Source organism: Zingiber officinale, chromosome 4B (assembly GCF_018446385.1).
Source record: "Zingiber officinale cultivar Zhangliang chromosome 4B, Zo_v1.1, whole genome shotgun sequence".
Taxonomy (NCBI): Eukaryota; Viridiplantae; Streptophyta; class Magnoliopsida; order Zingiberales; family Zingiberaceae; genus Zingiber; species Zingiber officinale.
Genome location: NC_055993.1, coordinates 120345291 through 120489469, shown reverse-complemented (window position 1 = coordinate 120489469; position 144179 = coordinate 120345291). Strand labels below are relative to the sequence as shown.

General features: G+C 38.6%; 2 protein-coding genes, 4 long non-coding RNA genes and 1 pseudogene across 8 annotated transcripts; 2 read left to right on the top strand and 5 right to left on the bottom strand.

The window, feature by feature from the left end:
• Nucleotides 1-49582: 49582 nt before the first annotated feature.
• LOC121976287 lies at nt 49583-108008 on the bottom strand. Its single transcript, XR_006110596.1, has 4 exons — nt 107900-108008; nt 50383-50716; nt 50212-50309; nt 49583-50125 (listed from the first exon to the last, which is right to left on the bottom strand). It is a non-coding gene; the product is annotated as an uncharacterized LOC121976287 (long non-coding RNA).
• LOC121976285 (putative disease resistance protein At3g14460) lies at nt 50573-54251 on the bottom strand. 2 transcript variants are annotated; one of them, XM_042528388.1, is made up of 3 exons: nt 53934-54251; nt 50848-53162; nt 50573-50762 (listed from the first exon to the last, which is right to left on the bottom strand). In XM_042528388.1, the coding sequence occupies exons 1-2, from the start codon at nt 54220-54222 to the stop codon at nt 50848-50850; spliced, it is 2604 nt and encodes an 867-aa protein (XP_042384322.1). In that variant the 5' UTR covers nt 54223-54251; the 3' UTR covers nt 50573-50762. The 2 variants fall into 2 exon arrangements, with proteins under 2 accessions (XP_042384322.1, XP_042384323.1); XM_042528389.1 differs by having other exon boundaries at nt 53923-53938.
• LOC121976286 lies at nt 77554-80287 on the bottom strand (annotated as a pseudogene).
• LOC121976288 lies at nt 107293-107891 on the bottom strand. 2 transcript variants are annotated; one of them, XR_006110597.1, is made up of 3 exons: nt 107638-107891; nt 107467-107564; nt 107293-107380 (listed from the first exon to the last, which is right to left on the bottom strand). It is a non-coding gene; the product is annotated as an uncharacterized LOC121976288 (long non-coding RNA). The 2 variants fall into 2 exon arrangements; XR_006110598.1 differs by having other exon boundaries at nt 107305-107364.
• A 94-nt stretch (nt 108009-108102) lies between the features above and the next one.
• Nucleotides 108103-111355, bottom strand: LOC121976284 (probable disease resistance protein RF45). The gene is made up of 2 exons (XM_042528387.1): nt 111186-111355; nt 108103-110414 (listed from the first exon to the last, which is right to left on the bottom strand). Exons 1-2 carry the CDS (start codon nt 111259-111261, stop codon nt 108103-108105), a joined length of 2388 nt encoding a protein of 795 aa, XP_042384321.1. The 5' UTR covers nt 111262-111355.
• A 4792-nt stretch (nt 111356-116147) lies between these two features.
• On the top strand, nt 116148-116852 carry LOC121977897. Its single transcript, XR_006111083.1, has 4 exons — nt 116148-116332; nt 116428-116459; nt 116590-116634; nt 116802-116852. It is a non-coding gene; the product is annotated as an uncharacterized LOC121977897 (long non-coding RNA).
• Nucleotides 116853-123434: 6582 nt separating this feature from the next.
• On the top strand, nt 123435-124485 carry LOC121977896. The gene is made up of 4 exons (XR_006111082.1): nt 123435-123966; nt 124061-124092; nt 124223-124267; nt 124435-124485. It is a non-coding gene; the product is annotated as an uncharacterized LOC121977896 (long non-coding RNA).
• Nucleotides 124486-144179: the final 19694 nt, after the last annotated feature.

Genomic DNA, 144179 nt, shown 5'->3' with positions numbered 1-144179 from the left:
GTGGATCCTTGGATTAGTCACCTCTTGTGAGGTGGATACCAAGTAAACCAACCTTGTTAGCGTTGTGTGATTGTTTCTGTTATTTTCCGCTGCATATCCTTGAAGAAACAAGCAACGCCAAGCGACGAGCACGCGACGAGCTATTCACCCCCCTCTAGCTACTTTTGGTCCTAACAAGTGGTATCAGAGCAAGGTCGCTCTTCACCGGAATCATCGCCGGAAGGGTCAAGCATAACAAGAAAAGCTAGAGGGTGAAGAAGTTGGAGCAAATTCTTCAAATTCAAGACTTCATCAAGCTCAACTTCAAGATGCAATTCCAAGATGGACTTGGATTTGACACAAGGGTGGCTCCACCATACACTTCCACGAGTTTCGATTCTTGGAAATCAAGAATCGAAAACTTTCTTATGATGGAGATAGAGCAATGGTTTGCTCTAATGGAAGGCTTCAAAGCTCCAACGAACTCCAAGGGCAAGCTTCTAAAGAAAAGCAGATGGAGCTCGGAGCAAATTCAAAGGGGCGAGGCAAATGACAAAGTGACCAAGCTTTTGGTCAACGTATTGCCTAGCCACATCTTGGCTCAAATTGGAGAATTCGAAGATGCCAAGGAGCTTTGGAGCAAATTGGCCAAACTTCATGAAGAGATCCCCTCCACTGTACGAGATCAAGAAGAATCCAGAGAGGGTGACTCTTTGGAGCAAGACCAAGAGGAGGACTCCGAGGTTGAGAGATGCTCAACCTCCGAAGAAGAGGAAAACCAAGAAGCTTCATCCTCAAAGGAATGCAACGAAGGGAACAAGGAGGGAGCATACTCCTTGTTTCATATTCAAGATGATGAAGCCTCCACCTCTAGGATTGAGGGGGAGCAATCCTCGGTGACACCGGATCAAGAAGAAGGAGAAGCTTCTACATCCGGGTTAAGAGAAGAAGAGGAGGAAGAAGCTTCTACCTCCACAAGTCAAGAAAAATCGAATGGAGGAGGATCAAGGGTTGATCAAGAGGAAGCTTCTACCTCCGGATCCAAAGAAAAAGATACCACCCCTACAAGCAAAGGTATAAATATTTCAATTAATAATAAAAATCATATCATATGCTTTGAATGTAGGGAACATGGGCACTACAAGAGCAAGTGCCCTAAATTGGCCAAGAAGAAGGGCCAAGTGGCACAAAAGGACAAGGTGAAGCCCAAGGAGACCATCCCCAATACAAAGAAGAGAAAGGAGCATATTATATGCTTCTCTTGCAATCAAAAGGGGCATTACCGGAGTCAATGCCCCAAGGGGAAGAAGGTGGTCAAGGCTCAAGGAGGCACTAGTCAAGGGGGAGCCTCCAAGGTAAAAAGGAAGGTAACTTTCATTGAGCCTATTCCCTTGCAAAATGGTAAAAAGCATGCTAGGTCAAATTTTTATCATTTTAATGCAATTTACCATAAGAATAGAAAGCATGAGGGCTTTAAGGAAAAACATGTGGCCCTACATGCCAAAACTACTATCCCTAAGGCTAGGAATGTAGGTAAAAACCTAGGCGATAACTCTAAGGATTTAAGATACAAGCCTAGAAACAAAAATGCTCATGGATCAAACACTAAGGACTTAGTGAGAGAAAATCAAGTCTTGAGGTCAAGACTTGATAAAATGGAAAAGACCCTAAAAAGGATGGAAAATATCCTATTAGGGCAAAATGAGCACAACTTAGGGTTAGGAAAATCAAAGCCATCCGATGGCCATAAAGGTTGGGGATACAAACCAAAAACTAAGAAGGATGTGCCTAGCTATCATAGGGTTCCATATAGTTATGGCACAAACCCTAGGTCTAGTGGTCAAGTCAAAAATACTAGGGAAGTCATCCCTAAGAGTGTTTTTGCAACAAATGTGACTAAGACTTCTAAGAAGTCAAAGAAGGTCACAAAGAAGGTCACAAGGGAAGAAATCCCTAGGGTTGACCTAGAAAATGTGACCAAGGCTTCTAAGAAGCTCAACAAGGTCACTAGGAAGGTATCTAGGGAAGTTATCCCTAGTGAGTACCTAGAGCATCCAAGGAGCACCAATAGGTGTTGGGTTCCTAGGAGCATCTTCTCTACCCCATAGATGGGATAGAGAGTGTCAACTCCGATTAGAAGGGTAGTCAACCCAACTTTGAGGAAATTGACACTCAAGGAGCATTTTCAAGGTTTTATGAACCTTTGAAAATGAAATGAAATTATTATTTACTCATTGAAAGAGTAAAATGTGCCTAATGGTGGAAAAATTGATTTTAATCTTAAATGGCACATATTGGGAATTCATAAGAACTACCAAGTTGGGATTTTGGTATGTTCTTAGGAAATTTAAGGCAATCCGGGCCTTAATTTAAAAGTGCTTCTCTTGTGAAAAATGAAATATGCCAACATTTGAGGATGTGCTTAATTTCGACGGGCATAAATTAATCAAGGGAATTAGAAATGTCAATTTAGGCTTTGGTATTTTCTTGAAGCACTTTAGGGCAATTTAGGTTTAAGTTGTAAGTTTAGCTAAGGTTTTAAGAATACTTAGATAGTTAATCTAGGTATATTTTATTTATGCTAAATCTTGCCATGATTGTTTGCCCATCATATGCCATGACATCATGTCTATTTTTGCATTCATATCCTATTATGAAAAATCCAAAAATACAATGTCATGACATTCATACATCATGTAGTTATAGGATCTTTCTTTTGAAAGTTATTTTATTTTGATGTATGCCATAACATTATCATGCATTAGTTTATTTCTTTGTAATTAAGGACAAATGGCATTTAACAACAATTATTGACAAGTGACATCCTAGGTGGATGTCTAATATCTCTAGAATGCCTAGAAAGATATGCATGCTCCCTAGAATAGGGCAAAACCAAAATCTACATCTCACAAAGACTATAAGGTGACTTGTATGTGTTTTAGTGCACATTAGATACAAGTGAGATGTTAGGAAGATGAACAAAACTCAAGATGTTGATTTAGTGCATTCTTTTGGGTTTTAGGTTCATCAAAACACATAGTTATGTGTTTTCCCATCATTGGGAAAGCTAATGTACAAGTCATGTGCATTATGCCCAAGGAACATGATGGGATATTGGTTTTGAAAATGTTTTTGAAATGTTTTTGGAAAACTTTGGTGAAGGCTATCTTTTGATAGTAATCACCATTGAATAGTTAGACACAAACTTGAAGAAAACACTAAAGTTTTTGCAAGATTTCAAGTTTGTGTCAATCTTTGAAAATATGATTTATTTTCATAGAAAACTATTTTTCCATGATTAAGTATGCCCTAAATAATGTCTACACGAAATTTCATGATTTTTGGATTTTTGTAGAATTTTCTAGGGGTTTCTGAAGTTGACTGAAATGGAATTTCAGCAACTATCAGAGCTCCGATCGATCCATGGATCGATTGGAGTGCCTGAATCGATCCATGGATCGATTCAAAAGGCAAGTCACCCGCGAGCAGAAGCTCGCTGGATCGATCAGCCGATCGATCCAGGTACTCTGGATCGATCAGCCGATCGATCCAGGTACTCTGGATCGATCAGTGGATCGATTCAGAAAGGTTCAATCGATTGGAACCGAACTCCAATCGATCCAAGTTGCTGATTTTGGCTGGGAAGGCCTGATTTCAGCACCTTGAACCTCTTTGAGTCTAGGTAACCATTCCAAACCCCCCAAAATACATTTGTATACATAAAAAGGGTGTTTTCGTGTTGAAAACAAGGATGGAATGGTTAAGGAAGACTTCATTGAAGTTTAGGTTGAGGTTTGTTTCAAATTTTGAATATTTGAACCTCAAAACTTCTGAAATTGGTTTTTCCTAATGGTTTAGGGATTCCAAGTCATTGTTGGTGCAATGACAGAAGTTACCACCATGTCTTTAGGGGGAGGGACTCTTTAAAGACATGAAAATTATTTTTCATAAACCTCGGAAGGTGGTTAACCTTCTGTTAAGAGAATGCTCATGGATGAGCATTTGAACTTGAAATGGGGAGTGGATATCCTCATTATTTCAAGTGGGAACTCAAGTGGGGAACTCAAGTGGTTAGAAAATGCTCAAGGTTGGGTATTTGTCTACATTGAGGGAGAAGTTAAGGATAAATGAAGGGTATGGGACCTTCATTATTGTGTTGATCACAATGAGTGAAGTTGTGATCACGATGAGCAACTCTTCAGGGGGAGAGTCTTCAACAGATGGAGTTGTTGAAGGGTGCCCAAAATTGGAGCATAGGTTGATGTGTGTCCAAAGACGGGTTGATGTGTTTTATTAGTAGGGGGTTGATGTGTGCCAATAGGGGGAGAATGAAAGGAAGTAAGTTAGGTTTTCATTACCTAGAGGGAGTTTGCCCTCTTAGGGGGAGAATGAAAAGCTTAACTTATGTGTTCATTACCTAGTGGCATGAAGAAGGAGGCTATAGGATTAGCCTAACTTACATGTGGGATTGTAAGTGTTATTGTGGTATTGTCAAACATCAAAAAGGGGGAGATTGTTGGTGCAATATCCCTCAGGTCAAGGTTGACCTGGTTAACCAAGCTGAGTCTTGGTTTGTGTTTAGATGTTTGACAATAAGATACTGATTGAAGGAGAGTCAAGTAGGTCAAGGTTGACCGGATACTTGACTGGGAAGTCCTGACTGGGATGTTAGGCAGAAGGAAATCCTGGTGAGTGAAGCCAGGTGAAAGTCCTGACTGGGATGTTAGGCAGAAGGAAATCCTGGTGAGTGAAGCCAGGTGGAAGTCCTGACTGGGATGTTAGGCAGAAGGAAATCCTGGTGAGTGAAGCCAGGTGAAAGTCCTGACTGGGATGTTAGGCAGAAGGAAATCCTGGTGAGTGAAGCCAGGTGAAAGTCCTGACTGGGATGTTAGGCAGAAGGAAATCCTGGTGAGTGAAGCCAGGTGAAAGTCCTGACTGCGATGTTAGGCAGATGAAAATCCTAGTGAGTGAAGCTAGGTGAAAGTCCTGGTGAGTGAAGCCAGGCAAGGGAAATCCAGATGGATCAAGGATGATCGGACATCTGGTGTTGGGAAGTCCAAGTAGGTTAAGAGATTGACCGGATACTTGGCACAGAGAAAAGTCCAAGTGGGTCAAAGGGATTGACCGGACACTTGGTGGGAAGTCCTGGCAGGTCAAGGGAGTGACCAGATGCTAGGCATGACATACCAATAGGTCAAGGTTGACCGGATGTTGGTTTGGGAGGTTTGGGACTTGGTTTTGTGCAAAAACCAAGTACTGGATCGATCAGTGGATCGATCCAGCTTTTCCTAGCGAACAGAGAGCCTCTGGATCGATCCGTGGATCGATCCAGATGTCCCAATCGATCAGTGGATCGATTGGGACGCGGCTGCTTCGCGCGATAAGCGCTGGATCGATCCATGGATCGATCCAGGAGTTTTTCCCAGAGCACAGAGGCGCTCTGGATCGATCCGTGGATCGATCCAAAGCCTCCCCAATCGATTGGGAACATTCGAATCGATCGGGATCCGACCGTTGGCGTCGATAAAAGCCGCAGGCGCACGATTCCTTCGGTATCTCTTCTCCGATTCACTCCAGATCTCTCGCCAACTCCTCCACAGCGCTCTCAAAGATCAGATCGCCAGTTTTTGAAGGATCTTGGAAGCTTTCCAAGTCAAGAGGCGGATCAAAGGCAAGAAGAGAAGCTAGGGTTAGGGTTTTCTGTACTCATTGTAAGCTTTGCGCTTGTATTTTGTTTCCCTTTCCTTTCTTCTTGTACTGAGAGTCTTGTAGGGCTTCTCCGCCCTCGGTAGTTACCGAAAAGGAGTGTTTTCATAGTGGAGGGTGCGTGCGTGGTGTGGATCCTTGGATTAGTCACCTCTTGTGAGGTGGATACCAAGTAAACCAACCTTGTTAGCGTTGTGTGATTGTTTCTGTTATTTTCCGCTGCATATCCTTGAAGAAACAAGCAACGCCAAGTGACGAGCACGCGACGAGCTATTCACCCCTCTAGCTACTTTTGGTCCTAACAGATCCGGCCATCAAAGCAACTCCACCAATGAAGAGGTTTCGGCCACAAGAAAGGGAAGAGAGAAAAAGGAGGGGCCGACCACACCCAAGGAGAAAAAGAGAGGAGAAAAATAGAATAAAGGTTATCAACCAAGAAGGCACCTCTACTCCCTCTTTTATATTCCTTGGTCTTGGAAAATAAGAAAATTTTAATAAAAACTTCCTTAATTCCTTTGCCATGAAAAAGAAAATTTAATTGATTTAAAATCAATTTCCTTTTCTCAAACAATATGGCCGACCACTATTCTAATCCCAATCAAGGAAAATTTAATTCACACAAGAATTAAAACTTCCTAATTTGTTTCCGAAAATTTATAAAAAATTTCTCCAATAATTTTTCCCTTCATGGTGATTTGTAAAAAGAAAATTTTATAAATTAAAATCTTTCTTTTAAATATGTGGATGATTTCCAAAAAGGAAAGTTATCTTTAAAATTAAAATATCCTTTTAATCTACAAATAAGGAAAGATATCAAATCTTTTCTTAATCTTTTGTAGAAACCAATAAAAGAGAATATTTAATTTTTAAACTCTCTTTTAAATCATGAACATGGTTAAAAAGGAAAGTTTTCTCAAAATTAAAATCTACCTTTCAATCTACAAATAAGGAAAGATTTCAAATTTTTTCTTAATCTTTTGTAGAAAGCTATAAAAGGAAAGATTTAAATTTTAAACTCTCTTTTAAAACCATGGAATCCACATAAGAAAATTTTTTAAAAATAAAATTACTTTTTATTTTAATAGGGCCGGCCACCTAAGCTTGAGTTCAAGCTAGGGCCGGCCACCTCATGAACCCATGAACCATGCCATTGGCCGGCCCTAGCTTGGACTCCAAGCTAGCTTGGCCGGCCCCTATAGGATGGGTAAGAAGGTGGGTATAGGTGGGTATAATACTCTATAATTAAGAGGCTACGATAGGGACCGAGAGTAGGAATTGGTTTTGGTCTCCCAATGAAATTAAGCATCCCGTGTTCGCCCCGAACACATAACTTAATTTCATCAATAATAATTTATTCCACTAAAGAACTATGATTGAACTATCACACTAATCCCAAATTACATTTTGGGCTCCTTCTTATTATGAGTGTGTTAGTCTCCCTGTGTTTAAGATGTCGAATGTCCACTAATTAAATGAGTTACTGACAACTCACTTAATTAATATCTTTGTCCAAGAGTAGTACCACTCAATCTCATCGTCATGTCGGACTAAGTCCACCTGCAGGGTTTAACATAACAATCCTTATGAGCTCCTCTTGGGGTCATTTTCAACCTAGATTACTAGGACATAGTTTCCTTCTATAATCAACAACACACACTATAAGTAATATCATTTCCCAACTTATCGGGCTTATTGATTTATTGAGATAAATCTCACCCATTGATAAGTAAAAGAAATAAATACTAAATATATGTGTTTGTTATTATATTAGGATTAAGAGCACACACTTCCATAATAATAGAGGTCTTGTTCTTTTATAAAGTTAGTACAAAAAGAAACTACCTCAAATGATCCGACTCAATACACTCAGAGTGTAATAGTGTAATTTATTAGTCAAGATAAACTAATACCTAATTACACTATGACTATTCCAATGGTTTGTTCCTTTCCATCTTAGTCGTGAGCAACTATTTATAATTTATAAAGAACTGATAACATGATCTTCTGTGTGTGACACCACACACCATGTTGTCTACAATATAAATTAATTGAACAACTACACTTAACAAATAAATGTAGGTATTTGATCATTGTGATTCTTTATTTCTAAATAAATGTTTATACAAAAGCTAGGCTTTTAGTATACACTCTAACAATAGGTACTTTAAATGTGATTTCAGTTTTTAGTTATGTTCTACTTATCATGATGACTATACATATATGCTACATCTAGATTTCAGACCTCTAGATTAGATAAGTTCATGTTGCTTCTTGCTTCTCATTATGATAACCTCAAATCCGTAGGAAATTAACCCACTTACGATAATGTACCTATAATATTTGCATTCCATGCTTATGTAGTGATCAAATTTATGAATATGTTTACGTGCATGCCTATGTAAGGATTATGTTTAGGTTTATGTACATGCTGTTGTTGGGATCGCTGTCAGCCGGCTAGAGAGGGGGGGGGGTGAATAGCCCATGCACAAAATCAAACAAAAATACCTTTCTCAACTTATAACTTAAACAAGCACTTGCATAAAAAATAATAAGGAAACCAAAAAGATAGAGGCACAGAAGTTTTTACTTGGTTACAACTGGGGAGGTTGTTAATTCAAGGAAGTGAAGCACACTAATATCTCCTTTAGGTAGAGAAGCCTCTTTACAGCAATGATCGAACAAAAAGATGAAGCTAAATGAAAACTAGAAGCATACAAATGTTGTTTCTCAATATGCTTGTTGTATTTAGCTTCTTGGACAAAGACTGTATTTATAGCCTTGGTCAGGGCGCCTGGAAGGGTTCTAGGCGTATGGAGGGGAATAAAATTTTATCCCCTTCATAACAGGTCGTGGTCATACGCGATCATGATAAAACTCCGTTCTGAGTGCCCGGAGTCCGGGCGCCCGGACCAGGAAAGTCAATCACATTGACTTTTTCTAGTCTGAGCCTTCTGCTCCAGCTCCGCTTGCTTCGGTCCGGGTCTTCCGCTCCGGCTCCACTCACTTGGTTGATTTCAGTCATCCAGAATAGGGCTCATCCGAATCCAACTTCCGGCATTCTCCTCGAGCAAGCTTCCACTCCGGCTTCTCGTCCCTCGGAAATATCGCGCGTCTCCTTCTCGTTCACCCACGTTTTCTTCCGTAGTACCTCGTCCCTTAGACGCACCGAGACCGTCAACTCTCTCCCGTGCCATCCTTATCGCTAGCTGCGTTTTTTGCTCGACATCCTGTGCTCCTAAGTTCCTGCACATTTAGGCACAGGATTAAACACAACAGGACTTAACTTAACTTGTTTGATCACATCAAAACAACCTTGGAGTACCAACAATCTCTCCCTTTTTGATATGAGCATACCAAGTTAAGTTAGGGTAAATTAACATTAGGTAAAAGCAATAAATTTACAATTAAAGTGCAAAAATTTAAAAAGGTGAAACTACCTCCCCTTAGACTTAATCTTCTTCCCTTCTCTCCCTTTGATCACATAAAAATTGGGATACTAAAAAAAAACTAAGGGTTAATTTAAATAAGAGAGTTTTTTTTTTAAAAAAAAGTGATTTTCCAATAATTTAAAAAACTTATCAAGTGTTTTGAAAATTGCAAAAAGAAAAGTTTGATATCACTTAGAAAAAAAATTTGCAACGTAAATAATTTAGAAACTTTAAGTTTTGCAAAGGAATTTCCAAAATTTTCTAAGAAAAAAATTTAAAGAATGCTGACAACTATGTAAAGCATTATCTAATCATTTATTCAATGCTTTATCAGTTAGTCAATTAAACATTTTATTTCGTTAATTGGCTTCCAGGCTATGGCGAGACACTAGACCTTCTTGGTTATTGGATCATCAACCACTTCTAGACAAAGCCTAATAATGAAATCAAATATATAATATACTCTCTGAAAGTCCTAAGTCCAATTAAACTTTAATTTAGACAAGTCTTTGGAACCCAATATAGTTCATTCCAATTGGGTTAATTAAAAATTTCTTTGGTATATATTTTTGAGAAATTTTTCTAATTTGTCCTTTGTGGTAATAAAAATACCAATTTAGACCATTAAATTTTTTACTATTTGTATTATATGAGCATGAATGATTTTCTAAGTTCTTTATTTCTTTTTACAAAATATCATTTTCAAATTTTACTTTGTCAAATTCTTCTAATGGACAAAATTTAGCTAGAATTAATTTTAACTCTTTATTTTCTTTTTCAAGTTTACAACAATCTTTAGTTAATAATTTAATACATTTAAACAACTTATCAGGTGGAAGAGATCGTAGCTGACTTACCTTGTTGATCTCGTAGTCCGTAACTCCCCCTAAATTGTGCTTTTTTCTGTTGATGCTCCCCCTTCATCGATGCTCCTGATGCCCATTTTGGACAAGTTTTCTGTTGGTGCAGTTAGTAACTCAAGTTTTGATGAATGACAAAATATGTTAAGTTAGTTTCATATTGATCTAACACTTTGACCAAGTGTGAAGGAGAGCCCAGATGGGTCGACGGACTGACCTGATGTCTGGCACGAAGTCCAGCTAGGTCGATGGGCTAACCTGACATCTGGCACGAAGTCTAGCTAAGTCGATGGGCTGACCTGATATATGGCACGAAGTCCAGACGGGTCGACGGGCTGACCTGACGTCTAGCACGAAGTCAGCTAGGTTAACGGGCTGACTGGATAGCTGGCACGAAGTTCAGACGGGCTGACCGAACGTCTAGTAGGTAAGTTGAGGTAAGTCACTGGAGGGGAGTGACTGTAAGGACGCGTTCCCGGGAAGGGAACTTAGGCGCTGATCCAACTTAGAACTATTTCGGAACTCTAAGTTGAGATCTTGACTAGATTCCGGTCTCGGTGAGACGGAATCTAATTACTATTCTGTTTAATTATAAACTGTGCTAACACTATGTTTTGTAGAATATATAATTTACATTTACCTCCAGACTAACGTTTTCTTGCAGGAAGGAGATTGCTGGAAAACAAGAGTCTGGGCGCTCGGAAGGGATCCGGGCACCCGGAGGCAAGTTTTATCCTCCAACGCATGTCGACACGTGGAGCTTCGTGATTGGCTGGGCTATGTCACATTCCAGGCGCCCGAAAGGGATCTAGGCGCCTAGAGCCTCCTATATATGGAGGGTGAAGGCTGGAGCAAAAAATACAACACAAGATCTTCCATTGCTTGCTCTGCTGTGCTCCTGCGACGTTGCGACCGACAAAGTGTTGTTTTTCTTTTTACTTTTTATTGTCAGTATTTCTTTTTCCTTAAAAGCAATTATGTACTTTACTTTTGTAATATTTCGAATTGCTAGTGGATTGCCCAATGAAAGCACTCAATGAGTGTGGGCCTTGGAGTAGAAGTTGACATAGGCTCCGAACCAAGTAAAAAATTACTTGTGTTAGCATTGTTCTGTTTTCGTGTTTTTCGCTGCTTACTCGCTTAAATTTTTAATCGCTATTCACCCCCCTCTAGCAAATTCACAATCCAACAAGTGGTATTAGAGTAGGTACTGCTCCGAATTGGTGCAACCACCAATCAAGCAAAGGGGTCCTTTTTAAAAGTAAAATAGATATTGTTTGGTTTTAAAAACTATTTTTGAAACTTCATTTTCATCTTTTCACCATTGGTCGGTATTAGCGAAATATTACAGTTTCAAAAATTTGTAATAATATTTTTTAATATTTTATTAATACTTTATTATTAAAAAAATGATTAATTTTTTTCCACGCTTATTTCTTTATCTCCCACACTACTTACCCCAAGACAAAATCTTGGAAATTGTTTCTTGTTTATTTATTTTTTTGTATATACCAATGTCTATTCAAGAAGGATGGAGCATCCACGAACCACCACCATACGATCAAGAAGATTTCAACTACTGGAGGTGACGTGGAAACGTTTTTTAGGAAGTCTAGATTTTGATTACTGGCTGATATTGAGAAAACACTACAACAAAAACTGCAAACGACAACGGATATTATCCGTTGTCGTAGGGTCAAAAAACCGTTATAATTGAGGGTGTTGTAGAATGTATTACCCTACGACAACGGTTTTGAAACCGTTGTCTTTGTAGACATTTGACAACGGTTTTTATCCGTTGTTGTTTATATGCTCAAAATTTGGCTACGAAGGATACGACAACGTTTTAAAACCGTTGTGGTAGATAATTTCAACAACAGAAATAAACCGTTGTGGTAGACTTTTTTTACAACAGATATAAACTGTTGTGGTAGATAATATTTGACTCGTTTTATTTTTTTACAACAGTTTTAATATATTTTACAACGGATAAAACCATTGTCTTTTATCACTTTTTATAAAAAAATTCTGTTGTGATTTACCTAGTTTTTACAACATTTTTAACTGTTGTCTTTAATGTTCATTAATACCAAACAACTAATCTTATTTTAATATAAGCAAACCACCAATACAAAACTAAATATTTACTAGATTAAATCCAAAATAAACATCCATATATAATTCATCTTGTAGCCACATATATTACAAAAATATACAAAATGAGTTGTTACTCATCAAAATACACATGTTTTCCATTACTGTTCTCCATATACATTAAATCACATGTTTTCCAATTGTTGTTCTCCATATGACTTTTCATTTACAAATTAGCAAGGCAAGCTACATCCTAACAAAGCTCACTCCTTGCATAAAAAATCTCAAGCCTCACGAATTGGCCGAGTTACGTACCTGCAAGAGGAAAATTAAACAAAACTTATCAATTTCAATTTAGATTTATTCATATAAATCTACATAAAATACAAGCAATATAACCAACTTATAGTCTAAGAAATAAAACTTATGCAATACAAACTTATGCAATACAAGAAATTTCAGGATTTCACATAGCTCTAATATAAAGTAATTCCATGACGACACTCAATTCCAGAATTCCAGAATTCTGATTTAGATTTATTCATATAAATCTACATAAAATACAAGCAATATAACCAACTTATAGTCTTATAATTTAACTTATGCAATACAAACTTATGCAATACAAGCAATTCCAGGATAAAAGAAACAAATCAACTATTCAAATGTCTATTTAGGATGTAGACTGGCACTATATTCAACTACACAAACAAGTCTATTCATGTCAGAGATTGCGATCATACTCATGTTGAACACTATATCAAGTCTAAGTAACATAGACATGGAACAGTTGCAGCACTGGCACCATATTCAACTACACAAGCATTATCATACTAGAGATTTGAATGAACATTAGTTATCAAATTTCGTAAACAGTAAGCAGTAGAGTACTAGCCTTGTATGTTAAACTTGTTGAATGTACAATATCTCATAAGAAAGTTTACCTTTAATGCTATCACAATAATCACATCAGAGAGAATACACAAATCAATGAACTGATCCATAGTGAGTCTTAGCTCTTCAAGAACCCGAAAAATAAGGATGAGGATAAATACAGTAATTCAATTAGCAATAAGCAGAATAATTCCATCACAAAGATTTTTTTGGAACTAGGATCCATTAAATGACGGAGAAATTCTAGCACACAAAAGTGTCCCAATAAAAGTACTTGTTATGCACAAACAATGACCTCAATTGTTGTGTTAAGATCGTTAGTTGCATCTTCCCTCTTTGAATATCTAAAGAATAAAATAAGCTTAAAGATTATCATTATCTTGCAAAAAAAAAAAAAAAAGGAGGGGAACAATGACAAAAATGTAAAGACTAGCTTTTTGGAAAGTTCTTGTTTCTTCAGCTCTGGAGATTAACCGTCAAATACATATCTGGCATAAAAAAAATGATAATAAAATATTGTGGCTGAATGAGAAATAAAATGATATTTAGACATGCAAATGGACTTACATTGGCTCGATACATGCTTCTAATAATCTGATAGTTCGATTGAACATCCCTTGCAAATGACTTATTGGCCATACAAAATGTCAAGAGTTAGAAGAAGAAATAAAGAAGTCCAAGTCAAGCATAAATTTTTCTCAAAATTAGAGCACTTTAACATTTATCATCAACAACAAGATGGAATAGAAGTGTAAGATCACCTTGTAACTTCGCCAGTCTGGTTAGTAAGAGTGTTCATGCCAGTTCTTCCGACAACGATCTGACAACTTTCACTAACCAAACAAGACCAATTTTCTTTGTCTACAAGTCGGTTGAGAAAGAAACGACTTTAAACTCATTGTTTTCACAAGCTCTACTATAAATTGTGTTCATCATACAAGCTTTCTTCTAGAAGCGCAGGAGATGGATATGGCAAACAAACTAATTAAATTGTTCTAGCACATGGCAATGACAGACTAAACCATTAGAAGTTTGTAGGATTATCAATTGCTTCACTCAAACCAATTCTAACTCTCAGGCAATAGTATTCAACTATATTCCTCGATGATAAATATGGCTAACACAGTTCCCAAGAAAAAACATTTTTCAGATTCATACAAAGTCAACTCACATGAATAGAGTCTAATTGCAAATTACCATCATGGCATACACAAGGACTATAGAACATAAACCAAAAAAGAAAACTAGTTTACCTGAGCATCGTACAATAACTAGAGTAGCAAATACAACAGAGATGCCAAAGATGGAGTCAGAGAATCCCCTACACAGTTAAGTTAGTACACTTCAATTACAAGACCTTGAAGGGAATAACAATAACTACACACTGGGGAATTTCATCAAACAATTTTACATGCCTACCTCTCTAGCCTAAGCAAAGTAGCCACAGCAGTAACGACCTAGAAAAATCCAAGCATAATTGATTAAAATTCCATAGTTCAACCTCACAAATTGCAAAATAAGGGAAAAATAGAGAAGCGACGACCTAAAAAAAAAGAAACGCTTCTGACAGAGGAATGAGTAGACGGCATGCCTCTCGACCGAACTGCCGCCCTGAAGTCATGTAGTGTGTGTATCGATTACATGGAAACTAGCCAGCATTGTAAATTGTGAAGTCCGGAGTACTGAAATCCTCTAATTCTTCTGGCGTAGGACGGATGCACCTGCGATCCTTCCAATTATTTCATGCAAAAGAGAGTTTTTCTTCTTCTAGTTTACATGTTTTCCCTTGACATTAAGGAGAGAAAGAGGAGATAGTTAGCTCACTAACACTAATATATGCATATGTATGATCCAGCGTGCTACTAACACAACTATGATTCACTACTAGAGATCAACAGAACCAACGCAAAGATGACTTATCTGGATAATTGTCGAACTGTAGAGTTGAAGAGCATCTGTAGCATTCTTATTAGTAGTATTTTTCACTTACATGTTGTGCATGAACAGGGAATGATAGGCCCTTGCAGAGACAATTTGAACTTTGATTCGATGCTCGGGATCCCAATTGAGGAATTGGTCATTCACAAATACCTTGTATCATTCAGATGGCATATTAGGATCTATGAGGAATTACATCAAACACTTGATGTGCATGTGTACCTTATCCAAAGAGGTGAGGTGTTAATAGATCAAACTTCAAATAACTTCCTCCCTCAGATGAAGATGAAATAGTTACTTATGGAATTACAAAATTAACCAAAAAGCAGAACTAAAACCCCAAAACTAGACAACAGAACGACAGCAAAACAATTTAAAGGAAAACTGAATTTAACCAGAAGTAAAATAGTTGTAGATTTTAAAAACTCATCATGGCATCCTCTATCTGCCCTTTTGTATCCGGTTACTTCCTTTGAGAACTTACAAGGGAAATCAGTAAAACATATTTTTTGTATCACCAAACTTCACAACACGATATTTCATATCTACATTCATGTATGTACCAACAATATGGTATAGGGCCAAAATGCACATACCTGATGAAGTACGATTGGTTTGTTGGCGAAATCAACCAATGACTTTGGGAAACTTAGTGTCAAAGGATGGAGGCGAGTGCCAAATCCCCAACAAGGATGAGTGCTTTCATGGTGTATAATTGCTTTACTTCTATAAATCAGGTGGAAGATCTGAAGACCAAGCAACAAACCAAATTTGTTAAGCCTTGTATATATGATGAATCTTAAGTTAATCACAGAGAACGCAAAACTAAGTTCGCCAGATTTGTCACAAGAAAAGAAGACAAAAGCTAAAGACTTTCAGCATTTAGCATTAAAATCTAATTCTGGAACTCCATAAATCACCCGGAAAAGATCAAGAACTCATCGCAATTCAAAGCGATAGCCAGCCAGAAAAGAGCAAATGAAATACAATAGAAGAAGAGGTTCGGGATCTCACCAAAAAAAGATATTTTTTATTTCGGGATTCGACGAGATTCCCAGACAAAAAGAGACGATCCTGCCCGTGAGAAAGAGGAGAAGAGGAAGATCACGACGATCTTCGAAGCCCACCTATGACCACCAAAGAAGATCAATGACAAAATCGTTCTTTTTCTCCTAGCAGAAAACAAGAGTAAATGCAAAAATCTCTCGGAAACAGAATCTTGACATGGAATCGGGGAAGCGGAACCTAAAGTGATCATCTTCGAAGCGCCAACCAATCTAGAAGAAGCTTCCTCCACCGCTCCCCTGCGAAACTCCACACAAACCGCGCTGCCTTCACCAGCGGCGCGCTGTCGTCGTGGCAGATCCCGTTCTCCGGTCTCTCCCTCCCGTGCGTCTGGATCTTCGGTAGCCCATTGGAGAATGCCGCCGCTCACCAGGAAATGAGAAGGAGCACAACGTCGTATGAGGAGAGGGAAAGATAAATGGCTTAGGTTTGGGAACGCGAAAACACGGCGCCGAAAAGAAAATAGTGAGGGAAAGGAAAACAACGAAGGGGGGAAATGACCAAATTCAACTACAACGGTTTTTTGAAAACTGTTGTCGTAGCCGCTAAAAACGCGGATAAAGACAACGGTTTATAAAACCGTTATAAAAAGTGTTGTCGTTTTAAAAAAAATCACTCAATGACAACAGTTTTGCTAAAACTGTTGTCTTTTATATTTAATGGGGAGCTCAAAGACAACGATTTTGGCAAAAACCGTTGTCTTTGAGCAAATACGCAACGCTTTCTCTTAAAACCGTTGTCGTAGGGGTGTTGTCGTTTGCAGTTTTTGTTGTAGTGAAACCTTCTCGGGACTCAGAACTAAACAAAAAGGTAAGTAAAATTATTTATAATATTTTACCTAACAATGTTTTATGCAGATTAGAAAAGTACAAGAATACACATGAGCTTTGGACCCAGTTGATCAAGCTTCACAAGGAGCCGATGGAACTAGAGGATCAAGTCAAAATCAAATCTGGACTCGAGTCAAAACCAATCGAAAAGTCTACTGAATTAGGGGTTGAGCTCAAGGTTAGTAATTTTTATCAAAATACCCTTGCTAATAGTAGTTTAAAAAATATGCATGTTAATATATTTGAAAATATACGTGAAAATAGTGTATTTGATAATACATGCAAAAATACCCCTAGGATATTATCTGATAAAACAAATCTAATTAATTTAGAAAATTCAAAAAATCTGAAAATAATTAATAACCCTAAAAATTCAAATGATAACCAAATCAATTTAAATGACTCTACCTCTAAGAAAAATTCAACTAATAATATTAAAAATATTATTATACACAAAAATTTAAATAAATTAACAAATTTAGAAAAGTTAAATATTAAAAATTCAAATTTAAACTTAAATAAATTTGAAAATTAAAATGATAATGATGACAAGGTCAATATTGATCTAGATAAAATTAATAAATTTCTTAATAAGTTATTAATAATTTGGACAATATCAATCCAGAAAATCCTATCCAAACCCAAGATAATCTAATTAACAAAAAATTAAATTTTAAAGACAAGACTAATCTAATAAATTCAACTAATCATATCAACTTGAAAGGCAAAGAAAATATAAGGATAAAATCAAACATTATGAAAAAATCAAAACTAAATTTAATAAACTTAAATGTTAAAGATAACATGTTAAACAAAGATAGTCTAGAAAATTTAAAATTAACAATTAATAAAAGGTTAAAAGATAAACCTTTAAAGAGATATAATTCAAAAATTCAATTAATTCAAAATTAAAAATTAATTATCTCTAACCTTACTCGAAAATTAAGGTTGACTTGATTAGTTTCTAGATTTAACATGATGAAAATATTAACTCTACTCTAAATTATTTTTAATCAAACTTGACTTTACATTAAAACGTTAACTACTTTAATTAAATCATAATTTATCTTAGTTAAAGGTTGACTTAAATTGAACCTTACTTAACTTGGTTTAATAACTTGAATAAATTTAACTTTGAATTAATACTAATTTAAATCAATGAAGTAAGTGAAAAGTTAAATTATTAACTCATTAAAATTATTCAAATAAATATTAATTTGTTAAATCAAGTAAAAGCTAATCAATAAACTAGTGATAATGACTAAATGCTATTGAATTAGTAACAAACTAATTTTTACCTTAAACTAAAATTTAACGTAATACACCAAAATCTATTTATCTTCAGTATAATAGATTAATGATGAATAATTATGATAAGTATATAATGATAATTATGTAAATAATAAATTTTATCAACGTAAGTATTACTAACTCTAAATTGTTGAGACCTTCGGATGGCTAGAGAGGGGGGGTGTGAATAGCCTCCTCTAAAAACTCAATTAATCTCCTCACAAAAGTTTGTTAGCACAGCAGAAATAAAAGATAGAAACGAAACAGGAGAATATCAAACCTTAAACGCGACGATATAACGAGGTTCGGAGATGATACTCCTACTCCTCGGCGTGTCCGTAAGGTGGACGAATCCTATCAATCCGTCGGTGGATGAGACCCCAGAAAACCGGCTAATAAAAACTCCTTCTGGGTGGAGAAACCTTGCCACAATCTCTCTTGCAACAGCAGGATCGGAGTACAAAGATAAAGCAAGAAGCCAAGAACAATATGAATGTAAAAACACTAGTTTGCTTGCCTTCTCGTCGACTGGTGATGAAGCAACCACTTCACGGATGCCAACAACAGCAACAACTGATCAGTTGGAGTCCAACCGAGGGAAGCTCACACGAAGCTTCAGCAGTGGAGAGCTCAGCAAAGCTCAGATCGCAGGAGCAAGAAGAAAAACGTCCAACCACGTGCCCTCCACCTCTCGATTTATGTGCCGTGAAAACACTCGCCGAAGCTAGCTTGTCTCACTCAATTGCAACATCGATCCAGGATGGATCTGATCGGTCAGGGGACCGATCAGGCCCTAGGCTGATCGGTCCCTAGACTGATCCCAACTCTCACAGAGAGTTGGTTGCAGAGTCCTGATCGGTCTGTGGACCGATCAGGCCATAGGTGGATCGATCCACAGATCGATCCCTCCTATTCCTTCTCCCAATCTGTTTGGTTACTGATCGGTCACCAAACCGATCAGATGACCCACAGTGAGAATCAGTGTATCACTGGATCGGTCAGCAGACCGATCCAATTTCCCAGCCTTAAACCCTAAAGCCTTCCTGATCTAGAGAACGAGCTACCAAGTCCTCTCTGACCTAGTTCGGAGAACGAGCTACCGAGCCCTCTCCGACTTCCACGTCCGGTCCAGAGAACGAGCTACCGAGCCCTCTCTGACCTAGTCCAGAGAACGAGCTACCGAGCCCTCTCCGACTTCCACGTCCGGTCCAGAGAATGAGCTACCGAGCCCTCTCGGACCTAGTCCGGAGAACGAGCTACCGAGCCCTCTCCGACTTCGTCCGGTCCAGAGAACGAGCTACCAAGCCCTCTCTGACCTAGTCCTGAGAACGAGCTACCAAGCCCTCTCCGACTCCATCCAGTCCAGAGAACGATCTACCGAGCCCTCTCTGACCTAGTTTGGAGAACGAGCTACCGAGCCCTCTCTGACCTAGTCCGGAGAAAGAGCTACCGAGCCCTCTCCGACCTCCCATGCCAAGCTTCCATACTTGGACTTTTCCCCGTGCCAAGCTCCCTGCTTGGACTTTTCCCGTGCCAAGCTCCCTGCTTGGACTTTTCCCGTGCCAAGCTCCCTGCTTGGACTTTTCCGTGCCAAGTCTCCATACTTGGACTTTTCCCGTGCCAAGCTCCCTGCTTGGACCTTTCCGTGCCAAGTCTCCATACTTGGACTTTTCTCGAATCAGGTCAACTCAAGTCGGGTCAACCAGGTCAACCTTGACCAAAGGTTGCACCCACAATCCCCCAAGTTCCTATTCTTGTCAAACATCAAAATACAACTTCTCTATTCTTGTCAAACATCAAAATATACCTCGAGTCAAGTCAACTCGAGTCGGGTTACCCAGGTCAACCTTGACCTAAGGTTGCACCAACAATCTCCCCCTTTTTAATGTTTGAAAAAAACCATAATCAAGTTAGGTTAACCCGATAACCTAACTTAGGTTTTCCAATAGTTCTCCAATGTTCTTCCTTGAACATTCTCTGACCATTCTCCCCAAACTCCAATGTTCTTCCTTGAACATTCTCTGGACATTTTCTCCCTTTTTGACACACATAAAAAAGAGTGAATCAAGGTCAAGAGTTTCTTCGTAATGAAAGTCCCATACCTTTCATTGAAACCCTTAATTTCCCCCTTGATCATTAGGTAAAACTCCCCCTAAAGGTCAACTCCTCCTTGACCATTGCACCAACAATATCTTGGAGAGTTTCAACCCTTTAGAAATCTAAAGCACCAACTTCCATAGCTGAAATTTCAGACAACAGTCGAAAATCAGCATTTTGGCACGCTCTGATCGGTCACCAGATCGATCAGGACTCCACTGGATCGGTCACCAGACCGATCCAGACTTCCCTGGACCGATCAGAATCTTCTCTGATCGGTCCACAATTCTCTGATAAGAATTTCTGATTTTTCTCCCGAAATTCAGAAACCCCTAAAAAATTACAAAAAATTCCAAAAATTGTAAAATTTTGAGGATACATTCCTCATAACATATATTATCATGGAAAAATAGTTTTCTATGAAAATAACTCCCATTTTTTTAATCTTGATACAAAGTTCGAAAGACTTTGAAATAGCTCAAGGTTAATCCATCGTTGTATCAACTTGCTCAATGATAAATGCTATCACTAGAAAATCTTCATCAAGGTTTTTCAAATCAATTTTGAAATGATCTTAAACCATTCAATTTAGGACCACAATCTTAGGGCTAAATGTACATGACTTGTACACAAGTTTTCCCTATGATCCTCAAATTTGAATTAGGCTCATCTAGGTACAAGAACTATGTACCTTGATCCTAACTCATAATCCTAATATCTCAAACACATCTAAGGTGTATCAAACACATCCAAGTCAATTTTGATGTGAGATATGGGTTTAGGTCATCTTAAACTAAGTTCTCATACATTTTCTAAACAACAATTTGATCTCCATATCAAATTGTGTTTCTATCCTTAAATCAAATTAATTGATCATAAATGCAAGAGATGATGACATGGCATAAAATAATATCATAAGTGGAAACATGTGCCAATGTCATGATGTCATGTCATCAAGTATGAAACTTAAATAAGGCTTGACATATAACTAACCTAAGCATTATCATGACATTTCAAATGATAATAAAATAAATATGATGTCATGACATGGCATATGACAAACAATGTATGACAAATAACATATAAAGGTATAGAAAATACCTAATTCTAGCCTTAGTTGCCATTTTTGATAATTTTGATCATTTTACCATAAATTCTATATTCCTAAGTGTAATAGACCTAAAATCATATGCTAAAGATTTTTAGATCACTATGTGCCAATTAGATTGACCCTAGAAAACTCCTCAAATGTGGTTGGCACATCCTAATAACCTTAGGAATAATTTTTAATTTCATTTTCAAGGCTTGATTACACATTGAAAATTCCTAAAATGTCACCTTTTGCCATGAGTAGGTTAACTACCTATCCAATTAAGGTTGGCACACCCTAAACCATCTAGCGTGAAGGAATCACGCTCCTAGGAACCCAATACCTATTTGAGCTCATTGGGTTCACTAAATATTCACTAGGGATGACTTCCCTAGCAACCCTCCTAATGACCCTCCTAGGCTTTAAAGCCTTGGTCATTTGGGACTCATCAAGATCAACTCTAGGGATGACTCCCCTTGTGACCTTGGTGATGGTCTTCTTAGCCCTAGGTCTTGTTCCATAATCGAATGGAACATTATGATAAGCGGGCTTGACAACTTGAGACTTAGGTTTGTGACCCAAACCTCTCATGTCCTTGGGCTTTGATTTTTGACCCTTAGACCCTAGAGTTGACTTCTCCAAATTCTTAAGAGCCTTTTCTAAAGTGTCAAGTCTTGACCTCAAGACTTGATTTTCCTTCTTTAATACCTCCAGCTTTAATTTTCCATTTTTCTTTGAGGTATTCCTAGGCATATGCCTAGTTGTTTTGGGATTCCTATTTAGGTTTTCCTTAACCTTAGATGAGTTAACTCTAGGGTTGGCATTTCTAGCATTGTCCTTATCTAGGCTAACATGTTTGGCACCTAAGCACATGTATCAGTTTCTATGGTTATCATGCTTATCATTATTGATAATTGCAATAAAACTACTAGCATGTGTCTTATTAGAATTGTAAGAATGTGCCTTAAAGGATACCTTAGGGGTTGCCTTAGCTCCCCCCATAGATGTGCTTGGTCTCTTGTCCTTGTGAGATTGCCTCCCCCTTGGACATTGACTCCTATAATGTCCCCTTTGCTTGCATTGGAAGCACACCACGTGCTCCTTGCCCTTGCGTATCGGGACTCCGGCTTCCTTGACTTTTGGTGCCGGTGGAGTCTTCCTGATCCTCTTTGGACATTTACTTTTGTAATGCCCATATTCCCTACACTCAAAGCACATTATATGTAATTTACTTGAAATTAAGTTGCTTGAGTTACCTAGGGTTGAGGATGGATATAAGCTCTCTCCTTCATCCCTTCCGGAGGTAGAGGCTTCTTCTTCTTGCTCCAGTCTTGAAGAAGAACTCTCCTCCTCTTCTTCCTTAGATGTTGAGTAGCCCTTAACTTCTAATTCCATACCTCCATGATGTGAGCTACTTGGCTCACTTGACTCCTCTTCATGACTTGAATTGGAGCTCTCCTCATGGAACTTAGCCAAGTTGTTCCACAACTCCTTGGCATTGTTGTATCCACCTATCTTACACAAGATATCATTAGGTAATGAAAATTCAAAGATTTTCATTACCTCGTCGTTGATTATGGATTGGTGGATTTGTTCCTTCGTCCACTTCTTCTTCTCGAGAGGTTCTCCTTCTTTATCCACCGGAGGAATAAAACCTACTTGTACACAATTCCAATTTACTAGGTTAGTCATAAGAAAATACTTCATTCTTACCTTCCAATACGCGAAGTCGTCGCGATCGTAGAAGGGTGGAATCGTGACGTCTTCTTCAAGTTGATCCATCTCTAGCTCGTGCTCCCCCGGGTGTTAATCCGACGAAGAGCGACCTCGCTCTGATACCACTTGTTGGGACCTTCGGATGGCTAGAGAGGGGGGGAGTGTGAATAGCCTCCTCTAAAAACTCAATTAATCTCCTCACAAAAGTTTGTTAGCACAGTGGAAATAAAAGATAGAAACGAAACAGGAGAATATCAAACCTCAAACGCGACGATATAACGAGGTTCGGAGATGATACTCCTACTCCTCGACGTGTCCATAAGGTGGACGAATCCTATCAATCCGTTGGTGGATGAGACCCCGAAAAATCGGCTAATAAAAACTCCTTCTGGGTGGAGAAACCTTACCACAATCTCTCTTGCAATAGCAGGATCGGAGTACAAAGATAAAGCAAGAAGCCAAGAACAATATGAATGTAAAAACACTAGTTTGCTTGCCTTCTCATCGACTGGTGATGAAGCAACCACTTCACGGATGCCAACAACAGTAGCAACTGATCAGTTGGAGTCCAGCCGAGGGAGGCTCACACGAAGCTTCAGCAGTGGAGAGCTCAGCAAAGCTCAGATCGCAGGAGCAAGAAGAAGTCAACCTCCCTGTAGAGGCCCTCCACCTCTTGATTTATATGAACCTGCGAAGAAGAAGACACAGAAATCTAGCCGTTGTGACTCAACGGCTAGACCTGGACCGATCAGGCTCTACCCTGATCGATCCAGGACGGATCTGATCGGTCAGGGGACCGATCAGGCCCTAGGCTGATCGGTCCCCAGACCGATCCCAACTCTCACAGAGAGTTGGTTGCAGAGCCCTGATCGGTCTGTGGACCGATCAGGCCATAGGTGGATCGGTCCACAGATCGATCCCTCCTATTCCTTCTCCCAATCTGTTTGGTTACTGATCGGTCACCAGACCGATCAGATGACCCACAGTGAGAATCAGTGTATCACTGGATCGGTCAGTAGACCGATCTAATTTCCCAGCCTTAAACCCTAAAGCCTTCCTGATCTAGAGAACGAGCTACCGAGTCCTCTCTGACCTACTTCGGAGAACGAGCTACCGAGCCCTCTCCGACTTCCACGTCCGGTTTAGAGAACGAGCTACCGAGCCCTCTCTGACCTAGTCCAGAGAACGAGCTACCGAGCCCTCTCCGACTTCCACGTCCGGTCCAGAGAACGAGCTACCGAGCCCTCTCGGACCTAGTCCGGAGAACGAGCTACCGATCCCTCTCCGACTTCGTCCGGTCCAGAGAACGAGCTACCGAGCCCTCTCTAACCTAGTCCGGCGAACGAGCTACCAAGCCCTCTCCGACTCCATCCAGTCCAGAGAACGAGCTACCGAGCCCTCTCTGACCTAATCCGGAGAACGAGCTACCGAGCCCTCTCTGACCTAGTCCGGAGAACGAGCTATCGAGCCCTCTCCGACTCTATCCAGTCCAGAGAACGAGCTATCGAGCCCTCTCCGACCTCCCATGCCAAGCTTCCATACTTGGACTTTTCCCCGTGCCAAGCTCCCTGCTTGGACTTTTCCTGTGCCAAGCTCCCTGCTTGGACTTTTCCGTGCCAAGTCTCCATACTTGGACTTTTCCCGTGCCAAGCTCCCTGCTTGGACCTTTCCGTGCCAAGTCTCCATACTTGGACTTTTCCCGAATCAGGTCAACTCAAGTCGGGTCAACCAGGTCAACCTTGACCAAAGGTTGCACCCACAATCCCCCAAGTTCCTATTATTGTCAAACATCAAAATACAACTTCTCTATTCTTGTCAAACATCAAAATATACCTCGAGTCAAGTCAACTCAAGTCGGGTCACCCAGGTCAACCTTGACCTAAGGTTGCACCAACATAAATCACCTAAAATACTTAGGTAGAAAAATTTGTCAATGCTATGAAATTTAACATACCAAATCTTAGTATTAAATTCAGGGGGAGTAATAAATTCAGGGAAAAGATCAATTTTTTATTTAATTAAACTTCTCTTTAAAATCCATTAGTTTTTTTTATTCCTTATAAAACTTCTTTTTAAAATCTCTTTTTGAAAGTCCTACCTCATTTTATATATATATATATATATATATATCAATGTTGAGGGCACCCTCAATGTTGTTGAGGGCGCCTTCAATGTTGAGGGTGCCCTCAATGCTGTTGAGGGCACCTTCAACCTGCATGGTATAAATAGCTTTCAGCTTCTCTTTTATTCTTCTTCCGAAGTTCCGATCGCTTGGGTGATTTCGGCCAATCGAAATAGGGCTCACCTGAACCCAATTTTCGGCATTCTCCTCGAGCAGACTTCCGCTCTAGCTCCTCGTCCCTCGAACGTTGCATACGTTCTTCTCGTCCACCGGTGTACTCTTCCGCAGCTCTTTCGTCCTTCGGATGCACTGAGCCCATCAACTCCCTTCCCGTGTCGTCCTTCTACTAGCTGCGTCTTCCGCTTGACTTCCTACGCTCCTAAGGTCCTACACACTTAGATACAGGGATTAAAACCAAATAGGACCTAACCTAACTTGGTTGATCATATCAAAACAACCATAGGGTTCGACAATTATATATATATATATATATATACTTTAAATTCTTTTTGAAAATATTTTCAACAATTTTTTAAAATACTGTCAGGTTCAGGGGGAGCATTAATTAAAACTAATTTTTATAAAATCTAAGTTGATTTTTTTTAATTAGTTTTTGAATTGGTTTTGAAAATTAGACTTTACAAACTTAGTGTTAAAAAGTGGATCTTACTTAGTTTTGAAAATTGGATTTGAAAATTAATTTTACCAAACTTAATTTTGAATATTAATTTTATCCAATAAGTTAAAATTTGAACTTTTAAAAACTTAGCTATATTTGAAAATTATGTTTAAAGATGTTTTAAATTTGCAAAGCTTACTTTGAAAATTAGGTTAATTTTGCAAAGTTTATATTTAAAAATTACTCGAAAATTTAGCTATTTTTTGAAAAAGCTAAAGTTTAAAGTAAGATATTCTATGCTTTCTACTTTAGACTCCCCTAAATCAATCTGATATTAATTCTTTGATGAATTTCTTTTACTTCCCAAAATCACTTATTTTTTGTGTTAATTTTGATGAATGTCAAAGGGGGAGGGTTAGGTAGTTTAAGTTAGTTAAAACAACAAGGTACCAAATATGAAACAAGACTAACTTAAAAATCTTATAAAATGCTTGTTTTACTTGCATCTTTTTCACTAACTTAACCCAGGTTGTCATTGCATCAAAAAGGGAGAGATTGTTGGTGCGGTTAGTACTAAAGATCTAATTCAAATTTTGATGAATGACAAAGTAGGTTAAGTTAGTTTCATATTGATCTAACACTTTGACCAAGTGTGAAGGAGAAGCCCAGATAGGTCGACGGGCTTACCTGACGTCTGACACGAAGTCCAGCTAGGTCGACGGGCTGACCTGAAATCTGGCACGAAGTCCAGCTAGATCGATGGATAGACCTGACAGATGGCACGAAGTTCAGACGGGTCGACGGACTGACTTGACGTCTGACATGAAGTCCAGCTAGGTCGACGGGCTGACTGGGTAGTTGGCACGAAGTCCAGACGGGTCGACGGGCTGACCGAGCGTCTGCAGGTAAGTTGAGGTAAGTCACTGGAGGGGAGTGACTGTGAGGATGCGTTCCCGGGAAGGAAAATTAGGCGCCGATCCAACTCAGAACCATTTCGGAACTCTAAGTTGAGATCTTGACTAGATTCCGATCTCGGTGAGATGGAATCTAATTAATATTCTGTTTAATTATAAACTGTGCTAACATTCTGTTTTGTAGGATATATAATTTACATTTACCTCTGGACTAACGTTTTCTTGCAGGAAGGAGATTGTTGGAAAACAAGGGTCCGGGCGCCCGGAAGTGATCCGGGTGCTCGGAGGCAAGTTTTATCCTCCAACTCATGTCTACACGTGGAGCTTCAAGATTGGTTGGGCTACGTCACATTTCAGGCGCTCGGAAGGGATCCAGGCGCCCGGAGCCTCCTATATAAGGAGGGTGAAGGCTGGAGCAAAAAATACAATACAAGATCTTCCATTGCTTGCTCTGCTGTGCTCCTGCTGTTGGAGTGTATACTGAAAGCCTAAGCTTTTGTAAATATTTATTTTGAATAAAGAATCACATTTGGTCAAATTGTCTACATTTAGTTGTAGTTGTTCAATTAATTTATATTGTAGATAACATAGTATGTGGTGTTACATACAGAAAATGATGTTATCAGTACCTTATAAATTATAAACAGTAGCTCATGACCAAAATGGAAAGGAACAAACCATTGGAAGGTCGTAGTGTAATTAGGAATTAGTTTATCTTGACTATATAATTATACTAGTACACTTAGAGTGTATTGAGTAGGACCATTTGAGGTTGTTTCTTTTATACTGATTTTATAAAGGAACAAATACCTCAGTTATTATGGAAGTGTGTGCTCTTAATCCTAATATAATAACAAGCACATATATTTAATATTTATTTCTTTAATTTATCAATGGGTGAGATTTAGTTCGATAAATCAATAAGCTCGATAAGTTGGAAAATGATATTATTTATAGTGTGTGTTGTTGATTATAGAAGGAAACTGTGTCCTAGAGATACTAGGTTGATAATTTCCCCAAGAGGAGCTCATAAGGATTGTCATGTTAAACCCTGCAGGTGGACTTAGTCCGACATGACGATAAGGTTGAGTGGTACTACTCTTGGACTAAGATATTAATTAAATGAGTTGTCAGTAACTCACTTAATTAGTGGACATTCGATATCTTAAACACAGGGAGACTAACACACTCATAATAAGAAGGAGCCCAAAAATATAATTTGGGATTGGTGCGGTAGTTCAATAATAGTTCTCTAGTGGAATGAATTATTATTGATAAAATTAAGTTGTGTGTTCGGGGCGAACACGGGATGCTTAATTTTATCGGGAGACCAAAACCAATTCCTCCTCTCGGTCCCTATCGTAGCCTCTTATTTATAGAGTACTATACCTACCTTCTATACCCACCTAAAGGGGGCCGGCCAAGCTAGCTTGGGAACCAAGCTAGGGCCGGCCTAAGCATGGTTTAGGGTGGCCGGCCCTAGCTTGAACCTAAGCTAGAGGGGGCCGACCATATTAAATTAAAAAGAATTTTAATTTTTATTATGTGGAAGATATAATTTATTAAAGGGAATTAAAATTAAAATATCTCTCTTGTAAAGGATCTACAAAAGATTAAAGAAAGAGGTTAGATCTCTTTCCTTATTTGTAGATTGGTGAGATATTTTATTTTCTCTTTAAAAATTATTCACATGTTGAAAAATTAAAATTATAGAAATTTCTTTTTATCAACTATGAAGAGATTTTTGAAGAGAAATTTTATTTTAAAAATTTCCGGAAACAAATTAGGAAGTTTTAATTTGTTGATTAAAACTTGTCTAATTTATTCCTTCATGATGTGGCCGGCCATTATGTTTTTAATTGGGAAATTTTATTTTATTTTTCTCAATTAAATCATGTCAAGGAAATTAAGGAAATTTTATTGTAATTAAATTTCCTAATTTGCCAAGGCCAAGGAATATAAAAGAAGGGGTGAGGGTGCCTTCATGGGAACAACCTCTATTATTTCTTTTCCTCTTTTCCTTGGTGCTGTGGCAGGCCATCATCCTCTCCCTCTCTTCCTCTTGTGGTGGCCGAATCCTTCATCTCCCTTGGAGCTCTTGTGGTGGCCGGATACTACTTGAAGAAGAAGAAGAAGAAGGAGAGAAAGCTTGCATCTCTTGGAGCTTGGTTGATGTTTTGTTCTTCATCCTTGGTAAAACTTCCTTGTTGTGGCCGAACCTAGCTAGGAGGAGAAGAAGGTGGTTGGTGGTTTCTCATCTCGGAAGATCGTTGCCCACACAACGTCCGAGGTTAGAAGAAGAATACGGTAGAAGATCAAGAGGTCTTTCTAGAAGGTATAACTAGTAATTTTTCCTTTCCGCATCATACTAGTTATTTATGAAAATAATACCAAATACAAGAGGCTTACGATTCTAGTATTTCGAATATGTTTTTCGATGTTGTGTTCTTTTGTTTTATTTTTCCTTGTGATTTGATTGTTCTTTTCGGTTAACCTAAAGTTATTTTAGGAAATTAAATATTAGCTTTCCATAAAAGGTTTTGTCTAGTCGGTGGTGGTTGCTCCCATATCCAAGAAGGCCATGTGCCTCGCCACGTCAGTACTGGGAACCAATTATGGAAATTAATATTTAATGGAATTAATAACTTAAGGTGACTTGGGTCGAACGTGTTAAGTTCCGCAGGAGATCCAAGTCAAAACCTAAAAGAACAAATAGATTAAGTTTTGGATCAAACGTGTTAAGTTCCGCAGGCGATCCAAAATTTAATTTAAAAGAACACATGGTAGTTAGGAAAAGGTTCAGACCTTTGTACAAAATTTTTTGTACAGTGGAACCTCTAGGTTTTTCGAGTAGCAACCAACAATTGGTATCAGAGCTAGGGTTTTGCCTCTGTGTATTTGGTATTAGTTTAATTATGCACATGTCATACATAATTTAGGCAGGTTAATAGTAGGATGTGCTAACTTTGTGGATGCAGGATCCAACTATTATGGCTTTTAGTATTATGTGTGTGATTGGACCCTTGGATATGTCAAGGGCATTTATATGTGTGTGCATGATTGTATTATAAAATACAGCAGGAGCTGTATTTAGTTTTTATTAGGATTTTATTTTGATCTAGTTACATGTACATTTATTTTATGGAATATAGGATCGTTGGATGTAAATTTTTATTTTATGTTCGATCTAGTTTACATGTACATTCCTTCGAGGAATATAGGATCAAAATTGTAAAATTCTATTTATGTCGCAGATCGAATCTTGCAAAGCGTGGAACCTTCTGAGGATCAGAGGCGCAACGGAACAAGGAGCAAGATGGATGCGACAGCTAGACCCGGTGGCGGTGGCCAAATATGGCAGCAGCTTGGGATGAGAACACACGGAGGACAACCATAGATAAAAGCCATAATAGTTGAAAATTAGATTTTCTATTTATTGCTTTTATTTTGTGCTGTGTGTGCATGTTAGTATACATGTCTAGTAGGCTAACATAGTTAAAATTCCTCATTTATAAATAACTAAGTGGGAGAGGGATTTTAATTAAATTCCACGGTCTCCATTACTGGTTTGTAAGTGATGCAAACAAGCTTGCGCGTTGGCTCTGAGTGCCTTCCTCCATATCGGATGAGCTTGTTTGTGGATCACTAGAACAAACTTCCATTTTGGATGACTATAGGAAGTTAATTAAGAGCGTGTGATCTTCCCCATCGGAAGGGGCACAATCTTATTAATGGACTTAGTGTCAAGTAGTGGTATACACTTAGGCACATCTAATAGTATCCTCCCAATCGGAGTCACTGCTATTATTCGTGTGACCAAAGGATACCAACTGTTAATTTTATTTGTCAAAAAGTTAGGTTGACAAGATAGTAAAATTAATGGGTTAAACCCTCCTTTTACAAATGCTGAATTTGTATACGTCCACACTATCGTGGCATACAACATTCGTGGTGTTTTAAGGTGTTGGTTAATTTAAAATAGTATTGTTTGAAGAATCAATATTATTCTAAATTTAGAGTTCTGACCAAAAGTTATTTGTGATTCTTAGGATGACTTTCAACCCACTGTCCATCATACTACAACAAAATAGACTTACTGGTCATAACTACATAGATTGGAAAATGAACCCGGACATTGTTCTTACTGCTGAAAGCTATAAGTTTGTACTGACTGAACCTTGTCCTGATGCACCCACTGGTGAATCTACCCAAGAGGAGATTGAATATCATAAGAGATGGGTAAAGGCAGATGAGATAGCGCGGTGTTACATTTTGTCTTCAATGTCAAATATATTGCAACATCAGCATCAAGATTTACCAACAGCTTATGATATTATGAACAATCTCAAGGAACTCTTTGGTCATCAGGATCGTGCTTCTAGACAAGAAGCCATGAGAAAGATAATGACAGCCACCATGCAAGAGGGTACTCCTGTGAGGGATCATATCCTAAAGATGATGGCTTATCTGAACGAGATACAGATCCTTGGAGGAGAAATTGATGGGGAAATCCAGATCGATATGATCCTCCAAACACTACCTAGAAGTTTTGAGCAATTCCGCCTGAATTACAATATGAACAAAAGGGTATATTCATTGGCGGAACTACTGACAGAACTTCAGGTTTGTTTCGTCACAATTCTCATATTCACTATGCTGAAAATGGTTCTACTTCTAAACCGAAAGGAAAGAAGAAGAAGAAACAAGTTGGTTCAGCAAAGAAAGTGAATAAATCTCACAGTACGGGACCTAAAGCTGGAATGAAGAAGCCGAAGGGCAAGTGCTTCATCTGCAAGCAGTCAGGGCATTGGAAGGCGGACTGTCCTCGTAGGAATCAGAACAACAAAGGTATATCTCATGCTCTAGTTGTTGAAACATGTTTAGCGGTGTTATCTACCAGCACCTGGTGTGTAGATACGGGAGCCACTGATCATGTCTGCAATTCCTTGCAGGGGTTCCAGGAAACCCGACGACTATCTGAAGGAGAGATTACCGTCTACATGGGCAATGCTACTAAGGTGGCGGCTGTTGCAGTGGGAGACATCTACTTATCTTTTAATAGAAATAGAAATTTGGTTTTAAGAAATTATCTTTATGTACCCAGTTTTAGAAAGAATTTAATTTTAGTTTCTAAACTATTTTTGGATGGATATTCAGTTTCTTTTAGTAATGATGTAATTATTAAGAGAAATAAAGTGATTATCTGTTCTGGTACATTAGTTGGTAATTTGTATATTTTAAATCTAAATTCTCCCACAAAGCAAAACATGGAAATTTATAACTCATCTTCTAACTCTAATAAAAGAAAAGAACCTTCAGAAATGAACCAAGCATATTTTTGGCATCTAAGGCTTGGTCATATTAACTTAAGTAGGATTCAGAGGCTTATGGCCGATGGACTTTTGGGTTTATTAGAGTTGGAAAATTTTCCAACTTGTGAATCTTGCTTGGAAGGTAAAATGACCAAGAGGCCTTTTAAGACCAAGGGGTATAGAGCCAAAGAAGTGTTAGAATTGGTTCACTCTGATTTGTGTGGTCCTATGTCTGTCCAAGCAAGAGGAGGTTTTGAATATTTTGTCTCTTTCTGTAAAATATCGGAAAATAGGTGAATATTAATAAGGGAATTTTTTGGAATTTTTGGAAATTTTTCAGGAATTTTTCGGAGCTCGTATGGAAGAGTTAACCGGGATAAAATTTGGGTTCTGGGAAAACATGTTTAGGTTACCCCGTTTTAGCGAGGAAATGTTTATTTTCTAAATTCTTTTTCTTTTTTTTTTCCTTATTTTCTTTCTTCTCCCGTTTTCTTTTTCCCTCCAGCGAGCCATGCAGTTGTAACACCCCAAATTTCATGATTTGGAGTCCTAAAAGATCTTATTAAAATCTAGAAATGTTTTAGAAAAATTCTAGAGATTTTTAGGAATTTATAGAGTATTTTTATGTAATTTTTGGATTTCGTTTGGTATTTTTACCAAAAGGAATAAGTTGCAAAAGAATAAGAAATTAAGCCGAGATTCGAATTGTGAACCTCGGGTTAAATAGAGATTCGCTTAACCAACAGACCAGACAAGTTTTCATAATTAAATTTATGAAAAATTTATTTAAGTTATAAGTAGAAACGAAGGAAGAAATAGGAGTCGGCCGAGTTTCGAACCCACAACTTCGGCCAAACCGAAGCTTTAAGCGGAGCGGGCTAACCAACTGTCCCACGATTATTTCGTGAACAAATTAATAGCGAAATAGTCTTAAGCCATAAACTTTAGGTTATAAAAGAGGGATAAGTTAGGGATTAATTATCCCGTGACCGAAACCTTTCTCTCCTTCTCCTCTCGCGACGGCGCTGTGCGGGCGATTCCTGCTTGGGCGAAATCGTAGCCGAGCCAGGCTTTGTTTTCCGGCGGCCGGCCAAAGTTCTCCGAGGGGTTTTCTCCACTTCTCGTCGAGGAGAAGCTGTAAGCACGAAGAAGAGCAGGAATTTGAGCTGCCCGAACCCTAGAACCTTCCTTTCTTCTCGGTTTGAGTCCAAGGATAGGTAAGTTGCTCACTCACCTGCGGTAAGATAGCTTCGAGCCTTTTGATTAGAGTTTTCTTGTTTTGTGAATGTGCCGTGAGGTTCTTGTTTTCGATTGAGGGATTCTGTGATGATCTTGATTCGTTTCGTGTTCCTATGAGGTTTTGGATTTTGTTTCCTTCATGAGGTCCTTCCGAAGCATACCGTAAGAAGTATGTTCTTGAGATTGTGAATTCAATTCAGATTGTTTGGAGTTTGCTGGGAAGGTAGGTTTGTTTTGTAGCTCACGGCAGAATAGTATGCTTTGTTAAGTTAACCCTGCATTACTTGAATTGCAGTCCTATCTTTATGAAATTGTGAAGAACAACCCATTCCTTTTGTGCTATAAGTTGAACAAGAACAACCCATTAAACCTATCCTAGCTTTAGAGCTTGCATTGCGGATATTTGATTGTCTAGCATAGCAGATTTTAAATGGTTAGCATTGTAGATTAGCATTGCAGAGTTTTTTGGTTTATTCTAGCATGCTGTTTGGGCTTTCCCATTTGCTATTGAATATGCATGATTAGATTTCATTTTCTATTTCGTGGCTATAGGTTTGAGCATGAGTAGATTTAGAGTTCTAGTTCCTTATGTAATTAAATGTGCATGAGTGACATTCCTTTAAAGCAATCAGTTTCTGGTTTCTTTTGTATTGGTTATGTATGCAGAATTTGTCATTGTAGGTTAGTTTTTCCTTGCTAATTCTATGCACATGTTCAGTTTAAGGTTGGTTTCTCCTTGTTAATTCCTTAATTGAAGCATGTGAACTCAAATTACTAGCATGAACAGTTTATGTTAAGTTCAGCAAGTCTAGTTTTGTGTTACACTTCAATTTCAGCAAGTTTAAATTCCAGTTAGTAGATCTTGTTGTTTCATTACTACCTCATTTAGCATGGACAGATTTATTTCGGCTTTAGTTGTGGTTTCCTACTAAAGTACCAAAAGATAAGAGTAAAAAGAGATAAAGAAAAGAAAAGAAAAGGCCGAGGCCTTAAGTAGATCCCAAAGTCGAGACTTTAGGGATTTTTGGCACACAAGGTGCCTATTAAAATGCCAAAGCATTTAAAGAAGAAGTAAATAAGATTATAAATATTTTACTTTTAAGAAGAGGCTAGTACCCGACATCCAAGAGCTTGTCGTTAAACAAATCCAGGTGTCCAATTCCGAGGTCTTGGCCCTGGTAGACCGAGGTCTGCTCTTTTAGGATTGGTGGCTCGCTACCCCAACCTATTAGGGAACGCGCATAAGATGGTACTACGCCTGGGCCCAAGAAGAAGTTGATTACTATTTTGAAGTATTATAAGTATAAGTTTTTGAAAGTTTTACATAAGTATAAAGTATTAAAGAATAAGTCTTTAAACAAGTAAAATAAGATTCAGAAAGTGCTTAGAATTCAGTAAGTTTAGTTCTTTATTCTACCATGTTTATCTAGTGGATGAGTAGTTTTCATGTTTACCTATTAGATGAGTAGCATGATTAGCGATTAGAATTACATGAGTAGATTTCTTAGCTTTTCTTTGCTATTAGTTTGACATGAGCAGTTATGTTTATGCTTTATTTCTTTTTAGAGCATATAGTTTTTAGTTCTTTTCGTATACATGCACATTCGTGATTTTGTGAGTTAGATAGCGCTTACTAAGCAAATTTTGCTTATAGACTACACTTCCTCTTACTGCAGATACAGGAAAGGAAAAGATATAGAAAGGAAGGCGACAAGGTGGCGCAGATGGTGTGTGATGCCAGGACTATGGAAGCCTTGGGACTTAGTTTAAGAATTTATTAAGATTGTCATTTATTAAGAATGTGTTAGATGAGTCATTTAGTCTTCCGCTGTTAGTTAATTGTATGTTTTTATTTTGTTTCCGCTATTCATTACTTGCATGATTTGATTTCATTAAACTGCGTGGTGATGTTATTCCTTTTGTGTGTTTGATATGTGTTCCAGCCGCCTGTGGCTGTGTATATTATGGTCACCGGTACAGGGGAGACTTTGCCGAAATTTTTCGGTAGGGTTTCCATATGATTTTTAATCATACCGGTTAAGTAGAGTTAGTAGTTAAGTAACGGTCATCCTTAGAGAATAGTAGTAGTAAGAAGGGTGGTCGTTACAGCAGTACCCTAACCTCCCGACCCCGACGCCTTTCCTCCCAAACCGCCCGACTCCTCCGAGCCCTAACCACCGGAGCTTTAACCGCCGGCCGCGACGGGTTTCCTCCATCCCTCGTGTTTAAGTCGTGACCAAGGGGAGAAGCCGACGCCTTCCTCCTCTCCTCTGCCGCCATTTCGAACCCTAGGTGCCGAGCTCCACCGACCACCGTAGCACCGCCACACCTTTTACTCTAGCGCCGGCCAGTCGAACCCTAGTTGCCTCGACGCTGATCGCCACAGAGAGACCACCGGCGGTAACTTTTATTTCTGCTTAAGCTCAGGTATTTTTTCTTCTTACCGTGCCCTAGTTGTGGATTTTGGGCATTTGAGCTCTGTGTGGTGTTGATTTAGGCATTTTTGGTGTCCGAGGGTAGAAGATTAGCTAGATTACAGCCACCACGACACTGTGGGCTGGAGTTTTCCTTCACCAGATTGTTCATCATCTCCGACCAGTGGAGAGAAAGAGGTAGGATGAATAGATGTATATGGAATTAGGTTATCTTGTTGATTCTGGATTTACTTTTCTTGATGCTGGTCAGCGAAGTGTCCAATAAGGAGGTTGGACTCTGTGGAGGGTTTGGTTCTGGCAGCTATTTCCCTAGCAGCTCTTCTTCTTATCAGCAGCTATTTCCCTAGCAGCTCTTCTTCTTATCAACAGCAACACTTCCTGCTGTGAATCAATAAACAGGGCTGTGATTTGAGGTAAGGTGTATAATTTGTTCTGGTCTTAGGAGCATACTTGGGAGAAATCAAGTTTATTTAGGTTTAGACCTAAAGCAAGTTGATTATGTGATGTTGATTAGGGTTCTTGATTTAATAGGAATTTGATTTAGCTACTGAATGTATATAGTAATTAGATAAATCTGGATATGTTTGATACCACAGGATTTTGACGCGAGACGGGTATCTCAATGTCGGACTTGGACATTCCTATTGGAGGCGGGTACTTTTGACTTATTGTCTTTGATATGCATAGTAATGAAATTAACAAGTTGCATTAATTATGTTCCTCATTTATTTCGGTTAATCACTACCCGATTACCTGTTATCTGCTTGATTGATTGTTTGTTTTGCATTTCGTGTTGTTATGTACCTGATTACACATGCTCATATGGGTAGTGATATAACCATGTTTCACCATGTTCAGGACCTAGGTTTGATACCTTATTTGATCAGTGTACTTTGACATGATTTGTTTACTATGGTGCACATCATATGTGTATGTAGATTTGTTCGGTAGATTACCATGCTTAGTGACATGCACCATTCGCATGATTGCATGCTGTGTGATAGATTTGCTCCATTATTGTCGAGCACATTGCCAGTTTCATCACTGTTCGGTGCTCCGTTGTGACGCTCATGGGTAGCGTGACGCAACGTGGTAGCACGTCAGTTTGCTCTTCCGGTGCTCCGTTGGTCCGCTCATGGGTAGTGTGACGTAGCGTGTAGCACGTTAGAGATCCCTCCCCGTCATCGTGTACCTGGAGATGAGAGCATTGCGCTCCCCCATTTATGATTTGGGGTAGGAGTATGTATGTACTCCGACAGCATCCCATTCTCTCGGTCACTCATCAGGAGTAGTGATGCGGAGTGCACGGTTGTCACAGCCCTACCCACTCAGTCCCACTTTTGTTGTGAGTTGGCTGACTGGCGTCAGGGGTGACCATGACATTGGCATCATATGCATGATGTATTTATTGCTTGTGTTTGTGTTTGCTGCATTTATATGTTGCATATTGTTTGGATACCTATGTTTGACATGCATACAGGATTTCTATACCACTCGGACTGTTTGTCCTGATACCCAGGTCCTGGTTAGTACAGTTTCTCTCCTGTTTTACTTCGGTTTGCATTTACATTTATTTTATCAGGAGACTGTACGCATGATTAGTGCTAGGTGTTATTTCCTTACTTTGCATATCAATTGTACCTACTGAGTGTTGGACTCACCCTGCCTCCATTGTTGTTATATTTCAGGATGATGCTGTCAGGAGAGAGTTCTAGTTGCTGGTCCCCTGAAGACCCCGAAGACTTATGGATCTTTTGGTTTTGTTTTGCTTCTTATTTGACCATGTTTACACTTGGTTTTGTTTGATACCTGGATATTGTATGGATTGTCCTTGTTGATGGATTTTTATTCGATATGTTTTACTACATGCCTGCCTGGACGGCAGAAGAGGTGAGTTTGTCGGATTTGAGCTTTACGAGTGTAGTTGAGTAGGGTTGATTTCGAGTCAGAGTATTATTGTCCTATTTACTTGTTATATAAACTGCGTGGAATGTCTGTGATTGTATTTTATTTCTGCTATTATTCCAGCCGCATGTGGCTGAGGTATGTGGATATGTAGAAAGTTTCAGATTGTCTGCCGTACAGGGGAGATGATGCCGAAATTTCTTCGGACAGGGACTCCTCCGGGGCGTGACAATTTAGTGGTATCAGAGCTTAAGTTTTACGATCGTTTGTTTTTGTATTTTGGATATTGGGGATAACCCGATACCAATTTGTTGGTATCAGAGCGCCAAAGTTTGGCGATACTTGTTTGATTTTCGTGTTATGGATTTTTGAGATTTGGTTGATACCAATTTATTGGTATCAGAGTGGGTTATGATACCTGCTTTTGGTATTCTGGATTTTTGGATTAGCCCAAGTTTGCGAGGCAAACTGGGTAGTTATTTGGATTGCACGAATTTTCCATTATATATATATTTTGGACTTTCGTTTCGGATTTATATTGATTTTCGATGATTTTCATGTTCGGAATTTTGAGGTCAGAAGTTGGGGATTGGACAACGATGGAACATCTCCAGACGGTATATAGGTATGATGTTTAATTTTATAGTTTATGATAGGTATTAGCATTCTTTATGTAGTACTTGTTTGGTTGTTGTAGCACATATTACATGTGATGGGTTAGCCATTGAGCATGGTTGACCTTAATAGAAATCAAGAATTATAGTCTCTGGTGATTTTTCTTATCATACCATAAGTAGTTTTAGCTTCTGTTGCTACTAGTAGGAGATGGAGGCACATACCAGCCTCTACAATTGTTAGCTGGGTAGTGGATGATACCTACATAATTCCTGTTGATTTAGTCAGTAGAATTTTTATACTCATATCTTTTGGATATTAGGGCAATCGATACGATGAAAATTGTTCATTTGGGAGTTACCATGTTTGATCATTGTTGAGAATGGTTTGAGGTTGAGGGATATTATGAGATCAGATATTGTGATATGTTGATTTCTAATTATTTATGTGAGTAAATGTTATGTGGTTGTCAGATGATCTATTACTAGATATCTATTTTGATGATCTAGTATTTGGGTTGTCGTTGATGGTGACATAGTGAGTGTCATGTATGATGTTCATAGGTTTGCTGATTATAGTTGGTGATCAGATTATAAATTGGGTGCTAGAGAGTTTACGGTTGAGTGCGCTTATGAGATTTTAATAAATCTAGTTAGTTGTGATTAGTTAACAGGATGATAAAAAAAAATTGGTTGATATTTGCTTCCTCTGATATTGGACTATGTGGATAAATAATGATTTGATGTTTTGAATGCTAATTTGCCCTCATTGGGAGTAGAGACTTATTCATCTGATATTATGTGGGCTGATATTTTTGGAAAAAAAAAATGAGGGTGTTTTGATGATCTTGAATTCTGACTTTTTATTTTGGGTCGTACACATTTATACATATGGTATTATGTGGGTTGACATTCTCTAGTTTGAGTTGATGTAGTTAGTGTTGAATTGACCCATGAACTGATTTAGTTATTTAACAATGTAGTATACCATTTTATCTTAGTTAATTTTTATCAGTAAATATAGATTTACTCTTATTAGATCGGTCAGTAGAAGACTGATTTACGTTTGTCGAGTTGGGTAGTCATGGTTTGATATACCTTAGTTGCTTGTGGAGGATTAAGGTATTCTTGATTAGTTAGTAGATGAATGATTTAGTTTTGTTGGTTGATCAGTAGAGGGTTTCCATACTCTATTTTTAGAGGTTCGAACCTTTAGGTTATTTGTGTTTAGTTATGTGTCTAGAGCACATTTGAGTACATGTTTTGTACTGACGTGGAAAGGACTGATTTAGCCATGTACCATTGTCGGCTTGGATAGTTTATAGAGGATCGATGTATCCTATTCCATGAAGACTTTGACCATGGACTGTATATACCCGGTTGGATGACTCAGAAAATGCATTGGGATATGTGACCCCGCTGATGTAAGGAAGTGTAGAGCTAATTGCTTAACACTTATGAGATCCAATCGTTACTAGTGTATACTGGGAGAGTACATTTGGATTTAAGATGATAAAATTTTCCCCATTAGATATAGTCTTGGTAGTGTACGACATTGACTTGCAATGTTATACCATGGTGTGTATATCTTTCTTGTCCGATATTAGTTCCTTTGAACCTAGAGCAGGGTTGTTATTGGATGATTAGACTACTTTATTTTGGGTTGCTTTTGATTGATGTGTTCATGCTTGATACATATGCATGAATTTTGTTTAGATATACCCGTAAACCACGAGTGTTGGTAGCATAGGGTTGGTCTCTTTGATTGAGCTAGCATGCTGATTATGCATGTCTATGTTGCATGTATATTATGATTGTTATGTGTTGTAGGAGTCCTGTGGTAAACTGTCCATTTGCAAGTAGTATAGGCATACATGTTCTGTTATGGGTTGTAGGTTCCTTGTGGATCATAGCTATGTAGTTCGGTGTATGTATTTGATTGTATTATTGAAAGTATCTTGTCGATTTAATTTATGTTGTGGGATGTGCACATGAGTTTAGGTATTTTTCTTGATGTATCTTGTAAATTTAATCTGTGTCGTAGTATGTGCGCATGTGTTTGAGTGTCTTAATTGGAAGTATCTTGTCAATTACATCGGTGTTGTGATATGTACATATGGGTTTGGTGTGGTATCTGAGGTATCTTCTTGATTATGTTTGATTTTGAGTGCACCTGGGTTTAGTATGCTATATTGGAAGTATATGTTGGTTATACTCTTGGCATAGGTGTATATATGTCATGTGAGTGTTGTTTGAGGTGTATTGTTGATTTTACCTATGTTGATTTTGCACACGTGTTCAGTATGTGTTGTTGGAGGTATCATGCTGAATATACCTGATTTGTGTGTGTGTTTGGTGTATAATAATTGGAGGATTATGCTTCGGCTGTAGGAAGCTTAATGTATGCAATGCTATGTACGAGACCTGATATCTGTTTTGCTGTGGGCATGCTTAGCAGATATCAGAGTAACCCTGGACAAGGACATTGGACTGCGGTAAAGCATATATTGAAGTACCTGAGAAGGACTAGAGATTATATGCTAGTTTACCAAGCAGACGATTTGCTCCCTGTGGGTTACACGGATTTTCAATCAGATAGGGACAACAGTAAGTCTACATCAGGCTATGTGTTTACTTTAGGAGGTGGAGCCATTGCATGGAGGAGTGTTAAGCAGAAATGCGTTTCGGACTCAACCATGGAAGCTGAGTATGTAGCAGCCTCTGAGGCAGCTAAAGAAGCAGTATGACTCAGGAACTTTCTAATGGACTTAGATGTGATTCCTGGTTTGCCCAAAATCATCACAATTTATTGTGATAATAGTGGTGCAGTTGCAAACTCGAAGGAACCACGAGCTCATAAGGCAAGCAAACATATAGAGCGCAAGTACCACCTAATACGAGATATTGTGAAGCGAGGAGAAGTTGTCATCGCCAAGATTGCATCAGCAGATAACCTGGCAGATCCTTTCACTAAGGCCCTTCCGGCGAAAGCTTTCGATCGGCATGTGGAGGGAATGAGAATGTATGGTAATGTGAAATTTTTATTATGTGGGAGATTGTTGGAGTGTATACTGAAAGCCTAAGCTTTTGTAAACATTTATTTTGAATAAAGAATCACATTTGGTCAAATTGTCTACATTTAGTTGTAGTTGTTCAATTAATTTATATTGTAGATAACATAGTATGTGGTGCTACATACAGAAAATGATGTTATCAGTACCTTATAAATTATAAACAGTAGCTCATGACCAAAATGGAAAGGAACAAACCATTGGAAGGTCGTAGTGTAATTAGGAATTAGTTTATCTTGACTATATAATTATACTAGTACACTTAGAGTGTATTGAGTAGGACCATTTGAGGTTATTTCTTTTATACTGATTTTATAAAGGAACAAATACCTCAGTTATTATGGAAGTGTGTGCTCTTAATTCTAATATAATAACAAGGACATATATTTAATATTTATTTCTTTAATTTATCAATGGGTGAGATTTAGTTCGATAAATCAATAAGCTCGATAAGTTGAGAAATGATATTATTTATAGTGTGTGTTGTTGATTATAGAAGGAAACTGTGTCCTAGAGATACTAGGTTGATAATGTCCCCAAGAGGAGCTCATAAGGATTGTCATGTTAAACCCTGCAGGTGGAATAGTCCGACATGACGATAAGGTTGAGTGGTACTATTCTTGGACTAAGATATTAATTAAATGAGTTGTCAGTAACTCACTTAATTAGTGGACATTCGATATCTTAAACACAGGGAGACTAACACACTCATAATAAGAAGGAGCCCAAAAATGTAATTTGGGATTGGTGCGGTAGTTCAATAATAGTTCTCTAGTGGAATGAATTATTATTAATAAAATTAAGTTGTGTGTTCGGGGCGAACACGGGATGCTTAATTTTATCGGGAGATCAAAACCAATTCCTCCTCTTGGTCCCTATCGTAGCCTCTTATTTATAGAGTACTATACCCACCTATACTCACCTTCTATACCCACCTAAAGGGGGTCGGCCAAGCTAGCTTGGGAACCAAGCTAGGGCCGGCCTAAACATGGTTTAGGGTGGACGGCCCTAGCTTGAACCCAAGCTAGAGGGGGCCGACCATATTAAATTAAAAAGAATTTTAATTTTTATTTTTATTATGTGGAAGATATAATTTATTAAAGGGAATTAAAATTAAAATATCTCTCTTGTAAATGATCTACAAAAGATTAAAGAAAGATATTAGATCTCTTTCCTTATTTGTAGATTGGTGAGATATTTTATTTTCTCTTTAAAAATTATTCACATGTTGAAAAATTAAAATTATAGAAATTTCTTTTTATCAACTATGAAGAGATTTTTGAAGAGAAATTTTATTTTAAAAATTTCCGGAAACAAATTAGGAAGTTTTAATTTGTTGATTAAAACTTGTCTAATTTATTCCTTCATGATGTGGCCGACCATTATGTTTTTAATTAGGAAATTTTATTTTATTTTTCTCAATTAAATCATGTCAAGGAAATTAAGGAAATTTTATTGTAATTAAATTTCCTAATTTGCCAAGGCCAAGGAATATAAAAGAAGGGGTGAGGGTGCCTTCATGGGAACAACCTCTATTATTTCTCTTCCTCTTTTCCTTGGTGTTGTGGCCGACCATCATCCTCTCCCTCTCTTCCTCTTGTGGTGGCCGAATCCTTCATCTCCCTTGGAGCTCTTGTGGTGGTCAGATACTACTTGAAGAAGAAGAAGAAGAAGGAGAGAAAGCTTGCATCTCTTGGAGCTTGGTTGGTGTTTTGTTCTTCATCCTTGGTAAAGCTTCCTTGTTGTGGCCGAACCTAGCTAGGAGGAGAAGAAGGTGGTTGGTGGTTTCTCATCTCGGAAGATCGTTGCCCACACAACGTCCGAGGTTAGAAGAGGAATACGGTAGAAGATCAAGAGGTTTTTCTAGAAGGTATAACTAGCAATTTTTCCTTTCCGCATTATACTAGTTATTTATGGAAATAATACCAAATACAAGAGGCTTACGATTCTAGTATTTCGAATATGTTTTTCGATGTTGTGTTCTTTTATTTTATTTTTCCTTGTGATTTGATTGTTCTTTTCGGTTAACCTAAAGTTATTTTAGGAAATTAAATATTAACTTTCCATAAAAGGTTTTGTCTAGTCGGTGGTGGTTGCTCCCATATCCAAGAAGGCCATGTGCCTCGCCACGTCAGTACTGGGAACCAATTATGGAAATTAATATTTAATGGAATTAATAACTTAAGGTGACTTGGGTCGAACGTGTTAAGTTCCGCAGGAGATCCAAGTCAAAACCTAAAAGAACAAATAGATTAAGTTTTGGATCAAACGTGTTAAGTTCCGCAGGCGATCCAAAATTTAATTTAAAAGAACACATGGTAGCTAGGAAAAGGTTCAGACCTTTGTACAAAATTTTTTGTACAGTGGAACCTCTGGGTTTTCCGAGTAGCAACCAACACCTGCGATGCTGCGACTGACAAAGTACTATTTTTATTTTTACTCTTTATTGTCGGTATTTCTTTTTCCTTAAAATCAATTTTGTACTTTACTTTTGTAATATTTCAAATTGCTAGTGGATTGTCCAACGAAAGCACTCAACGAGTGCGGGCCTTGGAGTAGGAATCGACATAGGCTCCGAAGTAAGTAAAAAATTACTTGTGTTAGCATTGTTCTATTTTCGTATTTTTCGCTGCTTACTCGCTTAAATTTTTAATCGCTATTCACCCCCCTCTAGCGAATTCACGATCCAACACTTTCTTCGTGTTCGTCTTCATGATGACTTGCCATCAACGCAAGTCCAAAAAAGGCTTAGACCTCTGATTCAGACGATGTTTCATCCCATGTCGCCTTTAGGGTCTTGTATTTGTTCTTTTGAATAGGCTTCTTGTTCTTGCCTTTGTCTTTCTCGTTGATCTTTACCTTAGGGCAGTTGTCTTTAACATGCCCTTCTTCATTACAGTGGTAGCATTTGATCGTTCTTCTCTTTCTACCCTGCGGATGATTAGATTATTTAGATTTAAGTAACTTTTTAAAACATCTTACCATCATTACCGTTTCGTTGTCGTCGATAGAGGACTTTGATTTTGTTCGTCCATCTTTGCCTTAAGGGCAATGTCGTGCTTCGGTTCCTTCTGTGTATCTGCACATCTCGATTCATGGACTTTAAATGTTGAAAATAACTCTTCTAAGGTAACGGATTCTAAATCTTAGAGATATAGTAGACATCTACTAATGATGACCATTTCGTATTTCTAGAGAATGCATTAAGAGCGTACCTTAGTGAATCTCGATTGCTTACCTTTTCTCTGAGATTCTAAAATCCGGTGATGAGCTCCTTGATCCTCGAGTGAAGGTGTGCAATTGTTTCGTCTTCTTCTAATCGGAGGTTGTTGATCTGGTTACGAAGTAAGTCCCATCTCGCAAGTTTCACCTCTTAGGTTCCTTCGTGAAGTTCCAAGAATTTTTCCCTGAGCTCCTTGGTGGACCCGTAAGTTCTGATCCACTTGACTTCTTATAGCAGGAGGAGCTCAGCAGATGAAACTCTGTTTTGTCGTTTGCCATGAAGTTTGCTTGTTCCTTCTTTGTCCATTGATACTTTTGCTTGCCTTCGGGCACTTCAAAACCGAATTCCATTATTAATAATAAATCGAAGTATGTTTTGAAAAATACCTCCATTCTCTTTTTCCAGCTCGCGAACTTCCCCTCGAACTTTGGTGGGTAAATACTTGATCCGGCCATCTCGTGTGCTTCGTTCGACGATTAGTCCTCCTGAAACGAACCTTCCTCTGATACCACTTGTTAGGGGACCGCTGGCAGCTAGCTAGAGGGGGGGGGGGGGGGAATAGCCCCTGTACAAAATCAAACAAAAATACCTTCCTTAACTTATAACTTAAACAAACATTTGCATAAAAAAGAATAAGGAAACCAAAAAGACAGAGGCACAAAAGTTTTTACTTGGTAACAACAAGGGAGGTTGTTAATCCAAGGAAGTGGAGCGTACTAATATCTTCTTCAGGTGGAGAGGCCTCTTTACAGCAATGATCGCACAAAAAGATGAAGCTAAACGAAAACTAAAAGCGTACAAGTGTTGTTTCTCAAGATGCTTGTTGTATTTAGCTTCTTGGACCAAGGCTGTATTTATAGCCTTGGTCGGGACGCCTAGAAGGGTTCCAGGCGCCTGGAGAGGGATAAAATTTTATCCCCTTCGTAACGGAACACGACCAAACGTGATCCGAATAAAACTCTGTTTCAGGTGCCCGGATTAGGAAAGTCAATCATGTTGACTTTTTTCAGTCCAAGCCTTCCACTCTGGCTCTGCTTGCTTCAGTTTAGGTCTTCCGCTACGGCTCCTCTCGCTTGAGTGATTTCGGTCATCCAGAATAGGGCTCACTCGAACCCAACTTCCGGCCTTCTCCTCGTGCAAGCTTCCGCTCCAACTTCTTGACCCTCGGAAACGCCAGCGCCTCCTTCTCGTCCGCCCGCGTACTTTTCCACAGTACCTCGTCCCTCAGGCTCACCGAGCCCGTCGGCTCTCTCCTGTGTCGTCCTTCTTGCTAGTTGCGTTTTTTGCTCAACATCTTGTGCTCCTAAGTTCCTGCACACTTAGACACAGGATTAAATACAACAGGACCTAACTTAACTTGTTTGATCACATCAAAACAATCTTGGGGTACCAACACATGCTTGTATTCATGCCTTTGTAGTGATCATGATTATGATTGTGCTTATGCTTATGTCTATGTTTATGGAATGAAGTGGTTAGTTGTAACCGGGGACCTAATCCCGGGAAGCGTACCAAATCTTTTTATGGGTTAAGTTATAAATTGGGGACCTAAGTCTGGAAAGCTTGCCAAATCTTTTTATGGGTTAAGTTATGAACTAGGGACCTAAGCCTTGGGAGCTTGCCAAATCTTTTTATGGGTTAAGTTATGAACCGGGGACCTAAGCCTGGGGAGCTTGCCAAATCTTACTATGGGTTAAGTTATGAACCGGGGACCTAAGCCCGGGGAGCTTGTCAAAGAAACCTCATGAATTGGGACGGTGGGATGAACCGGGGACCTAAGCCCAGGGAGCTTGCCAAAGAACCCTCATGAATTGGGACGGTGGGATGAACCGGAGACCTAAGGCCGAGGAGTGTGCCAAAATCATACATGGGTAGAGGATTTGTTCCAAGGAGCGGTGCCCGCCAACTTAGCTAGGGTGGTTGTTTGATCAACAACTTATATTACGGTACTGCTATGTGCATCCAAGCCACCACTACAATACGTTTATAACTACACATGCAGATATGTTCAAGCTATGTTTATATTTATGCCAATGTTTATGTTTATGTTTACGCGTATGTTTATGTTTATGTTTATCTTTACATTTATGTTGATGTTTGTGACCATGTTCATGTTATTCTTATGCCTATGCCTATGGACATGCTCGCGATCAAGTCTATCATTATGCTTAGTTCATCTACCATGCTTACCTTTATGTTGTCACGCTTATGTCACTGCCTGTGCATATGTTCATAGTTTGTTAGTAGGGAGGTCGCAAGTTACCTTGAATGTGGTCTCCCTTAATAAACTAGAATATAGATGTTTACTACGGCATAACATAGTTTTGAATATGCTGAGTCTCTCGACTCACAGACTTTGATTTTTTTTTTAGACAACGAAACCAATGAGGTAGGAGGTGTTGACCTGCTGAAAGCCTTCTAGATTAATTCCGCATTTAGTTATGTTTATTTTTCTTCGAGTCGTATATGTAATTTTATTTGAACTAAGAACCGCTATAAAAGTATGAGTATATGACGTCCGCGGTTTATGTATTATGAAAAAAAACTAGGGGCGTTACACTCGTGTTCTTCGAAGGGGTGAATATTCGTCAAGGTGGAGATTGTTGACGGGTGACTTATATTTGGATGAGGTCAATACGATGGATGTTATGGAAGAAAAATTTATTAAAATTTTTAGTAATAAAATTTTATTACGATTTTATATAACAGAATTCTGTTACGATTTTTCATAACAGAATTCTGTTGCGATTTTTCATAACAAAATTCTGTTATGATTTTACCGGGTCTGGGGTTTATGCATTATTTATAGGGATCATTGTAAACCTATTGTATAACAACAATCATAAGAATCATGTAATGTGATTCTCATGTGTAGAGAGAATTGTAATAAAGTTTCGGTCGTTTTGTGGAGTAGGCATGCTGCCGAACCATCGTAACTCTTTTTCTTTCTCTTCTTTTCCTTCCTCGTGTTTGCTCTCCTTTTGTACGACTTTATTTTGTTATTCCGTGCAATTTCTTTTTCCTCTTTCTCTTCCTCTTCTTTCGTACGTTAAAGATTGAGAGGTGTTGTCCCTTGTTTGCCCAACAAAATGCAAACAGCACCATGCAAAAATCTTATACTGATCAAGCCCGGCAATCACTGTGGGAGCTGATCTGTTTCCTTTGAACATATCAACACCAAACTCAGCTTATACTCATTCCGAGTCTTTCATTTTTCAAAAATCTTTATATTTTCTTTATTTTAGAAATATTTTAAAGGCGGAGAAGCTTTTACAAAATCCTAATATGGTAGTATGATGAATCACAAAACCTGATAGCAAAATAGTAAAAAATTAAAAGAAAATTGCTGAATGTAAAGAATAAGAAAATTAAATTTGAAGGCTCCAGAAAAATGGAATACACTTGTCACCGTAAGAATGTTGTAGAATGAGTATTGGGTGAAAGCTTGAAGGATTTTTGATGCTCTAGTCGAACGACATTTGGGCTCCTTTTATAGTTATTAATTGATATCCATCAATCGATGATTGATTGTTATTGTTGATTTGTCAATTGGTCTGGTAGTTTCGGCCATCATCCATAATGAATTTCATTTGATTGTTTGTTGATTATCAATCGACTACTTTCATTAGTCAATTAATTATTGCATATCAATAGATTCACCCATGATATGTCGTCATCTAGACTTGTTCATTCACTACTATAAAATAAATTGAATCTTATGGATTGTGATTTTGCTATCCTTATTGTTTAAAGACATCATTTACTGACTGTGTCATTGGAATTCATCCATTAGTCTAGCATTTTGGAGGTAAGATCCTCTGGTTCAGAATTTTCTAGATCAGAAGAGGTCCTGTTCATTCATTGGTTGGACGGGTTATACCCCACCAATTAAATAGATGGGGTCAAACCCATCCAACCAATGAATAGATAGGGAACCAGGACTGGTCCAGAAATTCTAGACCAGAGGATCCTTGCCTAAGGTTTTACTATCCTCATTGTTTAAATACATCATTAAATTTATTGATTGTGTTATTAGAAATCATCCATTAGTCAATTATTATTTTGTTTATCATAACTCTAATAGAATCTTCGGCTGACTTTGTGAGATAGGAATGGAAAAAAAATAATTTTATTATTTTTTAATATTTTTAACAAGTTTGGTATTATAATATTTTTGTTAATTTCTATATTTTATATTTTTAAAATTTTGACTCCGATTAGGATATTTTATATTTTTGATTTTTAGGATATTTTATATTTTGGTATTTCTAGTATCTATGGCTGATGAGTTGTCTATATAAGTGTCATTTTTTTTTATTAATTTCTTTTATGTTAATTATTTTTTCTAGTAAGATTTTTTCTTTCTTTAAAGATAGAAATTGAAATCCATATATGAGAATTTCCTTCATTTCTTCAAGTCTTAGTATATCATATTTATATAAGTGTTTTGTTTCATGTTTTGAAGAGAGTTTGATTAATAATAATTCGACCGTGTCGTTCTTCTTTTCCTCAAAGTTCTGTGTAATTTTTGGATGTCTATTTCTTGATAGTCTTTCGAATCAAAAGGTTTAGAAGATCATTTTCGATATTCAAGCATGAATCAACAAATTTAATAATTATCCGCTGCATCACTTTATCATCTTTCAAATTTCTATTTACACTTGTGAGACTGCTTTTGTTAATATCTTATTGACCTCAATTTACATGAACTTCGTCTACATTTATTATTGGTGTTTTATGTTGCACTGGTAATGCTCATGCCAAGATAAGTTTGCACATGCATATTTGACATAGAGATTAGCCTAATATGAAACCAACATCAAACCTTTACCAACTACATCAAAACTAGAAGGTTTTGTTCAAACTTTTTTTTATTGGATTGGCACGAAATATCTTTTGTAAAGTTGATTCAGACATGCCATGGGATGAAACCTGATTTAATGTTTTGTTACGCAACTAAAGCCCAAAAATGAATTGGTCCTTCGGTGGTCCAACTATAGAAGTAACTAAAAGGAAATATAAATAATAGCCTAAATAACTTGTTCTGATATAACAAAGAAATTATTTTCAGGGTACAAAATATGAATAAATAAGACCTTAACTTATTACTTAATTCAAAAAAGATAGTTCCGCAATTTTAACGGTCTTCCTAGTACCGATCCCATGGATATGAAGGAAGATTCATGCAGGTACACAGACCATAGACGCATGACGGGATAAACCCCAGGTCGACATTACTTAATTCAAGTGAGCACATGATTATGATAACCACGATCCCTTTTCCATAGTTAAGATCAAATGAAAATGGTAGAATTGCTTTTCAAAAGCCACGCTGAATCAATGCAGGATCAATCTCGAAGAGAAAGAATAATAATGTTGTCAAAAGTGCTTAAGTTTCTACTTGAGAACTTGTCTTCATCACCACCATTACCACCACCACCACCAAGGCTGAATAGCTGCAGGCCTCCTTTGTAACTCTAAAGTTTCGCTTGCTTGCGAATCGGAGATGGTTGGGGTATGCACATCTGAAGACATGACAAGTGCAAATTAGATCACATGAAGCTGCAACATTGCAATATTTCTCAACTGTATAACATCCTGATTTGTAACTGAAGATCCTCCATCACTTGGTCTTTTGAAATACACTTCTATAAATTGACTTGTTTCTCTGACAAATCGACACCCTGCAGCATGTTAAAGTAAGCCATTTGATGCATCTTAACCTAAGAAAGACAAGTAACTCCAAGGATGAAGTTGAAGGTGATATTACCAGTTCAATTCCAAATGCAAACAACACCTTAGAGTCACACCTTCACCAATACAATTGAAGAAACACACAAAGTGATCGGTGCTTTTGCTGACGCCATCCTGCAGAAAGAAAGGTGATTGAAATGACTAAAAGGTTGCATGTGACGGAGGGCTTTGAAGATAGATGAATCACCTTATTCAATCAGAAGCAACATGTGGATCATAGTTGTAGGGCTCTTTGGTGTACAGTATGTACTCTTTGACCTAAGAGGTGGTTGAGAAACAAATAGATGTATATATAAAAAAAAAAGACAGGTCCTATATGAATATGTTCATTACATCCTGATACAGAAAATACATACGTAAAGACTTGCAAATGCATACAACACCATACAAATCACACTTTCACCAGTACAATTGAAGAAAATGCAAACATAAATACATACAAATAACACATTCACCAAATGTAAAGTAATCAAACCAAATGTAGAAAGAAGCAAACGCAAACAGCACCATACAAATCACACCTTCATCAATACAATTGAAGAAAGCATAGCTTTTTTTGACACTATCCTGCAAAAACAAACAAAGGTCTTTGAAAGAATTGTATGGTTACACGGGAAGGAGGAATCAGAAGAAGATAGACGAATTGCCTTACTCAATTAGAAGGAATGTTTGTATCATAGTTGTAGGGATCCTTGGTGTATCGGATGTACTCTTTGCTGGAGTATGTCTGTATTTCGACAACAGGAATATGCTTGAGAATGTCCCAATTCTCATTGCCTTCGAGACAGCTCATTAACAGTTGAAGATTGCAGGCCATCTCAAACTTCTTCAAACTCCTGTGACTGCTGGCCATGTTGTTATGCTGCTCGATCAAGTCCATGAACCACTGCGGGAGCTGCTCCATTTCCTCTGAACATATCAACACCAAATGCTGCAGCTTGTCGAGATTCTCCACGCACTCCAAATTGCCACATTCGATTACCACGAGAGATCTTAATGACGAGATGTTGGATATCTTCTTCAACCCTCTGCATTTTGCGACCTCAAGCCTGTAAGCCAAGGTGATGTTGTTAATCTCACCTAGCTCATATGTTCGAAGCAGGCCCAGTTGGTTGAGGTTGGTGGCTCGGTGGAGTCCGTCAGGAAGAGCTCTTAGCATTGGGCAGTCGATAATAGCACATTCCATGAGACTTGGAAACAACTTCACTGAAAGAGGTGCTCCATTGAATGTCCACTCCTCCCATCTGGGCATGTCTTCGAATCGGAGCGCTTCAAGTTTGGGAAATGCAGAGCTTCTCGATCCGAGAAATTGAGACCCAATGGTCGTTATGGCGTTTGCACTTTCAATACGGAGGTACTTGAGCTGAGGCAGTGTGCCCAAGGGAAGAAGCTCCACACAACACGGCAAACCAAGAAGCATCAAATATGTCAAGTTTGGAAAAGATTCGGCCAAGGAAGAGGATGTCATCCAACTCGGGAACTGTCGGCCAGGGTAGTCATAGAAGTGAAGGTGGACCAAGGTTGATGAAGGCTGAGACATTTCATTGCATATCCTCTCGGCTTTACTGATTTGCTCCTCATTCCATCCTTTTTCTTCTTCCTCACCATCCACCTCCTCATTTTCGTCTTCTTCTTCCTCACCCTCATCCTCCACCTCCTCATTTTCGTCTTCTTCTTCCTCTTTAGTTTCAGTTCGTTGTCCAGAGCCATCATCCTTGCCATCACCATCTTCTTCTTCATTGGCTTGAGCATCGTGCCCTCCACCATTGTCATCTTCCTCCTCATCTGGTCGCATCCATGACAACGTAAGGTCCTTAAGAAATGGCTTGTTTGCAAGTGCAGAGGCTCCTTTTTCTGCCCTCTCAAGCCTCAGAATGATTAGGACTCTCAACTTGGAGAGATTTTTCAGCTCTTCTAAATCACAACCTTCTTCAGAGGTTGAGTCATTCTGTCCAATCATAAATCCGTAAAGGCTATAGATATTTTCCAGTTTCCCAATTCCCTTGGGCACATAAGTGAGCAGTGGACAGCCAATCATGTTAAGCCATCTTAGATTATGCAACTTAGTGATGGACACAGGAAGTCTTTCCAAGAACTTACACCTTATGATATTCAGACTCTGAAGGTTTACAAGGTTCCCGATAGTTGTCGGAATCTCACGAATATTTGTTCCATCGAGATCTAGATATCTTAAATGCAACAATTCTCCAATGCAATCTGGAATCTTTTCAATTGATGTTTCTGAGAGATCCAAAACTCGCAAACACAGTAATGCTTGCACAACACTGTCTTCGATTGTCTTGGTTTGAGGGGAGTCCGTGAGAATTAGAGTTCTCAAACAAGCTTGTCTTAGAATTTGAGCCGGTAACACTAGCATAGGCCCCATACAAGAGATTGACAGCCGTCGAACTTTCACATTATCATCTGCTTTGAATTCTCTACCATGTCGATATAAAATCCCTTCCTCTCTCATTAAATTTGCACAAAGTGATCTGAAGTGATCGTGCATAGAGAAGAAACTCTTGGACAATTCATCCTTTTTAGCTTCTAAGAGATTCCTACCAAGTAACTCCCTGTAAATCTCCTCCCCTAGATCTTCCAATGTTCTCTGGTTTTGAGTTGGAAGATCCCTCCTCCAGTTATCTTCTTCACTCATAATAAGACCTTCAGCAGCCCAAAACTGAACAATCTCCATAGAAAACATATCTTTTTGAGGGTACAAGGAGCAATAGAGAAAACATTGTTTGAATCTAGATGGTAAGTCTTCGTAACTCAAATATAAAGGTCTTAATTCTTCCTCAATCTGATCCATATTCCATGCATCACTTTCAAGAACTTCCTCCCATTTTGCTTTGTTTTGATGGTACAGAACCCCTGCAATAGCTTTAATCGCAAGAGGCAAACCATCACATTTGTTGACAAGTTTAATTCCTATTTCTTCAAAGCTTGATATCTCGTCTTCATCTCCTTCAACATCAAATACTAAATGTTTAAGCAAAGTCCAACCACTTTCTTCATCCATTTTTTCAACTGGGTGTATATATCTAGGTTTCATTAGCATCACGACCTTTTCTTTTCTAGTGGTAACTAATACTGTACAACTTATTGCACTTTTCATTATAGGTTTTCTCAAGAAATCTGTCCACACAGATGAATTCCATACATCATCTAGGACAATGAAAGTATTTCGTGTGAGAATAGACACGAGTTTATTTTCTAATTCTGCTTTACTTTTTCCTTCAAAATTTTCTCCTTTGGTTTCACTTCCTTCGTAAGACCTAATTAACTTTTTTAGCAAATCAGACTCTGTGTAAATTTTAGAAACATATAACCAAATTCTTTTTGGAAAATTATCTTTGATTCGTTCATCCTCGAATATTTTGCTTGCTAGAGTGCTCTTTCCGATTCCCCCCGTTCCTACAACTCCGAAGACACGACATTTCTTTGGGTTTTTCTCGAGTATCAAATTAACTAGTGCCTCAATAGCATTTTCTATCTGTGTTCCTACAATATCTCCTTCGACTTGTAGGTGAGAGGTCTCATGTGCAATCACTGTATCAACATTTTTAACCGCTTCTTTGGTTGCTCGATCCAAGTAATTTGTTATGACAATATCTTTTTTTAGATCCTCTAACTTATTATTCAGTGCTATAATTTGATTGACAATATTATGACGATATTTAAGGCACTGAAAGCATGAAAAGAGATAGCTCCAAGGGATGCTTACAGTAGATGAACCTGATAAAGCTCGAGCTTTCAATAACTTTCCTCCTTCAATCATACAAATATCAATAATATCATCGGCATCATACATAATATCTTTCAACTTTCGCGCCCAGATGTCAATTTCATGATTTATACGCCTCTTTTGCTCTACTTGTTGGAGATTGTCATTGATTGTCCCCAACCTTTTTTGAAGGGATTTAATCTCTTTATTGATGCCTAGCACCTTGAAGATCTCTGTCTCCACCATGTTCGCTGTGGCCGTCAAGAATTTTGAGACAAAGAAATCTAAGACCAGTGCCATTCTTGGTGGAAGGAAGAGGAAAAGGATCACAAGTTGTAGGGATTGTTTTTTGTTTTGCATGGAGAAGAGCTAGTGCCCTAATATATAGACTCCAAACAATTAGAGCAATGACATTAATTTTCTATTTTAAAGTAACATATGCTTCTATTATGAACAAAGTATTGATGCTATGGATGTTGAATAATTAAACCTAAAAGAAATTTTAACTTTAATGTTAATTTGCTATATTAAATATTATTTTAGCACATGTACTTACAAACTTAAAAGTTTAATATATTCATGTAAAGTAGAGTGACTATAATCATTGAGATAAACATCAATAAATAATGAATAATGAATACTAATTGAAATGCTACTTCCATTTTGTTTAGTAAACACAATTTTCATTTTTCTTTTCCATTATTTATGGAGGAAAAGGACGGGAAGTACATAATTATGTAATAAATAAATAGAGTGCATATACCCTCCGTTTAAATTATTCTTTTGTACAAGCTCTTCCTCTCATCTAAAGAAAGGGTCTTCCTCTCTTCTAAGGAAAGGATTTAGCATCAAGAAAAGTTATGATTTGGCATCAAGAAAAGGTAAAAGGTAAAGAAGATTCTATTTTATATATTTTTAATAATATTAAGAAAAGAATCCTTTAAAAACTATTTTAGTAGCAAATGAATTCACACATTGTGTACACTTTCATGTACAACATCAATAAAGTAAAAATGTAAACGAAGGCTAAGATGTCCTTTGGAATAGGAAATAGATTGAAGAGAGGGATTTTAATTTGTAAGGAAAGAAGGATAGTTACTTTGATAGAATCAATATTAGGATTTGACACTCGATATTTTCTAGCTATTCAAGTCAAATCTTTGTGTGAATTACTTGTTGAATTGTCAACTCCACCTTGATGAAATATGCAAAAGTGAAAGTGAAGACGATATGGACTCAATTGGTCTTCAAGTGTCAAGTGACAACTAGGGAATGGAACATTATTAGTATGTTTTTGGCGTCCTAATATAATTAGGGAATGTAGCATTATTATCTTGTCTCCTCAATATATTTATAAAGAAAAATTTATCGATGTTAATTAGTTAGTTACCCTTTTCATCTAATATACAAAATGGCAACATGCCCTTCTCATCAAAAACTTACACCAACAAACCATATATCTAGTAATAGATTGACTTAGTCATGATCATTACCGTAATCGATATGAACAATCTTTGTGCTTTGAATTATTATAACTTTTCTTATTGGATTGGCACAAATTCCCTTTTGTAAAGGTGATGTTTTTGTTTTGTAACTAAAGCCCAAAATGAATTGGTCCTTTGATGAGGTTAGATTTTTCATTTGGGCTATGACCCAACTATTAACGTATCTAAAAGGAAACATAAACGAGAGCATGAATTGCTTGTTCAGAGGAATCGTGCAACAAAGAAACTATTTTCAGGGTTAAATTATAAGACCTTATCTCGTTACTTAATTCAAGTAGCACATGATCATGATGAACAGGATCCACTTTCCATAGTTTAGAACAAGTGAAAATGCTAGAATTGCTTTGGAATAAATTTTCAAAAGCCATGCTGTGAGAGAGAGAGAGAGCGAGAGAGAGAGCATAATGCTGTCTCAAAAGTACTTCAATTTTTCATTTCATTGTAAAAAAACATGAATATGGGACGATCTATTTGACCTCATGAAAATTTTCATCGGTTATCAAGAAAAATTAAAAAGTGCTCATGATGGGTGACCCATAAGCCCAACTTCTCATGATTATGTGCTCTATTTGAAGGAAAAATCCTTATAAATGTGTTATAGTTGGGATTGAACCGCAGATATTTGGGTGACAACTTGACGTCCTTCCACCGTACAGTAGCCTTGCGGACTATAAACTTTCTCATTTTCATTGTATGATAGCAAAAGGTGGCTCCACATGGGGGTCTGTGAAAAGGTAAATCAGGAAGCGTTGTTGACTAGTGCAAGGGAGAGATTTTTTTTCTCGATTTTATTGAGATTTGAATTCTGGTCTTATAGTAATAACTTTGTTCTGTACTAACCAATTCAACCCTACCTAGAGGTTTCTCATTTTCATTGTAGCACTCGTGTTAGGTGTATTGATGGCCATATTATTGATCATCATTGGCGAAATTAAACAGCAGGATTTTGGACATGTTGACCTTGAATTGAGTCTGTATTATTCTTGGTTTAGACCAATGTCTGTGCTTGCTTCTATTCAGTGGAATTGAATCAAATCCTAAACCTTTCTTGTCTTCCTCTCTGAGGCTGGAAGCACTGGAAACAAGAAGCCATCCACTCATGTGATACTTGAAATCTGGTGTATTCCTATGTATGGTGTTTGTTATAGCCACGGTATGAAATGCCTGTACACTAGTGATGACTATACCTGTTGAATTTACCTTCAGAAACCACATCCTGTTGCATGCTAAAGTAAGCAATTGGCTTGCTTCTCAACCTAAAAGACTGTTGCGAAACATATTGAATGTAGAAAAAAGATAAGTCCTATATGAATATCTTCATTACACCCCGAGATCGATGCCTCATTCACTTACAAAGAAACTCCAGATAGAGATTCACATACCTGATCCTGCAAAAAGAGACAAAAAAGAAAAAACCAACCGATTGTATGAAGAAGATAATTATGAGAATTGACTTACGAGTTCAAGGGATCCAAATGCAGAAGGAAGCAAATGTGTTGATAGGTGGTTCATATTTGGATGAGGTCAATGCAATTGATGTTATGAAAGAAAAATCTATTAAGATTTTTTTAATAAAATTCGGTTGCGATTTTATATAACAAAATTTTGTTACAATTTTTCATAATAGAATTCGGTTGCGATTTTTTATAATAAAATTCTGTTATGATTTTATCGGGTCTGGATTTATACATTATTTATAGGGATCATTGTAAACCTATTGTACAATAATAATCATAAGAATCATGTAATGTGATTCTCATGTGTAGAGAGAATTTTAATAAAACTTCGGCCGTTTTGTGGAATAGGCACACTGCTGAATCACGATAACTCTTTTTTTTTTTTTTTTTTTTCTCCTTCCTCGTGTTTACTCTCCTTTTGTGCGTCTTTGTCTTGTTGCTCTGTGCGATCTCTTTTCTCTCTTTATCTTCTTCCACACGTTAGAGGTTGAGATGTGTTGCGCCTTCTTTACGCAACAATTAGTATCAGAGCTATAGATTTTGACAGATTTTTTCAACATGTCGGGGACGACTTCTGCGAAATTTGATATGGTGAAATTTGACAGAACCAGAAACTTTGGATTATGGCAGAGATGAGTCAAGGACTTGTTGGTGCAACAAGATATGGTGAAGGCGTTAGGAGAAAGGAAACCGGAAAGCATGGAGAGATCAGATTGGGAAGAACTTCAGGTGAAGACAGTAGCAACAATTAGACTTTGTCTTAAAGATGATGTTATGTACCATGTCATAGATGAGGAGTCATCGGTGGTAGTTTGGCAAAAGCTGGAAAGCCGGTACATGTCAAAGTAATTAACAAACAAGCTGTATCTCAAGCAGAAATTATTCCGGTTGAAGATGACAGAAGGAACTGATCTGAGTCGGCACATCAACATATTCAATCATATTATGAGCGATCTGAAGCGGGTTGATGTGATGATCGAAGATGAGGACAAGGCGCTAATGTTGTTGAATTCTCTACCCTTATCTCCTACGTACGAGAATTTGCTTACTACTTTGATGTGGGGTAAGGAAACTCTTAAATTGAAGGAGATCACAGGTGGGTTGCTAGATTTTCACCAAAGGAAGAAAACAAGCGATGACGTTTCTTAGGGAGAAGGACTCATGGTAAATAGCATCCAAGAGCGTGGTAGGAGCAAATCTCGACATGGATCAGGTAACAACAATAAGGCTCGTTCTAAATCGAGAAGGAAGAAGGTGATCACGTGCTACAAATGTGGAGGCAAAGGTCATATCAAGAGAGATTGTCTAGAGATAAAGAAATATATTGTAGAGAACAAAGGTAGTTCAACAAAGTCTGCAAATATAGTTGAAGAAGAAAATTCAGAGAGCGGTGATGGAGATATGCTATCAGTTATGTCAAGTTCGGAGCAGCTGACGGATGGATGGATTTTAGACTCTGCCTTTTTATATCACATGACTCCAAACAAGGATTGATTTGACACCTATAGGGTAGTGGATTCTGGTTCAGTGTTGATGGGAAACGATGTGTCATGCAAAGTTATCAGTATAGGGAATGTCAAAATCAATATTTTTGATGGTGTGATCAAAACTTTATGTGATGTCAGATATATACCAGAGCTAAGGAAGAATTTGATCTCACTAGGCACATTGGATGATATTGATTGCAATTATAAATTAGTGAGCAGGGTGATGAAGGTCAGTAAAGGAGCTCTGACGGTAATGAAAGGACAAAAGATAGCAGAAAACATCTACAAATTGATAGAGACTACAGTAGTCAGATAGTACAATCTTGTGGCATATGCGTCTAGGACATATGGGTGAATGTGGGATGCTAGAACTTCATAAGAGAAATTTATTGAAGGGTGTTAAGACATGCAAGCTTAAATTATGCAAATTTTGTGTTCTTGGGAAACAGAACAAAGTGCAATTCAAGACAGCAACAAACAAGACGGAGGGGATTCTGGACTACGTACATATGGATCTCTGAGGACCAGCCAGTGTAACATCACGTGGAGAGTACTTGTATTTTGTAAGTTTTATTGATGATTTCTTATGAAAGGTTTAGGTATACTTTATGCGCCTCAAATCTGGAACTTTTGTAAAGTTTAAATTGTGGAAAACTGAAGTGGAGAATCATACCGGAAGAAAAATCAAATGCCTTAGGTCAGATAATGAGACTGAGTATATAGATCCAAAGTTTTAGGAATTTTGTGAGCAACATGAAATAATAAGGTATTTCTCAATTCATAGGACACCTCAGCAGAACGAGGTAGCAGAAAGGTTGAATAGGACAATCATTAAGAAGGCAAGATGTCTTAGGTTGAATGCAGGGCTTGCAAAGAATTTCTGGGCGGAAGCGGTTAACATGACATGTTATCTCATTAATAGATCACCAAGGGCAGCACTAGAAGGCAAAATATCAGAGAAGTATAGATAGGGAATCATGTAGATTACTCTTATATTCGAGTTTTTGGATATCCAGCCTATATGCACATATCTAGTGAGGAAAGATTAAAGCTGGATGCAAACTCAAAGCAGTACATTTTTCTGGGATATCAGAAGGAGTTAAAGGCTTCAAGCTTTGGGATCCTAAGGCACACAAGGTGGGGATCAACAAAGATATGGTGTTTGATGAGAAAACTATGCTACAACGTACTCAGGAAGAAGGAAAGGAAACACCACAAAGCAACTTGGAGAAAGATGTTATGCAGGTGGAGCTAGAGAATCATGACTCCGATGATTCTAGCTTGGAGCACATGGAACATTGCACTATAGCTTGTGGCAGAACGAGATGAGTCGTAAAACCACCCACCAGATACAGATTTGAAGACTTGGTATCTTATGCGCTTATCACATGTAGCGGAGACCCTACATCTTTTCAAGAGGTGATACATAGCTCTGAGAAGGACAGGTGGACGGGTGCCATGACAGAGGAGATGAAGTCGTTGCATAAGAACCTAATGTGAGATCTAGTGGAACTTCCTGGAGGACAGAAAGCTATAGGGTGTAAGTGGATATTCAAAAAGAAAGAAGCAATGTCAAAGGGAGAAGAAGTGAAGTTCAAGGCTCGATTGGTAGCAAGGGGATATTCACAGAGAAAGGGAATTCACTATGAAGAAAATTTCTCTCAGTGGTAAGACATACGTCAATTAGAGCGGTGTTGATTTTGGTGGCACATCATGATTTTGCAGCTAGAGCAAATGGATGTGAAGACGACATTTCTCTATGGAAATTTGGAGGAGCAGATTTTTATGCACAACCTGAGGGATTTAGTTAGCCCAGACAAGAGCGATTGGTTAGTAAGTTGAAGAAATCGCTCTATAGATTGAAACAATCTCCTAGGCAATGATACAAATATTTTGATTCATACATGATTCAAAATGGATATAGGAGATGTGAGTATGACTGCTACATATATGTGAAGGGCCTTGAAGATGAATGACTAATTTTCTTACTACTATACGTAGATGACATACTCATTGTTGTGAAGAAAATGAAAGAGGTTGATAAATTAAAGAGGCTACTGAGTAAGGAATTTGACATGAAAAATTTGGGAGAGACCAAGAAGATTCTTGGGATGGAGATTCACAGGGATAGAGCTGCAGGGAGATTATGGTTGTCTCAACGTAGCTATGTGGAAAAGGTGTTGGATAGGTTTACATGAAGAATGCAAAGTCGGTGAGCACACCCCTGGCGCATCACTTCAAGTTATCCAGTACACAGTGTCCAAAGATAGATGACGAGATCCAAGAGATGTCAAAGGTTCCTTATACCATTGCAGTTGATTGTTTGATGTATGGCTTGGTTTGTACGAGACCAGATTTGGCGCGACCAGATTTGGCGCAACCAGTTAGTATGGTAAGCAAATTTTTCTCAAATCCTGGTCGACCACATTGGGATACAGTGAAGTGAATTTTCAGATACTTGAGAAATACAATTGATTATGCCATCATGTTCAGTAGACAACCGGAAGATCCTTCAGTTGCTGGGTACGTAGATGAGGACTATGCAGGAGATTTAGATAACAGGAGGTCTTCTATAGGATACGTGTTCACTGCGGCAGGAGGATCTATTTGTTGGAAATCTATGATTCAATCTGCATTGTCTATTACGAAGTCGGAGTACATGACAACAATTGAAGCAGTGAAGGAAGCTTTATGGTTTACAGGGTTGGTCAGAGAACTGGATGTTCAGCAAGGTGGAGTCAAGTTGTTATGCGATAGTCAGAGTGCTATCTATTTAGCAAAAAATCATGTGTATCATGTGAGAACCAAGCATATTGATGTGATGTTTCACAATATCAGAAAGTTGATTGCTTTCGGAGAAATTCAACTTGAGAAGGTTCACACTGCAGATAATGCTGCAGACATGTTGACAAAGCCAGTGATTACAAAGAAATTTAAGCATTGCTTAAACTTAATTCATATATCTAAATGTTAGAGGAAGGAAGCCCAGACCTAGAGATCCAGGTGGGGTTTTATTTTGATACTTGTTGTAATATACGTAAACCAATGGTTAGTTAAGAGGGTTCATTCAGTTTATTTAAGAATTTATTAATATAGATAGATTTAAATTAATTAAGTTAACATATAATTATAAAATTTGGATTAATCAATTAATAAAATAATAGGATATATTTTATATAAAATATATAATTAAATAAGAATATATATATATATATATATATATATATATAATGTATGTAATGTGTAGTAAATATAGAAATAAAATATAAATAATATATTATGTATAATATAAAACATATGATATAAATTATATGGTTAGAAACATGTATATAAGAAATTATAATATGATATATGTATATAGGAATTATAAATGTGTAATGTAATATATGTTGGTTGCTACTCGGAAAACCTAATGGTTCCATTGTACAAAAATTTTGTACAAAGATCTGAACCTTTTTCTAGCTACCATGTGTTCTTTTAAATTAAACTTGGATCGCCTGCGGAATTTAACACGTTTGATCCAAAGTTTAATTTATTTGTTCTTTTAGGTTTAGACTTGGATCTCCTGCGTAACTTAACACTTTCGATCCAAATCACCTAAGTTATTAATTCTATTAAATATTATTTTCCAAAATTGGCTTCCAGTACTGACGTGGCGAGGTACATGACCTTCTTGGATATGGGAGCAACCACCACCGACTAGACAAAGCCTTTTAAAGAAAGCTAATATTTAATTTTCTTAAATAACTTTAGGTCAACAAAAAAAAAACAATCAAATCACAAAGAAAAACAAAAACAAAAGAACACAACATCGAAAATAAATTCGAAATACTAGAATCGCATGCCTCTTGTATTTGGTATTTTTACAAAGAAATAAAACTAGCATGATGCGGAAAAACATTACTAGTTATACCTTTCTTTTGAAGACAAAGACCTGTTGATCTTCTACCGTATTCCTCTTTTAACCTCGGACGTTGTGTGGGCAACGATCTTCCGAGATGAGAACCACCTTTCCACCTTCCTTCTTTCTTCTAGATTTCGGCCACAATAAATTTCTTCAAGGATGAAGAATTTCGGCCACCACCAATGCTCCAAGGGATGCTAGAGACGAGGCTTGCTTTCTCTTCTTCTTCTCCTTCCTTGATCCGGCCACAAACAAAAGCTCCACCAAGAAGATAGGTTTCGGCCAACAAGAGGAGAGGAGAGAAATAGGGCCGGTCACCAAAACCAAGGAAGAGAGGGAGGAAAAGAATAGAGGTTGTTCGCCCACGAAGGCTCCTCTACCTCCTCTTTTATAATCCTTGGTCTTGGCAAATAAGGAAATTTTAATAAAAACTTCCTTAATTCTTTTGCCATGAAAAGGAAAAATTTATTTAATTAAAAATAATTTTTCTTCTCATTACTATAATGGCCGGCCACACCAAATCTCCAAGCAAATAAAAATTTTAAACACAAATTAAAACTTCCTTATTTGCTTCCGGAAATTTTATAAAATATTTCTCCAATAATTTTTATCCCTTCATGATTGGTTAAAAGGAAATTTTATAAATTAAATCTTTCTTTAAACATGTGGATAATTTCCGGAAAGTTATCTCTAAAAATTAAAATCTCCTTTCAATCTACAAATAAGGAAAGATATCAAATCTTTTCTTAATCTTTTGTAGAAACTAATAAAAGAGAATTATTGTTTTTTTTAAACTTTCTTTTAAATCATGAACATGGTTAAAAAGAAAGTTTTTACCAAAATTAAAATCAACCTTTTAATCTACAAATAAGGAAAGAGATTTAGCTATTCTCTTAATCTTTTGTAGAATCTTATAAAAGGAAAGATTTAAATTTTTAAACTCTCTTTTAAATCATGTTATCCACATAAGAAAAATTTTAAAAAAATAAAAATCCTTTTATTTTAATTTGGGCCGGCCACACCAAGCTTGAACTCAAGCTAGGGCCGGCCACCTTGAAGCACCCATGAACCAAACTTTGGCCGGCCCTAGCTTGGCCTCTAAGCTAGCTTGGTCGGCCCCTATGGGATGGGTAAGAAGGTGGGTATAGGTGGGTATAGTACTCTATAATTAAGAGGCTACGATAGGGACCGAGAGGAGGAATTGGTTTTGGTCTCCCGATAAAATTAAGCATCCCGTGTTCGCCCCGAACACACAACTTAATTTTATCAATAATAATTCATTCCACTAGAGAAGTATTATTGAACTATCGCACCAATCCCAAATTATATTTTGGGCTCCTTATTATGAGTGTGTTAGTCTCCCTGTGTTTAAGATAACAAATGTCCACTAATTAAGTAAGTTACTGACAACTCACTTAATTAATATCTAGCTCCAAGAGTAGTACCACTCAACTTCATCATCATGTCGGACTAAGTCCACCTGCAGGATTTAACATGACAATCCTTATGAGCTCCTCTTGGGGACATTTTCAACCTAGATTACTAGGACACAGTTTCCATCTATAATCAACAACACACACTATAAGTGATCATTTCCCAACTAATCGGGCTTATTGATTTATCGAACTAAATATCACTAATAGATAAATTAAAGAAATAAATATCAAATATATGTGCTTGTTATTATATTAGGATTAATAGCACACACTTCCATAATAACTGAGGTCTTTGTTCCTTCATAAAGTCAGTATAAAAGGAACGACCTCAAATAGTCCTACTCAATACTGTAACGCCCGAAAATTCTCAAACTGGCATTAGAATTATTCTATGATTATTCTGGGATTTTTAGATATTTTTCCAGAATTTTCCGAGTAGCGGAAGCAGTAAAAATAATTAGAATCGCAAAATAGCTTAGGCGGGAATCGAACCCGAGACCTATGGTGTAAGGGATAATGGTAGTAACCAGTGAACCCAGCAGGGCCGTGCTGAAAGAAAAGGGAGACGATTTAATTTATATTAGAGTTGGGCCGGAATTACCACTTAATATAAATAGAAGGTTTAAGTGGGGTTTGGGTTATTTTTAATTGGTTCGGCAAAACCCTTCCTCTCCAAAGCCTCACGCCGACACCTCTCTTCTTCCTCTCTTTCTCTCGGCGCCAACACCAAACAACACTAGGGTTCCATCCCTAGGGTCCCAAAGTCACTTTCCGGCGACGATTTCGACACGAGGGCGCACTCCTTTTCGAGAGGAACGCATAGACGCGAGAAGTCTCTCGAAAGGGGCACCTCCACCGGAAATCTAGCGAAAGGAATTGTAAGAAAAGTAGCGTACGAGGTAAGAAACCCCTCACCTACAGTATAATAGCTCCGTTTGGATTTTCTGTGCATTAGTTTAGTTTTATGCAGGTTTTGTCGACATGTAGGGTGTTTTTAACCCTCCTCGCAGGTTTAGGGATTTAGTTGAGCACCTTTAGATGGGCCGGACACGTTTACCCTCTTCAGTTTGGGGTTGTAGACGTTGTCGGGTGCCTAAAGGTGATCTCCCTAATAAAGAGGAGAGTTGGGGCACACTAGGTGTTCGACAAAGTAACTAAATCAGTAAAAAAAAAAAAAATGCAACTTAGGCATTTTAATAACTCAGTTAAATGCATTAGAAGCGTTTAAAACAGTAAATCAGTTTATTACGGTCCAATGGGTGGGCTCCCATAGTCGCCTCTAGGTTTAGATAACCTAGCTCTAGGTTCAGATAACCTAGAAACAACAAGTTAAAATAGTTATCTATATTCAGTATTTTATTTTCAGTGGCACTGTACTGGATCAGATATCCATTGGGTTGGACTCCCACAGTCGTCCCTAGGTTTAGATAACCTAGTTAACCCTACTAAATTCGGGACTTGCAAACCCGGGTCTAGTTAGGGATGCGCGCATAGCAAGTACAGTTGCCGGGCCCAAACAACATGATTATGTATTTTCACTTACTATGTATTAGTTTTCAAAACTCATAAAATCAGTTATGTTAGTTGAGTTTGAATTCAGTATCAGTTTAGCTTATTGTATGTTCAGTTCAGTTTATCTTTATTGATTCATATGATTAGTCGCTATGCCATGCTTCAGTTTACATGTTCAGTTATCTCAGTTATGCTTGCAACCATTGTATGCCATGCCAGTACATGTTTTCAAATAGCATTCTTTAAAAGCATGTTTGCATCGTTGCACGTTTTAGTGAGGTAGATGGTTTCTTACTAAGCTTTTTAGCTTACAGATACTATTTTCCTTATACTGCAGATACAGGAAAAAGGAAAGTGGACTAGCAGTGGAGGCTGGAGGTCAATGCAGATCAAGATGTGTGTGGAAGGAACTGGAATAAAAGACCCTCTGGAGATTTAGCATTTACTTTAGCACTTTACAGTTATTAGTTTCAGTTTACATGTTTTATACACTTTTGAACATTAGCAAATTTAAACAATTAGAACTTTTAGAAATTTATACGTTCATGCACTTTAAGTTGTTAAAATGCATGTTAGTGAGTAAAATGCCATGAACCAGTAAACCTTGCTTTAGCTTAAGTTTAGAATTGTTACTACATGTTATTAGAATAGTTTATCATGCATTAGATAGTTGTTATATGGTATTTTGGCACACCAGAGTGCTGAAATCAGAGTCCCCGGGCGAAATCAGACTCTGATCGGTCTCCAGACCGATCAGAGCCTGGGCAGTGCTACTGGATCGGTCAGCCGACCGATCCAGACAGATACAGTACGCTACTGTATCCTCCTGGATCGGTCAGCCGACCGATCCAGCACGATACATTAGCGTTCCAGGAGATCTCAGGTGCCTGGATCGGTCAGCCGACCGATCCATACATACCTGGATCGGTCCGACCGACCGATCCAGTTGGGAACAGAACATTCCCCAGCTCCGATCGATCCACGGACCGATCCAACCAAGAGCAATCGATCCAGTCCAGCTTGGATCGATTGGGAAGCTCAGGTTTCGTCCAAGAAACTTATCAGTCCAGCTCCTTGACCGTAGGGGGATGTAGGATACACCAGGTATCCCTTAGATCATCTCCCTTAGGACAGGTAGAACCAATAACATGTATTAGATCGGATATCAGTAGCATAAAAACTCAAATTAGATCAGTTTTCCGCATAGCCAGTACAGTAGTAATGTAGCGATTCGCCTTACAGCTAGTAGTAGAAGGTGGGTCGTTACAGAGTGGTATCAGAGTCAGGTTCCATACTTCCTACACACACATCAGCATTGTACCTGCAGCTTCCAAGTAAGAATATCTCTACTTCATTTATGCTTCTTGTTTTGTTATTACAGTTCATGTTTATATGCCTACTGCTTGTTAGAATGTGATAGTTTTTTTTAACATAATATCAGTAGTTATATAACTGTGATTACCTTAGTTATGTTATGTTCTCTATGTCTTTAGAAATGGCACGAGGACGCCCAGCTAGAAGGGAACTAGCTACTGAGCCCCAGCAAGAGGCAGGCAGTTCAGTGCCTCCTCCAGACCTTACGGCATTAGTGGCTCAGTTACAGCAGCAGCTAGCTGAACAGCAACAGGAAATAGCCACCTTAAAGGCTAATCAGCAGAATACCCCCACAGTCACCCCGGAACCGAATTTGACGACTCCGGTAGTCTTAGAGGTTCCACCAGCTCAGCCTACAGCACCAGCACCAGCACCAGCAGCCCCAGCAGCTGAGCCAAGAAAGGAAGCCTATCTGATCCAATGGCAGCGAGTCAAGCCAGAGAACTTCTCAGGCACGAGTGAACCATGGGATGCACAAGCCTGGTTCAAAACACTGGAGAGCACGATGGAGCTTCTGGACTGGCCAGAACACGAGAAGGTGAAGTGTGCCTCCTTTTGCCTGACAGGAGACGCACGCATGTGGTGGGAAAGAATCAGAACGAAGCGCCCAGTGAACCAGATGTCATGGGCTGACTTCGAGAAGGAATTCTTCGAGGAGTTCTTTCACATACGGGTTACAAACCGCCACTACGACGAGTTCACTGAGTTTCGTCAGGGCAACCTTTCAGTTAAGGAAGCCGTGAAGAAATTCAACAGGTTGGCTCGTCTGTGCCCAGAGCTAGTCAGCACAGAGAAGGAACGAATCCGGTTGATGCTCAAGATGCTGAGGCCAGAGATAGCAGTGAACGTGGCTGGTGGCATACATAGGCCACAAACCACAGAGGAGTTAGTGAGCAGTGCCTTGACCACAGAGCATTACCAGAACAACATAAAGCAGCAGAAGCAAGTCTCCTCAGAGTCCAAAGGCCAAGGAAACTCTCACACCCAGAAACAGCAAGGCCACAGCTCTAACTGGAAAGGGAACTCCAACAGCAAGCGCAAATCAGGGAGTGACTCAAAAGGAGGACCATCTAGCAAGCGACCCAGTTATCCAAAGTGTGCTACTTGTGGGAAATTCCACCCAGGGGTTTGTCGCAAGGGCACACGAGGATGCTTTGAATGTGGACAAGAAGGGCACATGGCCAAGCAGTGCCCGAACAAGACCAGTCTTCCTCAGCCACAGCAGATTCAGTATACAGGCCAGCCAGCTCAATTGTATCAGATGCATGCCGCTCTAGAAGGTCCACTTATCAGCCAGGGCAGATTAGAAGCCCCTCCAGCTATGGCAAATGCGAGGATCTACTCACTCACCAGAGAGGACGTAGCCAATGCCTCGACAGTCGTCACAGGTCAGATTAACATTTTACAGTATAGTGCTACTGTTCTATTTGATACTGGGGCAACCCATTCATATATAGCCAGGATGTTTTCCGAAAAATTAGAAATACCCTCAGAGGTACTCAGTGGTCAGTTCTTGACGACACTACCTTCAGGAGAGGTCATGACATCCACGCACTGGCTCAGAGCAGTGCCGGCCATCATAGCAGACAAGGAGCTCTTTTGTGACCTGATAGTGCTAGAGATGACCGACAATGACGTTATCTTTGGAATGGACTTTCTGATCAAATACGGCGCTACTATAGAGTGCCGTAAACAGAAAGTCATCTTCCAACCTGAAGCGGCAGTGCAATTTGAATACAGCGGAGAACCAAAGAGAATGGCTAGGAAGTTTCTCTCAGCTATGAAAGCACAGAAGCTACTGGATTCAGGATATACAGGACTCCTAGCACACGTAGTCAACGCCATCCAGGACAAGAACCAACAGCTAGCAGAGGTTCGAGTCGTTTGTGACTACCCAGCAGTCTTTCCTGAAGAGTTACCAGGCTTAGCACCAGACAGGGAGATTGACTTTGAGATAGAGCTCATTCCTAGTACAAATCCTATCTCCAAAGCGCCTTATCGCATGGCTCCAGCAGAACTGAAGGAACTTCAGGAGCAACTACAGGAGCTGCTTGACAAGGGTTTCATACGCCCGAGTCACTCACCATGGGGAGCACCTGTATTGTTCGTGAAGAAGAAGGATGGAAGCATGCGACTGTGCATAGACTACAGATCATTGAACCAAGTCACAATCAAGAACAGGTATCCCCTTCCCAGAATCGATGACCTGTTCGACCAGCTGAAGGGAGCAGCAGTGTTCTCTAAGATAGATCTCAGATCAGGTTATCATCAGGTGAAGGTCAAAGAAGGGGATATACCCAAGACAGCATTCAGAACCAGATACGGACACTACGAGTTCGTGGTCATGCCCTTTGGTGTGACCAATGCTCCAGCTACATTCATGGATCTCATGAACAGAGTATTCAGGGAGTATTTAGATAAGTTTGTTATTGTGTTTATCGATGACATTCTTATCTACTCAGGAACTCAGGAAGAACACTCAGAGCACCTGAAACTAGTATTGCAGACCCTTCAGCAGAACCAGCTATACGCCAAATTCACGAAATGTGAATTTTGGCTAGATCAGGTGTCCTTCCTGGGTCACATCATCTCAAAGGATGGTGTTATGGAAGAGACCTAAGAACGCCAGCGAAATCAGGTGCTTTCTAGGATTAGCAGGATATTACAGAAAGTTTGTAGAGGACTTCTCCAGGATAGCCTCCCCACTGACAGCTCTTACCAGAAAGAACAGGAAGTTTCAGTGGACAGAGGACTATGAGAACAGCTTCAGTGAGCTAAAAAGGAGACTGACCAGTGCTCCCATTTTGGCTCTACCAGACGGCACCAGCAGCTTTGACATCTATAGTGATGCCTCTAAGTTGGGACTAGGAGCAGTATTGATGCAAAATGGCAAGGTGAGCCTATGCCTCCAGACAACTCAAGGATTATGAGAAGAATTACTCTACTCATGACCTTGAGCTTGCAGCAGTAGTGTTCGCTCTCAAAATTTGGAGACATTACTTATATGGAGCTCAGTGCAGAGTGTATACAGATCATCAGAGTCTGAAGTACTTCTTCACTCAGAAGGATCTGAATATGAGATAGTGCAGATGACTTGAGCTGGTCAAGGACTATGATGTAGACATCCTCTACCATACAGGGAAAGCCAATAAGGTAGCCGACGCACTTAGCAGAAAATCCAGTGCTACCTTATTATCTCTTACAGCCATGTCACCGCCCCTACAGAAGGAGATCGTAGATTTCGATCTTGAACTCATCGTTGGACAGCTCTCTACTATGACCTTAGATTCTACCTTGCTTGGTGATATTCAGTCAGCTCAGGAGCAGGACCCTGAAATTCAGAAAATCAAGCAAGGGCTAGCAGAATCAGGAAGTGGAGAATTCAGAGTGTCCGATAGCGGAGTGTTGTATTTTGGTGACAGACTCTGTGTTCCAGACCAGGAGGAGCTACGAAGACAGATTTTAGATCAGGCTCACAGGACTCCCTATGCGATGCATCCAGGTTCCACCAAAATGTATCAAGACCTGAAGAACCGTTTTTGGTGGCCCGGGATGAAGCGAGACATCGCCAGATATGTTAGCATCTGCCTCACCTGTCAGAGGGTCAAGGCAGAACATCAGCGACCAGGAGGAGTTCTGCAGCCTATACAGATTCCAGAATGGAAGTGGGAGGATATCTCTATGGATTTCATAGTGGGACTACCCAGAACCACGAATGGTTTTGACGCCATCTGGGTAATAGTCGACAGGTTGACCAAATCAGCCCACTTCTTAGCTATTAAGATATCCTACTCCATGGAGAAGCTCGCTCAGTTGTATCTCCAGGAGATCGTCAGATTACATGGAGTCCCACGAACCATCATTTCAGACAGAGACAGCAGATTCACATCACACTTCTGGGAGTGTGTACAGTCAGCATTGGGCACGAAGTTAAAGTTTAGCACAACATTCTATCCTCAGACAGATGGTCAGACAGAGCGAGTAAATCAGGTACTCGAAGATATGCTCCGAGCATGTGCCCTAGATTTCAAAGGAAGTTGGTGCAAATATCTGAGTCTAGCAGAATTTGCATACAACAACAGCTATCAGGCCACTATCGGCATGGCGCCTTACGAGGCACTCTATGGGCGGAGGTGTAGATCTCCAATCTGCTGGTATGAGAGTGGTGAACAGAAGGAACTAGAGCTTCAGACAGATCTAGTAGCAGATACCACAGCAGCTATACAGCAGATCCGCCAGATGATAGAGACAGCTCAGAGCCGCTAGAAAAGCTATGCTGATACACGGCGCAGACCCTTAGAGTTTTCAGTTGGGGATTCAGTGTTCCTCAGAGTAGCTCCCATGAAGGGAGTAATGCGTTTTGGGAAGAAGGGCAAACTTAGTCCCAGATATTTGGGACCATACCTTATCAGCAGAAGAGTGGGCAAGGTAGCATATGAGCTAGAGCTACCCCAGGATATGTCAGCTGTCCACAACGTATTTCATGTCTCTATGCTGAAGAAGCATACCCGGATGCCAGTGATTGAGCCCAGTCAGTGCGGATCGCGAAGACCTCGGCTATGATGATAGTTGACCCGCCTTCTACTACTAGGTCAGGGTGAATCGCTACTGATTCTGTGTGCTATACTACAAAGTCGGGCTAATTAAAATTTTACTCTACTAATGACGGATACAATCGATAAGAAAGGTCTAAAGACCTTCTTTCTGGTGTACATATGCTAAGGAGGGAAACTGAACATCCCAACCGAGCTAGGGACTGAAACCGACTCCCCAACTACCTACCGGCTGTGATCGATCTACGGATCGATCGCAGGTGAGGGGAATTCTGTTCCCAGCTGGATCGGTCGGCGAGCCGATCCAGGTATGGCTGAATCGGTCGGCGGGACCGATCCGGTATCTCTGATCGGTCGGTGGCCGATCCGTGCACCAAACAGAATCGCTCTTGTATCATGGATCGGTCGGTGGCCGATCCGAGGAGATCTGATAACATTGTATCTGCATGGATCGGTCGGCTGACCGATCCAGTGGCACAGCCAGGCCCTGATCGGTCTGGGGACCGATCAGAGTTCTGATTTCGCCCGGGAGCTCTGATTTCAGCACTTTGGCGTGCCAAAATCTCACATAACAATTCTAAAATCAATGGAAATACGTTCTAACAACTATTAACCAGCATTCTAACATAATTACTAACAAACTAAGTAAATCTTCCTTGATTTAAACACTCTAAGGTTCAAAGTTTGCATAAAAGAAAAAAATACTAAGACTTCTACTATTTAAGCTTGCTAAAACCCCTGAGGATCTTTTATTCTAGTTCCTTCCACACACATCCTCATCTGCATTGACCTCCAACCTCCACTGCTAGTCCACTTTTCCTTTACCTTTATCTGCAGTATAAGAAAAGTAGTATCTGTAAGCTAACAAGCTTAGTAAGAAACCATCTACCTCACAAAAACATGCAACGAGGCAATATGATTTTTAAAGCATGCTGTTTGAAAGAAACTGACTAGGCTAAACATATAAACATGGCATATGATCATACAAGCATAACAATCTAGAACTGAACATGAGCTATCATAATGTATAAGCAAGGAAGAGCTAAACTGAAGCTAAACTGGTACTGAATTCAAACTCAACTGACATAACAAATTTTGAGTTTTGAAAACTATTTCATAATAAGTGAAAATAATAATCATGCTGTTTGGGCCCGGCAACTGTACTTGCTGTGCGCGCATCCTTAACTAGACCCGGGTTTGCAAGTCCCGAATTTAGTAGGGTTAACTAGGTTATCTAAACCTAGGGATGACTGTGGGAGTCCAACCCAGTGGATATCTGATCCAGTACAGTGCCACTGAAAATAAAATACTGAATATAGCTAACTGTTTTAACTTGCTGTTTCTAGGTTATCTGAACCTAGAGCTAGGTTATCTGAACCTAGAGGCGACTGTGGGAGCCCACCCATTGGACCGTAGTCCCATAAAACTGAACTAAACTAATGTGCTGTTTTAAATGCTTCTAATGCATTTAACTGAGCTATTAAACATAACTGAGGTGATATTTAGCTACACTAACATTTTACCGAACACTTGGTGTGCTCCAACTCTCTCCTCTAATAGGGAGATCACCTCTAGGCACCCGACAACGTCTAGAATCTCCAACTAAAGGAGAACAACGTGTCCGGCCCGTCTAGAGGTGCTCAACTAGATCCCTAATCCTCAAGGAGGGTTTAAACACACCCTATGTGCCGAAAAACCTGCATATAGCTAAAACTAATGCGTAGGAAACCAAACGGAGCTATTGTACTGTAGGTGAGGGGTTTCTTACCTCTTACGCTAAATTCCTTACAATTCTATCCGCTAGAATCCCGGTGGAGATGACCTTCTCGACGATCCGCTCACGTCTTTGCGTTCCTCTCGCGGAGAAGAACCTCTTTCGTGTTGGAGTCGTCGCCGGAAGGTGATCAGAGGGCCCTTGGGGCTTGGGCGCCGAGAGAGGAGGAGGAAGAGGAGTGGGCGGCGGTGAAGGGTTTTGGGAGAGGGATAGGTCACGGTGAAATTTGATATTGCCGAACCAAGTTCTCAAAATAAACCAACCCCTAACTTAACCTTCCTATTTATACTAAGTAACTAATTCGACCAACCCAATTATAATTATAATTGGTCCCCTTTCCTTTCAGCACGGCCCTGCTGGGTTCAACTGGTTCCCAACATTATCCCAAAGCCATAGGTCTCGGGTTCGATTCCCGCCTAAGCTATTTTGCGGTTCTAATTATTTTTGCTACTTCCGTTACTCGGAAAATTCCGGAAAAATATCTAAAAATTCCAGAAAAATCACAGAATATTTCTAAAATAGTTTTGAGAATTTTCGGGCGTTACAATCCCCCATACTTACTGCTTCTATCTTGCTGGGATCTACCATAACACCATCCTTTGAGATGATGTGACCTAGGAAGGACACCTGATCTAGCCAAAATTCACATTTCGTGAATTTGGCGTATAGTTGGTTCTGCTGAAGGGTCTGCAACACTAGTTTCAGGTGCTCTGAGTGTTCTTCCTGAGTAGATAAGAATGTTATCGATAAACACAATAACAAACTTATCTAAATACTCCCTGAATACTCTGTTCATGAGATCCATGAATGTAGCTGGAGCATTGGTCACACCAAAGGGCATGACCACGAACTCGTAGTGTCCGTGTCTTGAGTGTCATCGAATCTTCTCTTGACTCCTTCACGATGATAACTCGATCAGATCTATCTTAGAGAACCTGCCTCCTTGGTTTGGTCGAGCGGTCATCGATTCTAGGAAGGGATACTGTTCTTGATTGTGACTTGGTTCAATGATCTGTAGCACAATCGCATGCTTCCATCCTTCTTCTTCACGAACAATACAGTGCTCCCCATGGTGAGTGACTCGCGATATGAAACCCTTGTCACAGCGTTGCTCCAAGTTCCTTGATTCTGCTGGAGCCATGCGATAAGGCGCTTTGGAGATAGGATTTGTACTAGGAATGAGCTCTATCTCAAAGTCAATCTCCCTGTCTGGTGCTAAGCCTGGTAACTCTTCAGGAAAGACTGCTGGGTAGTCATAAACGACTCGAACCTCTGCTAGCTGTTGGTTCTTGTCCTGGCTCCGTTGACTACGTGTGCTAGGAGTCCTGTACATCCTGAATCCAGTAGCTTCTGTGCTTTCATAGCTGAGAGAAACTTCCTGGCCTTTCTCTTTGGTTCTCCGCTGTATTCAAATTGCACTGCCGCTTCAGGTTGGAAGATGACTTTCTATTTACGGCATTCTATGGTAGCGCCGTATTTGATCAGAAAGTCCATTCCAAAGATAACGTCATAGTCGGTCATCTCTAGCACTATCAGGTCACAAAAGAGCTCCCTGTCTGCTATGATGGCCGGCACTGCTCTGAGCCAGTGCGTGGATGCCATGACCTCTCCTGAGGGTAGCACCGTCAAGAACTGACCACTGAGTACCTCTGAGGGTATTTCTAATTTTTCAGAAAACATCCTGGCTATATATGAATGGGTTGCCCCAGTATCAAAGAGGACAGTAGCACTATACTGAAAAATGCTAATCTGACCTGTGACGACTGTCGAGGCATTGGCTACGTCCTCTCTGGTGAGTGAGTAGATCCTCGCATTCGCCATAGCTGGAGGGGCTTCTAATCTGCCCTGGCTGATAAGTGGACCTTCTAGAGCGGCCTGCATCTGATACAATTGAGCTGGCTGGCCTGTATACTGAATCTGCTGCGGCTGAGGAAGACTGGTCTTGTTCGGGCACTGCTTGGCCATGTGCCCTTCTTGTCCACATTCAAAGCATCCTCGTGTGCCCTTGCGACAAACCCCTGGGTGGAATTTCCCACAAGTGGCACACTTTGGATAACTGGGTCGCTTGCTAGATGGTCCTCCTTTTGAGTCACTCCCTGATTTGCGCTTGCTGTTGGAGTTCCCTTTCCAGTTAGAGCTGTGGCCTTGCTGTTTTTGAGCTGGACTCTGAGGAGACTTGCTTCTGCTGCTTTATGTTGTTCTGGTAATGCTCGTGGTCAAGGCACTGCTCACTAACTCCTCTGTGGTTTGTGGCCTATGTATGCCACCGACCACGTTCACTGCTATCTCGGCCTCGGCATCTTGAGCATCAACCGGATTCGTTCCTTCTCTTTGCTGACTAGCTCGGCATAGACGAGCCAACTGTTGAATTTCTTCACGGCTTCCTCAACTGAAAGGTTGCTGACGAAACTTCGTGAACTCGTCGTAGTGGCGGTTGGTAACCCGTATGTGAAAGAACTCCTCGAAGAATTCTTTCTCAAGTCAGCCCATGACATCCGGTTCATTGGGCTCGTTCGATTCTTTCCCACCACATGCGTCAGGCAGATGGAGGCACACTTCACCTTCTCGTGTTATGGCCAGTGCTCTCCAGTGTTTTGAACCAGGCTTGTACATCCCATGGTTCACTAGTGCTGAGAAGTTCTCGGCTTGACTCGCTGCTGGATGAGATAGGCTTCCTTTCTTGGCTCACCTGCTGGGGCTGCTGGTGCTGCTGGGCTGGTGGAACCTCTAAGACTTCGGAGTCGTCGATTCGGTTCGGTAACTGTGGGGGTACTCTGGCGATTAGCCTTTAAGGTGGCTATTTCGTGTTGCTGTAACTGAGCCACCAATGCTGAGAGGTCTGGAGGAGGCACTAAACTGCCTGCCTCTTGCTGGGGCTCAGTAGCTAGTGCCCTTCTAGCTGGGCGTCCTCGAGCCATTTCTAAAGACATAGAGAACATAACATAACTAAGGTAATCACAGTTATATCACTACTGATATTATGTAAAAAAAAAAACTATCACATTCTAACAAGCAGTAGGCCTATAAACATGAACTGTAATAACAAAACAAGAAGTATAAATGAAGTAGAGGTATTCTTACTTGGAAGCTGCAGGTACAATGCTGATGTGTGTGTAGGAAATATGGAACACTGCTCTGATACCACTCTGTAACGACCCGCCTTCTACTACTAGGCTGTAAGGCGAATCGCTACAGTTAAGCTGTGCTATACTACGCGGAAAGCTGGGCTATTTAAAATTTTACTCTACTAATGACGGATACAACTGATAAGAAAGGTCTAAAGACCTTCTTTGCTGGTGTACATATGCTAAGGAGGGGAAACTGAACATCCCAACTGAGCTAGGGACTAGAAACTGACTCCCCAACTACCTACCGGCCTGCTGATCGATCTATAGATCGATCGCAGCTGGGAAAGTTTCTGTTCCCAACTGGATCGGTCGGCAGACCGATCCAGGTGTGGCTGGATCGGTCGGCAGGACCGATCCAGGTATGTCTGGATCGGTCGGCTGACCGATCCAGGCACCCGAAACACCTGGAATCGCTACTGTATCGCGCTGGATCGGTCGGCTGACCGATCCAGGAGGATACAGTAGCATACTGTATCTGCATGGATCGGTCGGCTGACCGATCCAGTGGCACAGCCAGGCCCTGATCGGTCTGGGGACCGATCAGAGTTCTGATTTCGCCCGGGAGCTCTGATTTCAGCACTTTGGCGTGCCAAAATCTCACATAACAATTCTAAAATCAATGGAAATACGTTCTAACAACTATTAACCAGCATTCTAACATAATTACTAACAAACTAAGTAAATCTTCCCTGATTTAAACACTCTAAGGTTCAAAGTTTGCATAAAAGAAAAAAATACTAAGACTTCTACTATTTAAGCTTGCTAAAACCCCTGAGGATCTTTTATTCCAGTTCCTTCCACACACATCCTCATCTGCATTGACCTCCAGCCTCCATTGCTAGTCCACTTTTCCTTTACCTTTATCTGCAGTATAAGAAAAGTAGTATCTGTAAACTAACAAGCTTAGTAAGAAACCATCTACACTACAAGAAAAAATCTAATAGACAACGCTTTAAAAGCGTTGTCTATGTGGTTGAAAAAGCGTTGTTAAAAGCACTGTTGTTAAAAGTCTGTTCAGAGACAACGTTTTAAAAGCGTTGTCGTGTATAGCAAAGACAACACTTTTGCAACGCTTTAAAAGCGTTGTCGTTTGTAGCAAAGATAACGTTTTTGCAACGCTTTAAAAGCGTTGTCATTTTTTTACAAAGATAACGCTTTTGCAACGCTTTAAAAGCGTTGTCATTTTTTTTTAAAAAAAAATCATATTTGTTTTTCTATTTACAAAACCATTGTTTTTATATTTACAAAACCATTATTTTTCTTTGACCTTGCTATAGAAATGAAATCAACCATAACTTAACAAAATGAACAAAGTCATGACACATCAAAACTAGGTAAAGTATATATATATATATAAACAGAGATAGATACACAGTGTACATAAAAACCAAGTACATAATTCCCAAAATGATGATACTATCAACATGATTCAAACAAGATTTGAAGAAAATTAATATGTCTAGATTCGAAGATAGTTCCCAAAATGATAGATACTTTGATTAACACAAACGTTAACCCAACATTATCTAGATTTGAAGATAATTGACATGTGAAACCAATCCATCTTCAGTTGAAACATCCACCTATCCATCTTCAGTTGGGTACCTCCATTCAATACCAACCTTCCAATTCTAACAAAAAATAATTATAGCAATCAGATATAACCAATTTGGCATAATCAAACATGCAATATCATAGAGAAAAGTATCACCTAACAATTAAGAACTACTGAGCATTGTACCATTGGTTATGTGATAACCAGTTATGTGAATCAACTACTGCTAATCAGAAATTAGAAATCAACTCTTGCTAAACAGAAATCAGAAATGCATCAGTTATAGTAATCAGAAATGCTTCACAATTTACTGTTTACTACAAATAAAGGGTTACATGTGGGTGAGGCAATTCCTGGTGAAGGACAAGCTTCGCAAGCTACTTGAGCCAGTTGATCTTGGTGAGCCTAGGCACGCAGATCAACCAGTACAAAGTGAGATGGGCAATCCACTCAATTAAGCCTAGCTCAATAATGTCATCAAAGAGTTAATCAATAAGGTAGAGAATGAACATGGATTAACAGAAAAATAAAATCTAAAAAAACTTATATTTATTTCAGATAATTTATGATCTATGAATCTAAATGCTTCATGGAATACACAATTGCAATTTTTCCCAAAAAGAAAGAAAAATATCATTTCATATTTGATATAAAGGAAACATGAAATGTCTTTCTTGTAAGTTGCAAACTGAGAAAGGAATTGGGCCAATTCACAAGCAGGATTTTCCTAGTCTTTATGTGATCGAATATAAATTTGCATCGAAAAAGTTTTGCAGATATGACACGAAAATAACAACACATTATTTATTATCTCAAAAAGGTTAAATGCCAAAAAAAATGCAGATAGACGAGTCATTTAAAAATCAAATTCATCCAAAGTTTCCATGGAACTGACGCAATGAAACCTTGAGAGACATCTAACCAGAGGCAATGAAGTGATTTTGAAAATGAATATCCTCAATGCTTTGCATCCTCTTCCTCGTAGAACTTTGAGTATTGTTCGGAATCCATTAATGAATTCACTTCTCCATCGTTGCTCGATTTGACCTTTACGATCTAGCCATCCTCGAATGGACTTGCATTAACCTTTAACAAAGACAAATGATAGTATCTCAATATTATCTAATGAATTAAGTGAATGCGTCACAGTTAAAAGACATGAATGTTAAGAAAAAAATAGCGTTCATAAAGTTTCAAGTATCAACCGAAAAGTACTTGAGAGTTGGCTATCTATCATAAATAGAAAGCTAAGAAGATACTTCAGGTAGTGACACACTAAGTAAACAATAACATAGCAATATATAATGCTTAGATTCTTAAAAGACTATAATTACATTCTAACACATGGAATATTCTGTTTTGACAACACATATGCTCATCTTCATTTCACATTCAGTATTGACTACTTCTTTAGATGATCAAAAACAATAAAATGTGACAAGTATGAAAAAATAAGAGTATTTATTTTATAGATTAATTAACAACTAATTTTCTAGAAACTCACCAACCTAGGAGAACCATTTAACTCAGTATTTCAATGGTTACCTTGACACTCTCAACTGCACCAAAATTTTTGCCTTGCTTCACGTAGGAAACAACTTCTAGTAATGCAATATACACAGCATCACCTAAATGATCCTGTAAGGAAACACCACATCGATCTTGAAATTAATAAGATGGCACTGATACTTGATGGAACTAATAAAAATGAAATCACCTGAGCATGGTCAGTTATTCCTATTGTTGCAGTAGAGCCATCAACTTTAACCCACTCATGTGTGTTAGCATATTTCAAATCTTTAATAACTGTAAGCAAATAGTTTGTCTTGTACATTTTTAAAATGACTATTTAATATAAGGAAAAGTTGCGAGGAGTGTATCGACTCTCTTATACCCGTCCTTAAACTTCATTAGAAAGGTCAAATACATCATGCCACTAAATTATTTAGATGTTATTTAAATCTTTATATTTGATCTTTAAACATATAGAATTTACAATGACTACTATCTCCATTTCCCCACATAAATTTTAAAAATGAAACTTCCATAGCTTCTTATACTTCAGGATCTAAGGCTTCCGGAATAGATCATTCATCATCAAATACAATAAGTTATTTTTTTCCTACTAGAAACAGTTGAATCTCGCCATTAATGATGCATCTCCATGCTCTATTTTGCTCACATCCATATCAAAAATAAATTAACTAATGAAGAAAGAGACGAATCACCCATCACTATCAAATTAGAAATAGCAACAAAATCTGGCCAGACCAACCTAGACTAAATTTCACAACTACATTCAGAGGAGATTCACAAGTCGCAATAGCATCATGCGATACGGATCCAGAGGAGTAAAAAATCAAGAAGCAAATCTACCAAAGATGTCCCAACGTTCCTTTTTCTAGGGGGAAAAAACATATCTCGACCCCCCCCCCCCCATCTTGTTCATTTCACCATCAACAAAGATCTCTAGAACATGAAACCAAGCGGAAAACTCTGAGGTTTCAGTAGATCAGAGACGTACCTATGGAGAAGGTGCTAGGGCAGGTGGAGATCTGGAGGTAAGAGGCGGCCCTCGAAGCCCACAACAACCTAGATGCCATTGTTATGATCTTGAGGTAGGACGATGCACACTGCTAGGAGGCCCAGCTACAATGCCAACGCCGTGCCCATCGTTGAAGATGGGCCCAAGGTGGTCATCACCTCGATGATCGCATCCCACCTGCCTGTCGAATCTTAGAGGAGGAAGGACGGAGATCAGCCAAGGGAGAATGCCGGCGGAGGAGGGAGGAGAAGGGAGAAGAGAAGAGCCGGTTGGAGCAGTAAAAAAGAAAGGATATATAGGAGGAGGTGATGAAGAGAGAGGGATTTGGAAAGACATTAGGGTTTAGGATGGTTTAGGCATAAAAATAAGAGGGAAAATAAAAACACGGTGGGAAAAAATTAAGACGGAAGAGAAAAACGGCGAAAGAAAAAAATGCGACAATATAATAGATAACGCTTTTTAAAAAAAATTTTGTCTTTGATCCCCAAAAAATACTAATAGATAACGCTTATTTGAAAAAGCGTTGTCTTTGATAAGAATAAAAAAACTTAGACAACGCTTTTCACTAAAAGCGTTGTAGAAAAAAAAAAGACAACGCTTTTTGTAAAAAGCGTTGTCTTTTAAGTGTTGTTTATTAGCTTTTTTCTTGTAGTGCTACTTCACAAAAATATGCAACGAGGCAATATGATTTTTAAAGCATGCTGTTTGAAAGAAACTGACTAGGCTAAACATATAAACATGGCATATGATCATACAAGCATAACAATCTAGAACTGAACATTAGCTATCATAATGTATAAGCAAGGAAGAGCTAAACTGAAGCTAAACTGGTACTGAATTCAAACTCAACTGACATAACAAATTTTGAGTTTTGAAAACTATTTCATAATAAGTGAAAATAATAATCATGCTTTGTTTGGGCCATCAGCAGCGCGCAAGATCCTTAACTAGACCGGGTTTGCAAGTCCGAATTTAGTAGGGTTAACTAGGTTATCTAAACCTAGGGATGATCGTGGGAGTCCAACCGGTTATCTATCCACCTTTGAAAATAAAATCTGAATATAGCTAATGTTTTACTTACGCTTCTAGGTTATCTGAACCTAGAGCTAGGTTATCTGAACCTAGAGGCGACTATGGGAGCCCACCCATTGGACCGTAGTCCCATAAAACTGAACTAAACTAATGTGCTGTTTTAAATGCTTCTAATACATTTAACTGATCTATTAAACATAACTTAGGTGGTATTTAGCTACACTAACATTTTACCGAACACTTGGTGTGCTCCAACTCTCTCCTCTAATAGGGAGATCACCTCTAGGCACCCGACAACGTCTAGAATCTCCAACCAAAGGAGAACAACGTGTCCGGCCCGTCTAGAGGTGCTCAACTAGATCCCTAATCCTCGAGGAGGGTTTAAACACACCCTATGTGCCGAAAAACCTGCATATAGCTAAAACTAATGCGTAGGAAACCAAACGGAGCTATTATACTGCAGGTGAGGGGTTTCTTACCTCTTACGCTAAATTCCTTACAATTCTATCCGCTAGAATCCCGGTGGAGATGACCTTCTCGACGATCCGCTCACGTCTTTGCGTTCCTCTCGCGGAGAAGAACCTCTTTCGTGTTGGAGTCGTCGCCGGAAGGTGATCCGAGGGCCCTTGGGGCTTGGGCGCCGAGAGAGGAGGAGGAAGAGGAGTGGGCGGCGGTGAAGGGTTTTGGGAGAGGGATAGGTCACGGTGAAATTTGATATTGCCGAACCAAGTTCTCAAAATAAACCAACCCCCAACTTAACCTTCCTATTTATACTAAGTAACTAATTCGGCCAACCCAATTATAATTATAATTGGTCCCCTTTCCTTTCAGCACGGCCTTGCTGGGTTCAACTGGTTCCCAACATTATCTCAAAAATTCTCAAACTGGCATTAGAATTATTCTATGATTATTCTGGGATTTTTAGATATTTTTCTAGAATTTTCTGAGTAGCGGAAGCAGTAAAAATAATTAGAACCGCAAAATAGCTTAGGCGGGAATCGAACCCGAGACCTATGGTGTAAGGGATAATGGTAGTAACCAGTGAACCCAGCAGAGCCGTGCTGAAAGAAAAGGGAGACGATTTAATTTATATTAGAGTTGGGCCGGAATTACCACTTAATATAAATAGAAGGTTTAAGTGGGGTTTGGGTTATTTTTAATTGGTTTGGCAAAACCCTTCCTCTCCAAAGCCTCACGCCGACACCTCTCTTCTTCCTCTCTTTCTCTCGGCGCCAACACCAAACAACACTAGGGTTCCATCCCTAGGGTCCCAAGGTCACTTTCCGGCGACGATTTCGACACGAGGGCGCACTCCTTCGCGAGAGGAACGCATAGACGCGAGAAGTCTCTCGAAAGGGGCACCTCCACCGTAAATCTAGCGAAAGGAATTGTAAGAAAAGTAGCGTACGAGGTAATAAACCCCTCACCTGCAGTATAATAGCTCCGTTTGGATTTTCTGTGCATTAGTTTAGTTTTATGCAGGTTTTGTCGACATGTAGGGTGTTTTTAACCCTCCTCGCAGGTTTAGGGATTTAGTTGAGCACCTTTAGATGGGCTAGACACGTTTACCCTCTTCAGTTTGGGGTTGTAGACGTTGTCGGGTGCCTAAAGGTGATCTCCCTAATAAAGAGGAGAGTTGGGGCACACTAGGTGTTCGACAAAGTAACTAGATCAGTAAAAAAAAAAATGCAACTTAGGCATTTTAATAGCTCAGTTAAATGCATTAGAAGCGTTTAAAACAGTAAATCAGTTTATTACGGTCCAATGGGTGGGCTCCCATAGTCGCCTCTAGGTTTAGATAACCTAGCTCTAGGTTCAGATAACCTAGAAACAGCAAGTTAAAATAGTTATCTATATTCAGTATTTTATTTTCAGTGGCACTGTACTGGATCAGATATCCATTGGGTTGGACTCCCACAGTCGTCCCTAGGTTTAGATAACCTAGTTAACCCTACTAAATTCGGGACTTGCAAACCCGGGTCTAGTTAGGGATGCGCGCATAGCAAGTACAATTGCCGGGCCCAAACAGCATGATTATGTATTTTCACTTACTATGTATTAGTTTTCAAAACTCATAAAATCAGTTATGTTAGTTGAGTTTGAATTCAGTATCAGTTTAGCTTATTGTATGTTCAGTTCAGTTTATCTTTATTGATTCATATGATTAGTCGCTATGCCATGCTTCAGTTTACATGTTCAGTTATCTCAGTTATGCTTGCAACCATTGTATGCCATGCCAGTACATGTTTTCAAATAGCATTCTTTAAAAGTATGTTTGCATCGTTGCACGTTTTAGTGAGGTAGATGGTTTCTTACTAAGCTTTTTAGCTTACAGATACTATTTTCCTTATACTGCAGATACAGGAAAAAGGAAAGTGGACTAGTAGTGGAGGCTGGAGGTCAATGCAGATCAAGATGTGTGTGGAAGGAACTGGAATAAAAGACCCTCTGGAGATTTAGCATTTACTTTAGCACTTTACAGTTATTAGTTTCAGTTTACATGTTTTATACACTTTTGAACATTAGCAAATTTAAACAATTAGAACTTTTAGAAATTTATACGTTCATTCACTTTAAGTTGTTAAAATGCATGTTAGTGAGTAAAATGCCATGAACCAGTAAACCTTGCTTTAGCTTAAGTTTAGAATTGTTACTACATGTTATTAGAATAGTTTATCATGCATTAGATAGTTGTTATATGGTATTTTGGCACACCAGAGTGCTGAAATCAGAGTCCCCAGGCGAAATCAGACTCTGATCGGTCTCCAGACCGATCAGAGCCTGGGCAGTGCTACTGGATCGGTCAGCCGACCGATCCAGCCAGATGCAGTATGCTACTGTATCCTCCTGGATCGGTCAGCCGACCGATCCAGCCAGATGCAGTATGCTACTGTATCCTCCTGGATCGGTCAGCCGACCGATCCAGACATACCTGGATCGGTCCGATCGACCGATCCAGCCACACCTGGATCGGTCTGCCGACCGATCCAGTTGGGAACAGAATGTTCCCCAGCTCCGATCGATCCACGGACCGATCCAACCAAGAGCAATCGATCCAGTCCAGCTTGGATCGATTGGGAAGCTCAGGTTTCATCCAAGAAACTTATCAGTCTAGCTCCTTGACCGTAGGGGGATGTAGGATACACCAGGTATCCCTTAGATCATCTCCCTTAGCACAGGTAGAACCAATAACATGTATTAGATCGGATATCAGTAGCATAAAAACTCAAATTAGATCAGTTTTCCGCATAGCCAGTACAGTAGTAATGTAGCGATTCGCCTTACAGCCTAGTAGTAGAAGGTGGGTCGTTACAAATACACTCTAAGTGTACTAGTGTAATTATATAGTTAAAATAAACTAACACCTAATTACACTATGACCTTCCAATGATTTGTTCCTTTCCATCTTGGTCGTGAGCAACTGTTTATAATTTATAAGGAACCGATAACATGAACTTCTATGTGTGACACCACACACCATGTTATCTACAATATAAATTAATTGAGCAACTACATTTATCGTAAATGTAGACATTTGACCAATGTGATTCTTATTTCTAGATAAATATTTATACCAAAAGCTAGACTTTTAGTATACATCCTAACAATATATAATATCAAATGTATATAAGAAACGTGTAGATAATTTCTAAAACTTTTAATATAGAATTATATTACTATGTGTATACTGTGTTCTAAAAAGCGTCATTAAGCGCCGTTTAAGCGCGAAGCGAGGAAGAAAAGCTTCGCTTTAGGTGAAAGCGGGGAAAAAAGTGGTCAAAGTATGTTTGACCAAATTAAGCATGATTAAGCGCGCTTAATAGCGCTTAAGCGTGATTTTTTATTTATAATTTTAATTGATTTGTAAATTTTTAAAGAATATAAGGAAAAAAATTTAGAGAAAATGAAGAGACACAACGTCTCTCAACTCTTGAGAGAAAAGCCATAATCTGCCATAGACCCCCTATCTGCCTGCCATCGAGAAAAATTGAGGAGATCGAATTAGAATCAGACAAGGAATTAGATAATATCTAATTTTTTATGTTCTTTTATTGTGAATACTAAAACTAATGGATATTATAAACTTTGTGACTTTTGCCTTTCTAAACATGTGAGAAATTTATGCATGAACCTTAAATTTATCATGTTTAAGTATTATTTGATCTATTTATTTGTTTAAAATAATTAAATTTTATTTAAAAATAAAAAACATTTTTTTACACTTAAAATTGTCCTAAGCTCGCTTAAGTTTATAAAGCTCGAAGCTTGGACTCGGCGCTTTGTCGCGCTTCGCGCTTTTTAAAACATTGTGTGTATATATGGATATATATATATATATATAGAAAAAATCTAATCCATATAAATAATATAGAAAATATAAAGTATATAGCATAAATAATGGAAATAGGAAAATTATAAGATATATATAGGAGATTTTAATTGAAGATATGTATATATCTTCAACGTGAAATTATGTGTGTATATATATATATATATATATATATATATATAGGAGATTTTAATTGAAGATATGTGAAGATATGTATATATCTTCAACGTGAAATTATGTGTGTGTGTATATATATATATAATATCAAATTAATAACTTAGTATTAAGAAACTCTAATATGAATTAAAAATATTACCATGTATATGTGATATATATATATATATATGGATATATATAAATATGAAATTAGTATATGGATATAAATATGTATGAAATTAATGCAATTAATGATAGTATATAAAAAAGAAGACAAGGTTCTAAACCTTACCTTCAAATGTCTCACCTTTGATGTTGCCGCCAGCCCTAAGAAGGTTCCCCGCCCCCTTTTGTTTCTCCACCGGTGCTAGAGTTTCAAGGGAAGACAAGGAGTTAGGAACTAATTACTTAAAGCATATCCTCAATCATGTTATTATTTTATTTAACTTCTGTTGGAACCCCAAGATTATTTTGATGTGATCAAACAAGTTAAGTTAGGTCCTGTTTGGTTTAACCCTTGTGTCTAAGTGTGCAGGAGCTTAGGAGCACATGAAGTCGAGCGAAAGACACGGCTAGTGAGAAAGACTGCACGAGAGAGAGTCGACGGGTTCGGTGCGTCCGAGGGAGAGGTGCCGCGGAAGAGTACACCGGTGGACAAAAAGAACGTACGCGACGTTCGAGGGATGAGAAACTGTGGAGGAAGGCTGCTCGAGGAGAAGGCCGGAAGTTGGGTTCGGGTGAGCCCTATTCCGGATGGCCGAGATTACCCAAGCTAGCGGAGCCGGAGCGGAAGACCCGGACTGAGACGAGCAGAACAGGAGAAGAGGAACCGGATCACAAAAAGTCATCCTTGTTGACTTTTATGGTCCGGGCGCCCGGAGCCTATAGAGTCCGGGCGCCCGGAACCCAAAGTTTATCACAAATGACGTGGACGTTGACCGACCCGTGGGGGATAGAATTCTATCCCACTCCAAGCGCCCGGAACCCTTCTAGGCGCCCGGAACAGTGCTATAAATATAGCGCTGAATTCAACAGTTAGAACAACAACTTGTAATTCCATTCTTTCTGTTCTACTTTTGTTTGTGAGCTATTAACGTTGTAAGAGGCTACTCCGCCCAAAGGAGATCTTCAGAAAAGTGCGCTTCATTCTCTTTGGATTAACAATCTTCTAATTGTAAACCAAGTAATTCCTCTTGTGTCTATTTCTTTTTAATTAGTCTTTTTATTTTTAATTACAAGTGTTCTTATTTAAGCTATAAGTCGAGAAAGGGTTGATTTATTTTTGTAGGACAATTCACCCCCCTCTACTCTTGCCGACCACCAAGGGACCAACAAGTGGTATCAGAGCAAGGACGCTTCAGAAGGACTAACCACCGACTGAAGTAAAGAAACTAATGGCCGGACCAAGCATCGTTCCACCAAAATTTAAGGGAGACTTCGCACACTGAAAACGCCAAATGAAGGTATTTCTAAAAATAGACTTTAAAATTCGTTTAATAATCAAATATGGTTTTGTAGCTCCTACTAATCAAAATGGAGAGGAGAAGGAAGAGAGTCTTTGGACGAAGAAAGAACAAAATGATTCCATAGCAAATAATCGAGCAGAATATCACTTGCTGAGCGTGTTGTCGCCTCAAGAAGTCAACCGCATCGGAAGTTACTCGTCGGCCAAAGAACTCTGAAAAAAATTCCTGGAACTCCACGAAAGCACATCTGAAGCCAAGCACGCAAGAAGAGACATACTTCGGAACAAACTAACGAATTTCTGTCTGGAAAGAGGTGAGAAGGTAGCCGATCTACACGTGAAGGTAAAAAAACTAATCACCGGACTCGAAAACCTCGGTGAAACGGTAACCAACTGGGACACGATATGGTATGCACTTAATGCCTTTCCTAGGACTCCAAAATGGACCTCAATAATTGACGCCTACTATATCTCAAAGGACCTGGCCTGGAGGTAAGTATCCTCGAGGAACTTTTTTCTACTCTAGAATTATATGAAACCAGATGTGCAGGGACAACAAAAGACTCAAGCTAAATTATGGCACTAAATGCAACCAAGAAGGATGAACCTGAGTCAGACTCAGAAGAAGATCAAGAAACTTATATGCTAAGGAATTTCAGAAAATTCTTTAGATATAACAAATTTAAAGAAATGCAGAATAAGAAAAATCCAAGAAATAGAAGAAGGGTTCGATGCTACCAGTGTCAAAAGGAAGGACACTTAAAAGAGGATTGCCCAGGACTCAAAAAGGAAAAAGGCAAGATGCCCAAGCAAAACAAACACAAGACTCTAACTACTATTTGGGACGACAGCTCTTCATCAGAATCAGAAATAAGAGAATATATCGGACTAGCACTGATGGAAAACCATGAAGAGCAAAGCACCTCAGAAGTCAGCATCGATGAAGGGGTAGCGACTTCAGATGAATGCAGCGAAGCAGGGGGAGAGTCAGGCTTCAAGTCTAATATGGTAAGTGAGATATGCCTCTTACATCCTGATCAACTTTATTTTGGTATTAAGTCTATTGCAAAATCTATGTACAAGTTAAAAAGTAAAAATAATAACTTGAAAAATGAAAACTTAGAAATAAAAAGAATTTTAGCAAAATCATGTTTGATAGAAGATTTTGAAAAGGTAAAACTTGAAAATACTAAATTAACGGGAAAAATAGATAACTTAAAAAATTCTGCACGTCCAAATGTTTCTATTTTTAGAAACTATAGAGGATCAAACCGGTATTATAGATTTCACAAAGGACAGATCAGAAAAATAACAAAAGCCTATATTTCTAGAAAATACCTTATTAACCATGTAGGAAGGAACTTATATTGGGTTCCAAAAACTTGTTTAAATCAAAAGTAAAATTAGACTTAGGGTTTTCAGGTAGAAAATTAAATATTTAAATTCATTAAAAGGCTTTGTCTAGAAGTGGTTGATGATCCAATAATTAAGAAGGCCTAGTACCTCGCCATAGCCTGGAAGCCAATTTCTGGATTAAATGTTTAATTGACAAACCGATAAGCATTAAATAGTTAAATAAAATGTTTTCAATATTTGTCAATGATATAACATTTTGTTAGAATTTCTTTTAAAAAATATAAATTTTTTTTGTAAACTTCATTTAAATTATTTCTATTACTTTTTTTTAACTTATAGTTTTTTTCTATTTTGATACGTTGCACAAAATTTTATCTTTAACTTAGATTTTTTTTTTTTGCAACACTTAAAAACTTTCTAATTTATTACAATTTTTTTTTTGAGAAATTACCCTTGGACTTGTTAAGAAACCTCATTTTTTATATGATCAAAGGGGGAGAAGGATATTAAGTCTAGGGGGAGGTATAATCAAATTTGAATAATCTTTTTGCACTTATTTGCAAAATTATTTGTATTTGTTTTTACATTGCATTTGTTTACCCTACCTTAACTTGGGTTGCGCATATCAAAAAGGAAGAGATTGTTGGAACCCCAAGATTACTTTGATGTGATCAAATAAGTTAAGTTAGGTCCTGTTTGGTTTACCCTTGTGTCTAAGTGTGCAGGAGCTTAGTAGCACAGGAAGTCAAGCGGAAGATGTGGCTAGCGAGAAGGACTGCACGAGAGAGAGAGTCGACGAGCTCGGTGCGTCTGAGGGAGAGGTGCCACGGAAGAGTACACCGGTGGACAAGAAGAACGTATGCGACATTCAAGGGACAAGAAACCGGGGAGGAAGGCTGTTAGAGGAGAAGGCCGAAGTTGGATTCAGGTGAGCCCTATTCTGGATGATCGAGATCACCCAAGCTAGCTGAGCCGGAGCGGAAGACCCAAACCGAGACGAGAAGAACCGGACTGCAAAAAGTCAACCTTGTTGACTTTTGTGGTCCAGGCGCCCGGAACCCTTCCAGGTGCCCGGAACAGTGCTATAAATATAGTGCTGATTTTAATAGTTAGAACAACAACTTATAATTCCATTCTTTCTATTCTACTTTTGTTTGTGAGCTATTAACGTTGTAAGAGGCTACTCCACCCAAAGGAGATCTTCAGAAAAAATGTGCTTCATTCTCCTTGGATTAGCAATCTTCTGATTGCAAACCAAGTAATTCCTCTTGTGTCTATTTCTTTTTAATTAGTCTCTTTATTTTTAATTACAAGTGTTCTTATTCAAGCTATAAGTTGAGAAAAGGTTGATTTGTTTTTGTAGGACAATTCACCCCTCCCCTCTTTTCGGCCACCAAGGGACCAACAACTTCTATGTCTTGTGAATTTTGGGTACCTTAGATTGGTTTGATGTTTCATAGACGAATCTGGAATTATGTTGTGGCTTGCTGCTTTTGGTTCTATTGTGGTGTAAATTAGCCTCAATAGGTGAATGAATTTCACTATGATGTCTTCTGTTGAAATGTAGAAAATTTAGTTATCTTTCATTACCAATTTGCAGAACCCTTTTTGGATCAAAGATAAATTTCATATGATTTTTATACCACTGACTAACGAATCTGGAATTATGTTGTGACCCTGCTTCTTTTGGTTCTATTATGGGCCTCAATGGGTGAATGAATTTCACTATGGTGTCTTCTGTTAAAATGTAGGAACTTTAGTTAGCTTTTATTATCAATTTATAGAACCCTTTTCGGATCAAAGATGAATTTTATATGATTATTATACCACTAACTGACGAATCTAGAATTGTGCTGTGATCTTGCTGCTTTTGATTTTGTTGTGGTGAGTTTTAAATTCTATTTTTAGGGGTTATGTATAGGGATGTTACATTATAATTTGTTCCATACTTGTAGTGGTTTTCCTTTAGAAGATAGGCCATTTTTCCATGCTTAATTCAACTTGTAAATTAGTAACTTTCAGATTCATGAATGTATGCTTAAATTTTGTTTTTAAAGATTAATTATTATGATGTTGCATTACAAATTTCTTCATGATTTACTACTTGTTTACCCTTAAAAGTTAGAGAACTTTACATGTTTAATTTATAGAGTAGGAATTCCAAGTTTCAGATTCTTTAAGACTTGGGTTAAATTGTATTTTAGGGGTTTAACTATTATGTTTTATTTTAGTTCTTGAAGTTCATGCATGTATAGGTGTTGGATAGTCCTAGGAAAATCGTACCGGTTCCACTGTACAAAAATTTTTTGTACAAGTGTCGAACCTTTCCTTAAATAACCTATTGTGTTCTTTAGAAGTTAAATTAGAAATCATAGATGGAACTTAACATCATTGATTCCAAATTTAACTTATCTGTTCTTAATGGTTTAGATTTGAATCGCAAGCGTAACTTAACACTATTGATTCAAATCCACCTATGTTATTAATTCCATTAAATATTAATTTCTAAAATTATCTTCCAGGACTGCATGGCGAGGCACATCGCCTTCTTGGATATGGGAGCAACCACCACCGCCTAGACAAAGCCTTTTAAGGAAAGCTAATATTTAATTTCCTTAAATAACTCTAGGTTAACCAAAAAGAACAATTGAATCACAAATTCAAAAAATAAAGAAACCACAAACTCGAAAAATAAATTTGAAAAACTAGATCTAATGCCTCTTGTGTTTGGAATTCATACAAAGAAAAATAACTAGTATGATGCGGAAGAAAATTACTAGTTATACCTTCTCTTTGTATGCTAATGACCTCTTGATCTTCTACCGTATTCCTCTTCTAACTTCGGACATTGTGTGGGCAACGATCTTCCGAGATGAGAACCACCAAGCACCTTCTTCTTCCTTCTAGGTTTCGGCCACCAAGAGTCCTTCTTGATGGATAGGTTCGGCCACCACCAATGCTCCAAGGGATGCTAGAGACTAGGTTTCTTTTCTCTCCTTCTTCTCCTTGCTTGATCCGGCCGTCAAAGCAACTCCACCAATGAAGAGGTTTCGGCCACAAGAAAGGGAAGAGAGAAAGAGGAGGGGCCGACCACACCCAAGGAGAAAAAGAGAGGAGAAAAATAGAATAGAGGTTATCAACCAAGAAGACACCTCTACCCCCTCTTTTATATTCCTTGGTCTTGGAAAATAAGAAAATTTTAATAAAAACTTCCTTAATTCCTTTGCCATGAAAAAGAAAATTTAATTGATTTAAAATCAATTTCCTTTTCTCAAACCATATGGCCGACCACTATTCTAATCCCAATCAAGGAAAATTTAATTCACACAAGAATTAAAACTTCCTAATTTGTTTCCGGAAATTTATAAAAAATTTCTCCAATAATTTTTCCCTTCATGGTGATTTGTAAAAATAAAATTTTATAAATTAAAATCTTTCTTTTAAACACGTGGATGATTTCTAAAAAGGAAAGTTATCTTTAAAAATTAAAATCTCCTTTTAATCTACAAATAAGGAAAGATATCAAATCTTTTCTTAATCTTTTGTAGAAACCAATAAAAGAGAATATTTAATTTTTAAACTCTCTTTTAAATCATGAACATGGTTAAAAAGGAAAGTTTTCTCAAAATTAAAATCTACCTTTCAATCTACAAATAAGGAAAGCTATAAAAGGAAAGATTTAAATTTTAAACTCTCTTTTAAAACCATGGAATCCACATAAGAAAAATTTTAAAAAATAAAATTACTTTTTATTTTAATAGGGCCGGCCACCTAAGCTTGAGTTCAAGCTAGGGCCGACCACCTCATGAACCCATGAACCATGCCTTTGGCCGGCCCTAGCTTGGACTCTAAGCTAGCTTGGTCGACCCCTATAGGATGGGTAAGAAGATGGGTATAGGTGAGTATAATACTCTATAATTAAGAGGCTACGATAGGAACCGAGAGTAGGAATTGGTTTTGGTCTCTCGATGAAATTAAGCATCCCGTGTTCGCCCCGACCACATAACTTAATTTCATCAATAATAATTTATTCCACTAAAGAACTATTATTGAACTATCACACCAATCCCAAATTACATTTTAGGCTCCTTCTTATTATGAGTGTGTTAGTCTCCCTGTGTTTAAGATGTCGAATGCCCACTAATTAAATGAGTTACTGACAACTCACTTAATTAATATCTTTGTCCAAGAGTAGTACCACTCAACCTTATCGTCATGTCGGACTAAGTCCACCTGCAGGGTTTAACATAACAATCCTTATGAGCTCATCTTGGGGTCATTCTCAACCTAGATTACTAGGACACAGTTTCCTTCTATAATCAACAACACACACTATAAGTAATATCATTTCCCAACTTATCGGGCTTATTGATTTATTGAGCTAAATCTCACCCATTGATAAGTCAAAGAAATAAATATTAAATATATATGTTTGTTATTATATTAGGATTAAGAGCACACACTTCCATAATAATAGAGGTCTTGTTCTTTTATAAAGTTAGTACAAAAAGAAACTACCTCAAATGATCCTACTCAATACACTCAGAGTGTAATAGTATAATTTATTAGTCAAGATAAACTAATACCTAATTACACTACGACTATTCCAATGGTTTATTCCTTTCCATCTTAGTCGTGAGCAACTATTTATAATTTAGAAAGAACTGATAACATGATCTTCTGTGTGTGACACCACACACCATGTTGTCTACAATATAAATTAATTGAACAACTACACTTAACAAATAAATATAGGTATTTGATCATTGTGATTCTTTATTTCTAAATAAATATTTATACAAAAGCTAGGCTTTTAGTATACACTCTAACAATAGGTACTTTAAATGAGATTTCAGTTTTTAGTTATGTTCTACTTATCATGATGACTATACATATATGCTATATCTAGATTTCAGACCTCTAGATTAGATAAGTTCATGTTGCTTCTTGCTTCTCATTATGATAACCTCAAATCCGTAGGAAATTAACCCACTTACGATGATGCACCTATAATATTTGCATTCCATGCTTATGTAGTGATCAAATTTATGAATATGTTTACGTGCATGCCTATGTAAGGATTATGTTTAGGTTTATGTACATGCTGTTGTTGGGATCGCTGTCAGCCGGCTAGAGAGGGGGGGGGGGGTGAATAGCCCCTGCACAAAATCAAACAAAAATACCTTTCTCAACTTATAACTTAAACAAGCACTTGCATAAAAAATAATAAGGAAACCAAAAAGATAGAGGCACAGAAGTTTTTACTTGGTTACAACTGGGGAGGTTGTTAATTCAAGGAAGTGAAGCACACTAATATCTCCTTTAGGTAGAGAAGCCTCTTTACAGCAATGATCGAACAAAAAGATGAAGCTAAATGAAAACTAGAAGCATACAAATGTTGTTTCTCAATATGCTTGTTGTATTTAGCTTCTTGGACAAAGGCTGTATTTATAGCCTTGGTCAGGGTGCCTGGAAGGGTTCTTGGCGTATGGAGGGGAATAAAATTTTATCCCCTTCATAACGGGTCGTGGTCATACGCGATCGGGATAAAACTCCGTTCTGAGTGCCCGGAGTCCGGGCGCCCGGACCAAGAAAGTCAATCACATTGACTTTTTCTAGTCTGAGCCTTCTGCTCCAGCTCCGCTTGCTTCGGTCCGGGTCTTCCGCTCCAGCTCCACTCACTTGGCTGATTCCAGTCATCCAGAATAGGGCTCATCCGAATCCAACTTCCGGCATTCTCCTTGAGCAAGCTTCCACTCCGGCTTCTCGTCCCTCCGAAATGCCGCGCGCCTCCTTCTCGTTCGCCCACGTTTTCTTCCGTAGCACCTCGTCCCTTAGACGCACCGAGACCGTCAACTCTCTCCCGTGCCATCCTTCTCGCTAGCTGCGTTTTTTGCTCGACATCCTGTGCTCCTAAGTTCCTGCACATTTAGGCACAGGATTAAACACAACAGGACTTAACTTAACTTGTTTGATCAAATCAAAACAGCCTTGGGGTACCAACAATCTCTCCCTTTTTGATATGAGCATACCAAGTTAAGTTAGGGTAAATTAACATTAGGTAAAAGCAATAAATTTACAATTAAAGTGCAAAAATTTAAAAAGGTGAAACTACCTCCCCTTAGACTTAATCTTCTTCCCTTCTCTCCCTTTGATCACATAAAAATTGGGATACTAAAAAAAAACTAAGGGTTAATTTAAATAAGAGAGTTTTTTTTTTTTTAAAAAAAAGTGATTTTCCAATAATTTAAAAAACTTATCAAGTGTTTTGAAAATTGTAAAAAGAAAAGTTTGATATTACTTAGAAAAAAAATTTGCAACGTAAATAATTTAGAAACTTTAAGTTTTGCAAAGGAATTTCCAAAATTTTCTAAGAAAAAAATTTAAAGAATGCTGACAACTATGTAAAGCATTATCTAATCGTTTATTCAATGCTTTATCAGTTAGTCAATTAAACATTTTATTTCGTTAATTGACTTCCAGGCTATGGCGAGACACTAGGCCTTCTTGGTTATTGGATCATCAACCACTTCTAGACAAAGCCTAATAATGAAATCAAATATATAATATACTCTCTGAAAGTCCTAAGTCCAATTAAACTTTAATTTAGACAAGTCTTTGGAACCCAATATAGTTCCTTCCAACTGGGTTAATTAAAAATTTCTTTGGTATACATTTTTGAGAAAATTTTCTAATTTGTCCTTTGTGGTAATAAAAATACCAATTTAGACCATTAAATTTTCTACTATTTGTATTATATGAGCATGAATGATTTTCTAAGTTCTTTATTTCTTTTTACAAAATATCATTTTCCAATTTTACTTTGTCAAATTCTTCTAATGGACAAAATTTAGCTAGAATTAATTTTAACTCTTTATTTTCTTTTTCAAGTTTACAACAATCTTTAGTTAATAATTTAATACATTTAAACAACTTATCAGGTGGAAGAGATCGTAGCTGACTTACCTTGTTGATCTCGTAGTCCGTAGCTCCCCCTAAATTGTGCTTTTTTCTGTTGATGCTCCCCCTTCATCGATGCTCTCGATGTCCATTTTGGACAAGTTTTCTGTTGGTGTAGTTAGTAACTCAAGTTTTGATGAATGACAAAGTAGGTTAAGTTAGTTTCATATTGATCTAACACTTTGACCAAGTCTGAAGGAGAGCCCAGACGGGTCGACGGACTGACCTGATGTTTGGCACAAAGTCCAGCTAGGTCGATGGGCTGACCTGACATCTGGCATGAAGTCTAGCTAAGTCGATGGGCTGACCTGATAGATGGCACGAAGTCCAGACGGGTCGACGGGCTGACCTGACGTCTGGCACGAAGTCCAGCTAGGTTAACGGGCTGACTGGATAGCTGGCATGAAGTTCAGACGGGTCGACGGGCTGACCGGACGTCTGGTAGGTAAGTTGAGGTAAGTCACTGGAGGGGAGTGACTGTAAGGACGCGTTCCCGGGAAGGGAACTTAGGCGCCGATCCAACTTAGAACTATTTCGGAACTCTAAGTTGAGATCTTGACTAGATTCCGGTCTCGGTGAGACGGAATCTAATTACTATTCTGTTTAATTATAAACTGTGCTAACACTATGTTTTGTAGAATATATAATTTACATTTACCTCCAGACTAACGTTTTCTTGCAGGAAGGAGATTGCTGGAAAACAAGAGTCTGGGCGCTCGGAAGGGATCCGGGCACCCGGAGGCAAGTTTTATCCTCCAACGCATGTCGACATGTGGAGCTTCATGATTGGCTGGGCTACGTCACATTCCAGGCGTCCGAAAGGGATCTAGGCGCCTAGAGCCTCCTATATATGGAGGGTGAAGGCTGGAGCAAAAAATACAACACAAGATCTTCCATTGCTTGCTCTGCTGTGCTCCTGCGATGCTGCGACCGACAAAGTGTTGTTTTTCTTTTTACTTTTTATTGTCAGTATTTCTTTTCCCTTAAAAGTAATTCTGTACTTTACTTTTGTAATATTTCGAATTGCTAGTGGATTGCCCAATGAAAGCACTCAATGAGTGTGGGCCTTGGAGTAGGAGTTGACATAGGCTCCGAACCAAGTAAAAAATTACTTGTGTTAGCATTGTTCTGTTTTCGTGTTTTTCGCTGCTTACTCACTTAAATTTTTAATCGCTATTCACCCCCCTCTAGCAAATTCACAATCCAACAAGTGGTATCAGAGTAGGTACCGCTCCGAATTGGTGCAACCACCAATCAAGCAAGAGGGTCCTTTTTAAAAGTAAAATAGATATTGTTTGGTTTTAAAAACTATTTTTGAAACTTCATTTTCATCTTTTCACCATTGGTCGGTATTAGCGAAATATCGCAGTTTCAAAAATTTGTAATAATATTTTTTAATATTTTATTAATACTTTATTATTAAAAAAATTATTAATTTTTTTCCACGCTTATTTCTTTATCTCCCACACTACTTACCCCAAGACAAAGTCTTGGAAATTGTTTCTTATTTATTTTTTTTTGTATATACCAATGTCTATTCAAGAAGGATGGAGCATCCACGAACCACCACCATACGATCAAGAAGATTTCAACTACTGGAGGTGAAGAATGGAAACGTTTTTTAGGAAGTCTAGATTTTGATTACTGGCTGATATTGAGAAAACCTTCTCGGGACTCAGAACTAAACAAAAAGGTAAGTAAAATTATTTATAATATTTTACCTAATAATGTTTTATGTAGATTAGAAAAGTACAAGAATACACATGAGCTTTGGACCCAGTTGATCAAGCTTCACGAGGAGCCGATGGAACTAGAGGATCAAGTCAAAATCAAATCTGGACTCAAGTCAAAACCAATCGAAAAGTCTACTGAATTAGGGGTTGCGCTCAAGGTTAGTAATTTTTATCAAAATACCCTTGCTAGTAGTAGTTTAAAAAATATGCATGTTAATATTTTTGAAAATATACGTGAAAATAGTGTATTTGATAATACATGCAAAATACCCCTAGGATATTATCTGATAAAACAAATCTAATTAATTTAGAAAATTCAAAAAATCTGAAAATAATTAATAACCCTAAAAATTCAAATGATAACCAAATCAATTTGAATGACTCTACCTCTAAGAAAAATTCAACTAATAATATTAAAAATATTATTATACACAAAAATTTAAATAAATTAACAAATTCAGAAAAGTTAAATATTAAAAAAATTCAAATTTAAACTTAAATAAATCTGAAAATTAAAATGATAATGATGACAAGGTCAATATTGATCTAGATAAAATTAATAAATTTCTTAATAAGTTATTAATAATTTGGACAATATCAATCCAGAAAATCCTATCCAAACCTAAGACAATCTAATTAACAAAAAATTAAATTTTAAAGACAAGACTAATCTAATAAATTCAACTAATCATATCAACTTAAAAGGCAAAGAAAATATAAGGATAAAATCAAACATTATGAACAAATCAAAACTAAATTTAATAAACTTAAATGTTAAAGATAACATATTAAACAAAGATAGTCTAGAAAATTTAAAATTAACAATTAATAAAAGGTTAAAAGATAAACCTTTAAAGAGATATAATTAAAAAATTCAATTAATTCAAAATTAAAAATTAATTATCTCTAACCTTATTCGAAAATTAAGGTTGACTTGATTAGTTTCTAGGTTAGATTTAACCTGATGAAAATATTAACTCTACTCTAAATTATTTTTAATCAAACTTGACTTTACATTAAAACGTTAACTACTTTAATTAAATCATAATTTATCTTAGTTAAAGGTTGACTTAAATTGAACCTTACTTAACTTGGTTTAATAACTTGAATAAATTTAACTTTGAATTAATACTAACTTTAAATCCAGAATGAAGTAAGTGAAAAGTTAAATTATTAACTCATTTAAATTATTCAAATAAATATTAATTTGTTAAATCAAGTAAAAGCTAATCAATAAACTAGTGATAATGACTAAATGCTATTGAATTAGTAACAAACTAATTTTTACCTTAAACTAAAATTTAACGTAATACACCAAAATCTATTTATCTTCAATATAATAGATTAATGATGAATAATTATGATAAGTATATAATGATAATTGTGTAAATAATAAACTTTATCAACGTAAGTATTACTAACTCTAAATCACCTAAAATACTTAGGTAGAAAAATTTGTCAATGCTATGAAATTTAACATACCCAAATCTTAGTATTAAATTCAGGGGGAGTAATAAAATCAGGGGAATAATAAAGTCAGGGGGAGTAATAAATTCAGGGAAAAGATCAATTTTTTATTTACTTAAACTTCTCTTTAAAATCCATTAGTTTTTTTTATTCCTTATAAAACTTCTTTTTAAAATCTCTTTTTGAAAGTCCTACCTCATTATATATATATATATATATATATATATATATATATATATATATATATATATATATATATATATCAATGTTGAGGGCACCCTCAATGTTGTTGAGGGCGCCTTCAATGTTGAGGGCGCCCTCAATGCTGTTGAGGGCGCCCTCAATGTTGTTGAGGGCGCCTTCAACCTGCATGGTATAAATAGCTTTCAGCTTCTCTTTTATTCTTCTTCCGAAGTTCCGATCGCTTGGGTGATTTCGGCTAATCGAAATAGGGCTCACCCGAACCCAATTTCCGGTATTCTCCTCGAGCAGGCTTCCGCTCTGGCTCCTCGTCCCTAAAACGTTGCGTACGTTCTTCTCGTCCACCGGTGTACTCTTCCGCAGCTCTTTCATCCTTCGGACGCACTGAGTCCGTCAGCTCCCTTCTCGTGTCGTCATTTTGCTAGCTGCGTCTTCCACTTGACTTCCTACGCTCCTAAGGTCCTACACACTTAGATACATGGATTAAAACCAAATAGGACCTAACCTAACTTGGTTGATCACATCAAAACAACCACGGGGTTCGATAATTATATATATATATATATATATATATATACTTTAAATTCTTTTTGAAAATATTTTCAACAATTTTTTAAAATATTGTCAGGTTCAGGGGGAGCATTAATTAAAACTAATTTTTATAAAAACTGAGTTGATTTTTTTTAATTAGTTTTTGAATTGGTTTTGAAAATTAGACTTTACAAACTTAGTGTTAAAAAGTGGATCTTACTTAGTTTTGAAAATTAGATTTGAAAATTAATTTTACAAAACTTAATTTTGAATATTAATTTTATCCAATAAGTTAAAATTTGAACTTTTAAAAACTTAGCTATATTTGAAAATTATGTTTAAAGATGTTTTAAATTTGCAAAGCTTACTTTGAAAATTAGGTTAATTTTGCAAAGTTTATATTTAAAAATTACTCGAAAATTTAGTTATTTTTTGAAAAAGCTAAAGTTTAAAGTAAGATATTCTATGCTTTCTACTTTAGACTCCCTTAAGTCAATCTGACATTAATTCTTTGATGAATTTCTTTTACTTCCCAAAATCACTTATTTTTTGTGTTATTTTTGATGAATGTCAAAGGGGGAGGGTTAGGTAGTTTAAGTTAGTTAAAACAACAAGGTACCAAATATGAAACAAGACTAACTTAAAAATCTTATAAAATGCTTGTTTTACTTGCATCTTTTTCACTAACTTAACCCAGGTTGTCATTGCATCAAAAAGGGAGAGATTGTTGGTGCGGTTAGTACTAAAGATCTAACTCAAATTTTGATGAATGACAAAGTAGGTTAAGTTAGTTTCATATTGATCTAACACTTTGACCAAGTGTGAAGGAGAAGCCCAGACAGGTCAACGGGCTTACCTGACGTCTGACACGAAGTCCAGCTAGGTCGACGGGCTGACCTGAAATCTGGCACGAAATTCAGCTAGATCGATGGACAGACCTGACAGATGGCACGAAGTTCAGACGGGTCGACGGGCTGACTTGACGTCTGACACGAAGTCCAGCTAGGTCGACGGGCTGACCGGATAGTTGGCACGAAGTCCAGACGGGTCGACGGGCTGACCGAACGTCTGCAGGTAAGTTGAGGTAAGTCACTGGAGGGGAGTGACTGTGAGGACGCGTTCCCGGGAAGGAAAATTAGGTGCCGATCCAACTCAGAACCATTTCGGAACTCTAAGTTGAGATCTTGACTAGATTCCGATCTCGGTGAGACGGAATCTAATTACTATTCTATTTAATTATAAACTGTGCTAACATTCTGTTTTGTAGGATATATAATTTACATTTACCTCCGGACTAACGTTTTCTCGCAGGAAGGAGATTGTTGGAAAACAAGGGTCCGGGCGCCCGGAAGTGATCCAGGTGCTCGGAGGCAAGTTTTATCCTCCAACGCATGTCTACACGTGGAGCTTCGTGATTGGCTGGGCTACGTCACATTTCAGGCGCTCGGAAGGGATCCAGGCGCCCGGAGCCTCCTATATAAGGAGGGTGAAGGCTGGAGCAAAAAATACAACACAAGATCTTCCATTGTTTGCTCTGCTGTGCTCCTGCGATGTTGCGACCGACAAAGTACTGTTTTTATTTTTACTCTTTATTGTCGGTATTTCTTTTTCCTTAAAATCAATTCTGTACTTTACTTTTGTAATATTTCAAATTGCTAGTGGATTGTCTAACGAAAACACTCAACGAGTGCGGGCCTTGGAGTAGGAATCGACATAGGCTCCGAAGCAAGTAAAAAATTACTTGTGTTAGCATTGTTCTATTTTCATATTTTTCGCTGCTTACTCGCTTAAATTTTTAATCGCTATTCACCCCCCTCTAGCGAATTCACGATCCAACACTTTCTTCGTGTTCGTCTTCATGATGACTTGCCATCAACGCAAGTCCAAAAAAGGCTTAGACCTCTGATTCAGACGATGTTTCATCCCACGTCGCCTTTAGGGTCTTGTATTTGTTCTTTTGAACAGGCTTCTTGTTCTTGCCTTTGTCTTTCTCGTTGATCTTTACCTTAGGGAAGTTGTCTTTAACATGCCCTTCTTCATTACAGTGGTAGCATTTGATCGTTCTTCTCTTTCTACCCTGTGGGTGATTAGATTTTTTAGATTTAAGTAACTTTTTAAAACATCTTACCATCATTACCGTTTCATTGTCGTCGATAGAGGACTTTGATTTTGTTCGTCCATCTTTGCCTTAAGGGCAATGTCGTGCTTCGGTTCCTTCTGTGTATCTGCACATCTCGATTCATGGACTTTAAATGTTAAAAATAACTCTTCTAAGGTAACGGATTCTAAATCTTAGAGATATAGTAGGCATCTACTAATGATGCCCATTTCGTATTTCTAGGGAATGCATTAAGAGCGTACCTTAGTGAATCTCGGTTGCTTACCTTTTCTCTGAGATTCAAAAATCTGGTGATGAGCTCCTTGATCCTCGAGTGAAGGTGTGCAATTGTTTCGTCTTCTTCTAATCAGAGGTTGTTGATCTGGTTACGAAGTAAGTCCCGTCTCGCAAGTTTCACCTCTTAGGTTCCTTCGTGAAGTTCCAGGAATTTTTCCCAGAGTTCCTTGGTGGACCCGTAAGTTCTGATCCACTTGACTTCTTATAGCAGGAGGAGCTCAGCAGATGAAACTCTGTTTTGTCGTTTGCCATGAAGTTTGCTTGTTCCTTCTTCGTCCATTGATACTTTTGCTTGCCTTCGGACACTTCAAAACCGAATTCCATTATTAATAATAAATCGAAGTATGTTTTGAAAAATACCTCCATTCTCTTTTCCAGCTCGCGAACTCCCCCTTGAACTTTGGTGGGTAAATACTTGATCCGGCCATCTCGTGTGCTTCATTCGACGGTTAGTCCTCCTGAAGCGAACCTTGCTCTGATACCACTTGTTAGGGGACCGCTGGCAGCTAGCTAGAGGGGGGGGGGGGTGAATAGCCCCTGTACAAAATCAAACAAAAATACCTTCCTTAACTTATAACTTAAACAAACATTTGCATAAAAAAGAATAAGGAAACCAAAAAGACAGAGGCACAAAAGTTTTTACTTGGTAACAACCAGGGAGGTTGTTAATCCAAGGAAGTGGAGCGCACTAATATCTCCTTTAGGTGGAGAGGCCTCTTTACAGCAATGATCACACAAAAAGATGAAGCTAAACGAAAACTAGAAACGTACAAGTGTTGTTTCTCAAGATGCTTGTTGTATTTAGCTTCTTGGACCAAGGCTGTATTTATAGCCTTGGTCGGACGCCTAAAAGGGTTCCAGGCGCCTGGAGAGGGATAAAATTTTATCCCCTTTACAACGGAACACGACCAAACGTGATCTGAATAAAACTCTATTTCAGGTGCCCGGATTAGGAAAGTCAATCATATTGACTTTTTTCAGTCCAGGCCTTCCACTCCGGCTTCGCTTGCTTCAGTTTGGGTCTTCCGCTACGACCCCTCTCGCTTGGGTGATTTCGGTCATCCAGAATAGGACTCACTCGAACCCAACTTCCGGCCTTCTCCTCGAGCAAGCTTCCGCTCCAACTTCTCGACCCTCGGAAACGCCGGCGCCTCCTTCTCGTCCGCCCGCATACTTTTCCGCAGTACCTCGTCCCTCAGGCTCACCGAGCTCGTCGACTCTCTCCTGTGTCGTCCTTCTTGCTAGTTGCATTTTTTGCTCGACATCCTGTGCTCCTAAGTTCCTGCACACTTAGACACAGGATTAAATACAACAGGACCTAACATAACTTGTTTGATCACATCAAAACAATCTTGGGGTACCAACACATGCTTGTATTCATGCCTATGTAGTGATCATGATTATGATTATGCTTATGCTTATGTCTATGTTTATGGAATGAAGTGGTTAGTTGTAACCGGGGACCTAAGCCCGGGAAGCGTACCAAATATTTTTATGGGTTAAGTTATAAATTGGGGACCTAAGTCTGGAAAGCTTGCCAAATCTTTTTATGGGTTAAGTTATAAACTAGGGACCTAAGCCTTGGGAGCTTGCCAAATCTTTTTATGGGTTAAGTTATGAACCGGGGACCTAAGCCTGGGGAGCTTGCCAAATCTTACTATGGGTTAAGTTATGAACCAGGGACCTAAGCCCGGGGAGCTTGTCAAAGAAACCTCATGAATTGGGACGGTGGGATGAACCGGTGACCTAAGCCCAGGGAGCTTGCCAAAGAACCCTCATGAATTGGGACGGTGGGATGAACCGGAGACCTAAGGCCGAGGAGTGTGCCAAAATCATACATGGGTAGAGGATTTGTTCCAAGGAGCGGTCCCCGCCAACTTAGCTAGGGTGGTTGTCTGATCAACAACTTATATTACGGTACTGCTATGTGCATCCAAGTCACCACCACAATACGTTTATAACTACACATGTAGATATGTTCAAGCTATGTTTATATTTATGCCAATGTTTATGTTTATGTTTACGCCTATGTTTATGTTTATGTTTATGTTTAACTTTACATTTATGTTGATGTTTATGACCATGTTCATGTTATTCTTATGCCTATGCCTGTGGACATGCTCGCGATCAAGTCTATCATTATGCTTAGTTCATCTACCATGCTTACCTTTATGTTGTCACGCTTATGTCACTGCCTGTGCATATGTTCATAGTATATTAGTAGGGAGGTCGCAAGTTACCTTGAATGTGGTCTCCCTTAATAAACTAGAATATAGATGTTAACTACTGCATAACATAGTTTTGAATATGCTGAGTCTCTCGACTCACAGACTTTGATTTTTTTTTTAGACAACGAAACCAATGAGGTAGGAGGCGTTGACCTGCTGAAAGCCTTCTAGATTAATTTCGCATTTAGTTATGTTTATTTTTCTTCGAGTCGTATATGTAATTTTATTTGAACTAAGAACCACTATAAAAGTATGAGTATATGACGCCCGCGGTTTATGTATTATAAAAAAAAAACTAGGGGCGTTACACTCGTGTTCTTCGAAGGGATGAATATTCGTCAAGGTGGAGATTGTTGACGGGTGACTTATATTTGGATGAGATCAATACGATGGATGTTATGGAAGAAAAATTTGTTAAAATTTTTCGTAATAAAATTTTATTACGATTTTATATAACAGAATTCTGTTACGATTTTTCATAACAGAATTCTGTTACGATTTTTCATAACAAAATTCTGTTATGATTTTATCGGGTCTGGGGTTTATGCATTATTTGTAGGGATCATTGTAAACCTATTGTATAACAACAATCATAAGAATCATGTAATGTGATTCTCATGTGTAGAGAGAATTGTAATAAAGCTTCGGTCGTTTTGTGGAGTAGGCATGCTGCCGAACCACCGTAACTCTTTTTCTTTCTCTTCTTTTCCTTTTTCGTGTTTGCTCTCCTTTTGTACGACTTTATTTTGTTATTCCATGTAATTTCTTTTTCCTCTTCCTCTTCTTTCGTACGTTAAAAATTGAGAGGTGTTGTCCCTTGTTTGCCCAACAAAATGCAAACAGCACCATGCAAAAATCTTATACTGATCAAGCCCGGCAATCACTGTGGGAGCTGATCTGTTTCCTTTGAACATATCAACACCAAACTCAGCTTATACTCATTCCGAGTCTTTCATTTTTCAAAAATCTTTATATTTTCTTTATTTTAGAAATATTTTAAAGGCGGAGAAGCTTTTACAAAATCCTAATATGGTAGTATCACAAAACCTGATAGCAAAATAGTAAAAAATTAATAGAAAATTGCTGAATGTAAAGAATAAGAAAATTAAATTTGAAGGCTCCAGAAAAATGGAATACACTTGTCACCGTAAGAATGTTGTAGAATGAGTATTGGGTGAAAGCTTGAAGGATTTTTGATGCTTAGTCAAACGACATTTGGGCTCCTTTTATAGTTATTAATTGATATCCATCAATCGATGATTGATTGTTATTGTTGATTTGTCAATTGGTCTGGTAGTTTCGGCCATATCCATAATGAATTTCATTTGATTGTTTGTTGATTATCAATCGACTACTTTCATTAGTCAATTAATTATTGCATATCAATAGATTCACCCATGATATGTCGTCATCTAGACTTGTTCATTCACTACTATAAAATAGATTGAATCTTATGGATTGTGATTTTGCAATCCTTATTGTTTAAAGACATCATTTACTAACTATGTCATTGGAATTCATCCATTAGTCTAGCATTTTGGAGGTTAGATCCTCTGGTTCAGAATTTTCTGAATCAGAAGAGGTCTTGTTCATTCATTGGTTGGACGGGTTAGACCCCACCTATTAAATAGATGAGGTTCAACTCATCCAACCAATGAATAGATAGGGAACCAGGACTGGTCCAGAAATTCTAGACTAGAGTATCCTTGCCTAAGATTTTACTATCCTCATTGTTTAAATACATCATTAAATTTATTGATTGTGTTATTAGAAATCATCCATTAGTCAACTATTATTTTGTTTATCATAACTCTAATAGAATCTTCGGCTGACTTTGTGAGGTAGGAATGGAAAAAATAATTTTATTATTTTTTAATATTTTTAACAAGTTTGGTATTATAATATTTTTGTTAATTTCTATATTTTATATTTTTAAAATTTTGAGTCCGATTAGGATATTTAGTATCTATGGCTGATGAGTTGTCTATATAAGTGTCATTTTTTTTATTAATTTCTTTTATGTTAACTATTTTTTCTAGTAAGATTTTTTTTTTCTTTAAAGATAGAAATTGAGATCCATATATGAGAATTTCCTTCATTTCTTCAAGTCTTAGTATATCAGATTTATATAAGTGTTCTGTTTCATGTTTTGAAGAGAGTTTGATTAATAATAATTTGACCGTGTCGTTCTTCTTTTCCTCAAAGTTCCGTGTAATTTTTGGATGTCTATTTCTTGATAGTCTTTTGAATCAAAAGGTTTAGAAGATCATTTTCGATATTCAAGCATGAATCAACAAATTTAATAACTATCCGCTGCATCACTTTATCATCTTTCAAATTTCTATTTACACTTGTGAGACTGCTTTTGTTAATATCTTATTGACCTCAATTTACATGAACTTCGTCTACATTTATTATTGGTGTTTTATGTTGCACTGGTAATGCTCATGCCAAGATAAGTTTGCACATGCATATTTGACATAGAGATTAGCCTAATATGAAACCAACATCAAACCTTTACCAACTACATCAAAACTAGAAGGTTTTGTTCAAACTTTTTTTTATTGGATTGGCACGAAATATCTTTTGTAAAGTTGATTCAGACATGCCATGGGATGAAACCTGATTTAATGTTTTGTTATGCAACTAAAGCCCAAAAATGAATTGGTCCTTCGGTGGTCCAACTATAGAAGTAACTAAAAGGAAATATAAATAAGAGCCTAAATAACTTGTTCTGATATAACAAAGAAATTATTTTCAGGGTACAAAATATGAATAAATAAGAACTTAACTTATTACTTAATTCAAAAAAGATAGTTCCGCTATTTTAACGGTCTTCTTAGTACCGGTCCCACGGATATGAAGGAAGATTCATGCAGGTACACAGACCATAGACGCATGACGGGATAAACCCCAGGTCGACATTACTTAATTCAAGTGAGCACGTGATTATGATAACCACGATCCCTTTTCCATAGTTAAGATCAAATGAAAATGGTAGAATTGCTTTTCAAAAGCCACGCTGAATCAATGCAGGATCGATCTCGAAGAGAAAGAATAATAATGTTGTCAAAAGTGCTTCAATTTCTACTTGAGAACTTGTCTTCACCACCACCATTACCACCACCACCACCAAGGCTGAATAGCTGCAGGCCTCCTTTGTAACTCTAAAGTTTCGCTTGCTTGCGAATCGGAGATGGTTGGGGTATGCACATCTGAAGACATGACAAGTGCAAATTAGATCACATGAAGCTGCAGCATTGCAATATTTCTCAACTGTATAACATCCTGATTTGTAACTGAAGATCCTCCATCACTTGGTCTTTTGAAATACACTTCTATAAATTGACTTGTTTCTCTGACAAATCGACACCCTACAGCATGTTAAAGTAAGCCATTTGATGCATCTTAACCTAAGAAAGACAAGTAACTCCAAGGATGAAGTTGAAGGTGATATTACCAGTTCAATTCCAAATGCAAACAACACCTTAGAGTCACACCTTCACCAATACAATTGAAGAAACACACAAAGTGATCGGTGCTTTTGCTGACGCCATCCTGCAGAAAGAAAGGTGATTGAAATGACTAAAAGGTTGCATGTGACGGAGGGCTTTGAAGATAGATGAATCACCTTATTCAATCAGAAGCAACATGTGGATCATAGTTGTAGGGCTCTTTGGTGTACAGTATGTACTCTTTGACCTAAGAGGTGGTTGAGAAACAAATAGATGTATATATAAAAAAAAAAGACAGGTCCTATATGAATATGTTCATTACATCCTGATACAGAAAATACATACGTAAAGACTTGCAAATGCATACAACACCATACAAATCACACTTTCACCAGTACAATTGAAGAAAATGCAAACATAAATACATACAAATAACACATTCACCAAATGTAAAGTAATCAAACCAAATGTAGAAAGAAGCAAACGCAAACAGCACCATACAAATCACACCTTCATCAGTACAATTGAAGAAAGCATAGCTTTTTTTGACACTATCCTGCAAAAACAAACAAAGGTCTTTGAAAGAATTGTATGGTTACACGGGAAGAAGGAATCAGAAGAAGATAGACGAATTGCCTTTTTCAATTAGAAGGAATGTTTGTATCATAGTTGTAGGGATCCTTGGTGTATCGGATGTACTCTTTGCTGGAGTATGTGTGTATTTCGACAACAGGAATATGCTTGAGAATGTCCCAATTCTCATTGCCTTCGAGACAGCTCATTAGCAGTTGAAGATTGCAGGCCATCTCAAACTTCTTCAAACTCCTGTGAGTGCTTGCCGTGTTGTTATGCCGCTCGATCAAGCCCGGCAACCACTGCGGGAGCTGCTCCGTTTCAAAACATTCCACTATCAAATGCTGCAGCTTGTTGAGATTCTCCACGCACTCCAAATCGCCACATTCGATTACCACGAGAGATCTTAATGACGAGATGTTGGATATCTTCTTCAACCCTCTGCATTTTGCGACCTCAAGCCTGTAAGCCAAGGTAATGTTGTTAATCTCACCTAGCTCATATGTTCGAAGCAGGCCCAGTTGGTTGAGGTTGGTGGCTCGGTGGAGTCCGTCAGGAAGAGCTCTTAGCATTGGGCAGTCGATAATAGCACATTCCATGAGACTTGGAAACAACTTCACTGAAAGAGGTGCTCCATTGAATGTCCACTCCTCCCATCTGGGCATGTCTTCGAATCGGAGCGCTTCAAGTTTGGGAAATGCAGAGCTTCTCGATCCGAGAAATTGAGACCCAATGGTCGTTATGGCGTTTGCACTTTCAATACGGAGGTACTTGAGCTGAGGCAGTGTGCCCAAGGGAAGAAGCTCCACACAACACGGCAAACCAAGAAGCATCAAATATGTCAAGTTTGGAAAAGATTCGGCCAAGGAAGAGGATGTCATCCAACTCGGGAACTGTCGGCCAGGGTAGTCATAGAAGTGAAGGTGGACCAAGGTTGATGAAGGCTGAGACATTTCATTGCATATCCTCTCGGCTTTACTGATTTGCTCCTCATTCCATCCTTTTTCTTCTTCCTCACCATCCACCTCCTCATTTTCGTCTTCTTCTTCCTCACCCTCATCCTCCACCTCCTCATTTTCGTCTTCTTCTTCCTCTTTAGTTTCAGTTCGTTGTCCAGAGCCATCATCCTTGCCATCACCATCTTCTTCTTCATTGGCTTGAGCATCGTGCCCTCCACCATTGTCATCTTCCTCCTCATCTGGTCGCATCCATGACAACGTAAGGTCCTTAAGAAATGGCTTGTTTGCAAGTGCAGAGGCTCCTTTTTCTGCCCTCTCAAGCCTCAGAATGATTAGGACTCTCAACTTGGAGAGATTTTTCAGCTCTTCTAAATCACAACCTTCTTCAGAGGTTGAGTCATTCTGTCCAATCATAAATCCGTAAAGGCTATAGATATTTTCCAGTTTCCCAATTCCCTTGGGCACATAAGTGAGCAGTGGACAGCCAATCATGTTAAGCCATCTTAGATTATGCAACTTAGTGATGGACACAGGAAGTCTTTCCAAGAACTTACACCTTATGATATTCAGACTCTGAAGGTTTACAAGGTTCCCGATAGTTGTCGGAATCTCACGAATATTTGTTCCATCGAGATCTAGATATCTTAAATGCAACAATTCTCCAATGCAATCTGGAATCTTTTCAATTGATGTTTCTGAGAGATCCAAAACTCGCAAACACAGTAATGCTTGCACAACACTGTCTTCGATTGTCTTGGTTTGAGGGGAGTCCGTGAGAATTAGAGTTCTCAAACAAGCTTGTCTTAGAATTTGAGCCGGTAACACTAGCATAGGCCCCATACAAGAGATTGACAGCCGTCGAACTTTCACATTATCATCTGCTTTGAATTCTCTACCATGTCGATATAAAATCCCTTCCTCTCTCATTAAATTTGCACAAAGTGATCTGAAGTGATCGTGCATAGAGAAGAAACTCTTGGACAATTCATCCTTTTTAGCTTCTAAGAGATTCCTACCAAGTAACTCCCTGTAAATCTCCTCCCCTAGATCTTCCAATGTTCTCTGGTTTTGAGTTGGAAGATCCCTCCTCCAGTTATCTTCTTCACTCATAATAAGACCTTCAGCAGCCCAAAACTGAACAATCTCCATAGAAAACATATCTTTTTGAGGGTACAAGGAGCAATAGAGAAAACATTGTTTGAATCTAGATGGTAAGTCTTCGTAACTCAAATATAAAGGTCTTAATTCTTCCTCAATCTGATCCATATTCCATGCATCACTTTCAAGAACTTCCTCCCATTTTGCTTTGTTTTGATGGTACAGAACCCCTGCAATAGCTTTAATCGCAAGAGGCAAACCATCACATTTGTTGACAAGTTTAATTCCTATTTCTTCAAAGCTTGATATCTCGTCTTCATCTCCTTCAACATCAAATACTAAATGTTTAAGCAAAGTCCAACCACTTTCTTCATCCATTTTTTCAACTGGGTGTATATATCTAGGTTTCATTAGCATCACGACCTTTTCTTTTCTAGTGGTAACTAATACTGTACAACTTATTGCACTTTTCATTATAGGTTTTCTCAAGAAATCTGTCCACACAGATGAATTCCATACATCATCTAGGACAATGAAAGTATTTCGTGTGAGAATAGACACGAGTTTATTTTCTAATTCTGCTTTACTTTTTCCTTCAAAATTTTCTCCTTTGGTTTCACTTCCTTCGTAAGACCTAATTAACTTTTTTAGCAAATCAGACTCTGTGTAAATTTTAGAAACATATAACCAAATTCTTTTTGGAAAATTATCTTTGATTCGTTCATCCTCGAATATTTTGCTTGCTAGAGTGCTCTTTCCGATTCCCCCCGTTCCTACAACTCCGAAGACACGACATTTCTTTGGGTTTTTCTCGAGTATCAAATTAACTAGTGCCTCAATAGCATTTTCTATCTGTGTTCCTACAATATCTCCTTCGACTTGTAGGTGAGAGGTCTCATGTGCAATCACTGTATCAACATTTTTAACCGCTTCTTTGGTTGCTCGATCCAAGTAATTTGTTATGACAATATCTTTTTTTAGATCCTCTAACTTATTATTCAGTGCTATAATTTGATTGACAATATTATGACGATATTTAAGGCACTGAAAGCATGAAAAGAGATAGCTCCAAGGGATGCTTACAGTAGATGAACCTGATAAAGCTCGAGCTTTCAATAACTTTCCTCCTTCAATCATACAAATATCAATAATATCATCGGCATCATACATAATATCTTTCAACTTTCGCGCCCAGATGTCAATTTCATGATTTATACGCCTCTTTTGCTCTACTTGTTGGAGATTGTCATTGATTGTCCCCAACCTTTTTGGAGGGATTTAATCTCTTTATTGATGCCTAGCACCTTGAAGATCTCTGTCTCCACCATGTTCGCTGTGGCCGTCAAGAATTTTGAGACAAAGAAATCTAAGACCAGTGCCATTCTTGGTGGAAGGAAGAGGAAAAGGATCACAAGTTGTAGGGATTGTTTTTTGTTTTGCATGGAGAAGAGCTAGTGCCCTAATATATAGACTCCAAACAATTAGAGCAATGACATTAATTTTCTATTTTAAAGTAACATATGCTTCTATTATGAACAAAGTATTGATGCTATGGATGTTGAATAATTAAACCTAAAAGAAATTTTAACTTTAATGTTAATTTGCTATATTAAATATTATTTTAGCACATGTACTTACAAACTTAAAAGTTTAATATATTCATGTAAAGTAGAGTGACTATAATCATTGAGATAAACATCAATAAATAATGAATAATGAATACTAATTGAAATGCTACTTCCATTTTGTTTAGTAAACACAATTTTCATTTTTCTTTTCCATTATTTATGGAGGAAAAGGACGGGAAGTACATAATTATGTAATAAATAAATAGAGTGCATATACCCTCCGTTTAAATTATTCTTTTGTACAAGCTCTTCCTCTCATCTAAAGAAAGGGTCTTCCTCTCTTCTAAGGAAAGGATTTAGCATCAAGAAAAGTTATGATTTGGCATCAAGAAAAGGTAAAAGGTAAAGAAGATTCTATTTTATATATTTTTAATAATATTAAGAAAAGAATCCTTTAAAAACTATTTTAGTAGCAAATGAATTCACACATTGTGTACACTTTCATGTACAACATCAATAAAGTAAAAATGTAAACGAAGGCTAAGATGTCCTTTGGAATAGGAAATAGATTGAAGAGAGGGATTTTAATTTGTAAGGAAAGAAGGATAGTTACTTTGATAGAATCAATATTAGGATTTGACACTCGATATTTTCTAGCTATTCAAGTCAAATCTTTGTGTGAATTACTTGTTGAATTGTCAACTCCACCTTGATGAAATATGCAAAAGTGAAAGTGAAGACGATATGGACTCAATTGGTCTTCAAGTGTCAAGTGACAACTAGGGAATGGAACATTATTAGTATGTTTTTGGCGTCCTAATATAATTAGGGAATGTAGCATTATTATCTTGTCTCCTCAATATATTTATAAAGAAAAATTTATCGATGTTAATTAGTTAGTTACCCTTTTCATCTAATATACAAAATGGCAACATGCCCTACCTCCAAAATATTGATTTTTTTATCTTCTTTTTTTACTTTTATCAAATAACATTATCATTGTATTGACTCAATGCTTAGTTAAATTGTCAAGATGTCATCTATTTACTATATGCTTAATTATATTTTATCATTGTATTGACATAAAAATAAGTTGATTTTTCAAAAATAATAAAACACTATATACTATTATATTTTTCTAGACTTTTTAAAAATTTAATAAATGTTTCAGCAGAAAACAATGCTCCGGTTGCCTTGGCTGATGTATTAGAATCATAATATTTAATCCCTTTAGTGATCAAAAAGCGAGGAAACGAAACAATGTATCTATTCCTTCCTGTTATTGCAAGCTATTTTTATTCTCATCAAAAACTTGCACCAACAAACCACATATCTAGTAATAGATTGACTTAATCATGATCATTATCGTAATCGATATGAACAATCTTTGTGCTTTGAATTAGTATAACTTTTCTTATTGGATTGGCACAAATTCCCTTTTGTAAAGGTGATGATCCGACATGCCATGGTATGAAATGTGGTTTGATGTTTTTGTTATGTAACTAAAGCCCAAAATGAATTGGTCCTTTGATGAGGTTAGATTTTTCATTTGGGCTATGATCCAAATATTAACGTATCTAAAAGGAAACATAAATAAGAGCATGAATAACTTGTTCAGAGGAATCGTGCAACAAAGAAACTATTTTCAGGGTTAAATTATAAGACCTTATCTCGTTACTTAATTCAAGTAGCACTTGATCATGATGACCAGGATCCACTTTCCACAGTTTAGAACAAGTGAAAATGGTAGAATTGCTTTGGAAGAAATTTTCAAAAGCCATGCTGAGAGAGAGAGCGAGCGAGCAGAATGCTGTCAAAAGTACTTTAGTTTTTCATTTTCATTTGAAAAAAAACATGAATATGGGGTGATTTGTTTGGCCTTATGAAAATTTTTTATCGATCATCAGGATAAATTGAAAAACACTTAGGTGGTCCAGAAGCCCAACATTCCATCATTACGCGTCCTATTTTAAGGAAAAAATTTTACAAATGAGTTATAGTTGGAGATTGAACCGTAAATATCTGGGTGACAATTTGACGTCCTTCCATTGTACAGTAGCCCTGAGGACTATAAACTTTCTCATTTTCATTATATGATAGCAAAAGGTGGATTCACATAGGATCATCTGTTAAGAGGTAATTATGAGAATTGACTCACGAGTTCAAGGGATCTAAATGCAGAAGGAAGCAAATGTGTTGACAGGTGGCTCATATTTGGATGAGGTCAATACGATGGATGTTATGGAAGAAAAATCTATTAAGATTTTTCGTAATAAAATTCGATTGCGATTTTATATAACAGAATTCTATTATAGTTTTTCATAACAGAATTCTGTTGCGATTTTTTATGACAAAATTTTGTTAGGATTTTACCGGGTCTAGGATTTATGTATTATTTATAGGGATCATTGTAAACCTATTGTACAACAATAATCATAAGAATTATGTAATGTGATTCTCATGTGTAGAGAGAATTCTAATAAAGCTTTGACCGTTTTGTGGAGTAGGCATATTGCCAAACCACGGTAACTCTTTTTCTTTCATTTCTTCTTCTTCCTCGTGTTTGCTCTCCTTTTGTGCGTCTTTGTCTTGTTGCTCTGTGTGATCTCTTTTCTCTCTTCCTCTTCTTCCACACATTAGAGGTTGAGAAGTGTTTCCCCTTCTTTGCGCAACAATTGGTATCAGAGCTATAGGTTTTGGCGGATTTCTTCAACATGTCGAGGATGAATTCTGTGAAATTTGATATAGTGAAGTTTGACAGAACCGGAAACTTCAGATTAAGGCAGAGAAGAGTCAAGGACTTGTTGGTGCAACAAGGTATGGTGAAGGCGCTAGGAGAAAGGAAACTGGAAAGCATGGAGAGATCAGATTGGGAAGAACTTCAGGCGAAGGCAGTAGAAACAATTAGGCTTTGTCTTACAGATGATGTGATGTACCATGTCATGGACGAGGAGTCACCGGTGGCAGTTTGGCAAAAGCTAGAAAGTCGGTACATGTCAATGCCATTAACAAACAAGCTGTATCTCAAGCAGAAATTATTCGGGCTAAAGATGACAGAAGGAACTGATCTAAGCTAGCACATCAACGTATTCAATCAGATTGTGAGCGATCTAAAGCGGGTTGATGTGAAGATTGAAGACGAGGACAAGGCGCTGATGTTGTTGAATTCTCTACCTTCATCTCCTACGTACGAGAATTTGGTTACTACTTTGATATAGGGTAAGGAAACTCTTAAATTGGAGGAGATCACAAGTGCGTTGCTAGGTTTCCACCAAAGGAAGAAAACAAGCGATGAAGTTTCTTAGGGAGAAGGACTGGTGGTAAATAGCAACCAAGAGCGTGGTAGGAGCAAATCTCGACATGGATCATGTTAGGACCAAAAGTAGCTAGAGGGGGAGGGGGGGGTGAATAGCTCGTCGCGTGCTCGTCGTCGACGTTGCTCGTTTCTTCGGAGATATGCAGCGGAAATATAAGAAACAAAAGCATACAACGCTAACACAGTTGGTTTACTTGGTATCCACCTCACAAGAGGTGACTAATCCAAGGATCCACACCAACACACACACCCTCCACTAAGTAAAACTCTCCTTTATGGTAACTACCAAGGGCGGAGAAGCCCTACAAGACTCAATACAAGAAGAGAGGGAAAGGATACAAGAAATATAAGCTTACAAGCTTATAATGAGTACAAACCCTAACCCTAGCTTCTCTTCTTGGCTTTGATCCGCCTCTTGACTTGGAGAACTTCCAAGATCCTTAAAGAACTGGCGATCTGAGCTTTGTGAGTGTTGTGGAGAAAACTGGCGAGAGATCTGAGATGAATATGTGAAGAGATGCCGAAGGAATCGTGCGCCTGCGACCTTTATCGACGACAACGGTCGGATCCGGATCGATTCGATTATTCTCAATCGATCGGGGAGGCTTTGGATCGATCCACGGATCGATCCAGAGCGCCTCTGTGCTCTGGGAAAAACGCCTGGATCGATCCACGGATCGATCCAGCGCTTATCGTGTAAAATACCGGAAAAATAGGGAATATTAATAAGGGATTTTTCCGGAATTTTTCGACATTTTTCGGGAATTTTTCGGAGCTCGTACGGACGAGTTGACGGGGATAAAAACGGGGTCCGGAAAAGCCTATTTAGGCTACCCCATTTAAGTGAGGAAAAGTTGATTTTTTCCTTTTTAAATTCTTTTTCCTTTTCTCTCTCGCCGAACCCGTGCCGCGCCCCTTCTTCCTCACACGCGATCACCGTGCCCTAACCGGCCGCACGGGCGGTTTCTCCTCCCCGAGTGCACAAAAACCCTCGACCTCCTTTTTCTTCTTCCTCCTCTTCTCTGCCGACGCCGGCGACCATCCATCTTCCCTAGTTTCTGCCGTCGACGACGAGAGCCACCGCCGACCTTCTGACTCCTCTTCTCCTCAGGCGAGCACACCGACGACTGCCCCTATGCCTGGTTTCACTGCCGGTGTTTACTCCGATCGCCGGTGCCCTAGCCTCTGCCTCCCGATCCCTCTTCCCTGCAGCGACGCCAACTACTCACCCGTGCTCTAGCACAGAAGCCGAACTCTAGCGCCTAATGCCATCTTACCGGCCGAGGTTTAGCTGTGCCCTAGCTCTGAGCATTTCTTTCTCCTCAGAGCATTGGTGATACGATATTGTGATAGAAAGGTGAGGGTTTAGATCGTGATCTAGTGTTCTGTTCTTGTTCTATAGCTACTGTGGATCATATCATTATATCTGTATCTTTTGGTTTTTTTTTTTAGATCCTTGATACAACAGATCGGCGATATTAGAGGTAAGTATTGTGTCTAGCTGTGAATTGGGGTTTGATTTCTGTTTGGGTGTTGTTGCTTGATCGCACTTCGACCCGGAATCACAGCGGATTGGCTCACTCTGTTCTAATAGCTGCTTACCTTGAATTACAGCAGCAAACAACCCTTCATTGGCAACAAGAATGGTTGTGAATTGAGGTAAGGTATTGGGTTTTGATCATTTTGTCGATGATTGATAGATAGGTTAATAACTAATGTTAACCTAGGTATATGTTTTGAATTAAGGAATGGATAAGATTATTAAATAGGTTTGGAGATTTTTATTTAGCTATATAGCTAAATACATTATCTATTTGATATTACAGGACTTTGACGCGAGACGCGTATCTCGACGTCGTGTTTGAGTCAGATTGGACCTTTCTATTTTCGGAGGCGGGTACTTTTGACTTATGTCATTTGATATGCTTAGTAATTAAATTAACATGTTGCATTAATTGTGTTTCTTATCCGTTTCGGTTAATCACTACCCAAATCTTACATGCTTGATTGATTGATTGATTTTTGCATCTCGGGTATATTTTACCTGTTTATACATGCTTATAGGGGTAGTGATATGCCATGCTTGACCATGTTCAGGACCTAGGTTTTATACCTTCTGTATACCTTTGGATTGTTTTGGATTCGTTGACCTTTGATGCATTTTTATATATATGTGGATTAGGTCAGGATATTCTTGTGGTTAGTGCCATGCACCATTTGCATGATTGCATGCTGTGCGATAGTCCGCTCCATTATTGTTGAGCACATCGCCAGTTACATGGATCTGCACACACCACCACTCATGGGTTAGTGGTCGATTCAGGCTGAGTGTGTTGCAGCAAGGACTCTGTTAGGCACCGTTGGTCCGCTCATGGGTAGTGTGACACAACGTGTTATCCGGCAGGGATTCCTCCCCGTCTTTGAGTACCGGGAGTTGAGAGCATTGCGCTCCCCCATCTATGATTTGGGGTAGGAGGATAGGTGTACTCCGACAGCATCCCGTCCACTCGGTCACTCATCAGGAGTAGTGACGACAGAGTGCACGGTTGTCACAGCCCTACCCACTCGGCCTCACTATGTGTGTGAGATGATCGACTGGCGTCAGGGGTGACCAGGACGCATCATTGGCATCATATGCATGATGCATTTATTGTTTGTGTTTGTGGTTGCTGCATTTATATGCTGCATATTGTTTGGATACCTATGTTTGACATGCATACAGGATTCCTATACCACTCGGACTGTTTGACCTTATACTCGGGACCTGGTTAGTACAGTCTTCTGTTTACTTCAGATGCATATTTATATCTTTCTTATATCAGGAGACTGTACGCATGATTAGTGTTAGGTGTTATTTCTTTACTTTGCATATCAATTGTACCTGCTGAGTGTTGGACTCACCCCGCCTCCATTGTTGTTATTTTCAGGTTGATGCTGTCAGGAGGGAGTTCCAGTCGCTAGTCCTCACTGCACGTAGTGCTGGTCCTGCAGACCTTCAGGATATGTTTGGTTTTCTTTGGTTTCTTTCTGTTCTAGACTGTTTGAACTCGTTATGTTCTGGATTTATTTGCTTATGGACATGATATAAATTTTATTATATTGATGGATTTGGATTTGGTTTTTATTCTACTACATGCCTGCCTGGATGGCAGAAGAGGCGAGTTCGTCGGTTTTGAGCTTTACGAGTGTAGTTGAGTAGGTTGGTTTTTGAGTCAGAGTATTATTACTGCGTGGTTGTGTCAGCCAGAGGCTGAATATATATATAAACTGCGTGGTGATTGACTTTATTATTGTTATGATTCCAGCCGCATGTGGCTGAGTATTTAGTGCTTGTAGAAAATTTTTGATTGTCCGCCGTACAGGGGAGATGCTGCCGAAATTTTCTCGGACAGGGTCTCCTTTGGGGGCGTGACAATTTAGTGGTATCAGAGCACAGGTATACGATCTTTTATTTTCGTATTTTTGATGTTTGGGATAACCTGATACCAATTTATTTACTTGGTATCAGAGCGCCAAGTTTGGCGATACTGGTTGGATTTTTGTATTTTGGATTTTCGGGATTTATCTGATACCAATTTATTGGTATCAGAGCAGGTTATGGATACCTGCTTTTGGTGTTTTGGAGATTTATCGGATACCTGTTGTTAGTATTCTGGATATTTGGGTTAGCCAGGTTTACGAGTCAAACTTGGCATTTTCGGATTTTTGATATGGTTATGTTTCGGATTTCCGTTTCGGATTTATTTGGATTTCCGGCGATGTTTCTCGTTCGGAGTTTGAGGTCAAAGGTTGGGGACAGGACAGACGGCATATAGGTATGATGTTTATTTTATGATAGTTAGGACATCTATTAGCACTTTATCTTTATTACCTGTCTGAATGTTGTAGCTATATTATATGTGATGGGTTAGTCATTGATCTTGCTTAACCCTAATAGAGATCAAGGATTATAGTCTCTGGTGATTTTATATATCTTACCACTAGTAGTTTTAGCTTTTGTTACTACTAGATGGTTAGGAAATGGAGGCATATACCAGCCTCTGCTATTGTTAGCTGGCTAATGGATGATACCTACATATTTATGTTGTTTTAGCCAGTGGAGGTTTTATACTCATATCTTTTGGATATTAGGATACCCGATATGATGAAAAATTGTTCATTAGGGGAGTTACCATGTTTGATCATTGTTGAGAATGGTTTGAGGTTAAGGGATATTGTGAGATCAGATATTTTGATGTATTGATTTCTAATGATTTAGGAGAGTAAATGTTATGTGGTTGTTGATGATCTTTTAGTGGATAACTATTTTGATGATCTTTTATTTGGGTTGTCATTGATGGTGATATAGTGAGTATCATGTATGGTGTTCACAGGTTGATGTTTATAGTTGGTGATCAGATTATAAATTGGAAGCTAGAGAGTTTATGTGCCTATGAGATTTTTGATTTTAATAAATCTGGTTAATTGTGGTTAGTTAACAGGATGATAAAATTGATATTTGTTTCATCTGATATTGAACTATGTGGATAAATAATGATTTGATGTTTTGAATGCTAACTTACCCTCATGGAGAGTAGAGACTTATTCATCTGATATTAGTGGGATGATATTTTTGAGGATAAAAAAAAATGAGGGTGTCTTGATGATATTGAATTCTAGCTTTTTCTTTTGGGTCGTACACATTTATTCATATGATATTATGTGGATTGACATTCTCTAGTTTGAGATGATGTATTAGTGTTGAATTGACCCATGAACTGATTTAGTTATTTGATAATGTAGTATACCATTTGATCGTGGTTTGATATACCTTAGTTGCTTGTGGAGGATTAAGGTTCTTGATTAGTTAGTAGATGAATGATTAAGTTTTGTTGGTTGATCAGTAGAGGATTGTCATACTCTATTTTTAGAGGTTTGAACCTTTAGCTTATTTGTGCTTAGATATGTATCTAGAGCACCTTTGAGTACATGTTTTGTACTGACGTGGGAAGGACTGATTTAGTCAGAAATCATTTTCAGCTTGGATAGTTTATAAAGGATCGATGTATCCTATTCCATGAAGACTTTGACCGTAGACTGTATATACCTGGTGGGATAATTTAGAGGGTGCATTGGAATATGCGACCCCGCGGATGTAAGGAAGTGTAGAGCTAATTGCTTAACACTTATGGGATACAATCGTTACTAGTGTATACTGGAAGAGTACATTTTGGATTTATGAGGATAAAATTTTTCCCATTGGATATAGTCTTGGTAGTGTATGACATTGACTGCAATGTTATACCACGGTGTGTATATCTTTCTTGTCCGATACCAGTTCTTTTGAACCTAGAGCAGGGTTGTTACTGGATGATTAGGCTGCTTTATTTTGGGTTGCCTTTGATTGATGTATTCATGCTTGATACATATGCATGAATTTTGTTTAGATATACCGGTAACCCATGAGTGTTGGTAGCATAAGGTTGGTCTCTTTGATTGAGCTGGTATGCTGATTTTGCATGTATATCATGATTGTTTTGGGTTGTAGGAGTCATGTGGTAGACTGCCCATTTGCAAGTAGTATATGTATCCATGTTTTGATATGATTTGAAGTTTCCTTGTGGATCATAGCTATGTAGTTCGGTGTATGTATCTGGATGTATTATTGAAGATATCTTGTTGATTAAATCTGAGATGTAGTATAAGTACATCGGTGGTGTTTTGATGGAGGCATTTTGTCGATTTAATCTGAGTTGTGATATGTACATATGTGTTTGGTGTGGTATCTGAGGTATCTTTTTTATTATGTTTGATATGTGAGTGCACCTGGGTTTAGTATGCTTTATTGAAAGTATATGTTGGTTATACTCTTGGCATAGGTGAAGATATGTCATGTGAGTGTTGTTTGAGGTGTATTGTTGATTTTACCTACATTGATTTTTGCACACGTGTTCGGTATGTATTGTTGGAGGCTATAATAATTGGAGGATTTTGTTGATCATACATATGTTGTGTGAGCATGTGTGCTAGGTGTATATATTGGTAGCAGTATGATGATTCTACTTATATTGAATGCAGAATGTGGAGTGACTGCATTATGTCATTTGTTGGATTAACCCATCAATTAATTTTCCTATCAGTGGATGACCCACTAGGATGCTGATAGAGTTGATGATGGATTTGATTAGTTACTAGGTTGTTATAGCCTAGGCTAACCACAGTGAATTGTGGTAGGGAGATCTTGTACAGCCTTTAGCTGGATAGTTAGGTACCTTGGGGTACTTATGTATTATTTTGTGGTGGAGCGTTGCTCCCACATATCACGGATTGCTGGTAACGGAGCATTGCTCCTATATTTATTGCAGATACATATTTCAGATTATTTGTGGTGAGTGTTGCTCCCACATATTGAGGATTTATTGTGGTAGAGCGTTGCTCCCACATATGTGGTGTTTCCTGTGATGGAGCGTTGCTCTCACCCTGGAGGATTTATTCTTTGGTGATTTATGTTATTGATGATCAGATTTTTTCGATTTATTATCGGAGATCTTATGGATAGGAATGTCTGTGATACGGACATTATGTGTCTTGGTTTTTGCCATATAGGCTTACAGTGCCTTAGATGTTTTCAGGGACTCGATGATCCTGGTATGTCGAGGATGTTTTTATAGGTGTCCATTATCTTTGTGGACGATGTTGTGATCTATTACGGATCCGAGGTGAGTTACGTACACTACCTTTGCATAGATCTAGAGATGATTCGACGAGAACATCTATATGTGATTATCAGTAGTGCTGGTTTGGATTGTCTTTTGTTATGATGTTTGGGACACACGGTCACCAGTAGGAGTGTACCGTGGTTCCACAGGAGATAGAGGTTGTTACCGTTGGGAGCAGCCGAAATCAGTGTAGGAGATCCGCAGTCTTTTGTGACTCGTAGGATATTACAGACCTTTCGTCGAGGGTTGCTTCCGCATAGCTATGCTACTTTCACGCGTGACCATGAAAGACGTGAAGTTTACTTGAACTGAGGATTGCAAGACCAGCTTCTAGGAGCTGAAGCGGAGACTAGTGTCAGCTTTGATTTTTGGTTTTTACCTTCGGAAGAGGACGAATTTGTCCTCTACACCGACGTGTCTCTAGAGGGTATAGGTGCTGTTCTGGGGCAGCACGGTAGAGTATTCTTTTATGCTTCTTGATAGTTGAGGGAGCCTGAGAAGAAAATACTCAGTTCATGATCTGGAGTTGGCCGTTATTATTTTTGCTCTGAAGATTTGGCGGCAGTACCTGTATGATATTACATTGAGATTCTCACTGACCATGGGAGTCTCAAATATCTGTTTACTCAGAAGGAACTTAATCTTCGACCGAGGACATAGATGGAGTTCCCGAAGGATTATGATTGTACCATTAGCTATCACCGGGGAAAAGCTAATGTGGTTGCCGATGCACTTAGCTAGAGGTCCAGAAGGACTTTAGCTTGCCACTGAGTTGTGGTCACAGATTTGATTCAGGATTTCTCTGAGTTAGACATTGAGGAGCAGGGACAGACAGAGCATGGTATTCTTGTTACCATAGTTGCTCAGTCGTCGATCAGGACGAGAATCCGAGAGACCCAGTTATTGAGACCTCATAGAGCTCAATGTGAGGCAAAGTGGTCCATATTATCAGACAGAGGATGTCAGAGGCATAAGACTGCCAGAAGTGTTATGCTGACCGGAGTCGGAGACCCTTTGAGTTCTTTATTTGCGGCTATATATTTCTGCGAGTTTCGCCCACGAAAGGGGTGAAGAGATTTGACCTCAGAGGTAAGCCAGCTCCGCGGTACATTGGATCTTTCCAGATCTCGGAAAGGATTGGAGCAGTAGCTTACTGGTTGGCACTATTGCCGTCCTTGGCAGGCGTTCACGCCGTATTCCACGTATCTACGCTGAGGAGATACGTACCCGATCTGATACATGTGTTGATAGAAAATCTCAGTTCTCCTTTCAGCCTGACGTCACTTATGAGGAGATTCCGGTACGGATATTAGACCGGAAGGAGAGTCAGTTGCGGAACAAGACTATCCGGCTGGTTAAAGTCGGATGGCAGCATCATTCAGATGAGGAGGCTACTTGGGAGCTCGAGGATATTATCCGAGCTCGATATCCCCATCTTTTCACTTGAGGTATGTGATTTATTTACCATTCAGCATTTATACTTTATATCTGTTGTTGATACTTGCTGATGGTAGATAACGAAATTTGGGGACCAAATTTTTGTTAGTGAGGGAGAATGTAAAATACCGGAAAAATAGGGAATATTAATAAGGGATTTTTCCGGAATTTTTCGACATTTTTCGGGAATTTTTCGGAGCTCGTACGGACGAGTTGACGGGGATAAAAACGGGGTCCGGAAAAGCCTATTTAGGCTACCCCATTTAAGTGAGGAAAAGTTGATTTTTCCTTTTTAAATTCTTTTTCCTTTTCTCTCTCGCCGAACCCGTGCCGCGCCCCTTCTTCCTCACACGCGATCACCGTGCCCTAACCGGCCGCACGGGCGGTTTCTCCTCCCCGAGTGCACAAAAACCCTCGACCTCCTTTCCCACTTAGCCGCCGGCGACGCACCGAGCCACCCCGAGTATCTTCTTCTCTACCCGACGCTGCCGCCGGCCGAGTTCCATCTTCCCGCACGAAGCAGTGCAGCGACAGCCGCTTCTCCACCGCCGCACACCCTTTTCTTCCTCCTCTCCTCTGCCGACGCCGGCGACCCATTCTCTGCCCTAGTCGAGCACACCGCCGACTGCCCCTATGCCTGGTTTCACTGCCCGGTGTTTACTCCGATCGCCGGTGCCCTAGCCTCTGCCTCCCGATCCCTCTTCCCTGCAGCGACGCCAACTACTCACCCGTGCTCTAGCACAGAAGCCGAACTCTAGCGCCTAATGCCATCTTACCGGCCGAGGTTTAGCTGTGCCCTAGCTCTGAGCATTTCTTTCTCCTCAGAGCATTGGTGATACGATATTGTGATAGAAAGGTGAGGGTTTAGATCGTGATCTAGTGTTCTGTTCTTGTTCTATAGCTACTGTGGATCATATCATTATATCTGTATCTTTTGTTTTTTTTTTCAGATCCTTGATACAACAGATCGGCGATATTAGAGGTAAGTATTGTGTCTAGCTGTGAATTGGGGTTTGATTTCTGTTTGGGTGTTGTTGCTTGATCGCACTTCGACCCGGAATCACAGCGGATTGGCTCACTCTGTTCTAATAGCTGCTTACCTTGAATTACAGCAGCAAACAACCCTTCATTGGCAACAAGAATGGTTGTGAATTGAGGTAAGGTATTGGGTTTTGATCATTTTGTCGATGATTGATAGATAGGTTAATAACTAATGTTAACCTAGGTATATGTTTTGAATTAAGGAATGGATAAGATTATTAAATAGGTTTGGAGATTTTTATTTAGCTATATAGCTAAATACATTATCTATTTGATATTACAGGACTTTGACGCGAGACGCGTATCTCGACGTCGTGTTTGAGTCAGATTGGACCTTTCTATTTTCGGAGGCGGGTACTTTTGACTTATGTCATTTGATATGCTTAGTAATTAAATTAACATGTTGCATTAATTGTGTTTCTTATCCGTTTCGGTTAATCACTACCCAAATCTTACATGCTTGATTAATTGATTGGTTTTTGCATCTCGGGTATATTTTACCTGTTTATACATGCTTATAGGGGTAGTGATATGCCATGCTTGACCATGTTCAGGACCTAGGTTTTATACCTTCTGTATACCTTTGGATTGTTTTGGATTCGTTGACCTTTGATGCATTTTTATATATATGTGGATTAGGTCAGGATATTCTTGTGGTTAGTGCCATGCACCATTTGCATGATTATGCGATAGTCCGCTCCATTATTGTTGAGCACATCGCCATTCGTGGATCTGCACACACCACCACTCATGTGTTAGTGGTCGATTCAGCTGAGTGTGTTGCAGTAGGACTCTGTTAGGCACCGTTGGTCCGCTCGTGGGTAGTGTGACACAACGTGTTATCCGTCAGTCCTCCCGTCTTTGAGTACCGGAGTTGAGAGCATTGCGCTCCCCATCTATGATTTGGGGTAGGAGGATAGGTGTACTCGATCCCGTCCACTCGGTCACTCATCGGGAGTAGTGACGACAGAGTGCAGGTGCTCTACCCACTCGGCCTCACTATGTGTGTAAGATGATCGTGGCGTCGGGGTGACGGGGCGCATCATCGCATCATATGCATGATCGTTTATTGTTTGTGTTTGTGGTTGCTGCATTTATATGCTGCATATTTGGATACCTATGTTTGACATCATCTGATTCCTATACCACTCGATTGTTTTGACCTTATACTCGGGACTGGTTAGTCTGATTCTCTGTTTACTTGGATGCATATTTATATCTTTCTTATATCGAGACCGTACGCATGATTAGTGTTAGGTGTTATTTCTTTACTTTGCATATCAATTGTACCTGCTGAGTGTTGGACTCACCCCGCCTCCATTGTTGTTATTTTCAGGTTGATGCTGTCAGGAGGGAGTTCCAGTCGCTAGTCCTCACTGCACGTAGTGCTGGTCCTGCAGACCTTCAGGATATGTTTGGTTTTCTTTGGTTTCTTTCTGTTCTAGACTGTTTGAACTCGTTATGTTCTGGATTTATTTGCTTATGGACATGATATAAATTTTATTATATTGATGGATTTGGATTTGGTTTTTATTCTACTACATGCCTGCCTGGATGGCAGAAGAGGCGAGTTCGTCGGTTTTGAGCTTTACGAGTGTAGTTGAGTAGGTTGGTTTTTGAGTCAGAGTATTATTACTGCGTGGTTGTGTCAGCCAGAGGCTGAATATATATATAAACTGCGTGGTGATTGACTTTATTATTGTTATGATTCCAGCCGCATGTGGCTGAGTATTTAGTGCTTGTAGAAAATTTTTGATTGTCCGCCGTACAGGGGAGATGCTGCCGAAATTTTCTCGGACAGGGTCTCCTTTGGGGGCGTGACATATCGCGCGAAGCAGCAGCGTCCCAATCGATCCACTGATCGATTGGGACCTCTGGATCGATCCACTGATCGATCCAGAGGCTCTCTGTTCGCTGGGAAAGGTCTGGATCGATCCAGAGCCTGGATCGATCCACGGATCGATCCAGCACTTGGTTTTTGCCCAAAACCAAGTCCCAAACCTCCCAAACCAACATCCGGTCAACCTTGACCTGTTGGTTCATCATGCCTAGCATCTAGTCACTCCCTTGACCTGCTAGGTCTTCCTCACCAAATGTCCAGTCAATCCCTTTGACCCACTTGGACTTTTCTTTCGTGCCAAGTATCCGGTCACTCTCTTGACCTACTTGGACTTTTCTTCATCATGCCTGGCTTCACTCACCAGGACTTCCAATCTGCCTAGCTTCACTCACTAGGACTTCTCTTCTGCCTGGCTTCACTCACCAGAACTTTCATACTGCCTAGCTCCACTCACTAGGACTTCCAAGTCAAGTATCCGGTCACTCTTGACCTACTTGACTTTTCTTCAATCAATATCTTATTGTCAAACATCTAAACCCAAACCAAGACTCAGCTTGGTTAACCAGGTCAACCTTGACCTGAGGGATGTTGCACCAACAATCTCCCCCTTTTTGATGTTTGACAATACCACAATAATACTTACAATACCCCATGTAAGTTAGGCTAATCCCATAACCTCATTCTTCATGCGACTAGGTAATGAAAGCATAAGTTAGGCTCTTCATTCTCCCCCTAAGAGGGCAAACTCCCTCTAGGTAATGAAATCGTAACTTACGTCCTTTCATAAGTCCTTTCATTCTCCCCCTATTGGCACACATCAACCCATCTTTGGACACACATCAACCGATGCTCCAAGTTTGGGCACACTTCAACAAATCCATTGTTGAAAAACTCTCCCCCTGAAGAGTTGCTCATCGGGATCATAACTTCACTCGTTGTGATCAACACGAAAATGAAGGTCCCATACCTTTCATTCTCCTTAACCCTACATTCTCCCCTAATGTAGGCAAATGCCCATCTTTGAGCATTATCCAATTGAAACCTCTTGAACAATGAGGATATTCACTCCCCATTAAAGTTCAAACGCTCAACCTTGAGCATTTTCACAACAGAAGGTTAACCACCTTCCAAGGTTCATGAAAAATAGTTTTTCATGTCTTTAAGGAGTACCTCCCCCTAAACACATGGTGGTAACTTCTGTCATTGCACCAACAATGACTTGGTATCCCTAAATCTTTAGGAAACCCAAATTTAGAAGTTTTGAGGTTCAAATGTTCAAAAGTTGAAACACACCTCAACCTAGACTTCAATTTAGCCTTTCTCAACCAATCCATCCTTGTTTGCACATGAAAACACCCTTTATATGTATACAAATATATTTTTAGGGGTTTGGAAAGGTTACATAGACTAAACATGGTTCAAAGATACTGAAATCAGACCTTCCCAGCCAAAATCAGCAACTTGGATCGATTGGAGTTGTGTTCCAATCGATTGAACCTTGCTGAATCGATCCACTGATCGATTCAGACTTCCTGGATCGATCGGCTGATCGATCCAGCAAGCTTCTGCTCGCGGGAGAATTGCCTTCTGAATCGATTCACGGATCGATTTAGGCACTCCAATCGATCCATGGATCGATCGGAGCTCTGATAGTTGCTGAAATTCCATTTCAGTCAACTTCAGAGACCCCTAGAAAATTCTACAAAAATCCAAAAATCATGAAATTTCGTGTAGACAATCTTTAGGGTATATACTATCAAGGAAAAATAGTTTTCTATGAAAATACTTCATATTTTTCAAAGATTGACACAAACTTGAAAACTTGCTAAAACTTTAGTGTTTTCTTCAAGTTTGTGCCTAACTATTCAATGGTGAATACTATCAAAAGATAGCTTTCACCAAGGTTTTCCAAAAGCATTTTAAAAATATTTTCAAAACCAATATCCCACCATGTTCCTTGGGCTTAATGCACATGACTTGTACATTAGCTTTCCCAATGATGAGAAAAACACATAACTATGTGTTTTGATGAACTTAAAACTCAAAAGAATGCACTAAATCAACATCTTGAGTTTTGTTCATCATCCTAACATCTCACTTGTATCTAATGTACACCAAAACACATACAAGTCATCTTATAGGTCTTTGTGAGATGTATATTTTGGTTTTGCCCTAATCTAGGGTTCATGCAAATTTATCTAGGCATTTTGAGTGGTAAACATCCACCAAGGATGTTACTTGTTGATTCACTTGTTAAACAAATGCCACTTGTTTATTCCACTTGTTGTAAACAAATGCCACTTGTTGAACTAATGTCATTTGCCCTTAAATTTAAAGAAACCAAATTAATGCATGATAATGTTATGGCATACATCAAAATAAAATAGCTTTCAAAAGAAAGATTCCTATAACTACATGATGTATGTATGGCATGACATGGTATTTTTGTATTTTTCATAATAAAATATGAATGTAAAAATACAAAACTTAATATAATGTCATGACATATAATGGGCAATCAATCATGACAAGATTTAGCATAAATAAAATATACCTAGATTACCTACCTAAGTATCCTTAACCACTTAGCTAAACTCTAAATATACTACTTGTTTTAACCAAAAAAAAATTAACCTAGATTGCCCTAAATGCTTCAAAGAAATGCCAAAACCTAAATTGACATTTCTATTTCTCTTGATTTGTTTATGCCACTTAACAATTAAGCATATCCTCAAATGTTGGCATATTCCATTTTTCCTCAAGAGTAACCAATTAATTCAAGGCCCGGATTGCCTTAAATTTCCAAGAGAGTACCAAAAACTCAACTTGGTATTTCTCAAGGTTTTCCCAATTTGTGCCATTTTAAGATAAAATTATTTTTTTTTTCACCATTAGGCACATTTTACTCTTTCAAGGAGTAAATAATAATTCCATTTCATTTTCAAAGGTTAACAAAAACCTTGAAAATGCTCCTTGAGTGTCAATTTCCTCAAAGTTGGGTTAACTACCCTTCTAATCGGAGTTGACACTCTCTAATTCATCTATGGGGTAGAGAAGATGCTCCTAAGAACCCAACACCTATTGGTGCTCCTTGGATGCTCTAGGTACTCACTAGGGATAACTTTCCTAGATACCTTCCTAGTGACCTTGTTGGGCTTCTTAGAGGCCATGGTCACATTTTCTAGGTCAACTCTAGGGATAGCCACCCTTGTGACCTTGTTAGTGACTTTCTTAGACTTCTTAGAAGTCTTAGTCATTTTTGTTGCAAAAATACTCTTAGGAATAACCTTCCTATTATTTTTGACTTGACCGCTAGACCTAGGGTTGATTCCATAACTATATAGAACCCTATGATAATTAGGCACATCCTTTTTAGCTTTGGGTTTGTATCCCAAACCTCTATGGCCGTTGGATGACTTTGATTTTCCTAGTCCTAGGTATTGCTCATTTTGCCCTTGTAGGATATTTTCCATCCTTTTTAGGGTCTTTTCCATTTTATCAAGTCTTGACCTCAAGACTTGATTTTCTATCATTAAATCCTTAGGTTTTGGTCCATGAGCATTTTTGTTCTTGGGCATGTATCTATTATCCTTAGTGTTCCCGCCCAAGTGTTTATCTACCTTCCTAACCTTAGGTTGGGTAGTTTTGGCATGTAGGGCCACATACTTTTCCTTAAAGCCCTCATGCTTGTTGGAGTGTATACTGAAAGCCTAAGCTTTGTAAACATTCATAAAGAATCACATTTGGTCTAATTATCTACATTTGTTTGTAGTTGTTCATTTAATTTATATTGTAGATAACATAGTATGTGGTGTCACATACAGAAGATGATGTTATCAGTACCTTATAAATTATAAACAGTAGCTCACGACCAGAATGGAAAGGAACAAACCATTAGAAGGTCGTAGTGTAATTAGGTATTAGTTTATCTTGACTATATAATTACACTAGTACACTCAGAGTGTATTGAGTAGGACCATTAGAGGTCGTTTCTTTTATACTGACTTTGTAAAGGAACAAAGACCTCAGTTATTATGGAAGTGTGTGCTCTTAATCCTAATATAATAACAAGCACATATGTTTGATATTTATTTCTTTAATTTATCAATGGGTGAGATTTAGTTCGATGAATCAATAAACCCGATAAGTTGGGAAATGGTATCACTCATAGTGTGTGTTGTTGATTATAGAAGGAAACTGTGTCCTAAAGATACTAGGTTGATAATGTCCTCAAGAGGAGCTCATAAAGATTGTCATGTTAAACCCTGCAGGTGGACTTAGTCCGACATGACGATAAGGTTGAGTGGTACTACTCTTGGATTTAGATATTAATTAAATGAGTTGTCAGTAACTCACTTAATTAGTGGACATTCGATATCTTAAACACAGGGAGACTAACACACTCATAATAAGAAGGAGCCCAAAATGTAATTTGGGATTGGTGCGGTAGTTCAATGATAGTTCTCTAGTGGAATGAATTATCATTGATAAAATTAAGTTGTGTGTTCGGGCGAACACGGGATGCTAATTTTATCGGGAGACCAAAACCAATTCCTCCTCTCGGTCCCTATCGTAGCCTCTTATTTATAGAGTTCTATACCCACCTATACCCACCTTCATACCCATGTTGTAGGGGTCGGCCAAGCTAGCTTGAGAATCAAGCTAGGGCCGACCAAGGCCGGCCCTAGCCTGAACCCAAGCTAGTAGGGCCGGCCAAATAAAATTAAAAAGGGATTTTAATTTTAGTTTTTATTATGTGGAAGAAATAATTTATTAAAGAGAATTAAAATTAAAATATCTCTCTTGTAAAAGATCTACAAAAGATTAAGAAAGAGATTAGATCTCTTTCCTAATTTGTAGATTGGTAAGATATTTTATTTTCTCTTTAAAATTATCCACATGATTGATAAAATTAAAATTATAGAAATTTCCTTTTATTAACCATGAAGAGATTTTAAAGAGAAATTTTATTTTTTAAAATTTCCGGAAACAAATTAGGAAGTTTTAATTGTTGATTGAAACTTGTCCTAATTGGCTTCCAATGATGTGGCCGGCCACTTGAAGTTAATTGGGGAAATTTTGTTTTATTTCTCTCAATTAAATCAAGTCAAGGAAATTAAGGAAAATTTATTGTAATTAAATTTCCTAGGCCAAGGAATATAAAAGAAGGGGTGAGGGTGCCTTCACAAGACACAACATCTATTATTCCTCTCCCTCTTTTGTTCCTTGGTGTGGCCGGCCATCATCTCCTTCTCTTCCTCTTGTGGTGGCCGAACCTCTCCCTCTCCCTTGGAGTTCTTGTGGTGGCCGGATACTACTTGGAGAAGAAGAAGAAGAAGGAGAGAAAGCTAGCATCTCTTGGAGCTTGGTTAGTATTTTGGTTTTCCTCTTGGTGAAGTTTCCTTTGTGGCCAAACCTTGCTTGGAGGAGAAGAAGGTGGTTGGTGGTTTCTCATCTTGGAAGATCGTTGCCCACACAACGTCAGGTTAGAAGAGGAATACGGTAGAAGATCAAGAGGTTTTTCTACAAGGTATAACTAGTAATTTCTATTTCGCATCATGCTAGTTATTTATGGAAATAATACCAAATACAAGAGGCTTACGTTCTAGTATTTCGAATATGTTTTTCGAAGTTGTGTTCTTTTGTTTCTTTCTTTTCCTTGTGATTTGATTGTTCTCTTTGGTTAACCTAAAGTTATTTTAGGAAATTAAATATTAGCTTTCTATTAAAGGTTTTGTCTAGTCGGTGGTGGTTGCTCCCATATCCAAGAAGGCCATGTGCCTCGCCACATCAGTACTGGGAACCTTTTATGGAAATTAATATTTAATGGAATTAATTACTTAAGGAGACTTGGGTCAAACGTGTTAAGTTCAGGAGATCCAAGTCAAAACCTAAAAGAACAAATAGATTAAGTTTTGGATCAAACGTGTTAAGTTCGCAGCGATCCAAAATTTAATTTAAAAGAACACATGGTAGCTAGGAAAAGGTTCAGACCTTTGTACAAAATTTTTGTACAGTGGAACCTATAGGTTTTCCGAGTAGCAACCAACAATTGGTATCGAGCTAGGGTTTTGCCTCGTGTATTTGGTATTTAGTTTAATTATGCACATGTCATACATAATTTAGGCGGGATAATAGTAGGATGTGCTAACTTTGTGGATGCAGGATCCAACTATTATGGCTTTTAGTTAATTATGTGTGTGATTGGACCCTTGGACATGTCAAGGGCATTTTATGTGTGTGCATGATTGTATTAAAATACAAGCTGTATTTAGTTTTTATTAGGATTTTATTTTTGATCTAGATACATGTACATTCCTTTTATGGAATATAGGATCAAAATGTAAAATTCTATTTATGTCGCAAATCGAATCTTGCAAAGCGTGGAACCTTCTAAGGACCAGAGGCGCAGTGGAACTAGGAGGATGCGATAGTTAGACCCGATGGCGGTGGCCAAATATGGCAGCAGCTTGGGATGACAACACACGGAGGACAATTAAAGATAAAAGCCATAATAGTTGAAAATTAGATTTTCTATTTATTGCTTTTATATTGTGCTGTGTGTGCATGTTAGTTTACAAGTTTAGTAGGCTAGCATAGTTAAAATTCCTCATTTGTAAATAACTAAGTGGGAGAGGGATTTTTAAGTAAATCCCATGGTCTCCATTACTGGTTTGTAAGTGATGCAAACAAGCTTGCGCGTTGGCTCTGAGTGCCTTCCTCCATAACGGATGAGCTTGTTTGCGGATCACTAGAACAGACTTCCATTTATGGATGACTATAGGAAGTTAATTAAGAGCGTGTGATCTTCCCCAACGGAAGGGGCATAATCTTATTAATGGACTTAGTGTCAAGTAATGGTATACACTTAGACACATCTAATAGTATCCTCCCCAACGGAGTCACTGCTATTAGTTGTGTGACCAAATGATACCAACTATTAATTTTATTTGTCAAAAAGTTAGGTTGACAAGATAATAAAATTAATGGGTTAAAACCCTCTTTTTACAAATGTTGAATTTGTATACGTCCACACTAACGTGGCATACAAAATTCACGGTGTTATGAAGTGTTGGTTAATTTAAAATAGTATTGTTTGAGGAATCAATATTATTCTAAATTTAGAGTTCTGACCAAAAGTTATTTGTGATTCTTAGGATGACTTTCAACCCACTGTCTATCATACTTCAACAAAATAGACTTACTGGACCTAACTACATAGATTGGAAAAGGAACCTGGACATTGTTCTTCTTCACGAAAGCTATAAATTTATCTTGTTGAGCATTGCCTCGATGCACCCTCTTGGTGAATCTACCCAAGAGGAGATTGAATATCATAGGAAATGGGTAAAAGATGAGATGGCGGTGTTACATTTTGGCTTCAATGTCAAATGTATTGCAACATCGAGATCAAGATTTACCAACTATGATATCATGAACAATCTCAAGGAACTCTTTGGTCATCGTGGATAGGGCTTCTAGGCAAGAAGCCATGAGAAAGATAATGACAGCCACCAAGAAGGTACTCCTGTAAAGGATCATATTCTAAAGATGATGGCTTATCCGAACGAAATACTGATCCTTGGAGGAGAAATTGATGGAAACCCGGATCGATATGATCCTCCAACGCTACCTAGAAGTTAGCAGTTCGCCTAAACTATAATATGAATAAAAGGATTTATTCATTAGGGAAACTACTGACAGCAGCAGAAGGGTTATTTCGTCACAATGCTCAAATTCACTATGTTGAAAATGGTTCTACTTCTAAACCGAAAGGAAAGAAGAAGAAGAAACAAACTGGTTCAAAAGAAAGTGAATAAATCTCAGAGTACTGGATTTCCGAAGGGCAAGTGCTTCATCTGCAAGCAGGCAGGACATTGGAAGGCAGACTGTCCTCGTAAGAACCAAAACAAAGGTATATCTCATACTCTAGTTGTTGAAACATGTTTAGCGGTGTTATCTACCAGCACCTGGTGTGTAGATACGGGAGCCACTGATCATGTCTGCAATTCCTTGCAGGGGTTCCAGGAAACCCGACGACTATCTGAAGGGGAGATTACCGTCTACATGGGCAATGCTACTAAGGTGGCAGCTGTTGCAGTGGGAGATGTCTACTTGTCTTTTAGTAGAAATAGAAATTTGGTTTTAAGAAATTGTCTTTATGTACCCAGTTTTAGAAAGAATTTAATTTCAGTTTCTAAACTGTTTATAGATGGATATTCAGTTTCTTTCAGTAACGATGTAGTTATTAAAAGAAATAAAGTGATTATCTGTTCTGGTGCATTAGTTGGCAATTTGTATATTTTAAATCCAAATTCTTCCACAAAGCAAAACATGGAAATTTATAATTCATCTTCTAATTCTAATAAGAGAAAAGAACCTTCAGAAATGAATCAAGCATATCTTTGGCATCTAAGGCTTGGTCATATTAACTTAAGTAGGATTCAGAGGCTTATAGCGATGGACTTTTAAGTTCATTTGAGTTGGAAAATTTTCCAACTTGTGAATCTTGCTTAGAAGGTAAAATGACCAAGAGGCCGCTCAAGGCCAAGGGTATAGAGCCAAAGAAGTGTTAGAGTTGGTTCACTCTGATTTGTGTGGTCTATGTCCGTCCGAGCGAGAGGAGGTTTTGAATATTTTGTCTCTTTCATAGACGATTATTCAAGATATGGATACATTTACCTAATGCGCCGCAAGTCCGAGTGCTTTGATAAGTTCAAAGAATACAAGGCTGATGTGGAGAAACGATTAGGTAAAAGTATCAAGACACTACGATCTGATCGTGGTGGCGAATACCTCTTAGGAGAGTTTAGGAATTACTTATCAGAGGCTGGGATTCAATCCCAATTGTCTGCACCTGGAACACCCCAACAGAATGGTGTAGCAGAACGAAGGAATAGGACTCTTATGGAGATGGTTAGATCGATGATGAGTTATTCAGAATTACCAAATTCGTTTTGGGGATATGCTCTGGAAACAGCAGTATACGTTCTGAACTTAGTACCTTCTAAATCAGTTTCTTCTACTCCCATAGAATTGTGGAATGGGCGAAAACCCAGTCTAAGACATATTCGGATTTGGGGTAGTCCAGCACATGTGCTGAAACAAGATGCTGATAAGTTAGAATCTCGTACAGAAGTTCGTGTGTTTGTAGGATATCCCAAAGGAACGAAAGGTGGTTTATTTTATAGTCCTAAAGACCAGAAGGTCATTGTTAGCACCAATGCCCAGTTTTTAGAAGAAGACTATATAATGGATCACAAGCCCAGATAGTAAAGTTGTTTTAGAAGAACTTAGAGAGGACATGTCTACTTAATACCAAGAGTACAAGATGAAGTACCACAAGAGACGCAACACGTGTCACACATGATACACAACCACGGATGGTGCCTCGTCGTAGTGGGAGGTTGTGAGGCAACCTGAAGATTCATGTTTTGGGAGAGTCTTGGATCCTGGACATGAACATGATCCCCGATCATATGATGAAGCACTCCAAGATATAGATCGACATCTTGGCAAAAGGCAATGAATGAAATAGAGTCCATGTACTCTAATAAGGTCCGAGCTTGTAGAACCACTGATGGTGTAAAAGCCGTTGGATGCCGAGTGGATCTACAAAGGAAAAGAGGGATGACGGGAAGGTAGAAACCTTCAAAGCTAGGCTTGTTGCGAAAGGTACACTCGTAAAGAGGGAATCGATTATGAGGAAACTTTTCACGAGCCATGCTTAAGTCTATCCGGATACTCTTATCCATTCTTTGCTCATATGGATTATGAGATTTGGCAAATGGATGTCAAGACGACTTTCTTAATGGAAGTCTTGAAGAGAACATCCATATGAAGCAACGGAAGAATTTATTGAAAAGGCAAAGAGCATCTAGTATGCAAGCTCAATCGGTCCATTTATGGATGAAGCAAGCTTCAAGGTCTTGGAACATCCGGTTTAATGAAGTAATCCAGTCATATGGATTTATTCAAAGTCCGGATGAGTCTTGTGTATATAAGAAGTGTAACGGAAACGTGGTGGTATTTCTTGTACTATACGTAGATGATATTTTGTTAATTGGCAACAATGTCAAGGTATTATCAGACGTAAGGGTATGGTTGTCCAAACAATTTGATATGAAGGACTTAGGAGAATGTGCACACATTCTTGGGATCAAAGTTATAAGGGATCGCAAGAAAAGAATGTTGTGTCTATCCCAAGCTTCATACATAGATACAATCCTTGCTCGTTTTAGCATGCAAGACTCCAAGAAAGGTTTCTTACCTTTTAGACATGGAGTAGCTCTATCTAAAGAGATGTCTCCAAAGACGTCAAAAGAGATAGAGGATATGAAAGCAGTTCCTTATGCTTCGGCTGTAGGAAGCCTAATGTATGCAATGCTATACGAGACCGATATCTGCTTTGCCGTGGGCATGGTCAGCAGATAGTAATCCTGGACAAGGACATTGGACTGCGGTAAAGCATATATTAAAGTACCGAGAAGGACTAGAGATTATATGCTAGTTTACCAAGCAGACGATTTGCTCCCTACATGGATTTTGATTTCCAATCGATAGGGACAATAGTAAGTCTACATCGGCTATGTGTTTACTTTAGGAGGAGGAGCCATTTCATGGAGGAGTGTTAAGCAAAATGCATTCGGACTCAACCATGGAAGTTGAGTATGTGATAGCCAGCTAAAGAAGCAGTATGGCTCAGGAACTTTCTAATGGACTTAGATGTGATTCCTGGTTTGCCCAAAATCATCACAATTTATTGTGATAATAGTGGTGCAGTTGCAAACTCGAAGGAACCACGAGCTCATAAGGCAAGTAAACATATAGAGCGCAAGTACCACCTGATACGAGATATCGTGAAGCGAGGAGAAGTTGTCATCGCCAAGATTGCATCAGCAGATAACCTGGCAGATCCTTTCACTAAGGCCCTTCCGGCGAAAGCTTTCGATCGGCATGTGGAGGGAATGGGAATCAGATGTATGGTAGAAGATATGGCAGCTTAGTCATTAGTATAAGTGGGAGATTGTTGGAGTGTATACTGAAAGCCTAAGCTTTGTAAACATTCATAAAGAATCACATTTGGTCTAATTATCTACATTTGTTTGTAGTTGTTCATTTAATTTATATTGTAGATAACATAGTATGTGGTGTCACATACAGAAGATGATGTTATCAGTACCTTATAAATTATAAACAGTAGCTCACGACCAGAATGGAAAGGAACAAACCATTAGAAGGTCGTAGTGTAATTAGGTATTAGTTTATCTTAACTATATAATTACACTAGTACACTCAGAGTGTATTGAGTAGGACCATTAGAGGTCGTTTCTTTTATACTGACTTTGTAAAGGAACAAAGACCTCAGTTATTATGGAAGTGTGTGCTCTTAATCCTAATATAATAACAAGCACATATGTTTGATATTTATTTCTTTAATTTATCAATGGGTGAGATTTAGTTCGATGAATCAATAAACCCGATAAGTTGGGAAATGGTATCACTCATAGTGTGTGTTGTTGATTATAGAAGGAAACTGTGTCCTAGAGATACTAGGTTGATAATGTCCTCAAGAGGAGCTCATAAAGATTGTCATGTTAAACCCTGCAGGTGGACTTAGTCCGACATGACGATAAGGTTGAGTGGTACTACTCTTGGATTTAGATATTAATTAAATGAGTTGTCAGTAACTCACTTAATTAGTGGACATTCGATATCTTAAACATAGGGAGACTAACACACTCATAATAAGAAGGAGCCCAAAAATGTAATTTAGGATTGGTGCGGTAGTTCAATGATAGTTCTCTAGTGGAATGAATTATCATTGATAAAATTAAGTTGTGTGTTCGGGGCGAACACGGGATGCTTAATTTTATCGGGAGACCAAAACCAATTCCTCCTCTCGGTCCCTATCGTAGCCTCTTATTTATAGAGTTCTATACCCACCTATACCCACCTTCTATACCCACCAATAGGGGGCCGGCCAAGCTAGCTTGAGAATCAGCCTAGGTATAAATTGGGGTGGCTGGCCCTAGCTTGAACCCAAGCTAGTAGGGGCAGGCCAAATAAAATTAAAAAAGGATTTTAATTTTAGTTTTTATTATGTGGAAGAAATAATTTATTAAAGAGAATTAAAATTAAAATATCTCTCTTGTAAAAGATCTACAAAAGATTAAGAAAGAGATTAGATCTCTTTCCTAATTTGTAGATTGGTAAGATATTTTATTTTCTCTTTAAAATTATCCACATGATTGATAAAATTAAAATTATAGAAATTTCCTTTTATTAACCATGAAGAGATTTTAAAGAGAAATTTTATTTTTTAAAATTTCCGGAAACAAATTAGGAAGTTTTAATTGTTGATTGAAACTTGTCCTAATTGGCTTCCAATGATGTGGCCGGCCACTTGAAGTTAATTGGGGAAATTTTGTTTTATTTCTCTCAATTAAATCAAGTCAAGGAAATTAAGGAAAATTTATTGTAATTAAATTTCCTAGGCCAAGGAATATAAAAGAAGGGGTGAGGGTGCCTTCACAAGACACAACATCTATTATTCCTCTCCCTCTTTTGTTCCTTGGTGTGGCCGGCCATCATCTCCTTCTCTTCCTCTTGTGGTGGCCGAACCTCTCCCTCTCCCTTGGAGTTCTTGTGGTGGCCGGATACTACTCGGAGAAGAAGAAGAAGAAGGAGAGAAAGCTAGCATCTCTTGGAGCTTGGTTAGTATTTTGTTTTTCCTCCTTGGTGAAGTTTCCCTTTGTGGCCAAACCTTGCTTGGAGGAGAAGAAGGTGGTTGGTGGTTTCTCATCTTGGAAGATCGTTGCCCACACAACGTCCGAGGTTAGAAGAGGAATACGGTAGAAGATCAAGAGGTTTTTCTACAAGGTATAACTAGTAATTTCTATTTCCGCATCATGCTAGTTATTTATGGAAATAATACCAAATACAAGAGGCTTACGTTCTAGTATTTCGAATATGTTTTTTCGAAGTTGTGTTCTTTTGTTTCTTTCTTTTCCTTGTGATTTGATTGTTCTCTTTGGTTAACCTAAAGTTATTTTAGGAAATTAAATATTAGCTTTCTATTAAAGGTTTTGTCTAGTCGGTGGTGGTTGCTCCCATATCCAAGAAGGCCATGTGCCTCGCCACGTCAGTACTGGGAACCTTTTATGGAAATTAATATTTAATGGAATTAATAACTTAAGGAGACTTGGGTCAAACGTGTTAAGTTCCGCAGGAGATCCAAGTCAAAACCTAAAAGAACAAATAGATTAAGTTTTGGATCAAACGTGTTAAGTTCCGCAGGCGATCCAAAATTTAATTTAAAAGAACACATGGTAGCTAGGAAAAGGTTCAGACCTTTGTACAAAATTTTTGTACAGTGGAACCTATAGGTTTTCCGAGTAGCAACCAACAATGCTTTCTATTCTTATGGTAAATTGCATTAAAATGATAAAAATTAGAACTATCGTGCTTTTTACCATAATGTAAAGGGGTAGACTCAATAAATGTTACCTTCTTCTTTACCTTGGAGGCTCCCCCTTGACTAGTGCCCCTTTGAGCCTTGACCATCTTCTTCCCCTTGGGGCATTGACTACGGTAATGCCCCTTTTGACTGCAAGAGAAGCATATAATATGCTCCTTGCTCTTCTTTGTGTTGGGGATGGTCTCCTTGGGCTTCACCTTGCCCTTTTGTGTCACTTGGCCCTTCTTCTTGGTCAATTTAGGGCACTTGCTCTTGTAGTGCCCATGTTCCCTACATTCAAAGCATATAATATGATTTTTATTATTAATTGAAATATTTATATCTTTGCTTGTAGGGGTGACATCTTTTCCTTTGGATCCGGAGGTAGAAGCTTCCTCTTGATCGGACCTTGATTCTCCTCCATTTGATTTTTCTTGACTTGTGGAGGTAGAATCTTCTTTCTCCTCTTCGTCTCTTGACCCGGATGTAGAAGGTTCTCCTTCTTCTTGATCCGGCGTCACCAAGGATTGCTCCCCCTCAATCCTAGAGGTGGAGGTTTCATCATCTTGAGTATGAAACAAGGAGTATGCTCTCTCCTTGTTCCCTTCGTTGCATTCTCTTGAGGATGAAGCTTCTTGGATTTCCTCTTCTTCGGAGGTTGAGCATCTCTCAACCTCGGAGTCCTCCTCTTGGTCTTGCCCCAAAGAGTCACCCTCTCTGGATTCTTCATGATCTTGTACAGTGGAGGGGATCTCTTCATGAAGCTTAGCCAATTTGCTCCATAACTCCTTTGCATCTTCAAATTTTCCAATTTTGCAAAGGATGGTGCTTGGCAATAAATTGACCAAAAGCTTGGTCACTTTGTCATTTGCCTCGTACCTTTGAATTTGCTCCGAGCTCCATTTGCTTTTCTTGAGAAGTTTGCCCTTGGAGTTTGTTGGAGCTTTGAAGCCTTCCATTAGAGCAAACCATTGCTCTATCTCCATCATAAGAAAATTTTCGATTCTTGATTTCCAAGAATCGAAGCTTGTGGATGTGTACGGTGGAGCCACCCTTGTGTCAAATCCAAGTCCATCTTGGAATTGCATCTTGAAGTTGAGCTTGATAAAGTCTTGAACTTAAAGAATTTGCTCCAACTTCTTCACCCTCTAGCTTTTCTTGATATGCTTGACCCTTTCGGCGATGATTCCGGTGAAGAGCGGTCTCGCTCTGATACCACTTGTTAGGACCAAAAGTAGCTAGAGGGGGGGGGGGTGAATAGCTCGTCGCGTGCTCGTCGTTGGCGTTGCTCGTTTCTTCGGAGATATGCAGCGGAAATATAAGAAACAAAAGCATACAACGCTAACACGGTTGGTTTACTTGGTATCCACCTCACAAGAGGTGACTAATCCAAGGATCCACACCAACACACACACCCTTCACTAAGTAAAACTCTCCTTTATGGTAACTACCAAGGGCGGAGAAGCCCTACAAGACTCAATACAAGAAGAGAGGGAAAGGATACAAGAAATACAAGCTTACAAGCTTACAATGAGTACAAACCCTAACCCTAGCTTCTCTTCTTGGCTTTGATCCGCCTCTTGACTTGGAGAACTTCCAAGATCCTTCAAGAACTGGCGATCTGAGCTTTGTGAGTGTTGTGGAGAAAACTGGCGAGAGATCTGAGATGAATCTGTGAAGAGAAGCCGAAGGAATCGTGCGCCTGCGGCCTTTATCGACGACAACGGTCGGATCCGGATCGATTCGATTATTCCCAATCGATCGGGGAGGCTTTGGATCGATCCACGGATCGATCCAGAGCGCCTCTGTGCTCTGGGAAAAACGCCTGGATCGATCCACGGATCGATCCAGCGCTTATCGCGCGAAGCAGCAGCGTCCCAATCGATCCACTGATCGATTGGGACCTCTGGATCGATCCACTGATCGATCCAGAGGCTCTCTGTTCACTGGGAAAGGTCTGGATCGATCCACTGATCGATCCAGAGCCTGGATCGATCCACTGATCGATCCAGAGCCTGGATCGATCCACGGATCGATCCAGCACTTGGTTTTTGCCCAAAACCAAGTCCCAAACCTCCCAAACCAACATCCGGTCAACATTGACCTGTTGGTTCATCATGCCTAGCATCTAGTCACTTCCTTGACCTGCTAGGTCTTCCTCACCAAGTGTCCGGTCAATCCCTTTGACCCACTTGGACTTTTCTTTCGTGCCAAGTATCCGGTCACTCTCTTGACCTACTTGGACTTTTCTTCATCATGCCTGGCTTCACTCACCAGGACTTCCAATCTGCCTAGCTTCACTCACTAGGACTTCTCTTCTGCCTGGCTTCACTCACCAGGACTTTCATACTGCCTAGCTTCACTCACTAGGACTTCCAAGTCAAGTATCCGGTCACTCTTGACCTACTTGACTCTTCTTCAATCAATATCTTATTGTTAAACATCTAAACCCAAACCAAGACTCAGCTTGTTTAACCAGGTCAACTTTGACCTGAGGGATGTTGCACCAACAGATCAGGTTACAACAACAAGGCTCATTCTAAATTGAGAAGGAAGAAGGTGATCACGTGCTACAAATGTGGAGGCGAAGGTCATATCAAGAGAGATTGTCCAGAGATAAAGAAATATGTTATAGAGAATAAAGGTAGTTCGGCAAAGTCTGCAAATATAGTTGAAGAAGAAAATTCAGAGAGCGGTGATGGAGATATACTATCAGTTATGTCAAGTTCGGAGCAGTTGACGAATGCATGGATTTTAGACTCTGTATGTTCATATCGCATGACTCAAAACAAGGATTGGTTTGACACCTATAGGGTAGTGGATTCTGGTTCAGTGTTGATGGGAAATGATGTGTCATGCAAAGTTATCAGTATAGGGAATGTCAAAATCAATATTTTTGATGGTGTGATCAAAACTTTATGTGATGTCAGATATATACGAGAGCTAAGGAAGAACTTGATCTCACTAGGCACATTGGATGATATTGATTGCAATTATAAATCAGTGAACGGGGTGATGAAGGTCATCAAGGGAGCTCTGAGGGTAATGAAAGGACAAAAGGTAGTAGAAAATATCTACAAGTTGATAGGGACTACAGTTGTCAGACAGTACAATCTTGTGGCATATGTGGCTAGGGCATATGGGTGAATATGGGATGCTGAAACTTCACAAGAGAGATTTGTTGAAGAGTGTCAAGACATGCAAGCTTGAATTCTGAAAATTTTGTGTTCTTGGGAAACAGAGCAAAGTACAATTCAAGATGACAACAAACAAGACGGAGGAGAATCTGGACTACGTACATATGGATCTCTGGGAACCAACCAGTGTAATATCACGTCGAGGGCACTTATATTTTGTAAGTTTTACTGATGATTTCTCATAAAAGGTTTGAATATATTTTATGCGTCACAAATCAAAAACTTTTACAAAGTTTAAATTGTGGAAAACTGAAGTAGAGAACCAGATTGGAAGGAAGATTAAATGCCTTAGGTCAGATAATGAGACTGAGTATATAGATCCAAAGTTTTAGGAATTTTGTGAGTAGTATGGGATAATGAGGTATTTCTCAATTCATAGGACACCTCAGCAGAACGAGGTATCGGAAAGGTTGAATAGCATAATCATTGAGAAGGCAAGATGTTTCAGGCTGAATTCAGGGCTTGCAAAGAATTTCTGGGCGGAAGCGGTTAACATGACATGTTATCTCATTAATAGATCACCAATGGCAGCACTAGAAGGTAAAATATTAGATGAAGTATATACAGGGAATCAAGTAGATTACTCTCATCTTCGAGTTTTTGGATATCCAGCCTATATGCACATATCTAGTGAGGAAAGATTAAAGCTGGATGCGAACTCAAAGTAGTGCATTTTTTTGGGGTATCAGAAAGGGGTTAAAGGCTTTAAGCTTTGGGATCCTAAGGCAAACAAGATGGTGATCAACAAAGATGTGGTGTTTGACGAGAAAACTATGCTACAACGTACTCAAGAAGAAAGAAAGGAAACACCACGAAGCAACATGGAGAAAGATGTTATGCAGGTGGAGCTAGAGACTCATGACTTCGATGATTCTAGCTCAGAACACATAGAACATTGCACTATAGCTGATGGTAGGGCGAGATGAGTCGTAAAACCACCCACCAGATACATATTCGAATACTTGGTATCTTATGCGATTATCACTAGTAGAGGAGACCCTACATCTTTTCAAGAGGCGATACACAGCTCTGAGAAGGACAGATGGACGGGTGCTCCCTGCTTGGACTTTTCCCCGTGCCAAGCTCCCTGCTTGGACTTTTCCCGTGCCAAACTCCCTGCTTGGACTTTTCCGTGCCAAGTCTCCATACTTGGACTTTTCCTGTGCCAAGCTCCCTGCTTGGACTTTTCCCGTGCCAAGTCTCCATACTTGGACTTTTCCCGAATCAGGTCAACTCAAGTCGGGTCAACCAGGTCAACCTTGACCAAAGGTTGCACCCACAATCCCCCAAGTTCCTATTCTTGTCAAACATCAAAATACAACTTCTCTATTCTTGTCAAACATCAAAATATACCTCGAGTCAGGTCAACTCGAGTCGGGTCACCCAAGTCAACCTTGACCTAAGGTTGCACCAACAAGTAGTTCCGCCAATGAATATACCCTTTTGTTCATATTGTAATTCAGGCGGAATTGCTCAAAACTTCTAGGTAGTGTTTGGAGGATCATATCGATCTGGGTTTCCCCATCAATTTC

Excerpts from the sequence above, each read along its gene's own strand:
- LOC121976285 (XM_042528388.1), bottom strand. The coding sequence starts at position 54,222 with ATGGCACTGGTCTTAGATTTCTTTGTCTCAAAATTCTTGACGGCCACA. Across the intron at positions 53,163-53,933 it reads GAAAGCTCGAGCTTTATCAG|GAGATGAAGACGAGATATCA; the intron begins GTTCATCTACTG and ends TTGATGTTGAAG.
- LOC121976284 (XM_042528387.1), bottom strand. The coding sequence starts at position 111,261 with ATGTATGATGCCGATGATATTATTGATATTTGTATGATTGAAGGAGGA. Across the intron at positions 110,415-111,185 it reads GAAAGCTCGAGCTTTATCAG|GAGATGAAGACGAGATATCA; the intron begins GTTCATCTACTG and ends TTGATGTTGAAG.